The sequence below is a fragment of the Myxine glutinosa genome, chromosome 6, assembly GCF_964187855.1.
Source record: "Myxine glutinosa chromosome 6, kmMyxGlut1.1, whole genome shotgun sequence".
Lineage (NCBI taxonomy): Eukaryota > Metazoa > Chordata > Myxini > Myxiniformes > Myxinidae > Myxine > Myxine glutinosa.
In genome coordinates, this window is record NC_136266.1 from 189106270 (window position 1) to 189238788 (window position 132519).

General features: G+C 42.8%; 1 protein-coding gene across 1 annotated transcript; it reads left to right on the top strand.

Annotated features, from left to right (window-relative positions):
* The first annotated feature begins 29495 nt into the window (after positions 1-29495).
* Positions 29496-113709, top strand: GCSH (glycine cleavage system protein H). Its single transcript, XM_068119073.2, has 5 exons — positions 29496-29694; positions 55309-55388; positions 71671-71734; positions 75070-75201; positions 111897-113709. The coding sequence occupies exons 1-5, from the start codon at positions 29553-29555 to the stop codon at positions 111992-111994; spliced, it is 516 nt and encodes a 171-aa protein (XP_067975174.1). The 5' UTR covers positions 29496-29552; the 3' UTR covers positions 111995-113709.
* Positions 113710-132519: the final 18810 nt, after the last annotated feature.

Sequence of the window (132519 nt, forward strand, 5' to 3'; positions counted from 1 at the left end):
ACCCGGAAGGGCCCGTCGTACGGCGGCCGGAGTGGCACCCGATGTGCGTCGTGACGCACAAAAACATACTCCGCTGTGCGAAGTGCTGGGGGGACGTAGGACTGGGGGTCACCGTGGTGGGATGTTGGCACGGGGGCAAACCGTCGGGCGGCCTCCTGGAGGTCCGAGCGCCGGTGAGCTGCGGACCAGGGACTGGTAGCGTCGGGCACGAATTCGCCCGGGACGCGTAGCGCCTGGCCATAGACCAGCTCGGCGGTGGATGCCTGGAGGTCCTCCTTGGGGGCCGTGCGGAGGCCCAAAAGGACCCACGGCAGCCGGTCGGCCCAACCGCCGTCTTGAAGGCCGGCCATGAGCGCGGCCTTCATGGAGCGGTGGAATCGCTCCCACAACCCGTTTGCTTGGGGGTGGTAGGCCGTAGTACGGTGGAGCTTGACCCCCAGGTTGCGGGCGACCGCGCCCCACAGCTCGGAGGTGAACTGTGGTCCGCGGTCTGACGAGATGTCCGCCGGTGCGCCGAAGCGGGCGACCCAGGTGGCGATTAAAGCCTGCGCCACGTCGGCGGTGGTGGTGGAGACGAGGGGAACGGCCTCCGGCCACCTGGTGGTCCTGTCCACCATGGTGAGCAGGTGTGTGAACCCCTGTGACAGGGGGAGGGGGCCCACCAGATCCACGTTGACGTGGTCGAAACGTCGTTCGGGCACGGTGAAAGGTGCCAGCGGGGCCTGGGTGTGTCGGTGGACCTTGGCCCATTGGCAGGCCGTGCAGGTGCTGGTCCAATCGCGGACGTCCCGACGAAGGCCGTGCCAGACGAATCGCGCCGACACCAGCTTCTGGGAAGCTTTCCGGCCCGGGTGGGAAAGGCCGTGGAGGGAGGCGAAGATGCGGCGTTGCCAGGTGACGGGCACGATGGGGCGAGGCTGGCCTTGGGAGACGTCGCAGAGCAGGACAGTGTCCGCGAAGGGGATGTCGGCCAGGCGGAGCCCCGTGTCCGCCGCCCGGAGGGCTTGCACCGTGGTGTCGGTGGTTTGGTCCGCCGCCATAAGCGCAAAGTCCACACCCAGGTGGACCGCGTTCGCGCTGGCCCGGGAAAGACAGTCGGCCACGGCGTTGTTTTTGCCGGCGACGTGCCGGATGTCTGTGGTAAACTCCGACACGGCGGAGAGGTGGCGCTGTTGGTGGGCCGACCACGGCTCCGTGACCTTGGCCATGGCGTAAACCAACGGCTTGTGGTCGACGAACGCCATGAAAGGTCGGCCCTCCAGGAGGTGGCGGAAATGGCGGACGGCCAGGTGTAGACCGAGGAGCTCCCGGTCAAACGTGCTGTATTTGAGCTCGTTCGGCCGGAGCTGCCGGCTGAAAAAAGCGAGTGGCTGCCAAACCCCGTTCACCCATTGCTCATGTACGGCGCCCACCGCGTAGTCGGAGGCATCCGTGGTGAGGGCGATGGGAGCGTTGAGCACCGGGTGAGCGAGCAGTGTTGCGTCGGCGAGGGCCCGCTTTGAGCTTTGGAAGGCCGCATCCATTGCTGCGGACCAGGTGATGTCGTGCTTGGCCGGCTTGCCCCGGAGGGCTTCGTAGAGGGGCGCATGAGTTGAGCAGCGCGGGGCACGAAGCGGTGATAAAAATTCACCATTCCCAGGAATTCCTGCAGGGCCTTTATGGTGCGGGGACGCGGGAACGTGGTGATGGCCTCGACCTTGGTTGGCAGCGGCACGGCCCCGTTCTTGGTGATGTGGTGGCCCAAAAAATCAACGGCCGTCGTGCCGAAGTGGCATTTGGCCGGGTTGACGATGAGGCCGTGTTCGCTGAGGCGCCCGAACAGTGTTCGGAGGTGGAGGAGGTGCTCGGCCCGGGACGTGCTGGCGACGAGGATGTCGTCCAGGTAAACGAAAAGGAACGGCAGGTCACGCAGCACGCCGTCCATCAAGCACTGGAACGCCTGAGCCGCGTTCTTGAGACCAAACGGCATCCGCAAGAATTCGAATAAGCCGAACGGCGTGATGACTGCCATTTTAGGGACGTCGGCCGCCCTGACAGGTACCTGGTGATATCCCCGTATGAGATCAATTTTCGAAAAAATGACCCGTCCCGCCAGACGGGCGGAGAAGTCTTGGATATGCGGGATCGGGTACCTGTCGGGGGTGGTAGCGTCATTGAGACGGCGGTAGTCGCCACACGGGCGCCATCCACCCCCCGGCTTTGGCACGATGTGCAGTGGCGAGGCCCACGCGCTATCGGAGCGCCGCACGATGCCGAGGTGCTCCAACGCGTCGAATTCGGCCTTCGCCACGGCGAGCTTGGCTGGGTCGAGGCGGCGGGCCCTGGCGTAGACCGGCGGGCCCGTGGTTGGTATGTGGTGCTCGATCCCATGCCGTACTGCGACGGCCGAAAACGTCGGCCGCGTGAGGGCCGGGAACTCCGTGAGCAGGCGAGCAAACTCGTTCGCCGCCGGGACGGCGCATGCCAGCTCGGTCGGCGCGGAGCTGCTCAATGTGCATACTAGGGAGTTGAAGGTTTCGGCATTGATTAAACGACGCCGTTGGACGTCCACCAGCAGTCCGTGTGCGCAGAGGAAGTCGGCGCCTAGCAGAGCCATGGGCACGTTTGCGGTTACAAACGTCCAAGCAAAGCGTTGGCCGCCGAAGCAGAGGGTGACGTTGCACGGGCCGAAGGTGCGGATGGTCGATCTGTTGGTCGTAACCAAGGAGGGTCCGCAAACCGCGGACTGCCTGTCTTGGTCAGAGGCGGGTATGACGCTCAGTTGGGCGCCGGTGTCGCACAGGAAGCGCCGTCCGGACGCTTTATCCGTGATGAACAGTAAGTTGCCCGTGTGGCCGGCGCTCATGGCTGGTAATGAACGCCGGCCCGGCCGTTTCCCGGCCTGCCGAAGGTGCACGGGGGTCGGCATGTCCGGGCTTTCTGTCCGAACCTGGCATGATAGTAACACCATGCTTGGTCAGGTGGAGGCCCCGGTCGTCATGCTGGAGGTGGTCGGCTCGGTGTAGCGGCCGCCAATTGCGTCGGCAGTTCGGTCGTCGACTGTGCCGGGTGCTCGGGCGCCATGGGTATTGCGTCGGACAGCGGTGGGTCCCATGTCGCCGCTGCGATACGCTGACCTGCGGCGGAGATCTTGTCGGCTTCTCTGGCAAGGGCCCGGGGATCTGTGATCGTCGTGCTTGCCAGGGCGAGGCGTACCGGGTTAGGCAGCTGACGGAGGAACAGCTCCCGGAACAGGAATGCCGGAGAGTGCTCGCCGAGCAGTGAAAGCATGTAGTCCATTCGCTCGGAAGGGCGCGTGTCGCCGAGCTCGGGCAGGTCGAGCAGGCACCGTGCGCGTTCCGCCGATGGGAGGGCGAAAGCGTCGAGGAGAAGCTTCTTAATCGCGCCGTATTTGTCAGCGGCTGGCGGGCTCTCGAGGAGGCTCAGGGCGCGGGCCGCGGTGGCCGAACTGAGCACTGCTACCACATGATGGAAGCGGGTGTCATCGGCCGTGATGCCTCGCAGGGCGAACAGGGAATCTGCCTGTGCGAACCAAACCGCCGCGTGAGCCTCCCAGAAGGTAGGCAGTTTAAGGGCGACTGCCGTGTCCATGTCGGTAGGTCACCAATGAAGGAGCTGGGGCTCCCACGTCGATCGGAAGAATGGACGCGACAAAAAGCTGGAATTCATCCGAGTTGCTTTAATCAAACCAAACACTCAGGCACTCTGAAAAGCCCGTTTATCGGGCAGCAATATATATACATATTATCCCGGAGCGTTTGCCCAGGAAAGGCGAGAGGGGGCATGCCCGGGCGTCCCGACCGAGGCCTGGCAAGTTGAGCGCGGGCCTGCCCGGGCGTCCTGGACGAGCCCGGCATGGTGATCGCTCCGCGTCCTTGATAGGTGCAAGGCGATTGTGAAAACCCAGCGGTAACCGCTACACGCCTTTGATCTAGTGGCAGCCGAGGCAAAATATCACCGTAATTGTGCCTCGGCATTCCTCGGAGATAAACATGAAAAATCCGTTCGCAGGCCAAAAGATAAAGTAAAGGATGAAGCTTTCAAGCAGCTTTGTGAATTTCTCAATGAGAATGACGAATGTCAGTATTCTGTAGCAGACCTTTTAGAATACATGGACCCTTTCTTATATGGTCAAGAAGGATATTCAATGAAGTGTCTCAAGATAAAGCTGCAGGAACATTATGGTGATGATATCACAATAACAAGCATCGTTAGTGTTCGTGACTCCGCACACAAGATTCTCCATGAAAAGTGGATTACTGATAAGGTAATCGATGCGGCTACTGAATCCGAACGGATCATTGATATGGCTGCCTCAATCATACCTAACGATATCCGTTTGAGAGTATATGACTGTGATGAATACTGTACCATGGAGGAAACTGATAATGGAGCTGCCTTGATACCAAATTCTCTCAAGCGATTCATGCACAATTTGGTGGAACGGAAGGGTAAAAGTCCCATGGTTACCAATAGAAGATGTACTGCCATCGCACATTCCATAATTTCAGCATGCAGACCAAGGTCCTTCATTTCACCACTGTTGCTTGCAATAGCTGTGTATATACACCGCAAGTATGCTTCGCGTGAACTGATAGATATCCTGAGCAGCATGAGCTTTGCTGATGACTATAAAGAGGTACAGCGGTTTTAACATGCCCTGACATCAGGTGGTGAACCATCTTATAACCTAGATGGTTTGACACAATTTGTTTACGACAATGCTGATTTCAATGTAGCTACAGTCACTGGTCACAACACTTTCCATAGCATGGGTGGCATAGCTTGTGTGACTCCACCTGGGATTGTGGATACCTCACCCATAAAACGCACAGTGAAACTACCATCTGCTGAAACAGTTGGAGCCTTTGGACACATTCCTATAAAGACATATAGCAAACCTGCTGTTCCCAGTCTGCAGTCTGTTGTAATAGATCCCCTCAAGATTCCTGACCAGGAGCTCCAGCCTCTCCGCTCAGCAGCTGCACGAGACTCCCTCTGGGTTGTTAGCTATGTTCTGGAACTAGCCCCTTGTCCTTCATGGAGTGGCTTTGCCACCAACAGATTAGGGATGGAGGTAACAGGATAATACCCTCGCACCAGTGGAAACTGACCTCCCTGTTGCCCCTGACACTTTGCTCAACATGGTTTCATGTGGGTGCAAAGTTGATGGATGTGGTGGTATGTCATGTGGATGCAAGAAACAGGGATTGTTTTGCACTTCAATGTGCAGCAAATGTACCGGCCAATCATGCAAGAATACGACACCAACATTGTTCGATATGGATGATGAAGATACAGCACCAATACCATTGGATAACGAGACTGAAGATGACAATGAGGATCATCCATGAAGCAACATGGTAATAAATGACTTCATGCTCAATTCATAAACTCTGAAAAGAACTAAGCTTAGAGGGTATTGAGGCTTCCCTAATTTACTTTTATATTATACATAATTTATATGTGCCTACTCATAAAAGTAAGGTTTGATTTGGCTTGGATTTGTCAGCCACACTGACGTTCATACTGGCCGCCATCTTGCTTTTTACATTTTGGGCTTTTTAATCATGTGATTAATGATTTCATTGGATTGCTTGTGTCTTCAAACCGATATTTAGACAATTTGTTTGCATTTCTATCATATGTGGTTGCTAAGAAATTGTTGCGGAACTCAGCGCCGGCCTTTTCCCCTTACCAAGGGGGGGTTAGTCCCCTTGTCTTTGACTGACCGACGGGACCCGGAGCCTATGAGGTCCTTCCCGGACAGCGCGAAATAGGGTTTTAGGACTAAGAATTAGCTATTACCTAATTACTCGCGCTGCCCAGAAATGAGGAAATAAGCCCCGCCCGAATCACGGGTGTTGGTGGATACACCGAGCGGTAGCGGACCCGTGACCCGAGCCGTTATCAATTGCTAGACCCCGATCCAAGCGGTTCGTAATCGTGCCACGCTTACCCAATGATGGAAATCACGGAAACGGTCGAATTTGGAAGAAAAGGAATAACAAGATTTATTTACACTTTGTACAATGATCAGCAGAAGAAGACACAGTGCAGTCCTTAAACAGTCTTATACTTATTCCCTGGACAAAAGGGCCCGTTCACACTCAGACACACTCACACGGGGTTTGCAGATGAAAATCAGCACGTCCAGGGATGGCGTCCAGGCAGCTCGCTCTCCGGTCCCCAACCCGCACCGCGAAGAAGATGAATACAGCGGCCAGGAGCTCTCCGCGTGTCGTTGGCGCGCACGGGATAACACGGGGCGAACGGTAGGGCTGGGCTTTGGCGGTTAATCACTCGCGTGGCTGCGTATGTAATAGTTCGATATGCGCTCACAGTACGCTCTGCAATTCCCCAAGTCCTCGTGCAAATCCTCTTGCATAAGTTCCTTTCCAACGAATCCTCCGGTAGCAAGTCCTCTTTACAAAGCGCAATTCTTTCACCCAACGAGTCCTGTTCAAGGGTTTTATGCAAAGGCTTATATAGCCCTGCCCAGCGAACCTTCCAGCACTTGCTAGACGTGGCCTTACCACGCCCTATAACGCCATGCCCTCAAAGCCCTGGTTGGCTGGTGGCCTTACTGTCATCGCCTTCTGACGTGCTCCTTGACTCCGCCACACCCCAACCCCACGCTCCTCCCTCTTTTCAGGCCTACCTCGTGTCACTTGGCTAGTTTTGAGCTAACAAAGGGCAGCGAACGCTGCTGGCAGCCAAAGCGTAACAAATTGCGGGTAGCCAAAGCATAACAAACTTGAGGGATGCCAAATGGGGCGCGGGATCGATCATGCCCATGATGGAATTGGGGGGTGGCACAGTATGAAAGGGACCTAAGCTCATTTCTTTACACAATGCAGATATTACTAGGGAAATGGCCTACTCTTACACATACTATGACATAACTAATACTCTAAGTGGGCCTTCGTGTTGCTTGTGGACTAACTATGGCGGGCAAACCTTTAACCTTTAATGATGTCAAAAACAATCTCAAAACCGTATCACTGCCCCCCTCCTTCGCCAGGCTCGTCCCCGAGCCGAACCCACACAAGTGAGAACGACCGGGTTTGAGCAAGGTTCAGGACTACTTTTTAAATTACGTGTGACACTTAGATGTGGTTCCCCTCTACATTTAATCTAACACCCTGTATGTGACAGTTTTACGACACTAGATATGTCCCACCTACTGCGTTGTGTACTAACTAACAGATTCACACCCACAGCTAACCGAATTGCGGAAAGAATTCTCATACTACACATAAAGCCGGTGGGGAGCATGTTATTTACAAGACTAAGCTAATTATTTACAGTTCTACAACCCAGGACCTGTTCTTTTGTGGGAAAGAAATTGGAGGAGAGAAACACAATCATGCACTGCACCAATACACCATAATACAAGAATGCACAAAAATGCACCATCATTCACAATCATCACATGTTAATAATAAATGGCACATTTGCTGCTTGGCTGCTGCTGGGCTGCTGCTTCTTGCGTCTTCCTGCTTCGTCTTCGGTGTGCCATAATAAAACTTGAGATCTTCTTTCCTGACACACCGGAATAAAAAATGCACAAACCGTGTCCGTTTTTTATTGCAGGGCCAATCTTAGATGGTCCGTCTGCGTGACATTGACGCCACTTAGAATCAGTGGTCCGCAGGGCAAGATAAGGTTTGCAGCAATTGTCTGCTCCAGCAAAGGTGCCAGGCCACAGAACGTGTGGTCCATTGGGTGTACTGGTGCAGCAAGAGGTAGCAGAGTGCAGCTGCACAGGTGTAGCCAAGTGCAGCCGCACAGCTCAGGGTTCCTGCACACTCCCCTCAACAAAAAAATGGGTCCATGGGTGGGGAGGAGAGACAAAGCAGAGTTAGGCAAGGAAAGGGCGCAAAGGTACACACAAACACAAGGCAATGCAACATGAGGGGCGCGGGCGAGCGAGCAGAGAAAGCTCGTCCCGAACCGTTCGTCACCCCCCCCCCCCCCTCCCCCATGTCAGCCTACACTACCCTTGCCCTTCCCTGTATTTACAATTTACAAATTCGTCGCTACGTTTTGTCTCCTCTATCCCCCCTCCATGCCAAATTCGTCATCCAATCCCTCCCAAGAAGGAAGAGATGGAATAAACACAATGTCAAACTCACGTCATGATGCGTCTTTACCATCCAAACATTTGTAAAATCTGGTGTGGAGTTCTGTCACCCTTGGTGAGTGGATGTGGATGGTGCGAAGAGATTTCCTCATCCTAACTATACTCTAATAACATTAACTCTTAAACTACCCGGGGTCTTGCCCTGCCAATCGGCATCTTTAAACTATGTGGTTCTAAAAACCAATTCCCATTGACCCACCCTGTGATGCCAGCCAAATTTGGGGTCTCACTCCCCCAATTTTTCACTACTGTGCCTTCGCACAATTTCGGGGCTGGGTCATGTGACTCCACTAGCAGGTCCAACTACCTGCGCACCTCCGCCACTGAAGTTGCCACCCGAGCTTGCCTAGCTCCTTGCGACTACCCTAACTCAGGGAAGGCCCCTCCTGGCTCTCTCACCCCTCTGATGCCCTCTCTGGCATTGGGCTACCTGGTTCCTCTCCTAGGATCCTCGGGCCCCACTGAACACTACTCTGACTCTAACTGGCTCCCAGAGCCTACCTGCGACCTCTCCTGGTCGACAAACTACCAGTGGCAGAGTGCCCCAATAACCATACTCACCAACAGGCCCACACGCCCAGCCATTTCCACAGACTCATGCACCAATCAGAGCAATACCTTGCTACTACCTGCACCACAGGTGTCAATATCCAATAATTTACCTAAACCCTCTACCTTACTTTAAACTACCCTCCCCGGGTATTCGTGAAGGGGTCCATCTTCCCCCATCCACTCCTTCGCACCATGCACTCCACACCACTCATTCCACACCACTTACTCCCACCATTTACTCCACACACCTGTTCTCCACTTGCACAGCATGCAAGCCCATTCACTCAATAAAAACTGGATTTACCCTCAATACACCACTTATACACTTCTACACACACACACACAGCATCATCTAGCTAACTACTTCCCTCTAATACTCGTGCTTTCCCGTCTTCCCTTACACTAAGCACTTCCCTCGTCATTATCATCCTTCTAATCTCTCTACGTCCCCTCTACCTGTACAATAGTCACAACTTAAATCTTGTGTCTCCTATTGTCATTTCTATAAATCACGAACAATATCCTAGCCCGCCCTCGGCTTGTTTTCACTGCCATCCCCATAATCTAAAGCTCATGTGCCCCAAGATGTGAGGAATGGTAAAACGACCATCCCTCCACACCGGGCACCATTCCCCAACACTATCACCCCCCCAGTCCTCTCGCACTATGAGTCCCCGTCGTTGGAGGTACTGGGTCCTGCCTCGGCCTCTAAAGCTGAGGCGATCCATGAGGGCGCCTGCTCGCCGGTGTAGGGTCTTACGTGGACGATCCGAGGGAGGGCTCGTGGCCACATTTTGATCTGAATGACCACGTCACAAATTTGTGCCAGGACGACCCCCGGGCCCTGCCAGGGTGAGGTGAGTTTGGGACACCTACCCTTCCGCCTCCGGGGATTGAAGAACCAAATCTTCATCCCCGGAGCGAACTGACTCTCCTGGCTCCGGTGGTCGTACCTGCGCTTCATCCTGGCACCCGCCAGCTGAAGCTGGTGGCGTGCGAAGGCATGGACCCTCTCCATGCCTTCCTCCAGGTGACGTGCATAGCCCTCCCCCGGCGGCTTATCAGTGGTCTCTGGCACGGGACCGCATAGCATGTCGGCGGGAGCCCGCAACTCCCGCCCATACATCAGCAACGCTGGGCTGCATGCGGTGGCCCCGTGCTGGCTAGTTCGGTAGGCAATTAAAAAATACGGGAGATGTTCGTCCCAGTCGTCCTGACGGTTGGTGGTAAACAATGCCAATTGTTGAACCAGGGTTCGGTTAAATCTTTCCACCATCCCGTCAGAATGAGGTCTCAAGGGCGTTGTCCTTGTTTTCCTAATTGACAGGAGTCTGCACACATCTTTTAATAATTGGCTTTCTAAATTTCGACCCTGGTCTGTGTGCAGCTCCTCCGGAATCCCATGCCTACATACAAATCCTTCCATGAAGGCCTGTGCCACCACCCCGGCTTCTTGGTTGGGGAGGGCATAGGCCTCCAGCCACTTGGTGAAATAGTCCATTACAACGAGGATGTACCTGTTACCTTGGCGGGTGCGGGGTAGTGGTCCTAGAATATCCATAGCCACCCGCTCAAGGGGGGCCCCACCTGGTGTAATTGAAGGGGGGCCCTCATCCTCTGTGCTGGTCCCTTTTTAGCAGTATAGGCGTCGCCTCTCCGACACCAGTCCTGTATATCGCGCCCCATATTTACCCAATAAAACCTCCGGCGGACCCGAGATGTTGTCTTTGTCCTGCCCAAATGGCCGACGGAGCGGGTACCATGCACCTGTTGCAATATGGTGTTCTTAAATTTGGCTGGGACTATCACCAGCCAGGAAGTTCTCTCAGAGGGAATCTCTACCCATTTGCGATACAAGATGTTATCTTTCAATTCCAGGGTTTGCCACTGAGCCCAATATGCCTTTGTTGGCACCCCGAGGGGGGTGACCTCTTCCCCATTAGATCTTCTCCCTAATCGAACCCATTCGTACACCGGTCCCAGTACGGGATCCTCCCGCTGGGCCGTGCTCCAAGCCAAAGTTCCAAATTCTTCATCCGCGGTTAGTGGCAAAATTTTCCTCTCACCCGGGTTGCACGGACTACGAGGGTAGGGGTGGAGTCTGCCAATTGCTCCCTCTCCTCGTGTCTCGCACAAAATTTACAGTTTTCCCCCAAACAAGGACGTCGAGAGAGTGCATCGGCATTCCCATGGGCCTTTCCGGCCCTATGGGTCACACTAAAATCGTACTGCTGCAACTTTTCCAACCACCTTGCAATTTGGCACTCAGGTTCCTTGAACCAGAGGAGCCATTGCAGGGAGGAATGGTCAGTTCGAACCAGAAATTTCCGCCCGTACAAGTACGGGTGGAAATGGCTCATGGCAGCCAGCATAGCCAATAACTCTTTACGAGTGACGCAATAATTTCTCTCGGGCCTACTCATGGCCCGACTATAATACGCGATCACTCTCTCCACGCCCCCCTGTGTCTGGGACAAAACCGCGCCCAATCCTTCCTGGCTTGCATCCGTGTCCAGGGTAAATGTCCCGTCACTAGTGGGGTAGGCTAGAATGGGTGCGGATGTCAAACACCCCTTCAATGCTAGGAAGGCCTCTTGGCACTCCCTTGTCCAATTAAATCTCGTCCCCTTCTCTGTAAGCCGGTGAAGGGGCCGGGCCAACTCTGCAAATTTTGCCACAAAGCGCCGGTAGTAGGAGCAGAGTCCCAAAAATCCCCGCACCTCCTTCATGGTACGTGGTGCGGGCCACTCCTCTACTTCTGTAATTTTGCCTGGGTCTGTTTTTACCCCCTCGCAACCAATGACGTGACCTAGATAGGCCACCTCTCTAGCAAACAAAGTGCACTTACTCGGGCTCAGCTTCAACCCTGCCTGTCTGAGGCACCCAAACACCTGGTCCAAATTAGCTATGGCTTGGGGAAATGTTTTAGCATGCACCAGGACGTCATCCAGGTACACCAGGCATGACTGCCATGGCATGCCGCCCAGTACATGCTCCATCAATCGTTCAAAGGTGGCGGGGGCGTTACACAAACCAAACGGCATCACAGTGAACTGATACAGCCCCTTACCTGTGGAAAATGCCGTTTTCTCCTTCCCTGCCCTATCCATCTCCACCTTCCAATACCCACTCTTGAGGTCCAAGGTTGAGAACCAATTTGAGCCCGCAACGGCATCGAGGGTATCATCAATTCTTGGCAGGGGATATGAGTCTTTGAGTGTCACATTGTTTAGTTGGCGATAGTCCATGCAGAAACGCGTGGTCCAATCTTTCTTTTTGACCAACACAACAGGTGACATCCAAGGACTTCCCGAGGGCTCGATGATACCTGCATCGAACATCTTTTCTACCTGCTCATCAGCCTCCTCCATCATGCTCCAAGGGAGCCATCGGGCACGCTGACGAATAGGCCGGGCCTCACCGGTGTGAATCTGATGTTTCACCAGGCCCGTACGTCCAATATCCTCGGAGGACAAGGAGAAGATGTCCAAATGGGTCTCAATTAATTTGTGTGAGGCCTCCCTCTGGGTTTCCTCCAACTCTACGCTACTTCGATTTACCATCTCACAAATGGGATTGGGCCAATTCCTACTATTTCCTAGGGGCTCCCTCTGGGGCCGGTTCGGCTGGATGTTCTCGCCCCTCACTGCCGCGACTTCATTAACTGGGGTGCAGCTGGCTATCTTCGTGCCCCGTCCTGTAGTGCGTGGTTCTGTACTAACATTAATTACCCAGACGGCCACCACCGGCCCGTCTGTTTTTACGAGGGTGCGGCCCACGACTAAACCCGGGATGGACTGTGCTGCCACCGGTTCGACTAGGCCGCAGGACTCCTGCCATGTTGGGCGAGCTAGCCATCGGGCCGGCACTATTGCCTCGGCCCTTGGGGGAATGGTCACGGCCTCAGAAGCCTCCAGCTCCATCCTCTCGGCCGTGCTCACCCCTCCCAATGGCAGCTCATCTATTCCCATTTGCAGGGTCCCCCGGCACAAATCAATTTTACAACAGCTGGCAGTCAACAAATCCAACCCGATTAGGCATGGGTCGCACACCTCCGCCACCCAAACTTCTATCTCCCTCTTTACCGACCCCAACTTGAGGGTTACAAAACCACGCCCGATGATGGGGGCCGTTACCCCGGTAGCCAGCTGCAAACTATGATTTTCCAGATGCTGGATTTTATCCCAGCCGTCTGCACTCGAATTAAGGATCACAGGGCTGATGATCGTGGCGCAAGCTCCTGTGTCCACTACGGTGTCTACCCCCACGCCGGCAATTTTGAATCGAATTGTCAAGCTACCTGTACCAATTTGGCCACAATAGATGACCTGTCGCGTCAATGAGGGCTCTTCACCATCCCCTACTGCCAAATACAGCCCTGCATGCTCGGCACATATTAGTTTCCCGGGCCCTGGCGGGGGGGTGTCTGGGGTCGGCTAGTCCGACCCGTACGAGGTGGAGTTGATGGTCCTGGCTGCCGGGGTCCATCCCGGCGCAGGGCTCGACACTCCCACGCACGGTGACCCAGCCGGCTACAATTAAAGCACCTCACCTGGTAAGGTGCTTGCCTCCGGAATTCCAAATTCCCCCCCCCCCCCTGAAGGTCCTAATTGGGGCATTTGTCCGTGGCCTATCGTGTGCCACCTCCGGAGCCACCTGCCATGGTCCAGATCCCGCCAGGCGCTGGTCCACCAGCCTTTGGCCCATGCTTTCCAGGTCAGGGCCCCTTTTGGGGGCGGACCCCTCAGGGGGCCGCCACCAGCCACGGGCCCTACCTGTCGCATCGCCACTGCGTGGTGCTCGCTTCCCCAGGCCAGGGGCCTCGCTGCTTCCCAACGGGTCACAGCGTCGGCCGCCTGGCTCAAAGTCTGTGGGCAGCACGTGGCGAGCTGTTGCCGAAGCTCGGGGTCCGGGAAGGCCTGGATGAAATGGTCCAGCGCCAGGCTTTCCTGGGAGGTCGCAGCCATGTCTGCGTGTGCGATTCCCACTGCACGGCGAATGTTGTACACGAGCTCCCCGATGGTCTCCTGGGGCTTCCGTTTTCGCACCGCGAGCTGAGCTTTAACAAGCTCACTCTGCTGTTCTACGCCAAATCGATTAATTAGGGCCGCACAGAGGTCTGGCAGGGTGATAGCACCCGGTGGTAAAGCCGTCAGAACCTCCGCCGCTGTGCCATGCAGTGCCCCCCACAAGGTGTACCCCGCCTTCGTCCGGATTCCAACCGTTCCCTCTACACACATGATGAAATTGCGCCAGGTACGCCCTCAAATCACTCTTGCCGTCATACGGCGCGAGTGGAACCTAATGGCTGCCCGAAGGCCGGACCCCGTGCGTCGCTCCCTGCGGAATTAACGCGGGGCCGAACCATTCGGGCCCCCACAGTACACTACTCCCCGGGGGCTCGCGTGTGTCCCCCGTCCCTCTAAAGACTACCCCTGTCGGTGTCGATGCTTGGGTCGCCTCGTCGCAACCCGCTACCCATTCCATACTCGCACACCCCGACTCACCAACACCTCTCACACTCCCCATGGTCGGGCATCCCTGCGCACACTCTCTCCCCACGCACTCCGGACCAGTCGCACACCTTACTATCGGCCTCTCACAAACGCCTGGGTCTATGCCAACTCCCAAGCTCGTCGAACCTCCCCTCACACCATATACATTTCCGACATTATCGCCACTCACCTTGGCGCTTCTCCCTCTTCGCTTCTCCTCCGCCACCTGCAAACTCTTTATTTGGTTAGCGAGCACGTCATCACGATGTGAACACAGACCTTGTACAAATTCCATCACCTCCTCCTTTATTTCATTTTTAGTCTCCCTCAGTCTCTTTTTAATTTCACTCACCCCTTCTTCTACCTCCTCCAACTTTTGTTTCACCTCCTCTATTTCCCGGTGCGCCCCCACAATTTCTTCTTCTAAGGCCACCTTGGTCGTCTCTATATGAGTCCTGACTTCTCGTTCCCTTGCCCCCAACGTCTCTACCACGTCATCCAACCTCTTTGTCAGCCCCTCATGTACCATTTGACACTCTTTCTTCGTCGCTATCAGTTCTTTTTTTATTTCTTTTTGTGCTGATTTCAGTCCCCCGATCACATCCGTGTTCTTACCCACTTGCTCCCTTAACTCTTTCTGTCCCACCGTCAGCTTTTCTACATCCCGCGTCAACTCCTCAATGCCCCCATGTAACCTAGCCGTACTCTTCCTCAACTCCTTGTCCACGCACTCCTCGCACCGCTATACCTCGTCGCCTACCGCCGCGACCTCTTCGCTCAACCGTGCCTTATGTCCTCCCTCATTTCTTCTATTTCCCTCTTAGATGCCACCCTCATTTGTTCCAATTCGTTCTTTTGGGCATCCATTTTGCTTTCCAGCCCGTTTTTTACCTCTTCTAATTGATCCCCCATCTTGTTTTTCAACCCTGTTATTTCCCGGGTAGATTTGTCCCCCATTTCCTTCAATTGGCCCCCCATTTTGTTTTCCAAATTATTTAACCCGTCTTTCATTTCTTTCATTTGGCCACCCATTTTGTTCCCCAATTCATTTTTCGCCTTCTCCAATTCCCGGGTGGATTTGTCACTTTGGGTATCCATCTTAACGTTCATTTTATTTATGTCATCATTTAGTCCCCGAATTTCCCATCTTGTTTTGTCCCCTTCCTTCTTTATGGATGCCATGAATTGAGTTCGGAGTACGTGCAGGACCGAACCCCCTGGCGCAGCGGGCTTGGCCCTCGCCGCCATGTGCGAGGCGCCACCATTTTCTACCCCTGCAACCTCTGCCATCGCACCCTCATCAATTGCATCCTCCATTTCTCCCAATTCTTCCCGGGGGTCCTGGGTTATTACTTCCTCTCCATCTACCTCATCATTTACCCCCACCGGCATCCGACCGTCTTGGCTATCCATGGCACGAATTTAATTTGGTTGTTAACTAAATTTCGGCCGCTCGTAATTTTGAGTGCGTCAAGTGCACTTCGGGTCCAAATCCAAACTCCTGACACCAATTGTTGCGGATCTCAGCGCCGGCCTTTTCCCCTTACCAAGGGGGGATTAGTCCCCTTGTCTTTGACTGACCGACAGGACCCGGAGCCTATGACGTCCTTCCCGGACAGTGCGAAATAGGGTTTTAGGACAATGAATTAGCTATTACCTAATTACTCGCGCTGCCCAGAAACGAGGAAATAAGCCCCGCCCGAATCACGGGTGTTGGTGGATACGCCGAGCGGTAGCGGACCCGTGACCCGAGCTGTTATCAATTGCTAGACCCCGATCCATGCGGTTCGTAATCGTGCCACGCTTACCCAATGATGGAAATCACGGAAACGGTCGAATTTGGAAGAAAAGGAATAACAAGATTTATTTACACTTTGTACAATTATCAGCAGAAGAAGACACAGTGCAGTCCTTAAACAGTCTTATACTAAGTCCCTGGACAAACGGGCCCGTTCACACTCAGACACACTCACACGGGGTTTGCAGATGAAAATCAGGACGTCCAGGGATGGCGTCCAGACAGCTCGCTCTCCGGTCCCCAACTCGCACCGCGAAGAAGATGAATACAGCGGCCAGGAGCTCTCCGCGTGTCGTTGGCACGCACAGGATAACACGGCGCGAACGGTAGGGCTGGGCTTTGGCCGTTAATCACTCGCGTGGCTGCGTATGTAATAGTTTGATATGCGCTCTCAGTGCGCTCTTCAATTCCCCAAGTCCTCGTGCAAATCCTCTTGCATAGGTTCCTTTCCAATGAATCCTCCGGTAGCAAGTCCTCTTTACAAAGCGCAAATCTTTCACACAACGACTCATTTTCAAGGGCTTTGTGCAAAGGCTTATATAGCCCTGCCCAGCGAACCTTCCAGCATTTGCTAGACGCGCCCTTACAATGCCCTATCACGCCATGCCCTCAAAGCCCTGGTTGGCTGGTGGCCTTACCGTCATCGCCTTCTGACGTGCTTCCCGACTCCGCCACACCCCGACCCCACGCTCCTCCCTCTTTTCAGGCCTACCTCATGTCACTTGGCTAGTTTCGAGCCAACAAAGGGCAGCGAATGCTGCTGGCAGCCAAAGCGTAACAAATTGCGGGTAGCCAAAGCGTAACAAACTTGAGGGATGCCAAATGGGGCGCGGGATCGATCATGCCCATGATGGAATTGGGGGGTGGCGTAGTATGAAAGGGACCTAAGCTCATTTCTTTACACAACGCAGATATTACTAGGGAAATGGCCTACTCTTACACATAATATGACATAACTAATACTCTAAGTAGGCCTCCGTGTTGCTTGTGGGCTAACTATGGGGGGCAAACCTTGAACCTTTAATGATGTCATATATACAATCTCAAAACCGTATCAATATTGTTGCGGTTTTGAGTTTGTAAAGTGAGTCTAATAAAGGTTAAAATTTGCCCCCCATAGTTAGTCACACAAGCAACATGTAGCCTCGCGATAGTATAGTTATGTCTTAGTATTTGTGAGCTTAGTTCCTTTCCATTGTTAGTCTGCGTTGAGTAAGAGCCAGGAGAAAATAGGCCCTACTGCCACCGATCATCCTACGTCCGTAGCCTCAATCTCTTTTGCGCTAACGTTGGTTCATTTTGGGCGAGTTAACACGAGGCAGGCAGAGGAGGACCGGGGCGGAGTCGAGGGCGGAGCGGCGGAAGCGCTGATGGTAAGCACGAGCTGCCAATCAGAGCTCAGAGGTGGTGACGGCGGCGTTGCGTCAGAGGGCGTGGTGAGAAGGATCGAGAGTGTTCCAGAAGGTTCGGGGGGCATAGCTATAAGACCCGTGCGCAAAGCCCTCGACAGGACTTGCTGCGATGAAACATGACTCGCGTTGCACAAGGGTTGGTGAGTGGACTTGCATCGGAGGACTTGCTGTGATGAAAGAGGACTCGCATTGCACAAGGGTTGGTGAGAGGACTTGAAGCAGAGAATTTGCACGAGAACGCGCGTGCACAAACCAGCTCGGAGGATCGAGAAAGAGGAGTTGGCCGCGTGTGAGAACTGTACATATACGCAGGCACAGCCAGACGCGCTTAAACCGAGATACAGTGCATTTTGAGACGCGCAAGTGAGAACGGCTGAGTAACCGCCAGCCGCGCTAAAGTCCACCCTTTGCCGTTCCGCCCCATCATCTGCCTTGTTCGAGAGACGCGATACGAGTCCCTGCCTTTGCCTGGCACCATCGTCGCGGGACGTGCCGGGGCCGTGGAGAGCCGGACGGGGACCATCTCTGGATGACCACGTCGATGCGTTGGGGAGCATCTACCCATCTGCAATTCCCTGTGTGAGTGTGAGACAGGCCCATTGTCTGGGCTTAAGTTAAGACTGCTTCAGGCTACTCTGTGTCTCTGCGTCCCTGAACATTGTATATACGTGTGGGAAATAATTAAACCCTTTGTTCTTCCTTTCTTCCTGATTTGATCGTTCCTGTGGTTTCCTCATTTGACTAAGTGTGGCACGAGCACAACCGCTCTAATCGGGTACCAACCTCTAGGTAACTGCGCGGACCACGTGTACGCAATCCGCTCGGTGTACTCAAACCACACGTGGTTCGTGCGAGGCTTGTTTCCTCGCTCCCAGGGCAGCGCGGGGAATTAGGTACAAGCGAGAAGTGGTCCCGAGACCCTACTCCACGTTTGTCCGGAAGGGACGTTGCAAGCCTCGGTTCCGCCAAGCCCAGCAAAGACAAGAGGATTAATCCCCCCTTGGTAAGGGGAAGAAGGGCGGCGTAGAGAACCATAACAATATGATAAAATAGAGAACGGTGGCCATATTTGGCACCATACTGGCCGCCATCTTGGTTTTGGATATTTTGAGTGTTTTAGTCATGTAATTAATGACTTTATAGGATTGCTTGTGTTTGAAAACCTCCGTTTCGACACTTTGGTTGCATTTCTACCATGTCTACTTGTTAAGATATGATAAAAAACAAAATGGCGGCCATTTTGGCGGCCATATTGAAAAGCACAAGGAGGATTTTCGGGAACTTTTGGTATGTTTTTAAACTCATTTTTCTGGACCTTTCCTGAAATTTGCAGCTTGTTATAAATTTTTTCCAGGCTTAACTTATAATTCTTGGCCTATTGGGAAATGAAAGCAAAGTGCAGTCACGTGTTAATTAATACGATAAGAGAGCAAAGTAACACAGCAACCACCACAACAACAGCACTATTTTTATCCTTAGACTACGGTACCGGTACATCACGAGTTACTTCTACCACTGTCACTCCCATTATACTTGTTATATCCCTTCCGCCTTCCACCTAAAACAGTTTTAAAAGTTAAAACAACAGGAAGGGATCGGAGAAAACACCCCCCAGCCTTTGTGAGACTGGACCAAACATGCTCCTCCCCATCGATTAGAGTACTGTATGGGTGTGGCCCAGGCTCATCCCCATCAATTAGAGTACTGTACTGTATGGGAGTGTCCCAGGCTCATCCCCATCAATTAGAGTACTGTATGGGAGTGGCCCAGGCTCATCCCCATCGATTAGAGTACTGTATGGGAGTGGCCCAGGCTCATCCCCATCAATTAGAGTACTGTATGGGAGTGGCCCATGCTCATCCCCATCGATTAGAGTACTGTATGGGAGTGGCCCAGGCTCATCCCCATCAATTAGAGTACTGTACTGTATGGGAGTGGCCCAGGCTCATCCCCATCAATTAGAGTACTGTATGGGAGTGGCCCAGGCTCATCCCCATCGATTAGAGTACTGTATGGGAGTGGCCCAGGCTCATCCCCATCAATTAGAGTACTGTACTGTATGGGAGTGGCCCAGGCTCATCCCCATCAATTAGAGTACTGTATGGGAGTGGCCCAGGCTCATCCCCATCGATTAGAGTACTGTATGGGAGTGGCCCAGGCTCATCCCCATCAATTAGAGTACTGTACTGTATGGGAGTGGCCCAGGCTCATCCGCATCAATTAGAGTACTGTATGGGAGTGGCCCAGGCTCATCCCCATCAATTAGAGTACTGTATGGGAGTGGCCCAGGCTCATCCCCATCAATTAGAGTACTGTACTGTATGGGAGTGGCCCAGGCTCATCCCCATCAATTAGAGTACTGTATGGGAGTGGCCCAGGCTCATCCCCATCAATTAGAGTACTGTACTGTATGGGAGTGGCCCAGGCTCATCCCCATCAATTAGAGTACTGTATGGGAGTGGCCCAGGCTCATCCCCATCAATTAGAGTACTGTATGGGAGTGGCCCAGGCTCATCCCCATCGATTAGTGTACTGTATGGGAGTGGCCCAGGCTCATCCCCATCAATTAGAGTACTGTACTGTATGGGAGTGTCCCAGGCTCATCCCCATCAATTAGAGTACTGTATGGGAGTGGCCCAGGCTCATCCCCATCAATTAGAGTACTGTATGGGAGTGGCCCAGGCTCATCCCAATCGATTAGAGTACTGTATGGGAGTGGCCCAGGCTCCTCCCCATTGATTAGAGTACTGTGCTGTATGGGAGGAGGCCAGGCTCCTCCCCATCGATTAGAGTACTGTACTGTATGGAGTGTCCCAGGCTCATCCCCATCAATTAGAGTACTGTATGGGAGTCCCCCAGGCTCCTCCCCATCGATTAGAGTACTGTACTGTATGGGAGTGGCCCAGGCTCATCCCCATCAATTAGAGTAATGTATGGGAGTGGCCCAGGCTCATCCCCATCAATTAGAGTACTGTATGGGAGTGGCCCAGGCTCATCCCCATCGATTAGAGTACCGTAAAAATGGGGGTGAATAGGGACAAAAACTGAAAAAAAGTTCAGAAACTTTTTTCGCTGAAAATTGATAACCATACTGATTTGTTGATATTTGGGTTGAAAGTGTTCTCTTGTTTTTTTAAAAAGTAACTTATAGTCCCTATCAACCCCATATATGGGTTAAATAGGAATAAATAGGATTTTCATGGCTGTCGCCATTCACCCCGTTTTACGGGTGAATAGGCACAGTCACTAATACAAAAAAATAATAATCAAGAAACAATCCTGAGTTTCCAACTTATTGCTGAATTGATAGCTCAGATGGATGCACATAATATACACCTGAAGGAGCTGCGCTCCAACGCGAGTCGAAAGAATTGACGCGACCAAAGACGGAATTCGTCCGAGTTGCTTTAATGAAACAAAACAGCTCAGGTATTCTGACAAGCCCGTTTATCGGGCAGCAATATATATACACATTTATGCCGGGGCGTTTGCCCGGGAAAACCGAGACCGGGCATGCCCGGGTGTCAAGGGCGAGTCCTGGAAAGGCGAGTCTGGACATGCCCGGGCGTCCTGGACGCGGCCTGGCAAGTCGAGGCTGGGCATGCCCGAGCGCTCTGGGCGAGCCCTGGAAAGGCGAGAGCGGGCATGCCCGGACGCTCTGGGCGAGCCCTGGAAAGGCGAGTCTGGACATGCCCGGGCGTCCTGGACGTGGCCTGGCAAGTCGAGGCTGGGCGTGCCCGGGCGCTCTGGGCGAGCCCTGGAAAGGCGAGAGCGGGCATGCCCGGGAAAGACGAGACCGGGCGTGCCCGGGAGGTTCGGGCGTGCCCGGGAACAGCGAGTCCGGGCATGCCCAGGAGAGGCGCGTCTGGGCCCGTCCGGACGAGCCCGGCATGGCGATCGCGCCCTGGCCGTGTCCTGGCAGGTGCAAGGTGATTGTGTACATTCAGCGGGAACCGCTACACACGCCCCTCCAGAATCGACCTGCACCGGCAGGGTCAATTAAATGGGGGTCCGGATGACCCGGCCGAAGCGACCCCTGGAGGGTCGTGGGGGGGGGGGGGGGGGCAACCGTGGTGGTCGGTCGACGTCCACGTGCGCCGGTTTGAGGCGGTCCACAGAGATCCGGTCCGACCGGCCGCCGACGTCGACGACGAAGGACTTGTCGCCCCGTCGCAGGACCCGGAAGGGCCCGTTGTACGGCGGCCGGAGTGGCCCCCGGTGCGCGTCATGATGCACAAAGACGTACTCCGCTGTGCGAAGCGCCGGGGGGACGTAGGACTGGGGGCCACCGTGGCGGGACATTGGCACGGGGGCAAATCGCCGGGCGGCCTCCTGGAGGTCCGAGCGCTGGTGTGCGGCGGACCAGGGACTGGTAGCGTCGGTCACGAACTCGCCCGGGACGCGGGGCGGCTGGCCGTAGACGAGCTCGGCGGCGGACGCCCGGAGGTCCTCCTTGGGGGCCGTGCGGAGGCCCAAAGGACCCACGGCAGCCGGTCGGTCCAACCGTCGTCCTGAAGGCCGGCCATGAGTGCGGCCTTCATGGAGCGGTGAAACCGCTCGCACAACCCGTTGGCTTAGGGGTGGTAGGCCGTGGTGCAGTGCAGCGTGACCCCCAACGAGCGGGCGACCGCGCCACAAAGTTCGGACGTGAACTGTGGGCCGCGGTCGGACGAGATGTCCACCGGTGCGCCGAAGCGCGCGACCCAGGTGGCGATGAACGCCTGCGCCACGTCGGCGGTGGTGGTGGAGGTGAGGGGCATGGCCTCCGGCCACCTGGTGGTCCTGTCCACCATGGTGAGCAGGTGGGTGAACCCCCGCCATGGGGGCAGGGGACCCACCAGGTCCACGTGGACGTGGTCGAAACGCCGTGCAGGCACGGTGAAAGGTGCAAGCGGGGCCTGGGTGTGGCGGTGGACCTTGGCCTGCTGGCAGGCCGTGCAGGCGTTGGCCCAGTTGCGGACGTTCCGTCGAAGGCCGTGCCAGACGAAACATGCCGACAGCAGCTTCTGAGAAGCTTTCCGGCCCGGGTGAGAAAGGCCGTGGATGGAGGCGAAGATGCGGCGCTGCCAGGAAACGGGCACGATGGGGCGAGGCTGGCCCTGGGAGATGTCGCAGAGCAGGACGGTGCCCGCGAAGGGGATGTCGGCCAGGCGGAGGCCCGTGTCCGCCGCCCGGAGGGCCTGCACCGAGGTGTCGGTGGTTTGGTCGGCCGCCATGAGCGCGAAGTCCACGCCGAGGTGGACCGCGTTCGCGCTGGCCCGAGAAAGACAGTCGGCCACGGCGTTGTCTTTGCCGGCGACGTGCCGGATGTCCGTGGTGAATTCCGACACGGCGGAGAGGTGGCGCTGCTGGTGAGCCGACAACGGCTCCATGACTTTGGCCATTGCGTAGACCAATGGCTTGTGGTCGACGAAAGCCGTGAACGGGCGGCCCTCCAGGAGGTGTCGGAAATGGCGAACGGCAAGGGAATAGACCGAGCAGCTCGCGGTCGAACGTGCTGTATTTTAACTCGTTCGGCCGGAGTTGCCGGCTGAAAAAAGTGAGTGGCTGCCAAACCCCGTCCACCCATTGTTCATGGACGGCGCCCACCACGTAGTTGGAGGCGTCCATAGTGAGGGCGATGGGCGCGTTGAGCACCGGGTGAGCCAGCAGCGTTGCGTCGGCGAGGGCCCGTTTTGCGCTCGCGAAGGCCGCGTCCATGGCCGTGGACCAAACGATGTCATGCTTGGCCTGGTGGTATCCCCGTATCAGGTCAATTTTGGAAAATATGACCCGTCCCGCCAAACGGGCGGAAAAGTCCTGGATGTGCGGGATCGGGTACCTGTCGGGGGTGGTAGCGTCGTTGAGACGGCGGTAGTCGCCACACGGGCGCCATCCGCCCCCCGGCTTTGGCACGATGTGCAGTGGTGAGGCCCACGCGCTATTGGAGCGCCGCACGATGCCGAGGTGCTCCAACGCGTCGAACTCGGCCTTTGCCACGGCAAGCTTGACTGGGTCGAGGCGGCGGGCCCTGGCGTAGACCGGCGGGCCCGTAGTGGGTATGTGGTGCTCGATCCCATGCCGCACTGCGACGGCCGAAAACGTCGGCCGCGTGAGGGCCGGGAATTCTGCGAGCAGGCGAGCGAACTCGTTCGCCGTCAGGAGGGTGCACGCCAGTTCGGTCGGCGCGGAGCTGCTCATCGTGCACGCCAGGGTGCTGAAGGTCTAGGCGTGGACAAGGCGACGTCGTTTGACGTCGACCAGCAGCCCGTGCGCGCAGAGGAAGTCTGCGAGGTCCACTGGAAGCGCTGGCTGCCGAAGCAGAGGGTGACGTCGCGCGGGCCGAAAGTGCGTATGGCCGAGCCATTAGCAGCGACCAAAGAGGGGCCGCAAACGGCGTCCCACCTGTCCTGCTCGGAGGCGGGTATGACGCTCAGTTGTGCGCCGGTGTCACAAAGGAAACGCCGCCCGGACGCTTTGTCCCGAATAAAAAGCAAGTTGCCCGAGTGGCCGGCGCTCATGGCTGGGACTGAACGCCGGCCCGGCCGTTTCCCGACTTGCCGAAAGTGCACGGGGGTTGGCACGTCCGAGCCTTGTGTCCGAACCTGGCATGGTAATAACACCACGCCTGGTCAGGTGGAGGCCCCGGCCGTCGTGTCGGAAGCGGTCGGCGCGGCGCGGCGGCCGCCAGTTGCTCCGGCAGTTCGGCCTCCAACCGCGCAGGGCGCTCGGGCGTCGTGGGCGTCGCCTCGGACGGCGGCAGGCTCCAGGTAGCCGCGCCGATGTGTTGGCCCGCCGAGGAGATCTTATCGGCTTCCCTGGCGAGGGCGCGGGGATCGGTGATCAACGTGCCAGCCAGGGCGAGGCGTACCGGGTGAGGCAGCTGGCGAAGGAACAGCTCGCGGAACAGAAAATCCGGAGAGTGCTCACCGAGCAACGAGAGCATATAGTCCATGCGCTCGGACGGGCACGTGTCGCCGAGCTCGGGCAGGTCGAGCAGGCGCCGTGCGCGTGCCGCCGGTGAGAGGGCGAAAGTGTCGAGGAGGAGCGTCTTCAGCGCGTCATACTTGTCAGCAGCCGGCGGGTGCTCGAGGAGGCTCAGGGCGCGGGCCGCGGTGGCAGAACCGAGCGCTGCCACGACGTGGTGGAAGCGGGTGTCGTCCGCGGTGATGCCTCGCAGGGCGAACTGGGAGTCTGCCTGGGCGAACCAAACAGCCGCGTGAGCCTCCCAGAAGGTAGGCAGTTTAAGAGTCACTGCCGTGTCCATGTCGGCAGGTCACCAGGGAAGGAGCTGCGCTCCAACGCGAGTCGAAAGAATTGACGCGACCAAAGACGGAATTCGTCCGAGTTGCTTTTATGAAACAAAACAGCTCAGGTATTCTGACAAGCCCGTTTATCGGGCAGCAATATATATACACATTTATGCCGGGGCGTTTGCCCGGGAAAACCGAGACCGGGCATGCCCGGGTGTCAAGGGCGAGTCCTGGAAAGGCGAGTCTGGACATGCCCGGGCGTCCTGGACGCGGCCTGGCAAGTCGAGGCTGGGCGTGCCTGAGCGCTCTGGGCGAGCCCTGGAAAGGCGAGAGCGGGCATGCCCGGACGCTCTGGGCGAGTCCTGGAAAGGCGAGTCTGGAAATGCCCGGGCGTCCTGGACGCGGCCTGGCAAGTCGAGGCTGTGCGTGCCCGGGCGCTCTGGGCGAGCCCTGGAAAGGCGAGAGCGGGCATGCCCGGGAAAGACGAGACCGGGCGTGCCCGGGAGGTTCGGGCGTGCCCGGGAACAGCGAGTCCGGGCATGCCCAGGAGAGGCGCGTCTGGGCCCGTCCGGACGAGCCCGGCATGGCGATCGCGCCCTGGCCGCGTCCTGGCAGGTGCAAGGCGATTGTGTACATTCAGCGGGAACCGCGACACACCCATAATATAAACCACGGTGGCAATGAAAAAAAATAATGGGATAAAAAGTTTCTCCAAACTGTCCCTATTTCTTGATTATTATTATTTTGTATTAGTGACTGTCCCTATTCACCCGTAAAACGGGGTGAATAGGGACAGCCATAAAAATCCTATTTATTCCTATTTAACCCATATATGGGGTTAATAGGGGACTATAAGTTGCTTTTAAAAAAAACAAGAGAACACTTTCAACCCAAATATGAACAAATGAGTAGGGTTATCAATTTTCAGCGAAAAAGGTTTCCGAACTTTTTTCAAGTTTTTTCCCTATTCATCCCATTTCACGGTACTGTATGGGAGGGGGCCAGTTCCTCCCCATAGATTAGAGTACTGTACTGTATGGGAGTGGCCCTTGTTCCTCCCAATCGATTAGAGTACTGTAGGCCCACTGTATGGGGGTGGCCCAGGCTCCTCCCCATTGATTAGAGTACTGTACTGTATTTGAGAAAGGCACGCTCCTCTCCATCAATATGAGTACTGTACTGTATTTGAGAAAGGCAGGCTCCTCCTCATCGATTGGAGGACTGCACTGAATTGGAGGGGCCCAGGCTCCTCCCCATCGATTAGAGCACTGCACTGTATTGGAGGGACCCAGGCTCCTCCCCATCGATTAGAGTACTGTACTTTATGGGAGTGGCCCAGACTCATCCCCATCGATTCGAGTACTGTATGGGAGGGAGGCAGGCTCCTCCCCATCGATTGGAGTACTGTACTGTATGGGTGGTAGGTAGGCTCCTCCCCATCGATTAGAGTTCTGTACTGTATGGGAGGGGGCCCAAGCTCCTCCCCATCGATTAGAGTACTGTACTGTATGGGCGGGGCACAAGCTCCTCCCCATCGATTAGAGTACTGCATGGGAGGGAGCCAGGCACCTCCCCATCGAGGAGAGTACTGTACTGTATGGGAGGAGGCCAGGCTCCTCCCCATTGATTAGAGTACTGTACTGTGTTTGAGAAAGGCACGCTCCTCTACATCAATATGAGTACTGTACTGTATTTGAGAAAGGCAGGCTCCTCCTCATCGATTGGAGGACTGCACTGAATTGGAGGGGGCCCAAGCTCCTCCCCATCGATTAGGGTACTGTACTGTATTTGAGGAAGGCAGGCTCCCCCCCCCCATCGATTAGAGTACTGTACTGTATAGTGTATGGGAGAGCGGCCCAGGCTCCTCCCCATCGATTACAGTACTGTACTGTATGGGAGGGGAATAGGCTCCTCCCCATCGATAAGAGTGCTGTATGGGAGGGGGCCCAGGCTCATCCCCATCTATTACAGTACTGTACTGTATGGGAGGAGGCCCAGGCTCCTCTGCATCGATTAGTGTACTGTACTGTATGGGGAAGGGCCCAGGCACCTCCCCATCGAGGAGAGTACTGTACTGTATGGGCGGAGGCCAGGCTCCTCCCCATCGATTAGAGTACTGTACTGTATGGGAGTGGCCCAGGTTCATCCCCATCGATTAGAGTACTGTACTGTATGGGAGGGAGCCAGGCTCCTCCCCATCGATTAGAGAACTGTACTGTATGGGCGGAAGGTAGGCTCCTCCCCATCGAATAGAGTACTGTACTATATGAGAGGGGAATAGGCTCCTCTCCATCGATAAGAGTACTGTATGGGCGGGGGCCCAGGCTCATCCCAACTATTACAGTACTGTATGGGAGGAGGCCCAGGCGCCTCCCCATCGATTAGAGAACTGTACTGTATGGGTGGTAAGTAGGCTCCTCCCCATCGATTAGAGTACTGTACTGTATGGGAGGAGTGGGCCCAGGCTCCTCCCCATCGATTATAGTACTGTACTGTTTGGGAGGGGATCCAGGCTTCTCCCCATGGATTACAGTACTATACTGTATGGGAGGGGGCCCAAGCTCCTCCCCATCAATTAGGGTACTGTACTGTATGGGAGGGGGCCAGGCTCCTCCCCATAGATTAGAGTACTGTACTATATGGGAGCGGCCCAGGCTCCTCACCATTGATTAGAGTACTGTACTGTATTTGAGAAAGGCAGGGCTCCTCTCCATCAATATGAGTACTGTACTGTGTTTGAGAAAGGCAGGCTCCTCCCCATCGATTAGAGTACTGCACTGTATGGGAGTGAGGTAGGCGCCTCCTCATCGATTAGAGTACTGTATTGGAGGGAGGCAGGCTCCTCCCCATCGATTAGAGTACCGGTACTGTACTGAATGGGAGGGTGAACAGGGACCTCCCCATCGATTAGAGTACTGTACTGTATGGGAGGCGGCCCAGGCTCCTCCCCATCGACTAAAGTATGACACTGTATGGGAGGGGCCCCGGCTCCCCTCCATCGATTCGAGTACTGTATGGGTGGGTGTCCAGGCTCCTCCCCATCGATTGGAGTAATGTACTGTATTTGAGGGAGGCAGGCTCCTCCCCATCGATTCGAGTACTATACTGTATGGGAGGGGCCAGGCTCCTCCCCATCGATTAGAGCACTATACTGTATGGGAGGAGGCCCAGGCTCCTCCCCATCGATTACAGTACTATACTATATGGGAGGAGGCCCAGGATCCTCCCCATGGATTACAGTACTATACTATATGGGAGGAGGCCCAGGCTCCTCTCCATGGATTAGAGAACTGCACTGTATTGGAGGAGGCAGTCTCCTCCCCATCGATTAGAGTACTGTACTGTATTGGAGGAGGCAGTCTCCTCCCCATGGATTCGAGAACCACACTGTATTGGAGGAGGCAGAGTCCTCCCCATCGATTAGAGTACTGTACTGTATTTGAGGAAGACAGGCTCCTCCCCATCGATTAGAGTACTGTACTGTATGGGAGGAGGCCCAGGCTGCTCTGCATCGATTAGTGTACTGTACTGTACTGTATTGGGAAGGGTCCAGGCATCTCCCCATTGAGGAGAGCACTGTACTGTATGGGCGGGGATCCAGGCTCCTCCCCATAGATAAGTACTGTACTGTATGGGTGGTAGGTAGGCTCCTCCCCATCGATTGGAGTACTGTTCTGTATGGGGGTAGGCCCAGGCACCGCCCCATCGATTAGAGTACTGTACTGTATGGGAGGAGGCCCAGGCTCCTCCGCATCGATTTGAGTACTGTCTTGTATGGGAGTAGGCCCAGGCTCCTCCCCATCGATTAGAGTACTGTACTGTATGGGAGGGGATCCAGGCTCCTCCCCATCGATTAGAGTACTGTACTGTATGGGAGGGGCGAAGGCTCCTCCCCATCGATTAGAGTACTGTACTGTATGGGAGGGGATCCAGACTCCTCCCCATCGATTAGAGTACTGTACTGTATGGGAGGGGCGAAGGCTCCTCCACATCGATTAGAGTACTATACTGTATGGGAGGAGATCCAGACTCCTCCCCATCGATTAGAGTACTGTACTGTATGGGAGGGGCCAAGGCTCCTCCTCATCGATTAGAGTACTGTACTGTATGGGAGGGGCCAAGGCTCCTCCCCATCGATTAGAGTACTGTACTGTATGGGAGGGGAGCCAGGCTCCTCCTCATCGATGAGAGTACTGTACTGTATGGGAGGGGGCCCAGGCTCCCCCCCATAGATTAGAGTCTTGCACTGTATGGGAGGGGCCCAGACTCCTCCCCATCAATTAGAGTACTGTACTGTATGGGAGGGGAGCCAGGGTCCTCCCCATCAATTAGAGTACTGTACTGTATGGGAGGGGAGCCAGGGTCCTCCCCATCAATTAGAGTACTGTATGGGAGGGGAGCCAGGGTCCTCCCCATCAATTAGAGTACTGTACTGTATGGGAGGGGAGCCAGGGTCCTCCCCATCAATTAGAGTACTGTACTGTATGGGAGGGGAGCCAGGGTCCTCCCCATCAATTGGAGTACTGTACTGTATGGGTGGAGGCCCACTGCCCAGGGTCCTCCCCATCAATTGGAGTACTGTACTGTATGGGTGGATCCCAGGCCCCTCCCCATCGATTTGAGTACTGTACTGTATGGGAGGAGGCCCAGGGTTCCTCCCCATCAATTGGAGTACTGTACTGTATGGGAGGGGATCCAGGCTCCTCCCCATCGATTTGAGTACTGTACCGTATGGGAGGAGGCCCAGGGTTCCTCCCCATCAATTGGAGTACTGTACTGTATGGGAGGTTCCCAGGCCCCTCCCCATCGATTTGAGTACTGTACTGTATGGGCGGGGATCCAGGCTCCTCCCCATCGATTGGAATCCCAAGAGTGAGGAGGACGCCAAACAGGCCCCTCCCATATACATCCCGGAAGATGGCTTCCTGTCGCGTTCTCCGTCCCTTGGTTGCCGCAGCTCTCTTTCGAGTCGCCGGTCAATCGAGGCCTTCATCGAATACGATCTCTCCCTTCCGAAGCCTTTGTCGCGGTTTCTCCTCTAACAAACTGACTGCTGCTGGTACGGTGGGAATTTGAAAGGTGCTGGTATGACAGGGGGTTGGGAAGGTGGAGGGCAAAGGTGAACACAGGAGAAACGATACCTTACGGGGGAAAGAGAAGGTCGAACATGAATATGATGAGAATTAAATATTTAAATGCAAAGGTAGATGAATCCCAGAAAGACAAGATGATTATGAATGTGGTAAAAAGAAGTCGGGAAGGGGTTATCAATCATGGAACCGACGAGGTGTTCCTCATGTCGAACAAAGTTTCATTTTTGTTTCGTGTTTGGGTGAAGTTACCGCTATCGTTCATTTAGGTTATCATTTTAATTTGTTGTTTAAATCTCCTTTATCATCGGTTGGGGTTATCATTTTATATTGTTTGAAGTCTCCTCCATCGCACGTTTGGGTTATCATTTCAAATTGTTGTTTAAAGTCTCCTCTGTCACACGTTTGGGTTATCATTTTAAATTGTTGTTTGAAGTCTCCTCCACTGCACGTTTGGGTTATCATTTTAAATTGTTGTCTGAAGTCTCCTCCACTGCACGTTTGAGTTATCATTTTATATTGTTTGAAGTCTCCTCCACTGCACGTTTGGGTTATCATTTTAAATTGTTGTTTGAAGTCTCCTCCACTGCACGTTTGGGTTATCATTTTAAATTGTTGTTTAAAGTCTCCTCTGTCACACGTTTGAGTTATCATTTTATATTGTTTGAAGTCTCCTCCACTGCACGTTTGGGTTATCATTTTAAATTGTTGTTTCAAGTCTCCTCCACTGCACGTTTGGGTTATCATTTTAAATTGTTGTTTCAAGTCTCCTCCACTGCACGTTTGGGTTATCATTTTAAATTGTTGTCTGAAGTCTCCTCCACTGCACGTTTGGGTTATCATTTTAAATTGTTGTTTGAAGTCTCCACTGCACGTTTGGGTTATCATTTTAAATTGTTGTTTAAAGTCTCCTCTATCGCACGTTTGGGTTATCATTTTAAATTGTTGTTTGAAGTCTCCTCCACTGCACGTTTGGGTTATCATTTTAAATTGTTGTTTAAAGTCTCCTCCATCGCACGTTTGGGTTATCATTTTAAATTGTTGTTTGAAGTCTCCTCCACTGCACGTTTGGGTTATCATTTTAAATTGTTGTTTCAAGTCTCCTCCACTGCACGTTTGGGTTATCATTTTAAATTGTTGTCTGAAGTCTCCTCCACTGCACGTTTGGGTTATCATTTTAAATTGTTGTCTGAAGTCTCCTCCACTGCACGTTTGGGTTATCATTTTAAATTGTTGTCTGAAGTCTCCTCCACTGCACGTTTGGGTTATCATTTTAAATTGTTGTCTGAAGTCTCCTCCACTGCACGTTTGGATTATCATTTTAAATTGTTGTTTGAAGTCGTCTCCACTGCACGTTTGGGTTATCATTTTAAATTGTTGTCTGAAGTCTCCTCCACTGCACGTTTGGGTTATCATTTTAAATTGTTGTTTAAAGTCTCCTCTGTCGCACGTTTGGGTTATCATTTTAAATTGTTGTTTGAAGTCTCCTCCACTGCACGTTTGGGTTATCATTTTAAATTGTTGTTTAAAGTCTCCTCTGTCGCACGTTTGGGTTATCATTTTAAATTGTTGTCTGAAGTCTCCTCCACTGCACGTTTGGGTTATCATTTTAAATTGTTGTTTCAAGTCTCCTCCACTGCACGTTTGGGTTATCATTTTAAATTGTTGTCTGAAGTCTCCTCCACTGCACGTTTGGGTTATCATTTTAAATTGTTGTCTGAAGTCTCCTCCACTGCACGTTTGGGTTATCATTTTAAATTGTTGTCTGAAGTCTCCTCCACTGCACGTTTGGGTTATCATTTTAAATTGTTGTCTGAAGTCTCCTCCACTGCACGTTTGGGTTATCATTTTAAATTGTTGTCTGAAGTCTCCTCCACTGCACGTTTGGATTATCATTTTAAATTGTTGTTTGAAGTCTCCTCCACTGCACGTTTGGGTTATCATTTTAAATTGTTGTCTGAAGTCTCCTCCACTGCACGTTTGGGTTATCATTTTAAATTGTTGTTTAAAGTCTCCTCTATCGCACGTTTGAGTTATCATTTTAAATTGTTGTTTCAAGTCTCCTCCATCGCACGTTTGGGTTGTCATTTTAAATTGTTGTCTGAAGTCTCCTCCACTGCACGTTTGGGTTATCATTTTAAATTGTTGTTTAAAGTCTCCTCTATCGCACGTTTGAGTTATCATTTTAAATTGTTGTTTCAAGTCTCCTCCATCGCACGTTTGGGTTATCATTTTAAATTGTTGTCTGAAGTCTCCTCCACTGCACGTTTGGGTTATCATTTTAAATTGTTGTTTAAAGTCTCCTCTATCGCACGTTTGGGTTATCATTTTAAATTGTTGTTTCAAGTCTCCTCCATCGCACGTTTGGGTTATCATTTTAAATTGTTGTCTGAAGTCTCCTCCACTGCACGTTTGGGTTATCATTTTAAATTGTTGTCTGAAGTCTCCTCCACTGCACGTTTGGGTTATCATTTTAAATTGTTGTTTCAAGTCTCCTCCATCGCACGTTTGGGTTATCATTTTAAATTGTTGTCTGAAGTCTCCTCCACTGCACGTTTGGGTTATCATTTTAAATTGTTGTTTAAAGTCTCCTCTATCGCACGTTTGAGTTATCATTTTAAATTGTTGTTTCAAGTCTCCTCCATCGCACGTTTGGGTTATCATTTTAAATTGTTGTCTGAAGTCTCCTCCACTGCACGTTTGGGTTATCATTTTAAATTGTTGTTTCAAGTCTCCTCCATCGCACGTTTGGGTTATCATTTTAAATTGTTGTTTCAAGTCTCCTCTATCGCACGTTTGAGTTATCATTTTAAATTGTTGTTTCAAGTCTCCTCCATCGCACGTTTGGGTTATCATTTTAAATTGTTGTCTGAAGTCTCCTCCACTGCACGTTTGGGTTATCATTTTAAATTGTTGTTTGAAGTCTCCTCCACTGCACGTTTGGGTTATCATTTTAAATTGTTGTTTGAAGTCTCCTCCACTGCACGTTTGGGTTATCATTTTAAATTGTTGTCTGAAGTCTCCTCCATCGCACGTTTGGGTTATCATTTTAAATTGTTGTTTGAAGTCTCCTCCACTGCACGTTTGGGTTATCATTTTAAATTGTTGTCTGAAGTCTCCTCCACTGCATGTTTGGGTTATCATTTTAAATTGTTGTCTGAAGTCTCCTCCACTGCACGTTTGGGTTATCATTTTAAATTGTTGTCTGAAGTCTCCTCCACTGCATGTTTGGGTTATCATTTTAAATTGTTGTCTGAAGTCTCCTCCACTGCACGTTTGGGTTATCATTTTAAATTGTTGTCTGAAGTCTCCTCCACTGCACGTTTGGGTTATCATTTTAAATTGTTGTCTGAAGTCTCCTCCACTGCACGTTTGGATTATCATTTTAAATTGTTGTTTGAAGTCTCCTCCACTGCACGTTTGGGTTATCATTTTAAATTGTTGTCTGAAGTCTCCTCCACTGCACGTTTGGGTTATCATTTTAAATTGTTGTTTAAAGTCTCCTCTGTCGCACGTTTGGGTTATCATTTTAAATTGTTGTTTGAAGTCTCCTCCACTGCACGTTTGGGTTATCATTTTAAATTGTTGTTTAAAGTCTCCTCTGTCGCACGTTTGGGTTATCATTTTAAATTGTTGTCTGAAGTCTCCTCCACTGCACGTTTGGGTTATCATTTTAAATTGTTGTTTCAAGTCTCCTCCACTGCACGTTTGGGTTATCATTTAAAATTGTTGTCTGAAGTCTCCTCCACTGCACGTTTGGGTTATCATTTTAAATTGTTGTCTGAAGTCTCCTCCACTGCACGTTTGGGTTATCATTTTAAATTGTTGTCTGAAGTCTCCTCCACTGCACGTTTGGGTTATCATTTTAAATTGTTGTCTGAAGTCTCCTCCACTGCACGTTTGGGTTATCATTTTAAATTGTTGTCTGAAGTCTCCTCCACTGCACGTTTGGATTATCATTTTAAATTGTTGTTTGAAGTCTCCTCCACTGCACGTTTGGGTTATCATTTTAAATTGTTGTCTGAAGTCTCCTCCACTGCACGTTTGGGTTATCATTTTAAATTGTTGTTTAAAGTCTCCTCTATCGCACGTTTGAGTTATCATTTTAAATTGTTGTTTCAAGTCTCCTCCATCGCACGTTTGGGTTATCATTTTAAATTGTTGTCTGAAGTCTCCTCCACTGCACGTTTGGGTTATCATTTTAAATTGTTGTTTAAAGTCTCCTCTATCGCACGTTTGAGTTATCATTTTAAATTGTTGTTTCAAGTCTCCTCCATCGCACGTTTGGGTTATCATTTTAAATTGTTGTCTGAAGTCTCCTCCACTGCACGTTTGGGTTATCATTTTAAATTGTTGTTTAAAGTCTCCTCTATCGCACGTTTGAGTTATCATTTTAAATTGTTGTTTCAAGTCTCCTCCATCGCACGTTTGGGTTATCATTTTAAATTGTTGTCTGAAGTCTCCTCCACTGCACGTTTGGGTTATCATTTTAAATTGTTGTTTGAAGTCTCCTCCACTGCACGTTTGGGTTATCATTTTAAATTGTTGTTTGAAGTCTCCTCCACTGCACGTTTGGGTTATCATTTTAAATTGTTGTCTGAAGTCTCCTCCATCGCACGTTTGGGTTATCATTTTAAATTGTTGTTTGAAGTCTCCTCCACTGCACGTTTGGGTTATCATTTTAAATTGTTGTCTGAAGTCTCCTCCACTGCATGTTTGGGTTATCATTTTAAATTGTTGTCTGAAGTCTCCTCCACTGCACGTTTGGGTTATCATTTTAAATTGTTGTTTGAAGTCTCCTCCACTGCACGTTTGGGTTATCATTTTAAATTGTTGTCTGAAGTCTCCTCCACTGCACGTTTGGGTTATCATTTTAAATTGTTGTTTAAAGTCTCCTCTATCGCACGTTTATCATTTTAAATTGTTGTTTCAAGTCTCCTCCATCGCACGTTTGGGTTATCATTTTAAATTGTTGTCTGAAGTCTCCTCCACTGCACGTTTGGGTTATCATTTTAAATTGTTGTTTAAAGTCTCCTCTATCGCACGTTTGAGTTATCATTTTAAATTGTTGTTTCAAGTCTCCTCCATCGCACGTTTGGGTTATCATTTTAAATTGTTGTCTGAAGTCTCCTCCACTGCACGTTTGGGTTATCATTTTAAATTGTTGTTTGAAGTCTCCTCCACTGCACGTTTGGGTTATCATTTTAAATTGTTGTTTGAAGTCTCCTCCACTGCACGTTTGGGTTATCATTTTAAATTGTTGTCTGAAGTCTCCTCCATCGCACGTTTGGGTTATCATTTTAAATTGTTGTTTGAAGTCTCCTCCACTGCACGTTTGGGTTATCATTTTAAATTGTTGTCTGAAGTCTCCTCCACTGCATGTTTGGGTTATCATTTTAAATTGTTGTCTGAAGTCTCCTCCACTGCACGTTTGGGTTATCATTTTAAATTGTTGTTTGAAGTCTCCTCCACTGCACGTTTGGGTTATCATTTTAAATTGTTGTCTGAAGTCTCCTCCACTGCACGTTTGGGTTATCATTTTAAATTGTTGTTTAAAGTCTCCTCTATCGCACGTTTGAGTTATCATTTTAAATTGTTGTTTCAAGTCTCCTCCATCGCACGTTTGGGTTGTCATTTTAAATTGTTGTTTCAAGTCTCCTCTGTCGCACGTTTGGGTTATCATTTTAAATTGTTGTTTGAAGTCTCCTCCACTGCACGTTTGGGTTATCATTTTAAATTGTTGTCTGAAGTCTCCTCCACTGCACGTTTGGGTTATCATTTTAAATTGTTGTTTAAAGTCTCCTCTATCGCACGTTTGAGTTATTTTAAATTGTTGTTTCAAGTCTCCTCCATCGCACGTTTGGGTTATCATTTTAAATTGTTGTTTCAAGTCTCCTCTGTCGCACGTTTGGGTTATCATTTTAAATTGTTGTTTGAAGTCTCCTCCACTGCACGTTTGGGTTATCATTTTAAATTGTTGTTTGAAGTCTCCTCCACTGCACGTTTGAGTTATCATTTTATATTGTTTGAAGTCTCCTCCACTGCACGTTTGGGTTATCATTTTAAATTGTTGTTTGAAGTCTCCTCTGTCACACGTTTGGGTTATCATTTTAAATTGTTGTTTAAAGTCTCCTCTATCGCACGTTTGAGTTATCATTTTAAATTGTTGTTTCAAGTCTCCTCCATCGCACGTTTGGGTTGTCATTTTAAATTGTTGTTTCAAGTCTCCTCTGTCGCACGTTTGGGTTATCATTTTAAATTGTTGTTTGAAGTCTCCTCCACTGCACGTTTGGGTTATCATTTTAAATTGTTGTCTGAAGTCTCCTCCACTGCACGTTTGGGTTATCATTTTAAATTGTTGTTTAAAGTCTCCTCTATCGCACGTTTGAGTTATTTTAAATTGTTGTTTCAAGTCTCCTCCATCGCACGTTTGGGTTATCATTTTAAATTGTTGTTTCAAGTCTCCTCTGTCGCACGTTTGGGTTATCATTTTAAATTGTTGTTTGAAGTCTCCTCCACTGCACGTTTGGGTTATCATTTTAAATTGTTGTTTGAAGTCTCCTCCACTGCACGTTTGAGTTATCATTTTATATTGTTTGAAGTCTCCTCCACTGCACGTTTGGGTTATCATTTTAAATTGTTGTTTGATGTCTCCTCCACTGCACGTTTGGGTTATCATTTTAAATTGTTGTTTGAAGTCTCCTCCACTGCACGTTTGAGTTATCATTTTATATTGTTTGAAGTCTCCTCCACTGCACGTTTGGGTTATCATTTTAAATTGTTGTTTGAAGTCTCCTCCACTGCACGTTTGGGTTATCATTTTAAATTGTTGTTTAAAGTCTCCTCCACTGCACGTTTGGGTTATCATTTTAAATTGTTGTTTGAAGTCTCCTCCACTGCACGTTTGGGTTATCATTTTAAATTGTTGTTTGAAGTCTCCTCCACTGCACGTTTGGGTTATCATTTTAAATTGTTGTTTGAAGTCTCCTCCACTGCACGTTTGAGTTATCATTTTATATTGTTTGAAGTCTCCTCCACTGCACGTTTGGGTTATCATTTTAAATTGTTGTCTGAAGTCTCCTCCACTGCACGTTTGGGTTATCATTTTAAATTGTTGTTTAAAGTCTCCTCTATCGCACGTTTGAGTTATCATTTTAAATTGTTGTTTCAAGTCTCCTCCATCGCACGTTTGGGTTATCATTTTAAATTGTTGTCTGAAGTCTCCTCCACTGCACGTTTGGGTTATCATTTTAAATTGTTGTTTAAAGTCTCCTCTATCGCACGTTTGAGTTATCATTTTAAATTGTTGTTTCAAGTCTCCTCCATCGCACGTTTGGGTTATCATTTTAAATTGTTGTCTGAAGTCTCCTCCACTGCACGTTTGGGTTATCATTTTAAATTGTTGTTTGAAGTCTCCTCCACTGCACGTTTGGGTTATCATTTTAAATTGTTGTTTGAAGTCTCCTCCACTGCACGTTTGGGTTATCATTTTAAATTGTTGTCTGAAGTCTCCTCCATCGCACGTTTGGGTTATCATTTTAAATTGTTGTTTGAAGTCTCCTCCACTGCACGTTTGGGTTATCATTTTAAATTGTTGTTTGAAGTCTCCTCCACTGCACGTTTGAGTTATCATTTTATATTGTTTGAAGTCTCCTCCACTGCACGTTTGGGTTATCATTTTAAATTGTTGTTTGAAGTCTCCTCCACTGCACGTTTGGGTTATCATTTTAAATTGTTGTCTGAAGTCTCCTCCACTGCACGTTTGGGTTATCATTTTAAATTGTTGTTTAAAGTCTCCTCTATCGCACGTTTGAGTTATCATTTTAAATTGTTGTTTCAAGTCTCCTCCATCGCACGTTTGGGTTGTCATTTTAAATTGTTGTTTCAAGTCTCCTCTGTCGCACGTTTGGGTTATCATTTTAAATTGTTGTTTGAAGTCTCCTCCACTGCACGTTTGGGTTATCATTTTAAATTGTTGTCTGAAGTCTCCTCCACTGCACGTTTGGGTTATCATTTTAAATTGTTGTTTAAAGTCTCCTCTATCGCACGTTTGAGTTATTTTAAATTGTTGTTTCAAGTCTCCTCCATCGCACGTTTGGGTTATCATTTTAAATTGTTGTTTCAAGTCTCCTCTGTCGCACGTTTGGGTTATCATTTTAAATTGTTGTTTGAAGTCTCCTCCACTGCACGTTTGGGTTATCATTTTAAATTGTTGTTTGAAGTCTCCTCCACTGCACGTTTGAGTTATCATTTTATATTGTTTGAAGTCTCCTCCACTGCACGTTTGGGTTATCATTTTAAATTGTTGTTTGAAGTCTCCTCCACTGCACGTTTGGGTTATCATTTTAAATTGTTGTTTGAAGTCTCCTCCACTGCACGTTTGGGTTATCATTTTAAATTGTTGTTTAAAGTCTCCTCTGTCACACGTTTGGGTTATCATTTTAAATTGTTGTTTGAAGTCTCCTCCACTGCACGTTTGGGTTATCATTTTAAATTGTTGTCTGAAGTCTCCTCCACTGCACGTTTGGGTTATCATTTTAAATTGTTGTTTAAAGTCTCCTCTATCGCACGTTTGAGTTATTTTAAATTGTTGTTTCAAGTCTCCTCCATCGCACGTTTGGGTTATCATTTTAAATTGTTGTTTCAAGTCTCCTCTGTCGCACGTTTGGGTTATCATTTTAAATTGTTGTTTGAAGTCTCCTCCACTGCACGTTTGGGTTATCATTTTAAATTGTTGTTTCAAGTCTCCTCTATCGCACGTTTGGGTTATCATTTTAAATTGTTGTTTCAAGTCTCCTCCATCGCACGTTTGGGTTATCATTTTAAATTGTTGTTTCAAGTCTCCTCTGTCGCACGTTTGGGTTATCATTTTAAATTGTTGTTTGAAGTCTCCTCCACTGCACGTTTGGGTTATCATTTTAAATTGTTGTTTCAAGTCTCCTCCACTGCACGTTTGGGTTATCATTTTAAATTGTTGTTTAAATTCTCCTCCATCGTTCATTTAGGTTATCATTTTAAATTGTTGTTTCAAGTCTCCTCTGTCGCACGTTTGGGTTATCATTTTAAATTGTTGTTTAAAGTCTCCTCTATCGCACGTTTCAGTTATCATTTTAAATTGTTGTTTAAATTCTCCTCCATCGTTAATTTAGGTTCTCATTTTAAATTGTTTTTTAAGTCTCTTCTGTCGCACGTTTGGGTTATCATTTTAAATTGTTTTTTTAAGTCTCCTCTGTTGCACATTTGGGTTATCATTTTCAATTGTTGTTTCAAGTCTCCTCCATCGCACGTTTGGGTTATCATTTTAAATTGTTGTTTAAAGTCTCCTCCACTGCACGTTTGGGTTATCATTTTAAATTGTTGTTTAAAGTCTCCTCTATCGCACGTTTGAGTTATCATTTTAAATTGTTGTTTAAATTCTCCTCCATCGTTCATTTAGGTTATCATTTTAAATTGTTTTTAAGTGTCCTCTGTTGCACATTTGGGTTATCATTTTAAATTGTTGTTTAAATGCTCCTCCATCGTTAATTTAGGTTATCATTTTAAATTGTTTTTTAAGTCTCTTCTGTCGCACGTTTGGGTTATCATTTTAAATTGTTTTTTTAAGTCTCCTCTGTTGCACATTTGGGTTATCATTTTAAATTGTTGTTTAAATGCTCCTCCATCGTTAATTTAGGTTATCATTTTAAATTGTTTTTTAAGTCTCCTCTGTTGCACATTTGGTTTATCATTTTAAATTGTTGTTTAAATTCTCCTCCACCGTTAATTTAGGTTATCATTTTAAATTGTTTTTTAAGTCTCCTCTGCTGCACATTTGGGTTATCATTTTCAATTGTTGTTTAAAGTCTCCTCCATCGCACGTTTGGGTTATCATTTTAAATTGTTCTTTAAAGTCTCCTCCACTGCACGTTTGGGTTATCATTTTAAATTGTTGTTTAAAGTCTCCTCTATCGCACGTTTGAGTTATCATTTTAAATTGTTGTTTAAATTCTCCTCCATCGTTCATTTAGGTTATCATTTTAAATTGTTTTTTAAGTCTCCTCTATTGCACGTTTGGGTTATCATTTTAAATTGTTCTTTAAAGTCTCCTCCACTGCACGTTTGGGTTATCATTTTAAATTGTTGTTTAAAGTCTCCTCCACTGCACGTTTGGGTTATCATTTTAAATTGTTGTTTAAATTCTCCTGCATCATTCATTTAGGTTATCATTTTCAATTGTTTTTTAAGTCTCCTCTATCGCACGTTTGGGTTATCATTTTAAATTGTTGTTTAAAGTCCTCAAACAACCCCTCACTGTGCCTCATCCCTTCACCATCAAACCTTTCATCCTCCTCATCCTTCCCTTTCTTGGAACTCTTCTGCAATCTCTGACACACTATCAACTGCTCTCCCTACCTCCCCCTCTCATCCTTCATCTTACCCTACTCCTCCCCTCCCCTGTCCTGTACCCGATGCTCCCCCTCTCTCCATTAACGGTATGGATCTCAAACATCCGGGGCCTTCGCTCAAATCTGACTGATATCTCCATACAGGTTGCTTCTGACAATCCAGACTTGATCTGCTTAACAGAGACTTTCCTCCTTCAAGATGTCTCTGATTCCTTAATATCTCTTCCTGGTTACTCCCTCCTCCGGTATGATAGACCTGAGCCTCGTCCTGGTGGTGGGGTGGCTATCTTTATCAAAAACTCTCTTCCTCACTCTCCTTGCACTGCCCTCTCTCCTCCTCACCCCCAGGAGTATCTCTGGCTACGGCTTCCTCTCCGCTCCCACCTTTTGTTCATATGTGTTCTGTACCGTCCCCCAAACAGTGATGACTCCATCTACATTTCACTGTCTGACAACATGGACCAACTTCTATCCACTCATTCCAACTCTCTCTTCCTCATATGTGGTGACTTCAACTGTCATCATGCCACCTGGTTGGGTGTGGGTTCCTCTCTCACCAGTCATGGCACCTCAGCAAAGGACTTCTGTGACTCACTGGGATTGACACAATCTGTCAATTTCCCGACCCGGATCTCAGCCAATGGAGTATCTTCTCTTCTAGACTTGGTTATGACAAACTTCCCTGCTAATGTCTGCTGCTCTTCTTCTGCTCCAATCGGTTCTTCTGATCATGTGCTTGTCAAAGTGGACATCTCTCTGGCCATTCTCAGAGAGCCTCCTCAGCATCGACGAGTCTGGCATTTCACTCAGGCCGACTGGGACGGTCTTCAAGCAGCCATCAATCGTCTGGATTGGTCTCCCATCTCCACTGCCTCTGACATCAATTCTTCCTGGGAATTCTTCCAAAGCAAACTGATCTCTCTCATGCACAGATTTATCCCATCTCGCCTTCAGTTGTCTTACCCTTCCTCCCGTCCATGGTACACTGAATCTTGTGGTGAGGCAGTTGCCCTGAAACAACTTGCCTTTGCCTCTTGGAAGGTTAATCCAACTGAAGGCAATCTCAGTTCCTTCCACCAAGCTCGGATCAAGTGTGTGTCTACCGTCAGGAGTGCCAGGAAGCACTATCTCTCCTCACTCAAGAATGAACTCTCAAAGCTGTCTCCTTACTCCAAATCCTGGTGGCGTCTGGTCAAATCCGTTTCTGGTGTTTATTCCCCCTCCATCCCCTCCCTTACCTCAAATGGCCACACAGTTGACATCGCACGTGACAAAGCCGAATGCCTCAACTCTGTGTTTGCCTCAAAATCCTTAGTCCTAAACCCATCCCTCTCTCTGTTCCCACCTTTCCCAGTCGAACCCAACTGCTCCTGGTCTCTGTGTCCTTCTCTCCTGACAAGGTGGAGGAGTTTTTGTCAAACCTCGACTCTGATTCTGCAACTGGACCAGACGGCATCAGCCCACGGGTCCTTAAATCCCGCTCTGCTGCTCTATCTCACCCTCTCTCTGTTCTTTTCACCCTATCTTTTGCTCAAGTCTCCTCTATCGTACGTTGGGGTTATCATTTTAAATTGTTGTTTAAAATCTCCTTTATCGTACGTTTGGGTTATCATTTGAAATTGTTGTTTAAAGTCTCCTCTATCGTACGTTTGGGTTATCATTTGAAATTGTTGTTTAAAGTCTCCTTTATCGTACGTTTGGGTCCTCATTTGAAATTGTTGTTTAAAATCTCCTCTATCGTACGTTGGGGTTATCATTTTAAATTGTTGTTTGAAATCTCCTTTATCGTACTGTTACGGACCGCGGATAAGATGTTGTTTGGCCGAGCGGATGGCACTGCGGCCCTAACAGTTACCCCGACTAACCCGCTTCCTGAACGTTGGCCGAATCGCGCCACAGATATTCAATGGGGAAAAGACTAAAGCGAAGGATGTGAAGAAGAGGAAAGACAAAGGGTAAGGAATACAAATATAATTTATTACTATGCACAGGATTGAAAGAAACCCAGGAAGAAGATAAGATAAGAAAATAATTTACAGAAGAACTCAGAGACACAGTGCAAATATTAACTTATACAAGCTTACTTATACCCAGGGACAAGACAAAAGACAGACTACGAACACACTTACATGGGGGATGATGATAGGAATGGCAGGAGGTGGATGGCTGGAGGGGGGAGGAAGGGTCAGGTCCCTGCAAACGGCAGGGCTGGAGGTGACAGCTCCGACTCCTCGCGTTCTTGGCGGGAAAACCTCGGTGGCGTCGACGCAACTCTTGGTGTCCCTTTTTGTGCTCCTCCTCAACTCAACCCTCACAAGGCTTGCTGTCTTTCTTGGCTTCACTCTGCTTCACTCCGCCTCACTTCTCTTTACTTCTCCCACTATCTTTTGTAACCAACTCTCTTTCCGCCACCAACCACCAACCAACGTTCTGACGCGCCTCTCTGAACCTCTCTCTTTCTTGACTTTCTTTCTTCGCACGTCTCTCGGTCCAACCAACTCTCTCGGCTCTTGCGCGCGCGCTTTTATAGCGCCTCAGGCGATCAAGCCGCCGGCCTTCAGGACACGCCCCTCGGTGAGCTCGCTTCGGCCCTGATTGGTGGGCACAGGCCCTCTGACTCCACCCTTGATGACGATGGGCGGGCACGCCCTTCTTCCCCGAGCTGAGCATGCCGTAATGGCTAATGGTGGTTTTGGGGTGAAACCAACAACCCACAGCTGTAGCAAACCTGACAAACTGCCCAGTGCAGTTGGTAATTGAGGCTTGGAGGGGATGTAGTTGGCAATTGAGGCTTGGCAATGACGCAGTTGGAAATGGAAGTTTTGGGAATAGGAATGAAAGGAGATCTATCTTATTTCACTTGGTGCAATGGAGTATCATCTTAATGGAAGACAAGGCCTTACCCTAATACACATAATAAGGAAATAAACTACTGAACAGGGATATTATGGTGTCCTTCATGTATGCTTTATGGAACTAACTACGGGAACGCCCTTTGATCTTTATACAACACTGGAGCAAGGAGGGCAATACTTTACAACAATTTACACTACAACAAAAAAAAAAAACCATTCTCATATCCACAACACTGCACCCTCCTCCTCTTAGGCACGTCCCGGGCCTCTTACCTTAACTTTTAGTGTGGCACGTAGGTGTAGTTCCCTCTACTTTTAACCTGACCCTGAGTGCGTCAGTTTTAAAACATAAATAAATATGTCCCGCTGCTCCATTGCACCCTGCCTAACAGATTCACGCCCACAGCTAACCGAATTGCGGAATGGTCTTCAAACTATACATTGACGGTGGGGAGCATTATTTACAATTGCCGCTACTTTTATTTACAATAAAAGGGGGGGGGGGGGGAGACAGTCTGCTCTGCATCGACGCACCATGAAAGCACCCAAAACGCACCAATCGGTGCACAGTCACCATTGTTCATCAATAAAAATAAACCAACAACCCCTAACCCTGCTGGTGGTCTCTTGCTCTTCGGCTCCCTCTGCTGGCTAATGCTCTCTTCCTGTTGTTGTCATCTTCTTTGCTGGCGGCCTATTTGTATTAAAATAAAATGCACCCAACGTGTCCATTTCTTTTATTTATGCCCCACAGGGGGGCCGACTATGTATGGTTCACCTGTGGGGCATCAGTGCCCTGTGGCCAAGGTCTGCCAGCAATATCTCGGGCCCTCATGGCCGGTTCCAGCAGAGGGGCCATGCCCCAACCCATGGGGTCCATAAGTGGTGCTCAGCCACAGACATGTGGTCCATAAGGTGGTGCATCGATGCAGACAGCTGGTTCTGGGAGTTCCGGGCGCACAATGACGGACTCCCGCATGCTCCCCTCGGCGCCCAGTGGCGCACAGTCCTCATGTGGGAGACAAGGGGGGAAAAGACAGATGAGCGAGGGGTAAGGTCACAAGGGTACACATCAATAAGGCAATGCAAGGCGAAGTGCGTACGGAGAGCGAAGTGAGAAAACTCGTCCCTACTGTACGTCACCCCCCCCTGTCACCTACTCTACCCTTGCCCTTACCCCATATTTACAAAATCGACACCTTTACAAATTCATCGCTAATGTCACGTCTTCCCCATATTTCCCCTATACCAAATTCGTCTCCACAATCCCTCTATCCAAAATTTGCCATCACCCAATTCATCATCAATCCTCATAAGGAGGAAGAGATGGAACATCAAGCACAATGTCACACCCACGTCATGATGCGTCTCACAATCCAAACATTTGCATCAAAATAATAAAAACATGGCATGGTGCGGAGTTACGTCACCCCAGGTGAGTGGATGTAGATGGTGCGAGGAGACTTCAATCCTAACTATCCTCTAAATGACTTTAACACACTTTACACTACCCGGGGTCTTTCCCTGCCAATCCATTGGCCAACTTGCACTATGGGTTCTAAAAACCAATTCCCATTGACCAAACTGTGGTGCTTCATCAATTTGGGGTCTCACTCCCCCGATTCATCTCCCGGTGGCCTTGCACAATTTCCGGGCTGGGTCGTGCAGCTCTCCCAGCAGGTCTACCCACCTGCACACCTCCACCACTGTAGTTGCCACCCGAGCTTACCTCGCTGCACACCCTAACCTATCTAACTGGGGAAGGCCCCTCCTGGCTCTGTCACCCCTCGGTGCCCTCTGGCACTGGGCTACCCGGGTCCGTCCTCCGGATCCTCGGGCCCCATCCACAACAACTCTACCGGCTCCCAGAGCCCACCTGCGGCCTCACCTGGCCGACATCCTCACAGTGGTGGAGTGCCCAACCAACTACACACACACTAACAGGCTACACGCCCAGCCATTTCCACGTCACTAATGCACCCATCCAAATACCATTCTTCCAGCACGCACCACAGATGCCAATATCCAACCACAATTTACCTGTACCCTCTACCTAACACTTACACTACCCTCCCCGGGTATTCGTGATGGGGGTCCATTCTTCCCCCATTCACACCTTCGCACCATCCACTCCACTCCACAGTTTCTCCCATACTCACTCCACGACCATCCATTCCCATACTCCATGTATTCCACACTCAATGTATTTCACACAACCATTCTCCATACACCTGTTGTTGCACACCTGTGCAATCACTCCTGGTGCTTTCTGCACCCTCCTTCCTTCCTGGACCAATTGGTCAACTCAGCACCCATCACCATTACTCACTCAACCACTGCTCCATACACCTGTCCAGTTGCACACCTGTGCAATCACACCTTTTAACCATACATACGGCATCATCTAATCTACCTGTTGCCCTGTTAACTTAGTGCTCCCCGTCTCCCCTTTAAACTAAGCACATACCACGTCATTATCATCCACACTAATCTACCTGCGTCCCCACTACAGGTATCATTGTCACTACCTAATCTTAACGTTACGTAAGGTCATCTCTAGGTCCCTACACATTATATCCTAACCCTCCCGGGCTAGTTTTCACTGCCATAAACCCCATAAGACTAGTGCTCCTTTGCCCCCGTTGTGAGAGATGGCAGAGTTGCCATCCCACCACATCGGGCATCTTCCACTACCAATTTTGCACACTAAATTCCAGCTAATTAAAAATTTGCCAATCACTACCCATCATTTGCCAATCCTTTGCCAATCATCAAATTTTGCTTTTTCTACTTTCGGGGCCAAAACACTATCCTCATCATCACAGTATACTCACTAGTGCCTCTCGGTGCGCCAATTCACTTCTACAGCCCGGCTTCGCACGGCCGAGCAATGAATGCGGGTTGCTTGGTGCCGGCGGCTGGATGCGTCCGGCATTCGGTGCAAGGACGGGGGCTTACCCGGGCCGAGATCCCACGCACCATCTCGGCACGGTGCCGTCCAGTGGCCCGATCTCGACCTGCCGGAACGCCTCAACAAAAAGGGGTCGCCATGACAACCCTTCCTATTGGGCTGCCCGCTCTGCCTAGTGGAGCACGGACGCGGCCGTTCAGAGCGAGGCCCAGCGTGGATCGCGTACGGCGGTTCTTTCGAAACCGCCGTGGTTCGGATCCCCGCTGGTTCTCGCGGCACGCGAAGCCCGGCACGCACCGAGGGCCCGATTCGGCTAAACGTCGTTCTAACCGCTAACCCGGTTAGCGTCGATGCTCCATTCGCATGCTTACACCCCGCAGCCCGTTCCTTGCTCACACATCCAGCTGTCTCCATGCTATTTGTCATTGCACCTTCTCTTACACACCAAGGTACACTCATTCCGCTCACAGACTTGGTCACACACCTGACCACCGCACACCTTTGCACACACTGGTCATTCGCACACCTCACCAACACACCTCTTCGCGCCCCCTCCTCGGTCACCTCCTCTGTGACAACCACAGGTGTGCTCTCACTTGCACACCCAACCACGTGCCTCACTACCAACTCCAGCGTGCATTCCCATATGCGTTCTATCATTCCAGGTGTGCTTCCTTCCATTCCAGGTGTACATCCTCTCTCACCTGCCACAACCAACTCACGCTCCGTGTCACTCTTGCTACTTTCACCTCCACTCTCGGTCACGCATTCACCCTTACTCTTGCCAGCGCACTCTTTCCTCATGCACCCGTCCGTTACACACTTTTCTCACGCACACTCTCCCGTTACACTCACTACAGGTGTGCATTCTCCCTTACTCTTGACAGCGCACTCTTTCCCCATGCACCCGTCCGTTACACACCTTTCTCGTGCATCCTCTTGCGCACACTCTCCCGTTACTTCCTCCGTAACACTCACCACAGGTGTACACTCTCTCGTTACATCCTCTGTAACACTCACCACTACGCGCTTCCATGTGCTCCCTCGCACACGCGCTACGACCAACTCACTCTCGACAGCACACTCACTCCTCGGCGCGCACTTTTTCCTCACACACCCCAGAGTCGGACATTCTCGCACACCTCCTCTTTCACACTCCGTACCTGTCATGCACCTCACCATTGGTCCCTCACGAACACCCGGGTCTACACCACCCCCCAAGCCAACTAAATCTCCCCTCACACCATATACATTTCCGCGTATATCGTCACTCACCTCGGTACCTCGTCGTCGCACCTCCTCTGCCACCTGCAAACTCTTTATTTGGTTAGTGAGCACATAATCATGATTTGAGCACCGACCTTGCACATATTCCATCACCTCCTCCTGTATTTCTCTCTTAGTTTCCGTCCGTCTCTTCTTAATTTCACTCACCCCCTCTTTCACCTCCTCTAATCTTTGCTTCACCTCTTTTATTTCCCGGTGCGTCTCCTCAATTTCGTCCTCAAAGGCTACTTTGACCATTTCTATGTGCGTCCTCACATCCCGGTCCTTCGTCTCCATTACTTCTGTCACCTCGTCCAACCTCGTTGTCAGTCAGTCCCTCACGTACCATCTGACATTGCCTCTTCGTCGCTATCAAGTCATTTTTTATGTCGTTTTGTGTCGCCTTTAACCCTCCTAGTACCGCAGTATTCTTTTGTACCTGCTCCGCTAACTCCGTCTGTGCCACCGTCAGCTGTTCCACCTCCTGCGTCAGGTCCTCTATGCCCCCTTGTAACTTTGCCGTTCCATTTCTCACCTCTTTCTCCATACGCTTCTCACCTCGCTTTACCTCCTCGCGTACCCCCGAGACCTCCTCGCTTACACCTCGTCGTATCTCCTCCTTCATCTCCTCCATCTCCTCCATCTCCTCCATCTCTTTTGTAGATGCCACCCTCATCTGTCCCAATTCATCCCTCTTAGCATCCAATTTACCTTCTAACCCGATTTTCACCTCCTCTATCTGGTTCCCCATCCGTTTGATTTCTCGGGCGGATTGCTCCCCTACTTCCCGCAATTTGCCTTCCATCCTATCTTCTAGCCCCCTTAACCCATTTTCACCCCCTCTTTCTGATTCTCCTGGGCAGCCATTCTATTTTCCACCCCTGTTAACCCATTCTTCACCTCTTTTATCCCGTTGTCTAACGCTTCAAATTTATTGTCTAACCGTTCAAATTTACTGTCTAATCGTTCAAATTTACTGTCTAATCGTTCACCGGTACCCCTTGCTTCGTCCCTCATTGCCCCCATCATTCTGTTTTCCATTTTTTCACTATCAGCCCTCACTTCGTCCCTTATTCGCTCACTATCAGCTCTCGCTTCGTCCCTTATTCGCTCACCCATTTTGTCCATAAGGGCCCCCATTTGTAGCAAAAAAAGGTTCGAATCCACCGGTGCTGCTACGGTCACGGGCGCCGCTAAATTTGGTGCCGCTACACCCACGTGCGCGAGGATGCCATTTTGCGCGCCTGACACCTCCTCAACCACCTCCTCATTGCTCTCCTCCGTTTCCTCCCTGTGGTCCTGGATTACCCCTAACCCCTCTTCTAGTTCCCCCACCGGCATCCGATCGCCTTGACTAGCCATGGCGCGATTTCAAAATTCAGGTTTTTTTTTAAAAACAAATTTCAGCAGCTGGTAATTTTGAGCGCGTTAAGCGCGCTTCGGGTCCGATCCCGCTCCCGACACCAATTGTTACGGACCGCGGATAAGATGTTTGGCCGATCGGATGGCACCGCGGCCCTAACAGTTACCCCGACTAACCCGATTCCTGAACGTTGGCTGAATCGCGCCACAGATATTCAATGGGGAAAAGACTAAAGCGAAGGATGTGAAGAAGAAGAAAGACAAAGGGTAAGGAATACAAATATAATTTATTACTATGTACAGGATTGAAAGAAACCAAGGAAGAAGGAAAGATAAGAAAATAATTTACAGAAGAACTCAGAGACACAGTGCAAATATTAACTTATACAAGCTTACTTATACCCAGGGACAAGACAAAAGACAGACTACGAACACACTTACATGGGGGATGATGATAGGAATGGCAGGAGGTGGATGGCTGGAGGTGGATGGCTGGAGGTGGGAGGAAGGGTCAGGTCCCTGCAAACGGCAGGGCTGGAGGTGACAGCTCCGACTCCTCGCGTTCTTGGCGGGAAAACCTCGGTGGCGTCGACGCAACTCTTGGTGTCCCTTTTTGTGCTCCTCCTCAACTCAACCCTCACAAGGCTTGCTGTCTTTCTTGGCTTCACTCTGCCTCACTCCGCCTCACTTCTCTTTACTTCTCCCAATCTCTTTTGTAACCAACTCTCTTTCCGCCACCAACCACCAACCAACGTTCTGACGCGCCTCTCTGAACCTCTCTCTTTCTTGACTTTCTTTCTTCGCACGTCTCTCGGTCCAACCAACTCTCTCCGCTCTTGCGCGCACGCTTTTATAGCGCCTCAGGCGATCAAGCCGCCGGCCTTCAGGACACGCCCCTCGGTGAGCTCGCTTCGGCCCTGATTGGTGGGCACAGGCCCTCTGACTCCACCCTTGATGACGATGGGCGGGCACGCCCTTCTTCCCCGAGCTGAGCACGCCGTAATGGCTAATGGTGGTTTTGGGGTGAAACCAACAACCCACAGCTGTAGCAAACCTGACAAACTGCCCAGTGCAGTTGGTAATTGAGGCTTGGAGGGGATGTAGTTGGCAATTGAGGCTTGGCAATGACGCAGTTGGAAATGGAGGTTTTGGGAATAGGAATGAAAGGGTTTTTTTTTTTTTTTTTTGTATACTGAATTGAGGCTCGTGAAAGAGCTAACATTTATTTCACAAACAAATCAACCAGACAAACAAAATATACAAAAAGAGGGAGCGGAAGACAAGATGGGGAGAAGGGGAAGCACACAACCACAACATTTGAGAGCAGGGAGAAGTGTGGGAGGGAGAGGGCTTGGGGGCAGGAGGTGTGGGAAGGGGGGGGGGGGGCGTGGGTGGGAGAAGTATAAAACACAAGGGGACCGAAATTAGCGGGGGTAGAAAAGATCAAGGTTTTGGATGGGGGAGGATAAGAGATGGTGGTGAACATTTGTTTTAAAGACCTGGAGGGTGGAGTGGGATTGAAGAGAGTGAGGGAGTTTGTTCCAGAGGCGGGAGAAAAGAGGAATGAAGGTGTGAAGGTGAGTATAAAGTCTTGATTTTGGCAGTTTAACCATAAGAGGGTTGCAGGCAGATCTTGTGCGACCTGTAGGAATATTTGGGGGACAGAGCCCAGAGAGAGCTGGAGGAGCAAGGCCAGAGAGGAGTCGGTAGAAGACGGAAAGACCACCAACCTGCCTGCGGTGAGTGAGTGAAAGGCCCTTGGAGTTAGCTTCATCGCGGGAGATTCCAATGATTCTGAACGCTTTGGTTTCAACAGCGTGAAGACGGGCTAGGTGTGAGGCAGGAGCACCAGACCAGAGGGGAGAGCAGTATTCCATAGAGCTGCGGATGAAAGCCTTGTATGTGGTGAGGAGCTCAGGTGTGCCAAGGAAGGACTTCGTACGACGGAGGATGCCCAGTCGGCGACTGGCTTTGGAGGCCAGATTTGAAATGTGGTTTTCCCAGGAAAGATCATGGCAAATAGTGAGACCCAAAAGCTTGAGTGACAGAACTTCTTGGAGAGGATTATTCAGAAAGTGGATGGGAGGGTTTTCCAGTCGGTCTTTTCGGAGAGACATCGTAAGCGTGTGAGATTTATCAGGATTGAAAGACATGTTCCATTTGTTTGCCCAGTCTGTGATTTTGTCCAGGTCTGCAGAGAGTGAGGAGGCTGCAGACTGCCGATCTGAGGGATGAGGAATGGAGCGACAGAGAGTAGAGTCGTCAGCAAAGAGATAGAGAGGATTTTCAAGAGAGTCAGAGAGATCATTGATGAAGACCAGAAAAAGCACAGGGCCCAGAACACTACCTTGGGGAACTCCAGCCTGAACAGGAAGAGGAGACGAGAGAAACCCATTCAGGGCCACACGTTGACTACGACCAGAGAGGAAGTCCGCCAGCCATGCGTGGAGATTTCCATGGATACCAAAGGAGGAGAGTTTGGTGAGCAGAGCAGGGTGCCAGATCGTATCGAAGGCACGTGAAATGTCAAGGGAGACGGCTGTAATTTCCTGTTTGGCGTTGAGGACCTCCATCCATTGTTGAGAAAGCAGAAGCAGCATGTCCAGAGTAGAGTGACCAGGTCTGAAACCAAATTGATGATCAGAGATCAAGCCATTGGAGAAGAGGAAAGATTTCATATCTGAAGCAATGATGGATTCCATGACTTTGCTGATAATTGGGAGAAGGCTGATTGGTCTGTAGTTGCTGGGATCTGTTTTTGCACCTTTTTTGTGCAAAGCGGTGATGTTAGCTGATTTCCAAGCAGATGGCAGATGACCTTGAGCAAAAGAGAGGGTGAAGAGAACAGAAAGAGGGAGTGAAAGAGCGGAAGCACATGATTTTAGGACCCGTGGGCTGATGCCGTCAGGACCAGTTGCAGAATCAGAGTCGAGGGTTGACAGAAACTTTTCCACCTTGTAAGGAGGAAAGGACACAGAGTCCAGGAGCAGCTGGGTACGACTGGGTATGGTGGGTACAGAGAGGGATGGGTTTGGGACACAAGATTTAGAGGCAAACACAGAGTTGAGGCATTCAGCTTTTTCACGTGCGGAGTCAGCCGTTAATCCGTTTGAGGTGAGGGAGGGGATGGAGGGGGAACAAACACCAGAAACAGATTTGACCAGACTCCACCAGGATTTGGAAGAGGGAGACAGATAAGAGAGTTCGGTCTTGAGAACGGTGAGATATTGTTTCCTGGCTCTCCTGAGGGTGGACACACACTTGTTTCGGGCTTTGTGAAAGGAAATGAGATTTCCTTCCGTTGGATTTGCTTTCCAGGAGACGAAAGCAAGTTGTTTCAGGGCAACAGCCTCACCACAAGATTCCGTGTACCATGGACGGGAGGAAGGGTATGACAACTGAAGACGAGATGGGATAAATCTGTGCATGAGAGAGAGCAATTTACTTTGAAAGAATTCCCAGGATGAGTTGATGTCAGAGGCGGTAGAGATGAGAGACCAGTCCAGATGATTGAAGGCTGCTTGAAGACCGTGCCAGTTGGCCTGAGTGAAATGCCAGACTCGTCGACGAGGAGGCTCTCTGAGAATGGTCAGAGAGATGTCCACTTTGACAAGCACATGATCAGATGAGCCGATTGGAGCAGAAGAAGAGCAGCAGACATTTTCAGGGAAGTTTGTCATAACCAAATCCAGAAGAGAAGATGCTCCGTTGACTGAGATCCGGGTCGGGAAATTGACAGATTGTGTCAGTCCCAGTGAGTCGCAGAAGTCCTTTGCTGAAGAGCCATGGCTGGTGAGAGAGGTACCCACACCCAGCCAACTGGCATGGTGACAATTGAAATCACCACATATGAGGAAGAGAGAGTTGGGATGGGTAGATAGAAGTTGGTCCATATTATCAGACAGCGAGATGTAGATGGAGTCATCGCTGTTTGGTGGACGGTAGGATCTATCTTATTTCACTTGGTGCAATGGAGTATCATCTTAATGGAAGACAAGGCCTTACCCTAATACACATAATAAGGAAATAAACTACTGAACAGGGATATTATGGTGTCCTTCATGTATGCTTTATGGAACTAACTACGGGAACGCCCTTTGATCTTTATACAACACTGGAGCAAGGAGGGCGATACTTTACAACAATTTACACTACAACAAAAAAAACAAAACCATTCTCATATCCACAACAGTACGTTTGGGTTATCATTTGAAATTGTTGTTTAAAATCTCCTCTATCGTACGTTTGGGTTATCATTTGAAATTGTTGTTTAAAGTCTCCTCTATCGTGCGTTTGGGTTATCATTTGAAATTGTTGTTTAAAATCTTTATCGTACGTTTGGGTTATCATTTGAAATTGTTGTTTAAAATCTCCTCTATCGTACGTTTGGGTTGTCATTTGAAATTGTTGTTTAAAATCTCCTCTATCGTACGTTTGGGTTATCATTTGAAATTGTTGTTTAAAATCTCCTTTATCGTACGTTTGGGTTATCATTTGAAATTGTTGTTTAAAATCTCCTCTATCGTACGTTTGGGTTATCATTTGAAATTGTTGTTTAAAATCTCCTCTATCGTACGTTGGGGTTATCATTTTCAATTGTTGTTTAAAATCTCCTTTATCGTACGTTTGGGTTATCATTTGAAATTGTTTAAAATCTCCTCTGTTGTACATTGGGGTTATCATTTGAAATTGTTGTTTAAAATCTCCTCTATCATACGTTGGGGTTATCATTTGAAATTGTTGTTTAAAATCTCCTCTATCGTACATTGGGGTTATCATTTTAAATTGTTGTTTGAAGTCTCCTCTATCGTACATTGGGGTTATCATTTTAAATTGTTGTTTCAAGTCTCCTCTATCGTACATTGGGGTTATCATTTTAAATTGTTTAAAGTCTCCTCTATCGTACATTGGGGTTATCATTTTAAATTGTTGTTTCAAGTCTCCTCTATCGTACATTGGGGTTATCATTTTAAATTGTTGTTTAAAGTCTCCTCTATCGTACATTGGGGTTATCATTTTAAATTGTTGTTTAAAGTCTCCTCTATCGTACATTGGGGCTATCATTTTAAAATGTTGTTTAAAGTCTCCTCTATCGTACATTGGGGTTATCATTTTAAATTGTTGTTGAAAGTCTCCTCTATCGCACGTTTGAGTTATCATTTTAAATAGTTGTTTAAAGTCTCCTCTATCGCACGTTTGAGTTATCATTTTAAATTGTTGTTTAAAGTCTCCTCTATTGTACGTTTGGAGAGGGAGAGGTCGAGGTGGCGCGGAGAGGGAGAGGGAGAGGTCGAGGAGGCACGGAGAGGAGGAGGGAGAGGTCGAGTTGGTGCAGAGAGGTGGAGGGAGAAGTCGAGTTGGTGCGGAGAGGGGGAGGGAGAGGTCGAGGTGGCGTGGAGAGGGAGAGGTCGAGGTGGCGCGGAGAGGGGGAGGGAGAGGTCAAGGTGGTGCGGAGGCGCGGAGAGGGGAGGGGAAGGGAGAGGTTGAGGTGGCGCGGAGAGGGGGATAGAGAGGTCGAGTTGGTGTGGAGAGAGGTCAAGGTTTGGGGTTGGAGCGGAAATTTAGGTGACCATGGGGGGGGAGGAAGGCTGACGGAGGGGAGGTCGAGGTTGGTCATGGTATAGAAGGAAGGGATGTCGAGCCGTCGAGGTCGGTCGTGGGGCTTGTTCCGTGGTGTCGAGGTGGGTGGGGGAGGGGAGGTTTCGGCTTGCAAAACGGCTAGGTTACTGGCGCCTGACTGGAGGGTCATTTTGCCAAATATTGTATACATTTATTTGGTGCGACACCACAATGCCATTCTTTGGAAGTATATGGAAGATTGCATGGGGTCCCTTGGAAAGCTGTTACGGCCACACCTTTTGTGTGCTACTCCAAAGTCATTGGAGCACTGTGTGATCTTGACAGATCATAATTTTGAAGTGGAGAACACTGGATTGCTTTACCTCAACAAAGGCAGCACTCATCCAACACATGAAGAGGGACACATACAAGGCTGGCCACTGCTGGGCCCAAATGATGACTGCTATGCCCACGCTTCCACCTCCAAGTGAGTGGGGTGGAAGAAGAAATTGGACATGTGCTGGGCTCCTCCTTTAGAAGCTACGAAGTCTCGTAGGAGAGAGAACTCGTGCGATGCAGATGCAAGAAGGCCTGCATCGTACAGTGCAAATGCTTCAAGACAGCTCTCCAGTGCACTGCCCTTTTTAGTTGTGGAGAATGTGCTACAACTTGTTGGATGACATCTTTTATGGGAAATGTGTATGGGGAACACGCAGTTTTGTTTCACTTTTGATTACCTTGCCCATATACGTGATCTTCCAGTGAAAAAGGCCATTGTTGGCTGAAAAACAAATCAAACAGAGCTTTAGCATTATCTTATATTACCTCTGTTGAGCCGAATGAGTGTTAATAAAGTGGAAAATGCAACCACATAAAGTTTTGATCCCTCAACTCTTTGTAATCCACTAAGTTATGGTAAAAAAAAGAATGGAATTGTCGCCATTTTGAAAAATGGTTCCATTTCCCTCGCAACAAAGATCTGCGATGGCTCTATATCTGAATCTTCCTTTGCACATGCCCGAGCTGTGTCAAATTTGATGCTTGTAACACCAAAGTCACAATGCTTTCACATATCCGCCGCGGCCTATATCAACTTCAATGGTGTTTACGCAATTGTAAAATGGTGTGATTGAAAATAAAAGGAACCACATGTGTTGATGTGTCCATGTTTACGGCAGCACAAAATTGGAATGTTTATACTGTATTTCATAACTGACAGATGTGTTATTTTGTGTTGTCTTACAGCGCGGAAGTTTACAGACAAACATGAATGGGTTTTAGTGGAAGAAGGAATTGGCACAGTGGGAATCAGTCATTTTGCACAGGTACCCTCTTTTTGTAATTCACCATGTATTTTGGTTATGCATACAGGTCACACAGGAGCTTAAACTAAAACAAAAAGGAAGTATGATTTTGTGAGTGGAATGGTCTGAGTAGTGGGAGACCTATAAGTTGAGATATTGAAACTAAAACAACAACCCAATGATCAAACTGTTAAGAATGTGAAACAATATGGCTTCAAGAACACTCATTCAAACTGCGTGCTAATTCCAATTAAATAGGATATTGATAGTAGGATGACTTGATAACTAAAAGAAAACACATCGATTACAAAATAAACAGTAGAGCGCATACTTCCGCCAGGCTGAACATTTAATGTTTTGTATCCCACTGATAGGCCGGATCTGGATTCGTACCTGAACAAAAATCTAATCGGCCTGTTCTTGTCCCCTAACCAACTCGTCCACCAAGTTTTGCCATAATCCATCCACAACTTTTTGAAATATCGTGCTTTATATAGTTTTTAGCCCCATCTCTCAATGATGAAGAATCACCTATAAATAAACAGATGTTTGGTATTGCAGAACTTTAATACACAAGAAGCAAACACGACATAACAACAATAACACCGAAGCTTTCCGTGCTGTACTCAAGGCGATTCACAGCAAAAGACCAGAAGAGGTGAGAGATATTGCATTTATACCATGTCGATGTAACAGCGACACCGATTGGTTCATCAGTCATGACGTCATTGGTATTCTGAATGCCCATTGGTTGACTCAGTCACCACTATCCCTGGCTCCGATTGGCTGGAGCGCAGGTGTCAGCGACGACGCACCATTTGCATCATTACCTTGGAGGGAGGGGGAATGGGGTTCCCTCAAAGCCGGGGACTCGACATTTGCAGATATGCCATGTAGTCCATGGGCCAGGATCCCAAATTTCCAGTATCGGTACCACCCGGGGTGACTAATTCTCTTTGGTGTTTTTAACTTGCTATATGTCTCTAGTTTGCATTTTGATATGATAGCCCTTGCAGACTCACAGCTTTTAGAGTTTATCACTTCTTGTAATGGACATGCCCCATGGATGAAAGGCGCGAACACACACTTTACCACTATCCTTTATTCTCACACCACAATCGTTCTGTTAAGAATCAGTTCAGTCACAGACAAGCATAAAATACCACATAGGGATCCTTTCTTACCAGTATCACGAATGTAGGCAGTCATTCTTGTACATAAAGGCAGATTTTGTAGATGAAGTGGGTTGTTTTCAAAAAAATTCGAACTTAACTTAACAAAATATTTATGCAAGTTGAACAAAATATTTATGCAAGTTGAACAAAATATTTATGTTTTTGTCAAGTCACACCCTGTGACAAATCAGACTCTAGGTTTCCTGTTTTAAGCAAGGTCTTTGATTCAGTAGAATCAACATGCATCCATGACACTTTTTCTTTGGCTCTTAGCATTATTAAATGAAGTACAGTTTCACGTTTCTGTTTGTGCATAATTATGCCACCAAGTTATTCATCATCACCGTCATCCATATCAGAGTCAGTTAATCCACTTCTGGCTCTTCTTCACTGGCTTGGTTGCTGCACGTTTGTAGTTTGCACATGTCTGTGCACTTCAGGCCATTGCTGAGGCAGTTACATGCTGGTAGTTTGCATGACCGCACACGTTTGCAGGAGAGCAGCTGCAGCACAGCATCTGGTGCAGGCGAGCCATGCATCCACTCAACAGCCAGCTTCCCATCCTCATCAGTTGTCCAACCACAGTCCTTTGGGCTTGGAACATAGGGTGGCTTTGTCTTGCCACGGGTGACAGCAAAGACCAAATCACTGCCAAAAGAAGTGGCAAGACGTTGGACTCTCTTGGAGAGATTTGCACAGTCACACTCTCCAGTCAGCAGGGTATACAGGAATTCCTTGACCAATTCGGGAATGACACTCTGCTCTGTATTGGGTGGCCATGCTTGACTGACGTCTTGCTTCTTGATCTGGTTCCTCAGCTGCATTGCTGCTTTGGTTAAGACATCTCCAGAGCTGGCAGTCCTTGCTTCTTGCAGATCCTTCTTCATGTTGTGGGCTTGTTTGGCAAGATCATCCATGGAAAGGCTGTCTGGATAGAGGAGAATCTTTCCTTTCTCATCAGAGACAAAGTAGAGTGATCCTCCCAGCTCACTTTCCAGCTTACGACGAACATGTTTCTTCGTTGAGGGTTTCATTTGGGTGATGCCGTGTGCGTTCATGGATCTCTCTAGCCTACCTGTGAGGTCTGTCATAGGCAGTATTTCAGGATTGGGAAAGAATTCATTCCTGATATACAAGAAGAGTTCCTCGTAGGCTTGTCTCACTGCTTCCTCATACTCTGCATCCTCTCTTTGTTCATTCTCCTCACCTGCACCAGAGCTGGCAGAAGACTCGTCTTTTGTGTACAGTTTGTAGCATGACTTGTGGTAATGTCCCTCTGCAGCAACAAGGTCTCTGCTCAGTAAGGCAAGGATTCTTGGATCCAGTTTTTTGGTTGCTGCGTTGCGAACCCTGGCATCTGCACGTAACTCAACACACTGGATGAGGGGTTCCCTTGTATTGTGTCCTTTTAGGTATCTGCTCGACTTGTTGCAGAAAATGCAGATTTTATCATACACTCTTGATGTACCTGGCGCATCCCTAGCTGATCTTCTTGAACTGACCTCTCCAGGTTCATCTTTGGGGTCTTTGGAAAGGAGAGAGTCAAGAGACGTCTTCATGTTGAAAATGCTACGGCATTTGCGATGATACTGCAATTGTGGTATTTGTCCTTCTTCAATGCCTTTGGCTATATCCAGAAGTGGAGCATGCTGTCTAATCTCTGCAGCCCTGAGCAAAGTGTTCCATGAGTCCAGATCTTGTGGTGACACCAGGGAGTCGGAGTCTTCATTAGAGCAATGAATGATACAGTCAGTGCGTGCTCGCTTCCTTGGCAGGGTGGCACCTTCATCTCTACTTGGTGGATCCATCATGTACACCTCAGGACGTCAGCACACTACAGTAGACACCTGCAATGTACAAGCAGAAATCCGTGTTCCAGCAATCCAATGCATTCTTTGTTCTGACAGTACCATTGAAAGCAAAACAAAATCTTATCTAAGATCTGCCACATCTTGACCTCACTGGTAAGTTAATCCTAGAAAAGGAAAGGATATTACCATAGTTAACTGATCTTAACTAATCAAACTTAATTAACCTTAATTAGAACTGCAAAAGATAACTTACATAGCCAGATATCTCACCAGTTCCATCAAAGGAGCTGAAAAAAAAGCTTACATCTATCCGCAATTAACTCTTCCTAGAAAAAAAGCTGAACGTGAGTACACAATTATCCAATAAGAAAGTACAGACAAATAGGAAATGCATTTATTTTGCTCTGATGTTTAATAATTACAATATAGTAGCATTTCTCACATGGTTTTAGTTCTGTATTGACTGAAATTAGATGTGATCTTTGCATACCGCAAGATTTAAATGAATTACGCAATGCCGCTATTGGGTGAATTTGAAGTTTTTACAAAAAACTGACAAAGCTGCCAGTGTGGAAAGGCTATCACATCTTAATGTACTTATATTGACCCAATAAACATTTTAGTACCACTTAGGTTTGGTCACCCCAGGTGGTACCGATATCTGGCCTGGCCCATGGACTAATGGACAGCGGTCGGAGAAACACCTTTTGATCTTTCCATGTTGAAAGAGAATGTACAAATTCCTTTTGATGACACAAAGTGGGGTCCGTGAAATGGATGAAGGTTGCTTCTAACATACGTAGTACTCTGACCTCGGCTCAATATCTTGAACATATCTGCATTGTACTGGTCTGCACAACTGGGGTTGGCTGCGAAGTGCCGTGCAATGTGGGGGGGACAAAGCATGGGGAAGGCAGAGGATGCAAGAGCAGAAATGAGGCAGAAGAAGACATAGACCAGCGATGGCGAAGTAATAGGCCTATTGATAGGAGTTCAGGTGTGCCAAGTGTTACGGACTCGGCCTTAATGATTGTTGTTATGAGTATTGTTGCTGGTTCGAAGTATTCTAGATATTATGCTTATTGTGACTTAAGGGAAAGGGTTGTTGTGAGTAAAAGATTTAAAAGCGCTCCTGGTAAAATGTGGCCGGAAATCCGGATCGAGACCGGAAGAGGTGGAGCGAGGAAAAGGAGGTGGGAGGAGATCGGAAAGGGAGGTTGTGGTGGAGGCTCCGGGCCGAGCGTTCTACATAGAGTGCAAGGGAACCTTGCGTCCTTGAAAGGAAGTTCGGTCGATAAGAAATATCGCTGGAGTGCGGGGAGCCTGTGTCGCCGGGTATTCTCAGTGGGGTTCCGGAGGATCCAGACCTTGAGAACCCGGGTTGGAGCGAAAGCCGTCCGCCATTTTGGCCACGCGAGCACCCTGCAGGGAACAGGCTTTCGTCGTGTCGGCTGGGCATTATTCCCAGGTGGATTGCCGGGAACGGCCATGCCAGAAAGGGGCACGTGCGAATTCTACGGAGGCTCGTGGGTTGAATCGCAACGTGTACGTCGGAGCGCATCTTTGTGAGGTTCCTCGCCACCGCTGTGTTGCTGGGGGCTGAGCATGTGACCTCGGGGTCGTCTCGCTCGTCGACGCCTCAATTGACCATCGGGCCTTGACTCACCGATCGCGGGAGCGCACAGACATTGGGACTTCGCCTTGGAGGGAAGCAGAGACATTGGGGGAGATGCCGTGAGTGTGGGGTTAAGGGGCTTAACAAGGATTTTATCGTAAGATTTGAAAGTAGGGGTGATTGCCCCCATTGCTGTATGGCTCTTTGTGTGGGATTTATAATATATTATGGTTTGTTTATAACCGGGTGTGGTTGCATCATTTGATTCGACTGTTTCATTTGCTGGATCCAGTGAGGGATAAAAACATCTTTCTGCCGGGGACCCTCTCGGGGTTCGGAGGTCCACCGAGACCAGGGGTAAGGGGGGGAGGGGGGGGGTAGTAAGGAAGGTTGCATAGTTACCCCGTAACACAAGGAAGGACTTTGCACGATGGAGGATGCCCAGTAAGCATCTGGCCAACTTTTTGGAGGCCAACTTTGAAATATGGCTTGCCCAAGAGATGTCATGGCTGAGAGTGAGACCCAAAAGTTTGAGTGACTGCACCTCTTCAAAAGGGTAGATGGGAAGATTTGTGGTATGATCCTAAGAGACAGAGACAGAGAAATAGACAGCAACAGCGACAGACAGACAGAGAGACAGATTTCGCAGGATTGAAAGACATTTTTCAAGTGTTTGGCCAGTTGGTGATTTTGTCAAGGTCTGAAGAGAGGGAAGGGGCTGCTGCCTGTCTGTCAAAAGGATGAGGTGTAAAAGTTTTTATTAATTTTTTTATTTAAAAAAAATGTTTTAAAGCAACTGTGTCACCACAGGATTCAGAGTACCGACTACCGAGAGCCGGAGGATGGATAAAGTGACTGAAGACGAGATGGGATGAATCTGTGCGCAAGAGAGAGCAGGTTTCTGTGGAAGAAATCCCAGGCTGAGTTGATATCAGGGACTTTATACCACGAGAGGCGTAAAGCTCCCCTCCCTTTATATGGGATAGTTTATCTGTACGTAATTTTAAGAGAGAGCAGGTTTCTGTGGAAGAAATCCCAGGCTGAGTTGATATCAGGGACTTTATACCACGAGAGGCGTAAAGCTCCCCTCCCTTTATATGGGATAGTTTATCTGTACGTAATTTTAACATGCGGACTAAAAATTCGTTTCTCAGCTTCTACTGGACGAAATCAGCTGAAAATTTAAGAAGTAAATGCTTTGTACATCGAGGTAATATGTTCCAAATTTGAGCAACGTCCGTTTCCGCATTATTGAGTTTTATTAAGAAAACCCTCAAATTCACGTTTGTGTCTGTCTGTCCGTCCGTCTGCCCAAAATGTGTTGGCGCTCATATCTCAAAGGTTATACATCGAAACTAGCTGAAACTTAGAATATACATCTGCCAATGCGTCTAATTAATGGCTTTCAAAACAAATTCCACCGAAGTGCTATAGTTTTTGCTTTAAAATTAAATATATATATTTTTTTCTCAAGAATTTTCCCCTGGCATTTTTCCCCAAGAATACCTATTTTGGGTTGAGTCAATCCCCCCACAGAACATTTGACTTTGATTTTTTTTTTTAATGCTGTGAACAAACATTGGTATGGAGGTTGTGTGCAATTTTCCTCAAAATCGTATGTGTAGTTTCGGAGAAGAGGGCAAATACTTATTTTTTGGGGGGTGGGGGGTGGGGGGGAGGGGTCAAACCATTCCTCCCCCGTAACACCCTTTTAATGAACGCAGATTTTTATGCGGTCAATACACCTTTGTTAGGCATCAGATATGCAGCTAGTGGCCAAGTTTCATCAATTTCATGTGTGTAGTTTCGGAGGAGAGAGCAAATACCTATTTTGGGGGGGGGGGGGGGGGTCAAACCCCCCTCCATCCCCTCCCCCCGTAGTCTCCCTTATTGAGCACAGATGTTGATGCTGTAAATAAACCTTTGTTAGGCATCAGACATGAAGCTTGTCACCAAGTTTCATCAAAATCATGTGTGTAGTTTCAGAGAAGAGAGTAAATACCTATTTTTTTTGGGGGGGGGGGGGGGGGTTAATCCACCCCTCTCCCCTGTCCCCCCGAAGATCCCGTTGTTGAGTGCAGCTTTTGATGCAGTCAATACACATTCGTGAGGCATCGGATATGAAGCTTGTGGCAAAGTCTCATCGAAATAATGTGTTTGGTTCAAGGAAAATAACTGAAGTGTTTATGGACTCAATCACACTCACCCAGGGTAGGAGTGATGCCCATGCATAATGTTTTCATGATAATTGTGATGCCATAGGTCACATGGTTTGGCAGCCATATTAGATTTAATCTAAAACCTTTAAAAAAAATCTTCTCCCAAACCACCAAATCGATTGACTCGAAACTTTACGTGTCATTGACTAGGCATGGCGATTTAAAGATGACCACGAAAACGTCATTGGTCACATGGTTTGGCAGCCATCTTGTATAGAAAAATGAACATTATCCGATCAACACGAAACTTCACAAACGTGATCCCCTACCAATACATATAGTGGGGCAGCTTAGCCCAAATATTCAAAAGAATTGTGCATTTTGTGAAACAAGCACCAAATTTGGCACAAATGTACATTAATATGTTGCGAACATTTTCAGATATTGGGCCACTTGAAATTCCGTAATTTTTTTTTTCAAATTTTTTCAAATTTCGTAATTTCAAATTTTTCGGGTGACACCGTCACAATTTCGGTCTTCGAGGCCGGCCGATAGGCAAAGTGTGACCGGAAGGGACGAGGTTCTCCTGACCACGTGGCCCTCGATCTGGGAAGCGAGAGGCGTTCCATTAGTGGACGCGCCCCTCACGCCCGACTTTTGGGCGGCCCCGGCAGGCCGTTTGTTTTGACGTTCCGTGACAGGCCCCGCACCCCCACCTCCGGGCCGACCGGAAGCTTGTGCTGAGTACATCATACCTGAACAACTCAGTGAGGCAGAACACAGCAGTGCACACCAGGGTGACCCCTTCAGTGCATAAACCAATTAACCTGTCCACTGCAGGGCATATAGAAATGAAGTTATTTTCTGCATATAATAATAATATAAGTTCAGTTCTATATAACAATTTCTGTTATCACCACTACCACTACAACTACCACTACTACAAGCTTTGTCTGGAATTTTGTGGACTAACAGACAAACAGACATACAGACAAGCTGGGATCAAAACATTACCTCCTTCCACCATTGAGTGTAGAGGTAAACATCATGGAAATTATATCATGCCCTAGATTTAATTCATGCTTACCCGTGTATTTGCTTCACTGGTTCACAAGGTCTTTTGCATACATGTAATTCAGACTCTCGTCTTCATTGCTGACCACACAATGTTCGCAACATATTAATGTACATTTGTGCCAAATTTGGTGCTTGTATCACAAAATGCACAATTCTTTTGAATATATGGGCTAAGCCGCCCCACTATATCGGCCGGCCTCGAAGACCGAAATTGTGACGGCGTCACCCGAAAAATTTGAAATTACGAAATTTGAAAAAATTTGAAAAAAAAAATTACGGAATTTCAAGTGGCCCAATATCTGAAAATGTTCGCAACATATTAATGTACATTTGTGCCAAATTTGGTGCTTGTATCACAAAATGCACAACAGGTTTGCTATGCTGCTACACTAATATGCAGAGTGTACATTTCCTAAGGTCATATGTCATGTGGTATGGCAGCCATGTTAGCTGGAAAGCCGATGTTAAAAAAAAATCCCTTCTCTGAAACGGCCTCACTGATCGATGTGAAACCTGTCATTTTTGGTGAAAATGTGATACTTGAAAACAGCTGAAGGGATTTAAATCAAACTTATTGATTGAAATCCTCGTTAGGGAGGGGCAGGGCTTATTGAAACTTATTGAGAGCATCTACTCGTTGTTGAACTATGCGGAGGCATATTGGCTACACAGTCGCATTTCTCGAGTTTATTTTTATGATTGCTTAACGATATACTATTTAAATTACATCTTGGAGAATATATATTTTATATTGTATCACCGGCTTTGTTTTATAGAGCTGCATTTAATATGGCTGTATCTTTTGAGAGAAATTAAACATGCTAAACGTTAAACTCAGCCAATACAACCGTTAATATCCAGGTTAAAAGTGCGATTTACCGACTGTGCTTGTGCAGCAGTTATAGCGATAGTTAATTTCCATTATCATCATTGCGATAGCAAACCTAAAGCACGATTATTGTCCCACCGCGATTATCGCCCAGCGCTTATATATATATATATATATATATATATATATATATATATATATATATATATATATATATATATATATATATATATATATATATATATATATATATATATATACACAAAGAATTAAGTTAAGCACCCCTACACAAAGAATTAAGTTAAGCACCCCCTAATAGATATTCTTTGTGTATATGTATACATGGCATATATTCTAAGGGATGAATTGGAACGTGCATTACATCGGGAATGGAACAACCTGCCACAGCAACGCATACGACGGCTTACAGGGTCTATGAGACGTAGGTTGAGTCAGTGATCCGATCACGTGGGTCCTACACACGTTATTGACGCAAAGATCGCTAGAGGTCTTCTCAGAACAATGACTGTACGTTAGAAAACATAAACGTCATCCACACTGTCCATGATGGACCTATAGCTCCATACTTAAATTGAGGTGAAAATATGCCTAAAATCCCCAAAAATTTCACCTTAAATTATTCAGAATAAAATATTGAAAACGGCATGATTGTTATGTTTTTATGTGACCATAATATCACTTCTCCAGAAAATATAGCAATATCATGGGTATATTGCACTGTTTTGACGACAACAAACTTGTAATGTGCGAGGTTGTAAAAAAACGGGGGGGTGCTGAACTTAATTCTTTGTGTATATATAAGGCTGAACTTGGGAACGACTAAGAAGAAGACCTTTGTTGGTCGAAAGCTTGTCGAGAATTAAAGATCGACCGTCCTGAAGCGACGTCTGCGTCTTATTTAATCTCCCGATTATTTATTTAATACAAATGAGACGCCCTGCTCGTACTTTAATTTCTACTATTTCTCACAGTTATATATACTAGGGCATGCCCGTACTATATATATATCTAAAATTATATCCCCCCCCTCTATTTACATGAAATGGTTTGGTCCAAAGCGAACGGCTTGCGAGTACGGTGACAATCCCCCCCCTCTATTTACATGAAATGGTTTGGTCCAAAGCGAACGGCTTGCGAGTACGGTGTTTTTTATCGGACCCGTGGAATTATAGATAGTAGTTTTAATTAGTTTTAAAACATAGTTTAACGGCAACATAGTTTTCCAACGTGAAATAAATGAATACGCTCTCAAATGTGCCGTCCGAGGCAGAGTCTGTTCGCCACGTTCGGCACACGTGATAGCTCGCTGCTCTCTGATTGGTTGAATCGTTTTTTGGACATAGCTCGGTAACTACTTGTCCGATTAATATGAAACCTTGAAAAGGCACATCCTCGGGTCCCAGCAATATACCTGGCAAGTTTAAAGTATATCGGACCCGTGGTTGTCGAGAAACAGCGGTCACAGACATACAAACATACAAACATACAAACATACAAACATACACACAGAGATTACTGGAATTATAGATAGATATATATATATATATATATATATATATATATATATATAGTCATGTGAAAAAGTAAGTACACCCCATGTAAAGTTTTGACTTTTTCCTCAACATATTTCAACATACAACTATTTGATCTTCATTTCAACAATATTGATAGATAAAGGTGATATAATACAACAAATATCATGAAACGTTTACATTTTGTAGTCCATTGTATAATTCAAATAAACATAATTGCAAATTTCGCATGTGGAAAAAGTAAGTACACCCCTACATTTATCACTACTTCAAATACCTAAAATTAGAATCAGGTGCACCAGCTCAGGTGAAAATGATCAGAACATCATCAGAGAGGATCTTGGAGGAACCTGTCTTATTTAAACCTCAGACATTTAGTTTGGTTTGCCCTTTGTTGTCCCCCGTCGCACCGCGGAGCGAAAGGGGGACTATGGTTTTCCCATGCGTGCGGGCGTGCGTGCGTACGTGCATGCATGCATAAGCGAAGGACCGCATTCGAATTTGGTGTGTGGGTGTAACCCACGTCAAAATCCAAGATGGCCGCCGCCATGTATGTCTGATGCCATGTATGTCTGAACCATGTGAGCGGAATATCCTGAAAAATAAGCGAAGTACCAACTTCTAATCTGGTGTGTGGGTGTATCTAGGCATAAGGAAGAACGCTATTGAAAATTGGGTCGCCACGTCAAAATCCAAGATGGCCGCCACCATATATATGTCTGAACCTTGTGAGCGAAATATCTTGAAAAATAAGCGAAGTACCAACTTTTAATTAGGTGTGTGGGTGTATCTAGGCATAAGGAAGAACTCTAATGAAAATTGGGTCGCCATGTCAAAATCCAAGATGGCCGACCATATATATGTCTGAACCTTGTGAGCGAAATATCATATCATAGGATGTTTTCTGCGGTCTTCCACTTTGTCAACTCACATCACTTCCCGACGGGGGACCGAGGCGTAACGCTTGTTGTTGAGGTGTGCGGCGTCACCATGCCTAGGTCAAAGGAGCTCTCTGAGGCCTTCAGAAAGAAGGTTATAGATGCCTACGAGTCTCGGGAAGGGATTTAAAAAGATCTCCAAACAATTTGAAATCAATCATTCGACTGTCCGGAAGATCATCTACAATTGGAGAAGATTCAAACAACTGCCAACTTGTTCAGGCCAGGCCACCCCAGCAAGTTCAGCCCGAGAGCAGACCGCAAGATGCTGAAAGAAGTCTCTAAGAACCCCCAGAATATCATCATGGCACCTACAGGTAGCTCTTGCCACTGTTGATGTCAAAGTGCACGAGTCTACCATTAGAAAGAGGCTGCAAAAATTTGATCTACATGGGAGGTGTGCCAGGGGGAAACCTTTGCTGTCCAGAAAGAACATCAGGGCAAGACTAAAGTTTGCCAATGAACACCTCGGCAAAGACCAGCACTTCTGGAACAATGTGCTCTGGACAGATGAGTCAAAGACAGCATTTGACCACAAGAACCTGATACCAACTGTAAAGCATGGTGGTGGAAATATTATGGTTTGGGGCAGCTTTGCTGCATCAGGGCCTGGGCAGCTCACCATCATAGAATCCACTATGAATTCTTCATTGTACCAGAGGGTGCCTGAGGATAATGTGGAGGTCATCTGTCGGAAAGTTGAGCTCAACCGAAGGTGGATCTTGCAACATGACAATGACCCTAAACATACCAGTAAATCCACCAACGAATGGCTGAAAAGAAAGAAATGGAGGGTTCTGGAATGGCCAAGTCAAAGCCTGGATCTAAATACCATCGAGATGTTGTGGGTGGGGATTTGAAACGAGCTGTGCATGCAAGAAACCCCTCAAACATCGCACAGGTGAAAGAATTCTGCATGGAGGAGTGGGCAAAAATTTCTCCCAGTCGATGTCAGAGACTGGTAGGCAGTTATAAGAAACGCCTACTTGAGGTTGTTTCTGCCAAAGGGGGCAATACCACCTATTAGAGCCAAGGGTGTACTTACTTTTTCCACATGGCGAAATTTGCATTTATGTTTATTTAAATTATACAATGGACTACAAATTGTAAATGTTTCATGATATTTGTTATATTATATCACCGTTATCTATCAATATTGTTGAAATGAAGATCAAATAGCTGTATGTTGAAATATGTTGAAAAAGTCAAAACTTTACATGGGGTGTACTTACTTTTTCACATGACTGTATATATATTCTTCAGGGAGGGGCAGGGCTAAGGCTGCGAGGGGAATGATGAGCAAGCAGTGGGAAGGCCTTGAGGGGGAATGGGAATAACTAGTGGGGGAGCAGATTGGGGGTTGGGGGGTGGGAAGGGTGGTATTGACATGAAGGGGTGTGACAATTAATGGACGGGTTGGGGAAATTATTGTCGTGTGCACAACGACTTTGCCGCCGAATTGACGTCTAAGGATTTCCCACACTGGATGACCTGCAACATACTTCCTGGGTGTGTTGGTGGTGAGAATGTTTTGGTTGAAGGCATGGAGGGAAATTCGGCCATGAGAGGAGGCTGGATGAACTAATCGTTTTTGAGAGAGGTGGTTTTGGGAAATAAGTCTTGTAATTACTGTACGATAATAATTAGACAAAGCAATTCAGTGACAAATTGAATTTTTCTTCTGTCGTTTTCTTCTTTTTCTTCTTGTTCCATATTTCTGTCGTAATCGAAGCAATCCCTGTGTGCCGTAAGAGGCGACTCAAAGGGTTGGCGTCAGGAAGGGCATCCGGCCATAAAACATTACCTCAAAAAGGGAACCATGACAATTACAATTGCATATGGGCAGGGTACAGCCCGAAGTACCCGATGGGGGACCTCACCCCCTCTCGTCAAAAATCAGGGGGGGGGGGGGGGGAACCCGATCGAAGCAAGGGTGGAAATCTCTCCATTTATGACGACGAAACGTCTGATGCCCCACATGCAGATCTGTTTCTGAGGTTTGGGACATGGAATGTAGGGACAATGACAGGGAGATCAGGAGAAGTGGTGGAAGTATTGGTCAGAATCAGAGTGGACATATGTTGTGTGCAGGAGACGAGGTGGAAGGGAAGTGGTGTGAGAATGGTGAAGGGTAGGCACTGACAGAAATACAAGTTTGTGTGGCAAGGGTGACCGGAAGGCGTGCATGGTGTTGGTGTCCTGTTTTCTGAGGAGTTTGTAGACAGTGTGGTGAGTGTGACTAGAGTGAGTGAAAGGTTGATGACGGTGAAAATGATGATTGGAAAGCTCTTGGTGAACGTCATCTCGGGATATGCTCCCCAGGTCGGTCGGAGCTATGAAGAGAAGGACAAGTTCTGGTGTGCAATAGAGAAGCTGATGGAAAATGTGAGAGATGAGGAAATTGTTGTGGTCGGAGGAGACCTAAATGGACATGTGGGAAGGAGTATGGACGGTTTTGAGGGAGTTCATGGGGGTTACGGATATGGTGTGAGGAATGGAGAAGGTGAAAGGATTTTGGAATTTGCTGATGGAGCTAGTTTGTTGATTTGTAATACTCAGTTCCAGAAAGAGGATAATAAGCTTGTCACATACACGTCAGGTGGGTCGACGACGACCGTTGACTACCTGATGGTGCGTAGTTGAGATAGGGGGAACCTCCAGGACACAAAGGTGATCCCGGAGAGCAGGCTGTTTCACAGCATCACTTGGTTGTCTGCGACATAAGGGTGAAAGGTGCGAGGAGAGCTCGGCGGGTGAAGTACCAACCGAGAATGAAGGTGTGGAGGTTGAAAGAGGTGACAGTGAGGGAGGCATTAAAAGAGAGGCTGAGTATGGTGGAGGATGATGTGATTGAGCTTGAAAGTGGTTGGATGTCAATGAAAGATAGTCTGTTGGGAGCCGTTGGTGAGGTATGTGGATGGACAAAAGGACCACCGAGGAACTCGGAAACATGGTGGTGGGATGATGAAGTTGGAAAGAGGATTGACGAGAAGAGGAAGAAGTTCAAGGAGTGGCAGAAGGCAAAGGGTACGGGGGCAGAAAAGGCAGAGCATGAAAGTTATAAGGCAGCCAAGAAGGCTGCAAAGAAAGAGGTAGCAAAGGTGCAGGAGGCAAGTAGGAAAATGTTCGGAGAACGCTTGGATTCGGAAGAGGGTCAGAGAGTGGTATTCAGGATTGCAAAGCAGATAGCGAAAGAGACGTGTGATGTGATGGGGGTGAGTTGCTTGAAGGATGAAGTGGGACAAATCGTTTTGGATCCAGATGGAATTAAAGGAAGATGGAAGAGATTTATGGAAATGCTGTTTAATGCAGAGAATGAATGGGACGGCAACATCGAGAGTAACCCAGTTTTACGACCGGCAGAGAAGATAACTGAGAAGGAAGTTGAGGAGCGATAAAAGTAATGAAGAGTCGAAAAGCGGCAGGGCTGACTGGTTGTCGTGGGAGATATGTTGAAGGTAGCGGAAAATTGGGGTGTGAAGAGAATGACAGAGATCTGTAATCTTGTGGTGAAAGAAGGCCGCATTCCAGTGGATTGGGAACTGAGTACCCTCGTCCCTCTATACAAGGGGAAAGGTGACCCTCTGGACTGTGGCTCGTATCGAGCGATAAAGTTATTGGAGCATGGAATGAAGGTATTGGAAAGGGTGTTGGAGAGGAGGATAAGGAAGAAGGTGAAGATTGACAAAATGCAGTTTGGATTTATGCCAGGAAGAGGAACGACAGACGTGCTTTTTATTGTAAGGCATTTGCAGGAGAAGTACATGGAGAAGAGGAAGAAGTTGTTTCTTGGGTTTGTTGATCTGGAGAAAACATTGATAGGGTTCCACGTGAAGTAGTGACATAGGCATTGAGAAAGTTAGGAGTGGAGGAATGGCTGATCAGAGTAGTGATGTCAATGTACGAGAGAGCACGCACAGCTGTAAGGACGAAGGACGAGAACAGTGGTGAGTTTGAGGTGAAGGTGGGGGTGCATCAGGGGTCGGTACGAAGTCCACTACTATTTGTAGCTGTGAAGGAGGTGCTGGCTCGGAATGTAAAGGAGGGTTTACCGTGAGAGTTGTTGTATGCAGATGATCTGGTGTTGATTGCGGAAAGTATGGATGGACTGAAGGAGAAGATGAACAAGTGGAAGGAATGTATGGAGGCAAAAGGTCTGAAGGTGAATATCGGAAAGATGAAGGTGATGGCAAGTGGTACAGCATGTGGTGAGGTGGAAAGAACTGGGGAGTGGTCATGTGCTGTGTGCAGGAAGGGTGTCGGAGCGAACTCCATTCAATGTACAATGTGCGCTGAGTGGGTTCATCACAAATGTAGTGGTCTGAGAGGGTCATTTACCAGTGTGGCAGCTACATTCAAATGTAAGGTGTGCACAGAGGGAGCTGCAGATGGAGGAAATGTTGAGTTGGATCTTGGAGACTGCGTGAAGCTGGAAGGTGTGAAAACATTTTGCTGTCTCAGAGACATACTGAATGGAGAAGGTGGATCAGACTCGGCAACGGTTGCTCGATTGAGATGTGCATGGAAGACGTTTCGGGAACTGAGTGGCATGCTGATGAGGAGGGGGGTGTCATTGAAGCTGAAGGGAAAGGTGTATGCTGCATGTGTGAGACGTGTTATGATGTATGGGATCGAGACATGGGTAATGAACGAAGAGCAGCAACGAAGGCTGGAAAGGATGGAAATGCGAATGGTTCAGTGGATGTGCAGAGTATCGTTGAGAGAGAGAGGAAGACAAATGATGAATTGCGAAAGATGATGGGAATAGAGCCTGTGATGGATGCTGTGAAGAGAAACAGGTTGAGATGGTTTGGTCATGTTTTGAGGAAGGATGAAAGTGATTGGTTGAGAAGAGTGATGGAAATGAATGTAGAAGGAAGTGGAGGACGGGGAAGACCGAGAAAGACTTGGCTAAAGGTGGTGGAAGAAGAAATGTGGGCAAGGAGGTGAACAGGGGGAGATGCAGAAAATAGGGCAAAATGGAGAAGATTGTCCTGGGGCCCGCAAGGCTCTAGCAGGGAAAATTGCCTTAAAATGCCTGTTTTTTGTTGTTGTTGTTGCTTTTTCTTCTGCAATTGATCTATATTTATGTTCTGCATTATGTACTGCATAATGTCACTGATGCACCTGCTCTGGTTTTGTCCAGGAATCACTGGGGGATGTGGTTTTCTGTGGACTACCAGAGGTCGGTGACAAGCTCCATTTTGATGGTAAGGATGGCCCACAGGTATGTTGCATGCTCAAGTGGTAACGGTCGTTTTTATAGAGCATTCGTTATCATCATACTATCATATATATAATTTGGTGTGTGCGCTTTTATGTTTGACTTGTATGCATTTCTGAACCGCTGCACGGAATGATTTGAAATTTGGTGGTTGAACTTGGGTTGTGCCCAGTAAGGTTTTGCACATTAAAAAAATAATCGTAGTGGTGGTTCTAGGGGTTGGCACGCAAATTGTCCGTGCAAATTGATATCGTGTGATGCCGCTCCCGGTGGGAGAATTGTTTGAATTGTGATGGTTTAAAGTATTATACTAATATTGAATACGTTGTGCAATATAAAACTACTTGGCCAATTTACATACGTGCTCTTTTATTTTATGGACTCCTAAACCGCTGGATAAAATACGTTGAAAAGTGTTCGATGTACTTTCGGTGTGAATGGAAACATTATACTCAATCAGGATGGCCACCTCCAACTTGTTCTTTCTTTCATGTGAAAGTGGAGAATTATTATCATAAGTGGGTGAATTTAATTATATATCATGCGTGCTTCTGCACTCTTGCACTGCTGGACCGAATAACTTGAAAACTGGATGTTATCGCTGAAAGATTTATTAACCTCCCAGAAGTTGTACAAATCATTCTAAAATGCTGATTCTGTGTTATAGTGCAATGAAAACTATAGTAGTTATCATAGATGTGGTGGAGGGTTGGGGGGGGGGGGTAGTGGGGGGTCCGTTGAAACCTGGTGGATATACTTGGAGTGTGCATGGGAATATTGCACGAAGTTTGGATAGCCACCCCAACTTGTGTTGTGTGAAAATGGGGGATTTTTTAATGATAATTTGACACCTGTTTATTTGTTTTGTTTGGCTTCAGTGTACTCCTGCACTGTTGGTCAGAATGTTTTGAAAAGTTGAGCCTGTCCGGTATAACAAAAAATAAAGTTTCCCCCCCTTGCTGCTGTGCAGAGAATAGGTGCTTCTGGTACAGGTAGTACCCGGCTTCCGAACACCTGGCTTCTGAACTTCTGTTCGTACGAACATTAAACTTTATAACCATGTTTCGGTATTTCAATCGTTCGATCCATGAGTACGAACATGGCTTTTCTGAATATATATCGGGTAGTACACTAAACTAAACCTCTAAACACGAAATTGGACGCTCGATAGTTTAGTACCCGTTAACACACCTCATTCATACGGGCTTCGCCCCAACACTCTTCCTCTATTCCTTGCTGGCATGAGACAGCAATGCTCACTCACCTTGCTACAGCATAAACCCTCGAACTAGCTCATTATCCTTCTTCGTCCCTTATACCATTCTGCACAAGTTCCAGTTACTCTCATTTATTCTTCTTTTTTTAAAAAGTACATTTAATAACGTTTTTACATAAGAAATGACGTTTAATTTGTGTTCTGAACCAATTAATCACTTATTACATGTAAAGTAAAGTCTATATGTAAAATAAAATCACGTATATAAAGTGGATATATTGTTCCAGTTTACAAACACGTTTTTAAGAACACATTATATTCGGAAACAGGTGACTGCCTGCACCAGTAATATAAGGAACACACACACACACTACATGACCAAAAGTATGCGGACACCCCTTCTAATTGGTGTATTCAGCTGTTTCAGCCACACCCATTGCTGACAGGTATATATAATTAATCAAGCACACAGCCATGCAATCTCCATAGACAAACATTGGCAGTAGAATGGGCCGTACTGAAGAGCTCAGTGACTTTCAACGTGGCACCGTCCGAGGATGCCACCTTTCCAACAAGTCTGTTCACCAAATTTCAGCCCTGCTAGAGCTTCCCCGGTCAACTGCAAGTGCTGTTATTGTGAACTGGAAATGTCTCGGAGCAACAACAGCTCAGCTGCGAAGTGGTAGGCCACACAAGCTCACAGAATGGGACCGCCGAGTGCTGAAGCACGTAGCGCGTAAAAATTGTCTGTCTTCGGTTGCAACGCTCGCTACCGAGTTCCAAACTGCCTCTGGAAGCAACGTCAGCACAACAACTGTTCGTCGGGAACTTCATGAAATGGGTTTCCATGGCCGAGCAGCCGCACACAAGCCTAAGATCAAAATGCGCAATGCCAAGCATTGGCTGGAGTGGTGTAAAGCCTGTATTTGAGACCATCTTGTAAACCATCTTGTAAAAATGAACTGATCATATTTTGGGTTCAAGAGGTCAAAGGTTAAAGTCTGTAATAGGTATATAACTTGAGAATGGCTAAAGTGATCCAATTCAAACTTGGTACAGGTATGTATAATGATGTAAAGGTTAACTGATTAGATTTTGGGGGCAAAGGTCAAAGGTCAAAGTCTGTAATGTGTCTATAACTTTAGAATGGCTGAAGTGATATAATTCAAACTTGGTGCAGGTTTGTATAATGATGTAAAGATCAACTGATTATTATTTGGGGTCAAGAGTACAAAGGTCAAAGGTCAAAGTCTGTTGTAGGTCTATAACTTGATAACGGCTGAATTGATCTAATTCAAATTTGGTACAGGTATTGTAATGATGTAAAGATCAACTGATTATTATTTGGGGTCAGAGTACAAAGGTCAAAGGTCAAAGTCTGTTGTGGGTCTATAATTTGATAACAGCTGAATTGATCTAATTCAAACTTGGTACAGGTATTGTAATGATGTAAAGATTAACTGATTTGATTTTGGGGTCAAGCAGTCAAAGGTCAGAGGTCATGTCAGTTAAAAAATGTGATAACTTGAGAACAGCTGAATGGATTTAAAGCAAACTTGGTACAGGTATTATAATGATGTAATAATGTGGGCGGAGGCATATCGGTCGACGTTGTGACGTCGGTGTCGTTCTAGTTTTCGTTTTATCTTCTATGTTTTGCCATAAGCATGCTTTCTTTTGGGATTTAAAAAACCATTCCAGAAATTGTATTGTTTATTGAAAAATTTTAAAAGTATTTTTAGTAATTGTATCAACCAATTTTTTTTTTCTTTTCTTTTTCATTTCAAACTCTTAAAGTATTTTCATCTTGATATATAATGCATGTTTTAGACATGGGAATGGTTTTTTTGTGTTGTTTTAATTAAGAAAGCTTTTCAACATGTACTTCTTTCTCATCGTCATCATTTTACGTCTATTCCCATTCCTCCATGTGTAAGATCTCTTCTAGTTTGTCATTATCTGATGGCCAGCTTTACTGACATTGAACAAAAAACATAATTCTGTGGATGATTCGACATCGTTTCACGTTTTACTTTTGAGGGATTGAATGACGACAGCCATGAATTAGGACTGCAAAAAACTTACCTTTCTTGATGCATTTCCAGGTGAGTTTGGTGCACTGGAGAGTGTTAAGGCAGCTAGTGAATTGTACGCGCCAATCTCAGGAACTGTGCAGGAGGTGAATGCAGCACTCGCCGAGAACCCAGCATTGGTCAACCACTCCTGCTATGATGAAGGTAGTTTCTACCAGTTAGGTTATTGATAACTTCTTTTTTTTTTTTTTGCTTTGGGTCAAAGAGGAGTATTCCGTTTATTTATTTGGTTATAGTCATACTAAAATACACAATTTGCTGTCTCTGTGGTGTCACGTGGGGGTGCCAATCATGCAAGCTGCTGATCAAATAGTGCTTGACTTGACAGATCCAGGGAACTTCTTAAGCAGTTTCAAGCAAGCCCAGACAAGTTAAAGAGCAGAATTACGACTCGGCAGTTATGGGTTTACCACTTTGATCCTGAGACCAAACCAAAGAGCTTGTACTGGAGGTAAACTCATTCTCCACCTCCATTGAAGTTCAAGAAGAAGCATCAGCAGGAAACGTCCTTGCCAATGCTTTCTTGGACTGTGAAGGGTTGAGATGTGACTCAGTACCTCCTAAAAGGTGAAACCATCAACGAGGAGTATAGCTGATGAATGCTATGATTGCAAAAACCATCAATAACTCGAATGACACTCGGGAAAGCGCATACGCTGCCTTCAGAAAGTATTCACACCCCTTGACTTATTCACATTTTGTTGTGTTACAGCCTGAATTTTAAATGGATTACATTGAGTTTTTTTTGTCACCAATCTACATGTATTACCCTGCCCGTGACGCCAGTGTGGAAATTTGTTTTTAGAAATTTCTACAAAATACTTAAAAATGAAAAGCTTAAATGGCTCGAGTCAATAAGTATTTATCCCGACACTCCACAATGAGCTCAGGTGCATCCAATTTCTTCTGATCATCCTTCAGATGTTTCTACCACTTGATTGGAGTCCATCTGTGGCCAATTCAATTGATTGGACATGGTTTAGAAAGGCACACACCTTTCTATATAACGTCCCACAGTTGACAGTGCATGTCAGAGCAGAAATTCTACCACAAACTCCAAGGTACTGTCCGTAGAACTCCGAGATGGAATTGTTAGGAGGCAAAGATCCGGGGAAAAGCATAAACAATTTCTAGAGTGTTGAAAGTTCTGAAGAGCACAGTGAGCTCCATCATTAGGAAATGGAAAGAATATGGAACTACGCAGAGTCTTCCTAGAGCTGGCCGTCCGACCAAACTGAGCACCCGGGCAAGAACGACCTTGGTCAGGGAGGTGACCAAGAACCCAATGACCACTTTGACAGAACTACAGAGTTCCTTGGCTGAGATGGGAGAACCTGCCGGAAGGACAACAGCCTCTGCACACTTCACAAATCGAGGCTTTTTAGGAGATTGGTCAGACGGAAGCCACTCCTGAGAAAAAGGCACATGCCAGCAAGACTGGAGTTTGCAAAAAGGTACGTCAAAAACTGAGAGCATGAGGCAAAATATTCTGTCGTCTAATAAGACGAAAATTGAACTCTTTGGCCTGAATGCAAAACGCGACGTCTGGCGGAAACTGACCGCAGCTCATCACCCATCTAACACCATCCCTGCCGTGAAGCATGGTGGTGGCAGCATCATGCTTTTGGTATGCTTATCAGTGGCTGGGGCTGGGAGATTTGTAAGGATATAGGGAACAATGAATGAAGCCAAATACAAGCAAATCCTTGAGGAGAACCTGCTACTGAGTGCAAAACACCTTCGACTGTGGCGAAGATTTACGTTGCAACAGAACAATGACCCCGATCATACAGCCAAAGCAACACTGGAATGGCTTCAGAAAAATAATGTGAAAGCTAAATTTTAAGTGTCATAGCAAAGGGTATGAATACTTATTTTAATGTGATATTTTAGTTTTTTCTTTTTAATAAATTTGCAAAACTTTCTAAAATCCTGTTTTCTCTTTGTCATTATGGGGTATTGAGTGTAGATTGATGAGGGAAAAATGAATTTAAACTATTTCAGCATAAGGCTGCAACATAACAATGTGAAAAAAGTGAAGGGGTCTGAATACTTTCTGAATGCACTGTACCTCCTGGTACATATTGATATCATACATTCCACTGTTCCAGGCATAGCGGAGTGCATCAAAGCTTTTAAAATCGTGTATTTAAGCAATGTAAGCACCTTTCTTCGATTTGATGGTGACATGATTATATTTTGTGGATATACCGTTTTGTTTTGTTTTTGATACCAATTTCTTTTTTTCGGTTATACCGGTATATTCTAATTTTCAATACCGGTATATCGATATGAAAACTTGTACCGATGTAAATGGTATATCGATTTATCCCGCCGGACTCTGCTGAATAGCTAACGTTTGTAGCTCACTGATAGGTGAAAATAACAAACTGATAAGCTTTTAGTTAAAGTACAAATGCATATCCAACCGGTGTTCTGTGAAGGAGGTCAATAAAAAATCTTGCATCCGGATCCTGATCTTGATCAAAATCGAATCAATTCATCTTTGTCACACACCCAACCTGCCCACCACATTTCATCCAAATCCGTCCATATTTTTGAGATATCCTGCTCAAACAAACAAATATGGGTGAAAACATAACCTCCATTTACCTTCGTTGGTGGAGGTAACAAGCACCATGTGAAGTTGTTGTGAGATACAGCTTCTTCAGAACATGAATACCCTATTGTCTCGGTCGCACGCCTTTGTACAACTTCCAAATCCAAGCACTCATTGGATTTCACTCACTCAGAATTCAATCTTTATCTCATATTGATGAAAGAGCTTTGTGTGAAGATTTTCATCAATGATGGTGACAATGAGAAGACAGTGATCAAGTAGTTTCTGGACAAGGATTTCCACAAGATAGGTATAGCCAATCTGCAGTAGTATTTGGCCAAGTGTTCTTCTTTCATATGCACGCAGCACGAGTCTGGGAAGGGATTTAAAAAGATCTCCAAACAATTTGAAATCAATCATTCGACTGTCCGGAAGATCATCTACAAGTGGAGAAGATTCCAAACAACTGCCAACTTGTTCAGGCCAGGCCGCCCCAGCAAGTTCAGCCCGAGAGCAGACCGCAAGATGCTGAAAGGTCTCCAAGAACCCCAGAATGTCATCACGGGACCTACAGGTAGCTCTTGCAACTGTTGATGTCAAAGTGCACGAGTCTACCATTAGAAAGAGGCTGCACAAATTTGATCTACATGGGAGGTGTGCCAGGAGGAAACCTTTGCTGTCGAGAAAGAACATCAGGGCAAGACTAAAGTTTGCCAATGAACACTGAGGCAAAGACCAGCACTTCTGGAACAATGTGGTCTGGACAGATAAGTCAATGGTCGAGCTATTTGGCCACAGTACCAGAAGACATGTTTGGCGAAAACCAAAGACAGCATTTGACCACAAGAACCTGATACCAACTGTAAAGCATGGTGGTGGAAATATTATGGTTTGGGGCAGCTTTGCTGCATCAGGGCCTGGGCAGCTCACCATCATAGAATCCACTATGAATTCCTCATTGTACCAGAGGGTGCTTGAGGATAATGTGAGGCCATCTGTCGGAAAGTTGAAGCTCAACCGAAGGTGGACCTTGCAACATGACAATGATCCTAAACATGCCAGTAAATCCACCAAGGAATGGCTGAAAAGAAAGAAATGGAGGGTTCTGGAATGGCCAAGTCAAAGCCCGGATCTAAATCCCATCGAGATGTTGTGGGTGGATTTGAAACGAGCTGTGCATGCAAGAAACCCCTCAAACATCGCACAGCTGAAAGAATTCTGCATGGAGGAGTGGGAAAAAAATTCTCCCAGTCGATATCAGAGACTGGTAGACAGTTATAAGAAACGCCTACTTGAGATTGTTTCTGCCAAAGGGGGCAATACCACCTATTAGAGCCAATGGTGTACTTACTTTTTCCACATGCGAAATTTGCATTTATGTTTATTTGAATTATACAATGGACTACAAAATGTAAATGTTTCATGATATTTGTTATATTATATCACCTTTATCTCTCAATATTGTTGAAATGAAGATCAAATAGCTGTATGTTGAAATATGTTGAAAAAGTCAAAACTTTACATGGGGTGTACTTACTTTTTCACGTGACTGTAGCTTATCATTTCCTCATCTAGTTGATTATTATTTGTTCGCATAGGTTATCATTTCCTCATCTAGTTGATTATTATTTGTTCCCATAGGTTATCATTTCCTCATCGAGTTGATTATTATTTGTTCCTATAGGTCATCATTTCCTCATCTCGTTTATTATTTGTTCCTAGAGCTTAGCATTTCCTCATCTAGTTGATTATTATTTGTTCCTAGAGCTTAGCATTTCCTCATCTAGTTGATTATTATTTGTTCCTATAGGTCATCATTTCCTCATCTAGTTTATTATTTATTCCTATAGCTTATCATTTCCTCATCTAGTTGATTATTATTTGTTCCTATAGCTTATCATTTCCTCATGTACTTGATTATTATTTGTTCCTGTAGCTTATCATTTCCTCATGTAGTTGATTATCATTTGTTCCTATATGTGATCATTTCCTCATCTAGTTGATTATTATTTGTTCCTATAGCTTATCATTTCCTCATGTAGATTATCATTTGTTCCTATAGCTTATCATTTCGTCATGTAGTTGATTATCATTTGTTCACCTATAGCTTATCATTTCCTCATCTAGTTGATTATTATTTGTTCCTATCGGTTATAATTTTTTTTTTTTTTTTTTGAATACAGAATCGAGACTCGTGAAAGAGATAACATTTATTTCACAAACAAATCAATCTGACAAACAAAATATATAAAAAGAGGGAGCGGAAGACAATATGGGGAGAGAAGGGGAAGCACACAAACACAACATTTGAGAGCAGGGAGAAGTGTGGGAGGGAGAGGGCTTGGGGGGAGGAGGCTTGGGAAGGGGGGGGGGGGGGGGGAGAGGTATAAAACACAAGGACACCAAGGACTTCCAAGACAGAAGTTGGTATTTCAAAAAAGTGGATTTGGGGTGAAATTAGCGGGGGTAGAAAAGATCAAGGATTTGGATGGGGGAAGATAAGAGATGGTGGTGAACAGCTGTTTTAAAGACCTGGAGGGTGGAGTGGGATTGAAGTGAGTGAGGGAGTTTGTTCCAGAGGCGGGAGAAAAGAGGAATGAAGGAGTGAAGGTGAGCAGAGAGTCTTGATTTTGTTAGTTTAACCATAAGAGGGTTGCAGGCAGATGTTGTGCGACCTGTAGGAATATTTGGGGGACAGACACCAGAGAGAGCTGGGGGGGGGGGGGGGGCAAGGCCAGAGAGGAGTCGGTAGAAGACGGAAAGACCACCAACCTGCCTGCGGTGAGTGAGTGAAAGGCCCTTGGAGTTAGCTTCATCGCGGTAGATTCCAATGATTCTGAACGCTTTGGTTTCAACAGCGTGAAGATGAGCTACGTGTGAGGCAGGAGCACCAGCCCAGAGGGGAGAGCAGTATTCCATTGAGCTGCGGAGGTAAGCCTTGTATGTGGTGAGGAGCTCAGGTGTGCCAAGGAAGGACTTCGCACGACGGAGGATGCCCAGTCGGCGACTGGCTTTGGAGGCCAGATTTGAAATGTGGTTTTCCCAGGAAAGATCATGGCAGATAGTGAGACCCAAAAGCTTGAGTGACAGAACTTCTTGGAGAGGATTATTTAGAAAGTGGATGGGAGGGTTGTCCAGTCGGTCTTTTCGGAGAGACATTGTAAGAGTGTGAGATTTGTCAGGATTGAAAGACATGTTCCACTTGTTTGCCCAGTCTGTGATTTTGTCCAGGTCTGCAGAGAGTGAGGACGCTGCAGACTGCCGATCTGAGGGATGAGGAATGGAGAGACAGAGAGTAGATTCATCAGCAAAGAGATAGAGAGGATTTTCAAGAGTGTCAGAGAGATCATTGATGAAGACCAGAAAAAGCACAGGGCCCAGAACACTGCCTTGGGGAATTCCAGCCTGAACAGGAAGAGGAGATGAGAGAACCCCATTCAGGGCCACACGTTGACTACGACAAGAGAGGAAGTCCGCCAGCCATGCGTGGAGATTTCCATGGATACCAAAGGAGGAGAGTTTGGTGAGCAGAGCGGGGTGCCAGACCATATCGAAGGCACGTGATATGTCGAGGGAGACAGCTCTGATTTCCTGTTTGCATTGAGGACCTCCATCCATTGCTGAGAAAGCAGAAGCAGCATGTCCAGAGTAGAGTGACCAGGTCTGAAACCAAATTGATGATCAGAGATCAAGCCATTGGAGAAGAGGAATGATTTCATATCTGAAGCAATGATGGATTCCATGACTTTGCTGATAATTGGGAGAAGGCTGATTGGTCTGTAGTTGCTAGGATCTGTTTTTGCACCTTTTTTGTGCAAAGCGGTGTTGTTGGCTGATTTCCAAGCAGATGGCAGATGACCTTGAGCAAAAGAGAGGGTGAAGAGAACAGAGAGAGGGAGTGAAAGAGCGGAAGAACAGGATTTTAGGACCCGTAGGCTGATGCCGTCAGGTCCAGTTGCAGAATCAGAGTCGAGAGTTGACATTTCCTCATCAAGTTGATTATCATTTGTTCACCTCTAGCTTATCATTTCCTCATCTAGTTGATTATCATTTGTTCACCTATAGCTTATCATTTCCTCATCAAGTTGATTATCATTTGTTCACCCATAGCTTATCATTTCCTCATCGAGTTGATTATCATTTGTTCACCTATAGCTTATCATTTCCTCATCTAGTTGTCCCCCGTCGCACCGCGGAGCGAAAGGGGGACTCTGGTTTTCCACTCCGTCCGTGTGTCCGTGCGGGCGTGCGTGCGAGCATGCGTGCATGCATGCGTGCGAGCGTGCGTAAGCGAAGGACCGCATTCGAATTTGATGTGTTGGTGCAACCAACGTCAAAATCCAAGATGTCCACCGCCATGTATGTCTGACGCCATGTATGTCTGAACCTTGTGAGCGGAATATCTTGAAAAATAAGCGAAGTACCAACTTCTAATCTGGTGTGTGGGTGTATCTAGGCATAAGGAAGAACGCTATTGAAAATTGGGTCGCCACGTCAAAATCCAAGATGGCCACCACCATAAATATGTCTGAATCTTGTGAGCAAAATATCTTGAAAAATAAATGAACTACTAACGTCCAATCTGGTGTGTGGGTGTTTCTACGCATAAGGAAAAACGCTATTGAAAATTGGGTCGCCACGTCAAAATCCAAGATGGCCACCACCATGTATGTCTGAACCTTGTGAGCAGAATATCTTGAAAAATAAGCGAAGTACCAACTTCTAATCTGGTGTGTGGGTGTATCTCGGCATTAGGAAGAACGCTATTGATAATTGGGTCGCCACGTCAAAATCCAAGATGGCCGCCTTGCGTCTTCCACTTTGTCAACTCACATCACCAACGACGGGGGACCTAGGCGTAATAGTTCCTTGGGCTGAGTAGGGTTTACATGCAACTCCTCCCCCCCCCCCCCCCCCCACAACTTATCTTCCCGGGTATGTCCATGTACCCCCCACCCTATGGGTTAGGAAAAACCATGTTAACAGAAAAAAAACTCATTCCCTCATAGTTTGACCTTTGGTGACCTCATTAGTGACCTCATTTGCATATAACACATATCAATGAAAAGAGTGTCCCAGGACAAACATTTTGAGGGGTCATATGCAACCATAGGATGACTAGGTAAAAAGTTATGGCCATTTGAATTTCGCCTACCCCTAATTTTCGGAAATCACTGACACAGGGGGGGTAACATCAAAATATGCATGGGAGGTACCTTGGGAATGAGTTTTTTTTCTGTTAACATGGTTTTTCCTCACCCCTATGGTGGGGGGTACATGGACATACCCGGGAAGTTAAGTTGTGGGGGGGGGGGGGGGGGGGCATGTAAACCCTACTCAGCCCACGGACTATAACGCTTCTTCCTATAGGTTGTCATTTCCTCATGTCATTGATTATTATTTGTTCCTATAGCTTATCATTTCCTCATCTAGTTGATTATCATTTGTTCACCTTTAGCTTATCATTTCCTCATCTAGTTGATTATTATTTATTCCTATAGCTTATCATTTCCTCATGTAGTTGATTATTATTTATTCCTATAGCTTATCATTTCCTCATGTAGTTTATTATTATTTATTCCTACAGCTTATCATTTCCTCATCTAGTTGATTATTATTTATTCCTATAGCTTATCATTTCCTCATCTAGTTGATTATTATTTATTCCTATAGCTTATCATTTCCTCATCTAGTTGATTATTATTTATTCCTATAGCTTATCATTTCCTCATCTAGTTGATTATTATTTATTCCTATAGCTTATCATTTCCTCATGTAGTTGATTATTATTTATTCCTATAGCTTATCATTTCCTCATGTAGTTGATTATTATTTATTCCTATAGCTTATCATTTCCTCATGTAGTTTATTATTATTTATTCCTACAGCTTATCATTTCCTCATCTAGTTGATTATTATTTATTCCTATAGCTTATCATTTCCTCATCTAGTTGATTATTATTTATTCCTATAGCTTATCATTTCCTCATCTAGTTGATTATTATTTATTCCTATAGCTTATCATTTCCTCATCTCATTGATTATTATTTATTCCTATAGCTTATCATTTCCTCATCTAGTTGATTATTATTTATTCCTATAGCTTATCATTTCCTCATGTAGTTGATTATTATTTATTCCTATAGCTTATCATTTCCTCATCTCGTTGATTATTATTTATTCCTATAGCTTATCATTTCCTCATCTAGTTGATTATTATTTATTCCTATAGCTTATCATTTCCTCATCTAGTTGATTATTATTTATTCATGTAGCTTATCATTTCCTCATCTAGTTGATTATTATTTATTCCTATAGCTTATCATTTCCTCATCTAGTTGATTATTATTTATTCCTATAGCTTATCATTTCCTCATCTAGTTGATTATTATTTGTTCCTATAGCTTATCATTTCCTCATCTAGTTGATTATTATTTGTTCCTGTAGCTTATCATTTCCTCATCTAGTTGATTATTATTTATTCCTATAGCTTATCATTTCCTCATCTAGTTGATTATTATTTGTTCCTGTAGCTTATCATTTCCTCATCTAGTTGATTATTATTTATTCCTATAGCTTATCATTTCCTCATCTAGTTGATTATTATTTATTCCTATAGCTTATCATTTCCTCATCTAGTTTATTATTATTTATTCCTATAGCTTATCATTTCCTCATCTAGTTGATTATTATTTATTCCTATAGCTTATCATTTCCTCATCTAGTTGATTATTATTTGTTCCTGTAGCTTATCATTTCCTCATCTAGTTGATTATTATTTATTCCTATAGCTTATCATTTCCTCATCTCGTTGATTATTATTTATTCCTATAGCTTATCATTTCCTCATCTAGTTGATTATTATTTATTCCTATAGCTTATCATTTCCTCATCTCGTTGATTATTATTTATTCCTATAGCTTATCATTTCCTCATCTAGTTGATTATTATTTATTCATGTAGCTTATCATTTCCTCATCTAGTTGATTATTATTTATTCCTATAGCTTATCATTTCCTCATCTAGTTGATTATTATTTGTTCCTGTAGCTTATCATTTCCTCATCTACTTGATTATTATTTATTCCTATAGCTTATCATTTCCTCATCTAGTTGATTATTATTTGTTCCTATAGCTTATCATTTCCTCATCTAGTTGATTATTATTTGTTCCTATAGCTTATCATTTCCTCATCTAGTTGATTATTATTTGTTCCTATAGCTTATCATTTCCTCATCTAGTTGATTATTATTTGTTCCTATAGCTTATCATTTCCTCATCTAGTTGATTATTATTTGTTCCTGTAGCTTATCATTTCCTCATCTAGTTGATTATTATTTGTTCCTATAGCTTATCATTTCCTCATCTAGTTGATTATTATTTATTCCTGTAGCTTATCATTTCCTCATCTAGTTGATTATTATTTATTCCTATAGCTTATCATTTCCTCATCTAGTTGATTATTATTTGTTCCTGTAGCTTATCATTTCCTCATCTAGTTGATTATTATTTGTTCCTATAGCTTATCATTTCCTCATCTAGTTGATTATTATTTGTTCCTGTAGCTTATCATTTCCTCATCTAGTTGATTATTATTTGTTCCTATAGCTTATCATTTCCTCATCTAGTTGATTATTATTTATTCCTATAGCTTATCATTTCCTCATCTAGTTGATTATTATTTATTCCTATAGCTTATCATTTCCTCATCTAGTTGATTATTATTTATTCCTACAGCTTATCATTTCCTCATCTAGTTGATTATTATTTGTTCCTATAGCTTATCATTTCCTCATCTAGTTGATTATTATTTATTCCTATAGCTTATCATTTCCTCATCTAGTTGATTATTATTTGTTCCTGTAGCTTATCATTTCCTCATCTAGTTGATTATTATTTATTCCTATAGCTTATCATTTCCTCATCTAGTTGATTATTATTTATTCCTATAGCTTATCATTTCCTCATCTAGTTGATTATTATTTATTCCTATAGCTTATCATTTCCTCATCTAGTTGATTATTATTTGTTCCTATAGCTTATCATTTCCTCATCTAGTTGATTATTATTTATTCCTATAGCTTATCATTTCCTCATCTAGTTGATTATTATTTGTTCCTATAGCTTATCATTTCCTCATCTAGTTGATTATTATTTATTCCTATAGCTTATCATTTCCTCATCTAGTTGATTATTATTTATTCCTATAGCTTATCATTTCCTCATCTAGTTGATTATTATTTGTTCCTATAGCTTATCATTTCCTCATCTAGTTGATTATTATTTATTCCTATAGCTTATCATTTCCTCATCTAGTTGATTATTATTTATTCCTATAGCTTATCATTTCCTCATCTAGTTGATTATTATTTATTCCTATAGCTTATCATTTCCTCATGTAGTTGATTATTATTTATTCCTATAGCTTATCATTTCCTCATCTAGTTGATTATTATTTGTTCCTGTAGCTTATCATTTCCTCATCTAGTTGATTATTATTTATTCCTGTAGCTTATCATTTCCTCATCTAGTTGATTATTATTTGTTCCTGTAGCTTATCATTTCCTCATCTAGTTGATTATTATTTGTTCCTGTAGCTTATCATTTCCTCATCTAGTTGATTATTATTTGTTCCTATAGCTTATCATTTCCTCATCTAGTTTATTATTATTTATTCCTATAGCTTATCATTTCCTCATCTAGTTGATTATTATTTATTCCTATAGCTTATCATTTCCTCATCTAGTTGATTATTATTTGTTCCTGTAGCTTATCATTTCCTCATCTAGTTGATTATTATTTATTCCTGTAGCTTATCATTTCCTCATCTAGTTGATTATTATTTGTTCCTGTAGCTTATCATTTCCTCATCTAGTTGATTATTATTTGTTCCTGTAGCTTATCATTTCCTCATCTAGTTGATTATTATTTGTTCCTATAGCTTATCATTTCCTCATCTAGTTTATTATTATTTATTCCTATAGCTTATCATTTCCTCATCTAGTTGATTATTATTTATTCCTATAGCTTATCATTTCCTCATCCAGTTGATTATTATTTATTCCTATAGCTTATCATTTCCTCATCTAGTTGATTATTATTTATTCCTATAGCTTATCATTTCCTCATCTAGTTGATTATTATTTATTCCTATAGCTTATCATTTCCTCATCTAGTTTATTATTATTTGTTCCTATAGCTTATCATTTCCTCATCTAGTTGATTATTATTTATTCCTACAGCTTATCATTTCCTCATCTAGTTGATTATTATTTGTTCCTGTAGCTTATCATTTCCTCATCTAGTTGATTATTATTTGTTCCTATAGCTTATCATTTCCTCATCTAGTTGATTATTATTTATTCCTATAGCTTATCATTTCCTCATCTAGTTGATTATTATTTATTCCTATAGCTTATCATTTCCTCATCTAGTTTATTATTATTTGTTCCTATAGCTTATCATTTCCTCATCTAGTTGATTATTATTTATTCCTACAGCTTATCATTTCCTCATCTAGTTGATTATTATTTGTTCCTGTAGCTTATCATTTCCTCATCTAGTTGATTATTATTTGTTCCTATAGCTTATCATTTCCTCATCTAGTTGATTATTATTTATTCCTACAGCTTATCATTTCCTCATCTAGTTGATTATTATTTGTTCCTGTAGCTTATCATTTCCTCATCTAGTTGATTATTATTTGTTCCTATAGCTTATCATTTCCTCATCTAGTTGATTATTATTTATTCCTATAGCTTATCATTTCCTCATCTAGTTGATTATTATTTATTCCTATAGCTTATCATTTCCTCATCTAGTTTATTATTATTTGTTCCTATAGCTTATCATTTCCTCATCTAGTTGATTATTATTTATTCCTACAGCTTATCATTTCCTCATCTAGTTGATTATTATTTGTTCCTGTAGCTTATCATTTCCTCATCTAGTTGATTATTATTTGTTCCTGTAGCTTATCATTTCCTCATCTAGTTGATTATTATTTGTTCCTATAGCTTATCATTTCCTCATCTAGTTGATTATTATTTGTTCCTGTAGCTTATCATTTCCTCATCTAGTTGATTATTATTTGTTCCTGTAGCTTATCATTTCCTCATCTAGTTGATTATTATTTGTTCCTATAGCTTATCATTTCCTCATCTAGTTGATTATTATTTATTCCTATAGCTTATCATTTCCTCATCTAGTTGATTATCATTTATTCCTGTAGCTTATCATTTCCTCATCTAGTTGATTATCATTTATTCCTGTAGCTTATCATTTCCTCATCTAGTTGATTATTATTTGTTCCTATAGCTTATCATTTCCTCATCTAGTTGATTATTATTTATTCCTATAGCTTATCATTTCCTCATCTAGTTGATTATCATTTATTCCTGTAGCTTATCATTTCCTCATCTAGTTGATTATTATTTGTTCCTATAGCTTATCATTTCCTCATCTAGTTTATTATTATTTATTCCTATAGCTTATCATTTCCTCATCTAGTTGATTATTATTTATTCCTATAGCTTATCATTTCCTCATCTAGTTGATTATTATTTATTCCTATAGCTTATCATTTCCTCATCTAGTTTATTATTATTTGTTGCTGTAGCTTATCATTTCCTCATCTAGTTGATTATTATTTGTTCCTATAGCTTATCATTTCCTCATCTAGTTGATTATTATTTATTCCTATAGCTTATCATTTCCTCATCTAGTTGATTATTATTTGTTCCTGTAGCTTATCATTTCCTCATCTAGTTGATTATTATTTGTTCCTGTAGCTTATCATTTCCTCATCTAGTTGATTATTATTTGTTCCTATAGCTTATCATTTCCTCATCTAGTTGATTATTATTTATTCCTATAGCTTATCATTTCCTCATCTAGTTGATTATTATTTATTCCTATAGCTTATCATTTCCTCATCTAGTTGATTATCATTTATTCCTGTAGCTTATCATTTCCTCATCTAGTTGATTATTATTTGTTCCTATAGCTTATCATTTCCTCATCTAGTTGATTATTATTTATTCCTATAGCTTATCATTTCCTCATCTAGTTGATTATTATTTGTTCCTATAGCTTATCATTTCCTCATCTAGTTGATTATTATTTGTTCCTGTAGCTTATCATTTCCTCATCTAGTTGATTATTATTTATTCCTGTAGCTTATCATTTCCTCATCTAGTTGATTATTATTTATTCCTATAGCTTATCATTTCCTCATCTAGTTGATTATTATTTGTTCCTGTAGCTTATCATTTCCTCATCTAGTTGATTATTATTTGTTCCTATAGCTTATCATTTCCTCATCTAGTTGATTATTATTTGTTCCTGTAGCTTATCATTTCCTCATCTAGTTGATTATTATTTGTTCCTATAGCTTATCATTTCCTCATCTAGTTGATTATTATTTATTCCTATAGCTTATCATTTCCTCATCTAGTTGATTATTATTTGTTCCTGTAGCTTATCATTTCCTCATCTAGTTGATTATTATTTGTTCCTATAGCTTATCATTTCCTCATCTAGTTGATTATCATTTATTCCTGTAGCTTATCATTTCCTCATCTAGTTGATTATTATTTATTCCTATAGCTTATCATTTCCTCATCTAGTTGATTATTATTTATTCCTATAGCTTATCATTTCCTCATCTAGTTGATTATTATTTGTTCCTATAGCTTATCATTTCCTCATCTAGTTGATTATTATTTGTTCCTGTAGCTTATCATTTCCTCATCTAGTTGATTATTATTTGTTCCTATAGCTTATCATTTCCTCATCTAGTTGATTATTATTTATTCCTATAGCTTATCATTTCCTCATCTAGTTGATTATTATTTGTTCCTATAGCTTATCATTTCCTCATCTAGTTTATTATTATTTATTCCTATAGCTTATCATTTCCTCATCTAGTTGATTATTATTTGTTCCTGTAGCTTATCATTTCCTCATCTAGTTGATTATTATTTGTTCCTATAGCTTATCATTTCCTCATCTAGTTGATTATTATTTGTTCCTATAGCTTATCATTTCCTCATCTAGTTGATTATTATTTATTCCTATAGCTTATCATTTCCTCATCTAGTTTATTATTATTTATTCCTATAGCTTATCATTTCCTCATCTAGTTGATTATTATTTATTCCTATAGCTTATCATTTCCTCATCTAGTTTATTATTATTTGTTCCTGTAGCTTATCATTTCCTCATCTAGTTGATTATTATTTGTTCCTATAGCTTATCATTTCCTCATCTAGTTGATTATTATTTATTCCTATAGCTTATCATTTCCTCATCTAGTTTATTATTATTTGTTCCTGTAGCTTATCATTTCCTCATCTAGTTGATTATTATTTATTCCTATAGCTTATCATTTCCTCATCTAGTTTATTATTATTTGTTCCTGTAGCTTATCATTTCCTCATCTAGTTGATTATTATTTGTTCCTATAGCTTATCATTTCCTCATCTAGTTGATTATTATTTATTCCTATAGCTTATCATTTCCTCATCTAGTTTATTATTATTTGTTCCTATAGCTTATCATTTCCTCATCTAGTTGATTATTATTTATTCCTATAGCTTATCATTTCCTCATCTAGTTTATTATTATTTGTTCCTGTAGCTTATCATTTCCTCAACTAGTTGATTATTATTTATTCCTATAGCTTATCATTTCCTCATCTAGTTGATTATTATTTGTTCCTGTAGCTTATCATTTCCTCATCTAGTTGATTATTATTTGTTCCTATAGCTTATCATTTCCTCATCTAGTTGATTATTATTTATTCCTATAGCTTATCATTTCCTCATCTAGTTTATTATTATTTGTTCCTGTAGCTTATCATTTCCTCATCTAGTTGATTATTATTTATTCCTATAGCTTATCATTTCCTCATCTAGTTGATTATTATTTATTCCTGTAGCTTATCATTTCCTCATCTAGTTTATTATTATTTGTTCCTGTAGCTTATCATTTCCTCATCTAGTTGATTATTATTTGTTCCTATAGCTTATCATTTCCTCATCTAGTTGATTATTATTTATTCCTATAGCTTATCATTTCCTCATCTAGTTTATTATTATTTGTTCCTGTAGCTTATCATTTCCTCATCTAGTTTATTATTATTTATTCCTATAGCTTATCATTTCCTCATCCAGTTGATTATTATTTATTCCTATAGCTTATCATTTCCTCATCTAGTTGATTATTATTTATTCCTATAGCTTATCATTTCCTCATCTAGTTGATTATTATTTGTTCCTGTAGCTTATCATTTCCTCATCTAGTTGATTATTATTTATTCCTATAGCTTATCATTTCCTCATCTAGTTGATTATTATTTATTCCTGTAGCTTATCATTTCCTCATCTAGTTGATTATTATTTATTCCTATAGCTTATCATTTCCTCATCTAGTTGATTATTATTTATTCCTGTAGCTTATCATTTCCTCATCTAGTTGATTATTATTTATTCCTATAGCTTATCATTTCCTCATCTAGTTGATTATTATTTATTCCTATAGCTTATCATTTCCTCATCTAGTTTATTATTATTTGTTCCTGTAGCTTATCATTTCCTCATCTAGTTGATTATTATTTGTTCCTATAGCTTATCATTTCCTCATCTAGTTGATTATTATTTGTTCCTGTAGCTTATCATTTCCTCATCTAGTTGATTATTATTTATTCCTATAGCTTATCATTTCCTCATCTAGTTGATTATTATTTGTTCCTGTAGCTTATCATTTCCTCATCTAGTTGATTATTATTTGTTCCTATAGCTTATCATTTCCTCATCTAGTTGATTATTATTTGTTCCTGTAGCTTATCATTTCCTCATCTAGTTGATTATTATTTATTCCTATAGCTTATCATTTCCTCATCTAGTTGATTATTATTTGTTCCTATAGCTTATCATTTCCTCATGTAGTTGATTATTATTTATTCCTATAGCTTATCATTTCCTCATCTAGTTGATTATTATTTATTCCTATAGCTTATCATTTCCTCATCTAGTTGATTATTATTTGTTCCTGTAGCTTATCATTTCCTCATCTAGTTGATTATTATTTATTCCTATAGCTTATCATTTCCTCATCTAGTTGATTATTATTTGTTCCTGTAGCTTATCATTTCCTCATCTAGTTGATTATTATTTATTCCTATAGCTTATCATTTCCTCATCTAGTTGATTATTATTTGTTCCTGTAGCTTATCATTTCCTCATCTCGTTTATTATTATTTATTCCTATAGCTTATCATTTCCTCATCCAGTTGATTATTATTTATTCCTATAGCTTATCATTTCCTCATCTAGTTGATTATTATTTATTCCTATAGCTTATCATTTCCTCATCTCGTTTATTATTATTTGTTCCTGTAGCTTATCATTTCCTCATCTAGTTGATTATTATTTATTCCTATAGCTTATCATTTCCTCATCCAGTTGATTATTATTTATTCCTATAGCTTATCATTTCCTCATCCAGTTGATTATTATTTGTTCCTGTAGCTTATCATTTCCTCATCTAGTTGATTATTATTTGTTCCTGTAGCTTATCATTTCCTCATCTAGTTGATTATTATTTATTCCTATAGCTTATCATTTCCTCATCTCGTTTATTATTATTTATTCCTATAGCTTATCATTTCCTCATCTCGTTTATTATTATTTGTTCCTATAGCTTATCATTTCCTCATCCAGTTGATTATTATTTGTTCCTGTAGCTTATCATTTCCTCATCCAGTTGATTATTATTTGTTCCTGTAGCTTATCATTTCCTCATCTAGTTGATTATTATTTGTTCCTGTAGCTTATCATTTCCTCATCTCGTTTATTATTATTTATTCCTATAGCTTATCATTTCCTCATCTAGTTGATTATTATTTATTCCTATAGCTTATCATTTCCTCATCTAGTTGATTATTATTTGTTCCTGTAGCTTATCATTTCCTCATCTCGTTTATTATTATTTATTCCTATAGCTTATCATTTCCTCATCTAGTTGATTATTATTTATTCCTATAGCTTATCATTTCCTCATCTAGTTGATTATTATTTATTCCTATAGCTTATCATTTCCTCATCCAGTTGATTATTATTTGTTCCTGTAGCTTATCATTTCCTCATCTAGTTGATTATTATTTGTTCCTGTAGCTTATCATTTCCTCATCTCGTTTATTATTATTTATTCCTATAGCTTATCATTTCCTCATCTAGTTGATTATTATTTATTCCTATAGCTTATCATTTCCTCATCTAGTTGATTATTATTTATTCCTATAGCTTATCATTTCCTCATCTCGTTTATTATTATTTGTTCCTATAGCTTATCATTTCCTCATCTAGTTGATTATTATTTGTTCCTATAGCTTATCATTTCCTCATCTAGTTGATTATTATTTGTTCCTATAGCTTATCATTTCCTCATCTAGTTGATTATTATTTGTTCCTATAGCTTATCATTTCCTCATCTAGTTGATTATTATTTGTTCCTATAGCTTATCATTTCCTCATCTAGTTGATTATTATTTATTCCTATAGCTTATCATTTCCTCATCTAGTTGATTATTATTTATTCCTGTAGCTTATCATTTCCTCATGTAGTTGATTATTATTTATTCCTGTAGCTTATCATTTCCTCATCTAGTTGATTATTATTTATTCCTATAGCTTATCATTTCCTCATGTAGTTGATTATTATTTATTCCTATAGCTTATCATTTCCTCATCTAGTTGATTATTATTTATTCCTATAGCTTATCATTTCCTCATGTAGTTGATTATTATTTATTCCTGTAGCTTATCATTTCCTCATCTAGTTGATTATTATTTATTCCTATAGCTTATCATTTCCTCATGTAGTTGATTATTATTTATTCCTGTAGCTTATCATTTCCTCATCTAGTTGATTATTATTTATTCCTATAGCTTATCATTTCCTCATGTAGTTGATTATTATTTATTCCTATAGCTTATCATTTCCTCATCTAGTTGATTATTATTTATTCCTATAGCTTATCATTTCCTCATCTAGTTGATTATTATTTATTCCTATAGCTTATCATTTCCTCATCTAGTTGATTATTATTTATTCCTGTAGCTTATCATTTCCTCATCTAGTTGATTATTATTTATTCCTATAGCTTATCATTTCCTCATCTAGTTGATTATTATTTATTCCTATAGCTTATCATTTCCTCATCTAGTTGATTATTATTTATTCCTATAGCTTATCATTTCCTCATGTAGTTGATTATTATTTATTCCTATAGCTTATCATTTCCTCATCTAGTTGATTATTATTTATTCCTATAGCTTATCATTTCCTCATCTAGTTGATTATTATTTATTCCTACAGCTTATCATTTCCTCATGTAGTTGATTATTATTTATTCCTATAGCTTATCATTTCCTCATCTAGTTGATTATTATTTATTCCTATAGCTTATCATTTCCTCATGTAGTTGATTATTATTTATTCCTACAGCTTATCATTTCCTCATGTAGTTGATTATTATTTATTCCTATAGCTTATCATTTCCTCATCTAGTTGATTATTATTTGTTCCTATAGCTTATCATTTCCTCATCTAGTTGATTATTATTTATTCCTACAGCTTATCATTTCCTCATGTAGTTGATTATTATTTATTCCTATAGCTTATCATTTCCTCATCTAGTTGATTATTATTTGTTCCTATAGCTTATCATTTCCTCATCTAGTTGATTATTATTTGTTCCTATAGCTTATCATTTCCTCATCTACTTGATTATTATTTGTTCCTATAGCTTATCATTTCCTCATCTAGTTGATTATTATTTGTTCCTATAGCTTATCATTTCCTCATCTAGTTTATTATTTATTCCTATAGCTTATCATTTCCTCATCTAGTTGATTATTATTTATTCCTATAGCTTATCATTTCCTCATGTAGTTGATTATTATTTATTCCTATAGCTTATCATTTCCTCATCTAGTTGATTATTATTTGTTCCTATAGCTTATCATTTCCTCATCTAGTTTATTATTTATTCCTATAGCTTATCATTTCCTCATCTAGTTTATTATTTATTCCTATAGCTTATCATTTCCTCATGTAGTTGATTATTATTTATTCCTACAGCTTATCATTTCCTCATCTAGTTGATTATTATTTATTCCTGTAGCTTATCATTTCCTCATGTAGTTGATTATTATTTATTCCTATAGCTTATCATTTCCTCATCTAGTTGATTATTATTTATTCCTATAGCTTATCATTTCCTCATCTAGTTGATTATTATTTATTCCTATAGCTTATCATTTCCTCATCTAGTTGATTATTATTTATTCCTATAGCTTATCATTTCCTCATCTAGTTGATTATTATTTATTCCTATAGCTTATCATTTCCTCATCTAGTTGATTATTATTTATTCCTATAGCTTATCATTTCCTCATCTAGTTGATTATTATTTATTCCTATAGCTTATCATTTCCTCATCTAGTTGATTATTATTTATTCCTATAGCTTATCATTTCCTCATCTAGTTGATTATTATTTATTCCTATAGCTTATCATTTCCTCATCTAGTTGATTATTATTTATTCCTACAGCTTATCATTTCCTCATCTAGTTGATTATTATTTATTCCTATAGCTTATCATTTCCTCATCTAGTTGATTATTATTTATTCCTACAGCTTATCATTTCCTCATCTAGTTGATTATTATTTATTCCTATAGCTTATCATTTCCTCATCTAGTTGATTATTATTTATTCCTATAGCTTATCATTTCCTCATCTAGTTGATTATTATTTATTCCTACAGCTTATCATTTCCTCATCTAGTTGATTATTATTTATTCCTATAGCTTATCATTTCCTCATCTAGTTGATTATTATTTATTCCTATAGCTTATCATTTCCTCATCTAGTTGATTATTATTTATTCCTATAGCTTATCATTTCCTCATCTAGTTGATTATTATTTGTTCCTATAGCTTATCATTTCCTCATCTAGTTGATTATTATTTGTTCCTATAGCTTATCATTTCCTCATCTAGTTGATTATTATTTATTCCTATAGCTTATCATTTCCTCATCTAGTTGATTATTATTTATTCCTACAGCTTATCATTTCCTCATCTAGTTGATTATTATTTATTCCTATAGCTTATCATTTCCTCATCTAGTTGATTATTATTTGTTCCTATAGCTTATCATTTCCTCATCTAGTTGATTATTATTTATTCCTATAGCTTATCATTTCCTCATCTAGTTGATTATTATTTATTCCTATAGCTTATCATTTCCTCATCTAGTTGATTATTATTTATTCCTATAGCTTATCATTTCCTCATCTAGTTGATTATTATTTATTCCTATAGCTTATCATTTCCTCATCTAGTTGATTATTATTTATTCCTATAGCTTATCATTTCCTCATCTAGTTGATTATTATTTATTCCTACAGCTTATCATTTCCTCATCTAGTTGATTATTATTTATTCCTATAGCTTATCATTTCCTCATCTAGTTGATTATTATTTATTCCTATAGCTTATCATTTCCTCATCTAGTTGATTATTATTTATTCCTGTAGCTTATCATTTCCTCATCTAGTTGATTATTATTTATTCCTATAGCTTATCATTTCCTCATCTAGTTGATTATTATTTATTCCTATAGCTTATCATTTCCTCATCTAGTTGATTATGATTTATTCCTGTAGCTTATCATTTCCTCATCTAGTTGATTATTATTTATTCCTGTAGCTTATCATTTCCTCATCTCGTTTATTATTATTTATTCCTATAGCTTATCATTTCCTCATCTAGTTGATTATTATTTATTCCTGTAGCTTATCATTTCCTCATCTCGTTTATTATTATTTATTCCTGTAGCTTATCATTTCCTCATCTAGTTGATTATTATTTATTCCTGTAGCTTATCATTTCCTCATCTAGTTGATTATTATTTATTCCTATAGCTTATCATTTCCTCATCTAGTTGATTATTATTTATTCCTGTAGCTTATCATTTCCTCATCTCGTTTATTATTATTTATTCCTGTAGCTTATCATTTCCTCATCTAGTTGATTATTATTTATTCCTGTAGCTTATCATTTCCTCATCTAGTTGATTATTATTTATTCCTGTAGCTTATCATTTCCTCATCTAGTTGATTATGATTTATTCCTGTAGCTTATCATTTCCTCATCTAGTTGATTATTATTTATTCCTGTAGCTTATCATTTCCTCATCTCGTTTATTATTATTTATTCCTATAGCTTATCATTTCCTCATCTAGTTGATTATTATTTATTCCTACAGCTTATCATTTCCTCATCTAGTTGATTATGATTTATTCCTGTAGCTTATCATTTCCTCATCTAGTTGATTATTATTTATTCCTGTAGCTTATCATTTCCTCATCTAGTTGATTATTATTTATTCCTATAGCTTATCATTTCCTCATCTAGTTGATTATTATTTATTCCTGTAGCTTATCATTTCCTCATCTAGTTGATTATTATTTATTCCTATAGCTTATCATTTCCTCATCTAGTTGATTATTATTTATTCCTATAGCTTATCATTTCCTCATCTAGTTGATTATTATTTATTCCTGTAGCTTATCATTTCCTCATCTAGTTGATTATTATTTATTCCTATAGCTTATCATTTCCTCATCTAGTTGATTATTATTTATTCCTGTAGCTTATCATTTCCTCATCTAGTTGATTATTATTTATTCCTATAGCTTATCATTTCCTCATCTAGTTGATTATTATTTATTCCTGTAGCTTATCATTTCCTCATCTAGTTGATTATTATTTATTCCTATAGCTTATCATTTCCTCATCTAGTTGATTATTATTTATTCCTGTAGCTTATCATTTCCTCATCTAGTTGATTATTATTTGTTCCTGTAGCTTATCATTTCCTCATGTAGTTGATTATTATTTATTCCTGTAGCTTATCATTTCCTCATCTAGTTGATTATTATTTATTCCTACAGCTTATCATTTCCTCATGTAGTTGATTATTATTTATTCCTATAGCTTATCATTTCCTCATCTAGTTGATTATTATTTATTCCTATAGCTTATCATTTCCTCATCTAGTTGATTATTATTTATTCCTACAGCTTATCATTTCCTCATCTAGTTGATTATTATTTGTTCCTGTAGCTTATCATTTCCTCATGTAGTTGATTATTATTTGTTCCTGTAGCTTATCATTTCCTCATCTAGTTGATTATTATTTATTCCTGTAGCTTATCATTTCCTCATCTAGTTGATTATTATTTATTCCTATAGCTTATCATTTCCTCATCTAGTTGATTATTATTTATTCCTGTAGCTTATCATTTCCTCATCTAGTTGATTATTATTTATTCCTACAGCTTATCATTTCCTCATCTAGTTGATTATTATTTATTCCTGTAGCTTATCATTTCCTCATCTAGTTGATTATTATTTATTCCTATAGCTTATCATTTCCTCATCTAGTTGATTATTATTTATTCCTATAGCTTATCATTTCCTCATCTAGTTGATTATTATTTATTCCTACAGCTTATCATTTCCTCATCTAGTTGATTATTATTTATTCCTACAGCTTATCATTTCCTCATCTAGTTGATTATTATTTATTCCTACAGCTTATCATTTCCTCATCTAGTTGATTATTATTTATTCCTATAGCTTATCATTTCCTCATCTAGTTGATTATTATTTATTCCTACAGCTTATCATTTCCTCATCTAGTTGATTATTATTTATTCCTATAGCTTATCATTTCCTCATCTCGTTGATTATTATTTATTCCTACAGCTTATCATTTCCTCATCTAGTTGATTATTATTTATTCCTACAGCTTATCATTTCCTCATCTAGTTGATTATTATTTATTCCTGTAGCTTATCATTTCCTCATCCAGTTGATTATTATTTATTCCTATAGCTTATCATTTCCTCATCTAGTTGATTATTATTTATTCCTATAGCTTATCATTTCCTCATCTAGTTGATTATTATTTATTCCTATAGCTTATCATTTCCTCATGTAGTTTATTATTATTTATTCCTGTAGCTTATCATTTCCTCATCCAGTTGATTATTATTTATTCCTATAGCTTATCATTTCCTCATCTAGTTGATTATTATTTATTCCTATAGCTTATCATTTCCTCATCTAGTTGATTATTATTTATTCCTATAGCTTATCATTTCCTCATCTAGTTGATTATTATTTATTCCTATAGCTTATCATTTCCTCATCTAGTTGATTATTATTTATTCCTGTAGCTTATCATTTCCTCATCTAGTTGATTATTATTTATTCCTATAGCTTATCATTTCCTCATCTAGTTGATTATTATTTATTCCTATAGCTTATCATTTCCTCATCTAGTTGATTATTATTTATTCCTGTAGCTTATCATTTCCTCATCTAGTTGATTATTATTTATTCCTATAGCTTATCATTTCCTCATCTAGTTGATTATTATTTATTCCTATAGCTTATCATTTCCTCATCTAGTTGATTATTATTTATTCCTATAGCTTATCATTTCCTCATCTAGTTGATTATTATTTATTCCTATAGCTTATCATTTCCTCATCTAGTTGATTATTATTTATTCCTGTAGCTTATCATTTCCTCATCCAGTTGATTATTATTTATTCCTGTAGCTTATCATTTCCTCATCTAGTTGATTATTATTTATTCCTGTAGCTTATCATTTCCTCATCCAGTTGATTATTATTTATTCCTGTAGCTTATCATTTCCTCATCTAGTTGATTATTATTTATTCCTGTAGCTTATCATTTCCTCATCCAGTTGATTATTATTTATTCCTGTAGCTTATCATTTCCTCATCTAGTTGATTATTATTTATTCCTGTAGCTTATCATTTCCTCATCCAGTTGATTATTATTTATTCCTGTAGCTTATCATTTCCTCATCCAGTTGATTATTATTTATTCCTATAGCTTATCATTTCCTCATCTAGTTGATTATTATTTATTCCTATAGCTTATCATTTCCTCATCTAGTTGATTATTATTTATTCCTGTAGCTTATCATTTCCTCATCTAGTTGATTATTATTTATTCCTATAGCTTATCATTTCCTCATCCAGTTGATTATTATTTATTCCTGTAGCTTATCATTTCCTCATCTAGTTGATTATTATTTATTCCTGTAGCTTATCATTTCCTCATCTAGTTGATTATTATTTATTCCTATAGCTTATCATTTCCTCATCCAGTTGATTATTATTTATTCCTGTAGCTTATCATTTCCTCATCTAGTTGATTATTATTTATTCCTGTAGCTTATCATTTCCTCATCTAGTTGATTATTATTTATTCCTGTAGCTTATCATTTCCTCATCTAGTTGATTATTATTTATTCCTATAGCTTATCATTTCCTCATCCAGTTGATTATTATTTATTCCTATAGCTTATCATTTCCTCATCTAGTTGATTATTATTTATTCCTGTAGCTTATCATTTCCTCATCTAGTTGATTATTATTTATTCCTATAGCTTATCATTTCCTCATCCAGTTGATTATTATTTATTCCTGTAGCTTATCATTTCCTCATCTAGTTGATTATTATTTATTCCTATAGCTTATCATTTCCTCATCTAGTTGATTATTATTTATTCCTATAGCTTATCATTTCCTCATCCAGTTGATTATTATTTATTCCTATAGCTTATCATTTCCTCATCTAGTTGATTATTATTTATTCCTATAGCTTATCATTTCCTCATCTAGTTGATTATTATTTATTCCTATAGCTTATCATTTCCTCATCTAGTTGATTATTATTTATTCCTATAGCTTATCATTTCCTCATCTAGTTGATTATTATTTATTCCTATAGCTTATCATTTCCTCATCCAGTTGATTATTATTTATTCCTATAGCTTATCATTTCCTCATCCAGTTGATTATTATTTATTCCTGTAGCTTATCATTTCCTCATCTAGTTGATTATTATTTATTCCTATAGCTTATCATTTCCTCATCTAGTTGATTATTATTTATTCCTATAGCTTATCATTTCCTCATCTAGTTGATTATTATTTATTCCTATAGCTTATCATTTCCTCATCTAGTTGATTATTATTTATTCCTATAGCTTATCATTTCCTCATCTAGTTGATTATTATTTATTCCTATAGCTTATCATTTCCTCATCTAGTTGATTATTATTTATTCCTGTAGCTTATCATTTCCTCATCTAGTTGATTATTATTTATTCCTATAGCTTATCATTTCCTCATCTAGTTGATTATTATTTATTCCTATAGCTTATCATTTCCTCATCTAGTTGATTATTATTTATTCCTATAGCTTATCATTTCCTTATCTAGTTGATTATTATTTATTCCTGTAGCTTATCATTTCCTCATCTAGTTGATTATTATTTATTCCTATAGCTTATCATTTCCTCATCTAGTTGATTATTATTTATTCCTATAGCTTATCATTTCCTCATCTAGTTGATTATTATTTATTCCTATAGCTTATCATTTCCTCATCTAGTTGATTATTATTTATTCCTGTAGCTTATCATTTCCTCATCTAGTTGATTATTATTTGTTCCTGTAGCTTATCATTTCCTCATCTAGTTGATTATTATTTATTCCTATAGCTTATCATTTCCTCATCCAGTTGATTATTATTTATTCCTATAGCTTATCATTTCCTCATCTAGTTGATTATTATTTGTTCCTGTAGCTTATCATTTCCTCATCTAGTTGATTATTATTTATTCCTATAGCTTATCATTTCCTCATCTAGTTGATTATTATTTATTCCTATAGCTTATCATTTCCTCATCTAGTTGATTATTATTTATTCCTGTAGCTTATCATTTCCTCATCTAGTTGATTATTATTTGTTCCTGTAGCTTATCATTTCCTCATCTAGTTGATTATTATTTATTCCTATAGCTTATCATTTCCTCATCTAGTTGATTATTATTTATTCCTATAGCTTATCATTTCCTCATCTAGTTGATTATCATTTATTCCTGTAGCTTATCATTTCCTCATCTAGTTGATTATTATTTATTCCTGTAGCTTATCATTTCCTCATCTAGTTGATTATTATTTATTCCTGTAGCTTATCATTTCCTCATCTAGTTGATTATCATTTATTCCTGTAGCTTATCATTTCCTCATCTAGTTGATTATTATTTATTCCTATAGCTTATCATTTCCTCATCTAGTTGATTATTATTTATTCCTATAGCTTATCATTTCCTCATCTAGTTGATTATCATTTATTCCTGTAGCTTATCATTTCCTCATCTAGTTGATTATTATTTATTCCTACAGCTTATCATTTCCTCATCTAGTTGATTATTATTTATTCCTATAGCTTATCATTTCCTCATCTAGTTGATTATTATTTATTCCTATAGCTTATCATTTCCTCATCTAGTTGATTATTATTTATTCCTATAGCTTATCATTTCCTCATCTAGTTGATTATTATTTATTCCTATAGCTTATCATTTCCTCATCTAGTTGATTATTATTTATTCCTGTAGCTTATCATTTCCTCATCTAGTTGATTATTATTTGTTCCTGTAGCTTATCATTTCCTCATCTAGTTGATTATTATTTATTCCTATAGCTTATCATTTCCTCATCTAGTTGATTATTATTTATTCCTGTAGCTTATCATTTCCTCATCTAGTTGATTATTATTTATTCCTGTAGCTTATCATTTCCTCATCTAGTTGATTATCATTTATTCCTGTAGCTTATCATTTCCTCATCTAGTTGATTATTATTTATTCCTGTAGCTTATCATTTCCTCATCTAGTTGATTATCATTTATTCCTGTAGCTTATCATTTCCTCATCTAGTTGATTATTATTTATTCCTATAGCTTATCATTTCCTCATCTAGTTGATTATTATTTATTCCTGTAGCTTATCATTTCCTCATCTAGTTGATTATTATTTATTCCTATAGCTTATCATTTCCTCATCTAGTTGATTATTATTTATTCCTATAGCTTATCATTTCCTCATCTAGTTGATTATTATTTATTCCTATAGCTTATCATTTCCTCATCTAGTTGATTATTATTTATTCCTGTAGCTTATCATTTCCTCATCTAGTTGATTATTATTTATTCCTGTAGCTTATCATTTCCTCATCTAGTTGATTATTATTTGTTCCTGTAGCTTATCATTTCCTCATCTAGTTGATTATTATTTATTCCTATAGCTTATCATTTCCTCATCCAGTTGATTATTATTTATTCCTATAGCTTATCATTTCCTCATCTAGTTGATTATTATTTGTTCCTGTAGCTTATCATTTCCTCATCTAGTTGATTATTATTTATTCCTATAGCTTATCATTTCCTCATCTAGTTGATTATTATTTATTCCTATAGCTTATCATTTCCTCATCTAGTTGATTATTATTTATTCCTGTAGCTTATCATTTCCTCATCTAGTTGATTATTATTTGTTCCTGTAGCTTATCATTTCCTCATCTAGTTGATTATTATTTATTCCTATAGCTTATCATTTCCTCATCTAGTTGATTATTATTTATTCCTATAGCTTATCATTTCCTCATCTAGTTGATTATCATTTATTCCTGTAGCTTATCATTTCCTCATCTAGTTGATTATTATTTATTCCTGTAGCTTATCATTTCCTCATCTAGTTGATTATTATTTATTCCTGTAGCTTATCATTTCCTCATCTAGTTGATTATCATTTATTCCTGTAGCTTATCATTTCCTCATCTAGTTGATTATTATTTATTCCTATAGCTTATCATTTCCTCATCTAGTTGATTATTATTTATTCCTATAGCTTATCATTTCCTCATCTAGTTGATTATCATTTATTCCTGTAGCTTATCATTTCCTCATCTAGTTGATTATTATTTATTCCTACAGCTTATCATTTCCTCATCTAGTTGATTATTATTTATTCCTATAGCTTATCATTTCCTCATCTAGTTGATTATTATTTATTCCTATAGCTTATCATTTCCTCATCTAGTTGATTATTATTTATTCCTATAGCTTATCATTTCCTCATCTAGTTGATTATTATTTATTCCTATAGCTTATCATTTCCTCATCTAGTTGATTATTATTTATTCCTGTAGCTTATCATTTCCTCATCTAGTTGATTATTATTTGTTCCTGTAGCTTATCATTTCCTCATCTAGTTGATTATTATTTATTCCTATAGCTTATCATTTCCTCATCTAGTTGATTATTATTTATTCCTGTAGCTTATCATTTCCTCATCTAGTTGATTATTATTTATTCCTGTAGCTTATCATTTCCTCATCTAGTTGATTATCATTTATTCCTGTAGCTTATCATTTCCTCATCTAGTTGATTATTATTTATTCCTGTAGCTTATCATTTCCTCATCTAGTTGATTATCATTTATTCCTGTAGCTTATCATTTCCTCATCTAGTTGATTATTATTTATTCCTATAGCTTATCATTTCCTCATCTAGTTGATTATTATTTATTCCTGTAGCTTATCATTTCCTCATCTAGTTGATTATTATTTATTCCTATAGCTTATCATTTCCTCATCTAGTTGATTATTATTTATTCCTATAGCTTATCATTTCCTCATCTAGTTGATTATTATTTATTCCTATAGCTTATCATTTCCTCATCTAGTTGATTATTATTTATTCCTGTAGCTTATCATTTCCTCATCTAGTTGATTATTATTTATTCCTGTAGCTTATCATTTCCTCATCTAGTTGATTATTATTTATTCCTATAGCTTATCATTTCCTCATCTAGTTGATTATTATTTATTCCTATAGCTTATCATTTCCTCATCTAGTTGATTATTATTTATTCCTGTAGCTTATCATTTCCTCATCTAGTTGATTATTATTTATTCCTATAGCTTATCATTTCCTCATCTAGTTGATTATTATTTATTCCTATAGCTTATCATTTCCTCATCTAGTTGATTATTATTTATTCCTATAGCTTATCATTTCCTCATCTAGTTGATTATTATTTATTCCTATAGCTTATCATTTCCTCATCTAGTTGATTATTATTTATTCCTGTAGCTTATCATTTCCTCATCTAGTTGATTATTATTTATTCCTGTAGCTTATCATTTCCTCATCTAGTTGATTATTATTTATTCCTATAGCTTATCATTTCCTCATCTAGTTGATTATTATTTATTCCTATAGCTTATCATTTCCTCATCTAGTTGATTATTATTTATTCCTGTAGCTTATCATTTCCTCATCTAGTTGATTATTATTTATTCCTATAGCTTATCATTTCCTCATCTAGTTGATTATTATTTATTCCTGTAGCTTATCATTTCCTCATCTAGTTGATTATTATTTATTCCTATAGCTTATCATTTCCTCATCTAGTTGATTATTATTTATTCCTATAGCTTATCATTTCCTCATCTAGTTGATTATTATTTATTCCTATAGCTTATCATTTCCTCATCTAGTTGATTATTATTTATTCCTATAGCTTATCATTTCCTCATCTAGTTGATTATTATTTATTCCTGTAGCTTATCATTTCCTCATCTAGTTGATTATTATTTATTCCTATAGCTTATCATTTCCTCATCTAGTTGATTATTATTTATTCCTGTAGCTTATCATTTCCTCATCTAGTTGATTATTATTTATTCCTATAGCTTATCATTTCCTCATCTAGTTGATTATTATTTATTCCTATAGCTTATCATTTCCTCATCTAGTTGATTATTATTTATTCCTATAGCTTATCATTTCCTCATCTAGTTGATTATTATTTATTCCTATAGCTTATCATTTCCTCATCTAGTTGATTATTATTTATTCCTATAGCTTATCATTTCCTCATCTAGTTGATTATTATTTATTCCTGTAGCTTATCATTTCCTCATCTAGTTGATTATTATTTATTCCTATAGCTTATCATTTCCTCATCTAGTTGATTATTATTTATTCCTATAGCTTATCATTTCCTCATCTAGTTGATTATTATTTATTCCTGTAGCTTATCATTTCCTCATCTAGTTGATTATTATTTATTCCTGTAGCTTATCATTTTCTCATCTCGTTTATTATTATTTGTTCCTATAGCTTATCATTTCCTCATCTAGTTGATTATTATTTATTCCTGTAGCTTATCATTTCCTCATCTAGTTGATTATTATTTATTCCTATAGCTTATCATTTCCTCATCTCGTTGATTATTATTTATTCCTATAGCTTATCATTTCCTCATCTAGTTGATTATTATTTGTTCCTATAGCTTATCATTTCCTCATCTCGTTGATTATTATTTGTTCCTATAGCTTATCATTTCCTCATCTAGTTGATTATTATTTGTTCCTATAGCTTATCATTTCCTCATCTAGTTGATTATTATTTATTCCTACAGCTTATCATTTCCTCATCTCGTTGATTATTATTTGTTCCAATAGCTTATTATTTCCTCATCTAGTTGATTATTATTTATTCCTACAGCTTATCATTTCCTCATCTAGTTGATTATTATTTGTTCCAATAGCTTATCATTTCCTCATCTAGTTGATTATTATTTGTTCCTATAGCTTATCATTTCCTCATCTAGTTGATTATTATTTGTTCCTGTAGCTTATCATTTCCTCATCCAGTTGATTATTATTTGTTCCTGTAGCTTATCATTTCCTCATCTAGTTGATTATTATTTATTCCTATAGCTTATCATTTCCTCATCTAGTTGATTATTATTTATTCCTGTAGCTTATCATTTCCTCATCTAGTTGATTATTATTTGTTCCTATAGCTTATCATTTCCTCATCTAGTTGATTATTATTTATTCCTACAGCTTATCATTTCCTCATCTAGTTGATTATTATTTGTTCCAATAGCTTATCATTTCCTCATCTAGTTGATTATTATTTGTTCCTATAGCTTATCATTTCCTCATCTAGTTGATTATTATTTATTCCTACAGCTTATCATTTCCTCATCTAGTTGATTATTATTTGTTCCAATAGCTTATCATTTCCTCATCTAGTTGATTATTATTTGTTCCTATAGCTTATCATTTCCTCATCTAGTTGATTATTATTTATTCCTATAGCTTATCATTTCCTCATCTAGTTGATTATCATTTATTCCTGTAGCTTATCATTTCCTCATCTAGTTGATTATTATTTATTCCTGTAGCTTATCATTTCCTCATCTAGTTGATTATCATTTATTCCTGTAGCTTATCATTTCCTCATCTAGTTGATTATTATTTATTCCTATAGCTTATCATTTCCTCATCTAGTTGATTATTATTTATTCCTGTAGCTTATCATTTCCTCATCTAGTTGATTATCATTTATTCCTGTAGCTTATCATTTCCTCATCTAGTTGATTATTATTTATTCCTATAGCTTATCATTTCCTCATCTAGTTGATTATTATTTATTCCTATAGCTTATCATTTCCTCATCTAGTTGATTATTATTTATTCCTGTAGCTTATCATTTCCTCATCTAGTTGATTATTATTTATTCCTGTAGCTTATCATTTCCTCATCTAGTTGATTATTATTTATTCCTATAGCTTATCATTTCCTCATCTAGTTGATTATTATTTATTCCTATAGCTTATCATTTCCTCATCTAGTTGATTATTATTTATTCCTATAGCTTATCATTTCCTCATCTAGTTGATTATTATTTGTTCCTGTAGCTTATCATTTCCTCATCTAGTTGATTATTATTTATTCCTGTAGCTTATCATTTCCTCATCTAGTTGATTATTATTTGTTCCTATAGCTTATCATTTCCTCATCTAGTTGATTATTATTTATTCCTATAGCTTATCATTTCCTCATCTAGTTGATTATTATTTATTCCTGTAGCTTATCATTTCCTCATCTAGTTGATTATTATTTATTCCTATAGCTTATCATTTCCTCATCTAGTTGATTATTATTTATTCCTATAGCTTATCATTTCCTCATCTAGTTGATTATTATTTATTCCTATAGCTTATCATTTCCTCATCTAGTTGATTATTATTTATTCCTGTAGCTTATCATTTCCTCATCTAGTTGATTATTATTTATTCCTATAGCTTATCATTTCCTCATCTAGTTGATTATTATTTATTCCTGTAGCTTATCATTTCCTCATCTAGTTGATTATTATTTGTTCCTATAGCTTATCATTTCCTCATCTAGTTGATTATTATTTATTCCTATAGCTTATCATTTCCTCATCTAGTTGATTATTATTTATTCCTATAGCTTATCATTTCCTCATCTAGTTGATTATTATTTATTCCTGTAGCTTATCATTTCCTCATCTAGTTGATTATTATTTATTCCTATAGCTTATCATTTCCTCATCTAGTTGATTATTATTTATTCCTATAGCTTATCATTTCCTCATCTAGTTGATTATTATTTATTCCTATAGCTTATCATTTCCTCATCTAGTTGATTATTATTTATTCCTATAGCTTATCATTTCCTCATCTAGTTGATTATTATTTATTCCTATAGCTTATCATTTCCTCATCTAGTTGATTATTATTTATTCCTATAGCTTATCATTTCCTCATCTAGTTGATTATTATTTATTCCTATAGCTTATCATTTCCTCATCTAGTTGATTATTATTTATTCCTATAGCTTATCATTTCCTCATCTAGTTGATTATTATTTGTTCCTGTAGCTTATCATTTCCTCATCTAGTTGATTATTATTTATTCCTATAGCTTATCATTTCCTCATCTAGTTGATTATTATTTATTCCTGTAGCTTATCATTTCCTCATCTAGTTGATTATTATTTATTCCTATAGCTTATCATTTCCTCATCTAGTTGATTATTATTTATTCCTATAGCTTATCATTTCCTCATCTAGTTGATTATTATTTATTCCTGTAGCTTATCATTTCCTCATCTAGTTGATTATTATTTATTCCTGTAGCTTATCATTTCCTCATCTAGTTGATTATTATTTATTCCTGTAGCTTATCATTTCCTCATCTAGTTGATTATTATTTATTCCTGTAGCTTATCATTTCCTCATCTAGTTGATTATTATTTATTCCTGTAGCTTATCATTTCCTCATCTAGTTGATTATTATTTATTCCTGTAGCTTATCATTTCCTCATCTAGTTGATTATTATTTATTCCTGTAGCTTATCATTTCCTCATCTAGTTGATTATTATTTATTCCTGTAGCTTATCATTTCCTCATCTAGTTGATTATTATTTATTCCTGTAGCTTATCATTTTCTCATCTCGTTTATTATTATTTGTTCCTATAGCTTATCATTTCCTCATCTAGTTGATTATTATTTATTCCTGTAGCTTATCATTTCCTCATCTAGTTGATTATTATTTATTCCTATAGCTTATCATTTCCTCATCTAGTTGATTATTATTTGTTCCTATAGCTTATCATTTCCTCATCTCGTTTATTATTATTTGTTCCTATAGCTTATCATTTCCTCATCTCGTTGATTATTATTTATTCCTATAGCTTATCATTTCCTCATCTAGTTGATTATTATTTGTTCCTATAGCTTATCATTTCCTCATCTCGTTGATTATTATTTGTTCCTATAGCTTATCATTTCCTCATCTAGTTGATTATTATTTGTTCCTATAGCTTATCATTTCCTCATCTAGTTGATTATTATTTATTCCTACAGCTTATCATTTCCTCATCTCGTTGATTATTATTTGTTCCAATAGCTTATTATTTCCTCATCTAGTTGATTATTATTTATTCCTACAGCTTATCATTTCCTCATCTAGTTGATTATTATTTGTTCCAATAGCTTATCATTTCCTCATCTAGTTGATTATTATTTGTTCCTATAGCTTATCATTTCCTCATCTAGTTGATTATTATTTATTCCTACAGCTTATCATTTCCTCATCTAGTTGATTATTATTTGTTCCAATAGCTTATCATTTCCTCATCTAGTTGATTATTATTTGTTCCTATAGCTTATCATTTCCTCATCTAGTTGATTATTATTTGTTCCTATAGCTTATCATTTCCTCATCTAGTTGATTATTATTTGTTCCTATAGCTTATCATTTCCTCATCTAGTTGATTATTATTTATTCCTACAGCTTATCATTTCCTCATCTAGTTGATTATTATTTGTTCCAATAGCTTATCATTTCCTCATCTAGTTGATTATTATTTATTCCTACAGCTTATCATTTCCTCATCTAGTTGATTATTATTTGTTCCTATAGCTTATCATTTCCTCATCTAGTTGATTATTATTTGTTCCTATAGCTTATCATTTCCTCATCTAGTTGATTATTATTTGTTCCTATAGTTTTATGACATGAGTGGAGAATAACTTTTCACGTAACTCGAGCAACATTTTTTTTTTTTTTTTTTTTTTTTTTTGTATACAAGATCGAGGCTCGTGAAAGAGCGAACATTAATCACACAGAAAGACAAACAGACACACAAAACAAATATCATCGGGAGCGGTAGACAAGATGGGGAGAGAGGGGGAAGGACACAAACACAACATTTGAGAGCAGGGACCGAGAGACATGGAGACATCGAGAGAACTGTGGGAGGGAGAGGGCTTTGGGGGGGGAGGCATGGGAAGGGGAGGGGGGGTGTGGGAGAGGTATAAAACATATGGACACTGCCAAGACTTCCAGGAAAGAAGTTGGAATTTCAAACAAGGTGGATCTGGGGTGAATTAGTGGGGGTAGAAAAGATCAAGGTTTTGGATGGGGGAAGATAAGAGTTGGTGGTGAACAGCTGTTTTGAAGACCTGGAGGGAGGAGTGTGATTGAAGTGAGTGTGGGAGTTTGTTCCAGAGGCGGGAGAAAAGAGGAATGAAAGAGTGAAGGTGAGCAGAGAGCCGAGATTTCGGCAGTTTAACCATCAGAGGGTGGCTGGCAGATCTTGTGCGACCTGTCGGAATATTTGGGGGACAGAGCACAGAGAGAGCTGGGGGAGCAAGGCCGGAGAGGAGTCGTAGAAGACAGAAAGACCACCTACCTGCCTGCGGTGAGTGAGTGAAAGGCCCTCAGAGATAGCTTCATCGCGGGAGATTCCAATGATTCTGAAAGCTTTGGATTCAACAGCGTGAAGCCAAGCCAGGTGTGAGGCAGGAGCACCAGCCCATAGGGGAGAACAGTATTCCATTGAGCTGCGGATGAAAGCCTTGTATGTGGTGAGGAGCTCAGGTGTGCCTAGGAAGGACTTCGCACGACGGAGGATGCCCAGTCGGCGACTGGCTTTGGAGGCCAGCTTGGAAATGTGGTTTTCCCAAGAAAGATCATGGCAGATGGTGAGACCCAAAAGCTTGAGCGACAGAACTTCTTGGAGAGGATTGTTGAGAAAGTAGATGGGAGGGTTGTCCAGTCGATCTTTTCGGAGAGACATAGTAAGAGTGTGAGATTTGTCAGGATTGAAAGACATGTTCCACTTGATTGACCAGTCTGTGATTTTGTCCAGGTCTGCAGAGAGTGAGGAGGCTGCACACTGCCGATCTGAGGGATGAGGAATGGAGTGGCAGAGAGTGGAGTCATCAGCAAAGAGATAGAGAGGATTTTCCAGAGAGTCGGAGAGACCATTGATGAAGATCAGAAAAAGCACAGGGCCCAGAACACTGCCTTGGGGAACTCCAGCCTGAACAGGAAGAGGAGATGAGAGAAACCCATTCAGGGCCACACGTTGACTACGACCAGAGAGGAAGTCCGCAAGCCATGCATGGAGATTTCCATGGATACCATAGGAGGAGAGTTTGGTGAGCAGAGCTGGGTGCCAGACCGTATCGAAGGCACGTGATATGTCAAGGGAGACAGCTCTGATTTCCTGTTTGGCATTGAGGACCTCCATCCATTGTTGAGACAGCAGAAGCAGCATGTCCAGAGTAGAGTGACCTGGTCTGAAACCAAATTGATGATCAGAGATCAAGCCATTGGAGAAGAGGAAGGATTTGATATACGAAGCAATGATGGATTCCATGACTTTGCTGATAATTGGGAGCAGGCTGATTGGTCTGTAGTTGCTAGGATCTGTTTTTGCACCTTTTTTGTGTAAAGCGGTAACATGAATGTTAAGAATCGTATTTCAATTTTGATATGAACTTTGCACAATTACATCTTGTCTTGTTAAACTGAAGCTCTCTTCGCTCTTCGCTCCGCAGTGCCATTGCCAAGTGTTTTCAACTTCTGTGATGATGATTATAATTATTAATTTGTTTATTTATTTATTTACAGGCTGGCTTATTCGTATGACTGTGGATAATCTTTCAGAGCTGGACTCTCTTATGGACGAGCAAGCGTATGAAAACTTCGTCAAATCCATTGAAGAATGATTTGTTCTTTGAACATCCCCACGTCCCTCTCCCCACCTCCGTCCGACCACCTCCCTTTCCCACCTCCCTCCCCCTACCTCCCTCTGACCACCTCCCTCTCCCCACCTCCCTCTCCCCACCTCCCTCTCCCCACCTCCCTCTCCCCACCTCCCTCCGACCACCTCCCTTTCCCCACCTCCCTCTGCCCACCTCACTCTCCCCACCTCCATCTCCCCACCTCCCTCTGCCCACCTCCCTCTCCCCACCTTCCTCTGACCACCTCCCTCCGACCACCTCCCTCCCCCCACCTCCCTCTGCCCACCTCTCTCTGCCCACCTCTCTCTGCCCACCTCTCTCTGCCCACCTCCCTCTGCCCACCTCCCTCTCCCCACCTCCCTCTGCCCACCTCCCTCTCCCCACCTCCCTCTGCCCACCTCTCTACCCACCTCCCTCACCCCACCTCCACCCTCCCTCCTCCATTTTCTGAGCTCTTGTGCTCCTGAGGTTGTTTTTTTTTTTAGTTCTACAATAGAATGCAAAAATACATAAATACTTTTGTCCATTTATCAAAGGATGTTTATGAATCGGCTTGAAAGTTCTTGTTGATCTCGGTGTTGATTCTTGTTGAAACTCGAGAAATTATTGTGCCTTTTCCGATTGGTTAATGCCACTGATTTAAATTATTCATGCCGAAGTTTGATTCATTGAACCTTTGAAGGGCTTTGTACATCTTTATACATGCAAAAGAGGATGGAGGGATATAGAATAAAAGAAAAGGATGGCAAGGGGAAGGAATGTGAGAGAGAGAGAGAGAGAGAGAAACAGGGATGGGGAAGTGTTTGTTCATACTTGCTATATCGATGGATCCGAACGTCCAAAACTGCAACAAAATATTTATTTGAAAATGCAATTGTATATTTCGGTTTCATTACGAATGTTTTTGTTCACCCATCGGGAACAAACGACAACAACAAAAACAACCTTTGCCCTCTGTATTCACGTCGCTCCAAACTCGTCCTTTTCACGATATTTTGATGCTTCACCGCAAATGTTTCCGATGAACTTTGGTCGCAATGATTTTCCCCCCAACGTGAATTTCCACCATATAAATATGAAAACCCTTTTCCCCGCAACGTGACGCCACGACGAGACGTATTTGTAAACACTAAAAAGGCACAAACCCGCACGAGGACAGACGAGGTTGTCGGTTCGAGTAGTTGTGTTTACTGAGCCACTTAAGGTAAAGTTTCCCGGGTTTGTTTTCCATCTTTGCTTTGTATCATCTCATAAAAAAGTTTTCTTTAATTTGTGCTTCCGCACGACTTCAATCTGAAAACCGGATCGTTTGCTGCTTTACAAGATGTATCGACGCTGAACTACCAGAAATGCAAGCATCGGTTTGTGGAAGCTGTTCCTCCTTTTTCCCTTCTTCTTCTTGCCTACCGCTCGCACAACGATCAACGATCTGCATCAAACAAGTTGCCAACAAAATGGTATTCGCATGAAACTTCTTGTTTTTCCTCTGGTGGTAAAGCAAACCGTTATTGATGCCTTGATGTGCTGATTTGCACAGTTGATGTTCCCAGGATGATCTTCAACAAATTACGCAAAGTGCATTTTAACCAAAATGCATTTCATATAAAATGTTCATAAATACGGAATCGTTGAGATGTGACGGCCATGATTCCTGTTGAAACAATCTTATTGCCTTTGTAATAAAGAGTGCAATGCATGAACATGTGTTCATGGAATCATGATTATTGTGCTGCAATAGCCGATGTATGTATGGAGCCGACAAGGGTTTGCATTGAGTTGCTCAAAACTGATAAATTCATTGTCCGTGATGGCAGCTGCAGCCAGAACTCAGGTGTTAAATGTTAAGTCTGCAATTGTTGACCACAGATTAAGAGTTTTGGGTCAGGTGAGGTTGATAGGGGTTTGAAGAGCGTGCAGATATGAGTAGGGGATGGAAGTAGAAGCAGGAGGAGGTGATTGGAAGAATGCCTGCATCCTGGGGAGGGTCAGAGGTCTCCGAGCACTGAGCAGAGCAGCTGGTGAAGATGGAGAGATGACTGACCTGTCTGTTCTGAGAGCACCAGCACCAGCACCACACCAGCACCAGCATTTGTGCTTCTGCCTCATCATGGAAAACCAGTAATGTTGCAGCTTTAGATTACAAAGAATGCACGAAAGACAGACATGATGCCAGGGTATCAGCTCGTCGGGGAGAGCACTACTATTTTGAGCAATAGACGATTACCTTTTTTTTCCTCCTTTTTTTCTTCTTTTTTTGTATACAGAATCAAGGCTCGTGAAAGAGCGAACATGCATCACACAAACAAATCAAACAGACAAACAAAGTATATAAAAAGGGGAGCGGTAGACAAGATGAGGGGAGAAGGGGAAGCACATAAACACAACATTTGAGAACAGGGACCGAGAGACATGGAGACATCGAGAGAACTGTGGGAGGGAGAGGGCTTTGCGGGGGAGGCATGGGAAGGGTAGGGGTGGGAAAGGTATAAAACATATGCACACTGCCAGGACTTCCAGGAAAGAAGTTGGAATTTCAAAAAAGTGTATCTGGGGTGAATTAGCGGGGGTAGAAAAGATCAAGGTTTTGGATGGGGGAAGATAAGAGATGGTGGTGAACAGCTGTTTTAAAGACCTGGAGGGAGGAATGGGATTGAAGGGAGTGAGGGAGTTTGTTCCAGAGGCGGGAGAAAGGGGGAATGAAAGACTGAAGGTGAACAGAGAGTCTTGATTTTGGCAGTTTAATCATGAGGGTTGCAGGCAGATCTTGTGCGACTTGTAGGAATATTTGGGGGGCAGAGCCCAGAGAGAGCTGGGGGAGCAAGGCCAGAGAGAATGTCGGTAAAAGACAGAAAGACCACCAACCTGCCTGCGGTTAGTAAGTGAAAGGCCCTCGGAGGTAGCTTCAACGTGGGAAATTCCAATGATTCTGAACGCTTTGGTTTCAATAGCGTGAAGACGACCTAGGTGTGAGGCAGGAGCACCAGCCCAGAGGGGGGAACAGTATTCCATTGAGCTGCGGATGAAAGCCATATATGTGGTGAGGAGCTCAGGTGTGCCAAGGAAGGACGGAGGATGCCCAGTCGGCGACTGGCTTTGGAGGCCAGATTTGAAATGTGGTTTTCCCAGGAAAGATCATGGCAGATAGTGAGACCCAAAAGCTTGAGTGACAGAACTTCTTGGAGAGGGTTATTCAGAAAGTGGATGGGAGGGTTGTCCAGTCGGTCTTTTCGGAGAGACATCGTAAGAGTGTGAGATTTGTCAGGATTGAAAGACATGTTCCACTTGTTTGCCCAGTCTGTGATTTTGTCCAGATCTGCAGAGAGTGAGGAGGCTGCAGACTGCCAATCTAAGGGATGAGGAATGGAGCGGCAGAGAGTGGAGTCATCAGCAAAGAGATTGAGAGGATTTTCAAGAGAGTCAGAGAGATCATTGATGAAGACCAGAAAAAGCACAGGGCCCAGAACACTGCCTTGGGGAACTCCAGCCTGAACAGGACGAGGACATGAGAGAAACACATTCAGGGCCACACGTTGACTGCGACTAGAGAGGACGTCCGCCAGCCATGCGTGGAGATTTCCATGGATACCAAAGGAGGAGAGTTTGGTGAGCAGAGCGGGGTGCCAGACCGTATCGAAGGCTTGTGATATGTCAAGGGAGACAGCTCCAACTTCCTCTTTGGCATTGAGGACCTCCATCCATTGTTGAGACAGCAGAAGCAGCATGTCCAGAGTAGAGTGACCTGGTCTGAAACCAAATTGATGATCAGAGATCAAGCCATTGGAAAAGAGGAAAGGTTTCATATCCGAAGCAATGATGGATTCCATGACTTTGCTGATAATTGGGAGAAGGCTGATTGGTCTGTCGTTGCTAGGATCTGTTTTTGCACATTTTTTGTGTAAAGCGGTGATATTGGCTGATTTCCAAGCAGATGGCAGATTATCTTGAGCAAAAGAGAGGGTGAAGAGAACAGAGAGAGGGAATTAAAGAGTGGAAGAACAGGATTTTAGGACCCGTGGGCTGATACCGTCAGGTCCAGTTGCAGAATCAGAGTCGAGGGTTGACAGAAACTTTTCCACCTTGTCAGGAGGAAAGGACACAGAGTCCAGGAGCAGTTGGGTGTGACGGTACGGTGGCTACAGAGAGGGATGGGTTTGTGACACAAGATTTAGAGGCAAACACAGAGTTGCGGAATTCAGATTTTTCACGTGCGGAGTCAGCTTTGTAGCCGTTTGAGGTAAAGGAGGGGGTGGAGGGGGAACAAACACCAGAAAGAAACAGATTTGACCAGACGCCACCAGGATTTGGAAGAGGGGGACAGATAAGAGAGTTCGGGCTTGAGAACAGAGAGATATTGTTTCCTGGCTTTCCTGAGGGTGGAGACACACTTGTTTCGGGCTTTGTGAAAGGAAATGAGATTTCCTTCCGTAGGATTTGCTTTCCAGGAGACGAAGGCAAGTTGTTTCTGGGCAACAGCCTCACCACAAGATTCCGTGTACCATGGACGGGAAGAAGGATATGACAACTGAAGACGAGATGGGATAAATCTGTGCATTAGAGAGAGCAATTTACTTTGGAAGAATTCTCAGGATGAGTTGATGTCAGAGGCGGTAGAGATGGGAGACCAGTCCAGATGATTGATGGCTGCTTGAAGACCGTACCAGTTGGCCTGAGTGAAATGCCAGACTCGTCGATGCTGAGGTGGCTCACTGAGAATGGTCAGAGAGATGTCCACTTTAACAAGCACATGATCAGATGAGCTGATTGGAGCAGAAGAGCAGCAGACATTTTCAGGGAAGTTAGTTATAACCAAGTCCAGAAGAGAACATGCTCCGTTGACTGAGATCCGGGTCGGGAAATTGACAGATTGTGTCAGTCCCAGTGAGTCGCAGAAGTCCTTTGCTGAGGAGCCATGGCTGGTGAGAGAGGTACCCACACCCAGCCAACTGGCATGGTGACAATTGAAATCACCACATATGAGGAAGAGAGAGTTTGGATGAGTAGATAGAAGTTGGTCCATATTATCAGACAGCGAGATGTAGATGGGGTCATCACTGTTTGGTGGACGGTACAACACACATATGATCAAGAGGTGGGAGCGAAGGGGAAGCCGTAGCCAGAGGTATTCCTGGGGGTAAGGTGGAGAGAGGGCAGTGCAGGGCGAGTGAGAAAGAGAGTTTTTGATAAAGATGGCAACCCCACCTCCAGTACGAGGCCCAGGTCTATCATACCGGAGGAGGGAGTAACCCGGGAGAGATACTAAGGAATTAGAGACATCATGGAGGAAAGTTTCTGTTTAGCAGATCACGTCTAGTTTGTCAGAAGCAACCTGTATGGAGAGATCAGTTAAGTTTGAACGAAGGCCCCGGAGGTTTGAGGTCCATACCGTTAATGAAGAGGTAGGGGGAGCATCGGATACAGAACAGGGGGGGGGGGGGGGGAGGGGTATGGTAAGATGTGGAAGAGGAGGAGGTAGGGAGAGCTGTTGAAGGTGTGTCAGAGATTTCAGAATAGCTTGGAGAAAGGGAAGGATGGGGCGGACAAAAGGTTTGATGGTGATTGGGTGAGGCACAGTGAGGTGTTATTTGAGGAGGGGGAAGAGCGAGGCAGAAGGTTGGGGGAGATGGAGGTGAGAGTTAGAAGGGGGAAGAAGCGGGGAGGATGCTTTGAGGAGGAGAGGTTAGAGGGGGGAAATGGAGAAGAAATGAGGATGGGGAGATTTGAAGGGGAGGGGCGAGGGGGGAGTTTTTGAGGGGAGGGGTTAGGGGGGAGTTTAGGAGGGAAGGGACAAGGGGAGGGATTTGAAAGGGATGGGGGAGATTTGGTGGGGAGGGGGGAGTCTAGGAGGGGAGGGGCGAAGGGGAGTCTAGGAGGGGAAGCGTGTGGGGGGAGTTTAGGAGGGAAGGGGAAAGGGGGGAGATTTGAAAGGGATGAGTGATGGGGAGGATTTGGAGGGGAGGGGCAAGGGGGAAGATTTGAAAGGGATGGGTGATGGGGAAGATTTGGAGGGTTGGTTTGATGGGGAAGATTTGGAGGGGAGGGGTGATGGGGAAGATTTGGAGGGGAGGGGTGAAATTGGATTTTGGAAAGTGTACGATTAATGGGAAACGAACATTTATTGCAAAATGAGGTTCTTGTGACCTTCGAGTTAAAAATACGTTTAAGGACGCTGGAGGGGGGGGAGCGGGGGGGGGTGGAGTGCAGGTGAGTTTAGGGAATGTATGAAAGAGGCACTGTAAGAGATGGGATTTTTTTTTTTTTTGGAATGAATAGATTTGGTGAGTAAGTCGAAAGCAACATTTTAAAGAAGAAGAAAAAAAAGGTGTTGTAATACACGACAGAATGCAGTACTTCAGGGGAAAGTTTAAACATTTTAAAGTTTAACATTGAAAACTATCTGGGTAAATGGGGGTGAAACACGTGGTCAAAGAACGAACGAACGAATAAGAACAACGAATAAACAAATAAGTACAACGAATAAGAACAGAGAAGGAAATGTTTTTTTGTTTTTTTTGTTGAGATTTTAAACAAGGAAGTATGGGGTGAAAAGACTGGGAAAAATAGAGAACGAAAGTAGTTGGAGCACAATCGACGGACCACTGAGAGAAAAACAAGGCCTCAAAATACGTGGCACGAATTAACCGACGATATTTTATACAGTTATGAAAGATTAACACCGAGAATCTTCCAAGGGACACACTTTAGGTACACACACCATAAAATAAATACAGTTTTGACGAAAATACAAATGGGAACAATTACTTAACTTCGATAGCGTGGACAGCTTCGAAAAAACGTAACCTCGCCGGCAAGACCGGAAGCGGAAGTCCTCAGCCTGCAAGCCTTACAGCCTGCAAGCTGCAACTAAAACTAGCAAGTTGTTCAGAAGATGATGACCTAATAACTCGTACAGAAGAGGGTGACCGTTTCAAGAGGATGACGGTGCAAGCTGTAACTAATAACGGTCAGAATTTCCAGAGAATGACCATGCAAGCTGTAACTAATAACGTCCAGAATTTCAAAAGAATGACCATGCGAGCTGTAACTAATAACTAGTCCAGAATTTCAAGAGAATGACCAATACCATGCAAGCTGTAACTAATAACTAGTCCAGAATTTCAAGAGAATGAACGTGCAAGCTGTAACTAATAACTAGTCCAGAATTCTCAAGAGAATGACCATGCAAGCTGTAACTATTTAGCTAGTTCAGAATTTCAAGATAATGAGTGTGCAAGCTGTAACTAACAACTCGTTCAGAATTTCAAGAGAATGAGCATGCAAGCTGTAACTAATAACTAGTCCAGAATTTCAAGAGAATGAGCATGCAAGCTGTAACTAATAACTAGTTCAGAATTTCAAGAGAATGACCATGCAAGCTGTAACTAACAACTCGTTCAGAATTTCAAGAGAATGACCATGCAAGCTGCAACTAATAACTAGTCCAGAATTTCAAGAGAATGAGCATGCAAGCTGTAACTAATATCTTGTTCAGAATTTCAAGAGAATGCACGTGCAAGCTGTAACTAATATCTTGTTCAGAATTTCAAGAGAATGACCATGCAAGCTGTAACTAATAACTAGTCCAGAATTTCAAGAGAATGACCATGCAAGCTGTAACTAACAACTCGTTCAGAATTTCGAGAGAATGAACGTGCAAGCTGTAACTAATATCTTGTTCAGAATTTCAAGAGAATGCACGTGCAAGCTGTAACTAATATCTTGTTCAGAATTTCAAGAGAATGACCATGCAAGCTGTAACTAATAACTAGTCCAGAATTTCAAGAGAATGACCATGCAAGCTGTAACTAACAACTCGTTCAGAATTTCGAGAGAATGAACGTGCAAGCTGTAACTAATATCTTGTTCAGAATTTCAAGATAATGAGTGTGCAAGCTGTAACTAACAACTCGTTCAGAATTTCAAGAGAATGAGCATGCAAGCTGTAACTAATAACTAGTCCAGAATTTCAAGAGAATGAGCATGCAAGCTGTAACTAATAACTAGTTCAGAATTTCAAGAGAATGACCATGCAAGCTGTAACTAACAACTCGTTCAGAATTTCAAGAGAATGACCATGCAAGCTGCAACTAATAACTAGTCCAGAATTTCAAGAGAATGAACATGCAAGCTGTAACTAATATCTTGTTCAGAATTTCAAGAGAATGCACGTGCAAGCTGTAACTAATATCTTGTTCAGAATTTCAAGAGAATGACCATGCAAGCTGTAACTAATAACTAGTCCAGAATTTCAAGAGAATGACCATGCAAGCTGTAACTAACAACTCGTTCAGAATTTCGAGAGAATGAACGTGCAAGCTGTAACTAATAACTAGTCCAGAATTTCAAGAGAATGACCATGCAAGCTGTAACTAACAACTCGTTCAGAATTTCGAGAGAATGAACGTGCAAGCTGTTACTAATAACTAGTCCAGAATTTCAAGAGAAAGACCATGCAAGCTGTAACTAATAACTAGTTCAGAATTTCAAGAGAATGACCGTACAAGCATTAACTAATAACTAGTTCTGAATTTCAAGAGGATGACCGTGCAAGCGATAACTAACAACTCGTTCAGAATTTCAAGCGAATGAATGTGCAAGCTGGAACTAATAACTAGGTCAGAATTTCAAGAGAATGACCTCCGTGCTTGTTCCTTGGTTGATCTGTGCTGCTTGCTTGATGTTGAGCATTTAAAAGAGAAGTGCACTGACAAACAACCAGAGGTTGGCAATATTAGCGCAGGCTTTGATAGGCCTAATGGCGTCCTCCTGCGTCCAAATTCCTCTTAAGGAAACTCGTATTACATTATCTCTTCTCTCTTCCCTTCTCTCTATATTATAAAAGAAAGTTTTTGTTTGTTTGTGTGCGCAAGCTAATCTCCTGAACGGTGAAAGATAGGAGGAAACCTCTAATACAAAAAATGTCGGGACGGGCCCCGGGAAGGTTATAGACTAGATGGCGAGGCCAGTCGAGGCCGCTTCGGCCGGGCTGGGCCCATTTCACAATTTAAAGCTGAGCTGAATTATAGTCGTCATTCTTCTACGGCCGCAAGTAAAAGCTGAATTATAGTAGTAAATTCATTCAATACGATACTGAATTCATTCATTCAATACACACACGATCGAATACATTACTCCCTGGCGGGAGTAATGAGCCGTCCAAACCAGTGCTTTGAGCCTTTGATTATATATCTATATATTTTTTGATATGAAACCATTTTGTTTCGTCATGTAAGACGTTTATCATTCAGATATTAGACAGGTAATACAAGATTCAGGTGACTGGTTCCATATGTACTGTATACCTAGCTCGGCTTACTTAGGACACGTGACCCGTCTCTCACCCCAGGTATTAAATTTGAGGCAATTCCCGGTTTAATCTACAAATCCTACAGCTCAGCACGGAATCGGTTTAGGATTCCGTGTCAAGGACATGTGCAGCTGTTCTCATGACAACTCCTACATAGGTTTCTCAATCACTAAGGGTACCTGTTGACATTTGCTCGTCATTAAATTGAATTTTCCTTCGTGTTCGGCATTGTTATTCGACTGCTGTAATCTACAACCACCTGGAGTATCAATCAGCAAGGTGAGTTTTGGGGACAGGTCATCATGACGTGCCTTGCAGTGAGTTTGTGACGAAATCTCAATCACATAGGACAGGTATGCCTGCATAGGACAGGTAAATTCTGAACTTGGTGTCCCTCACAGGCGATGAGAGACCACCGGAGATGAACCCCGAGCGGAGCTGTTTCGCACACAACTTCGCAAGATTCCTGAAAATACAGGTGAAACTTCTTATAAACACCAATGGGAAGGACACATATCCGGGGCTTGTAAATGCACAGGTAAGTTTAAAATCAACTTCTACAATGATGATATCTATCTATAGTCTGTATTATAGCCAGGTGTTCACTCAATGGTTAAGGTGGCTCGAATGAGATTTAGGGTCCTGAGTTCAGCACCTGTTATCATTAAATGAACACGAGGTTGGTTGACTCAGCCTGTCATCCTTCCGAAGTCAGCAAAATGAGTACCAACGGGTTGGTATTAGAGGGCATTGCATCAGCAGTACAGCCACACCCCCAGAAAGATGATGCAACCAGCAGCCATAGGAAGCACAAAACCACAACCATCTATATTTTAACTAGAACAACACTCTTTGACGTCACGACGTCGACTGATTTGCCTCCGCCCACATTATTACATCATTATAATACTTAATAATTAATAATAATAATTCATTTATTTTGTATAGCGCTTTTCAAGTAGCCCAAAGGCGCTTTGACAGAGTGGAAAACATAATGCATAACAATACATGAAAACAACAATTGCAAAAAGACAAGAATCAATAGGGAAATATTTAAAGCAAAAGGAGGGAGAAGGAGAAGAGATAGTCAGGGGTTAAATGCTGTGGGTTGAATGTTGAATGCAGCGTTGAACAGGTGGGTCTTGAGTGATGTTTTGAATGTGGTGAGTGAGGAGGAGTCTCTGATGGTGTGAGGTAGTGAGTTCCAGAGGGTGGGAGCAGCGATGGAGAAGGCCCTGTCCCCCCAGGATCTGAATTTGGTCCGGATGGAGGGGGTCAGGAGGTTGGTACCAGCAGAGCGGAGGTTGCGGGTGGGAGTGTGTCTGGAGAGGAGGTCAGCCAGGTAGGATGGGGCCAGGTTATGGAGGGCTTTGTATGTCAGGAGGAGGATTTTGTACTGGATTCTCTGGGGGATGGGGAGCCAGTGAAGCTTGTAAAGGACGGGGGTGATGTGGTCACGGGTCCGGGAATGAGTGAGTAGACGGGCAGCGGAGTTCTGAATGTATTGGAGTTTATTGGTGATTTTTGAGGGTGAACCATAGAGTCCAGATTTACTTGTACTAAGTTTGATTTAAATCCATTCAGCTGTTCTCAAATTATCACATTTTTAACTGGCATGACCTCTGACCTTTGATCGCTTGAACACCAAAATCGAATCAGTTAAACTTCAGGGTCTTCTGGGTCATCTCGGTATTAAAGGTCTTTTGGGTCTTCGGGGGCTATTGGGTCTTTTGGGTTTTCGGGGTCTTTGGGGTATTTGGGGTCTTTTGGGTCTTCAAGGTATTTTTGGTCTTCATTGTCTTTTGCGTCGTTGGGGGTATTTGGGGTCTTTGGGTGATTTGGGGTCTTCAAGGTCTTTTTGGTCTTCATTGTCTTTTGGGTTGTTGGAGTATTTTGGGTATTTGGGGTCTTTTGGGTCTTTGGGTGATTTGGGGTCTTCAAGGTCTTTTTGGTCTTCATTGTCTTTTGGGTTGTTGGAGTATTTTGGGTATTTGGGGTCTTTTGGGTCTTCAAGGTCTTTTTGGTCTTCATTGTCTTTTGGGTCGTTGGGGTATTTTGGGTATGTGGGGGCTTTTCGGTATTTGGGTAATTTTGAGTCTTCAGGGTCTTTTGGGTGTTGGGGTCTTCTGTGACTTTTGGGTATTTTGGGTCTTCGTGGTCTTTAAGGGTCTTTTACATATTTTGGGTCTTTTAGAGCATTGGTGGTCTTTAGAGTCTTGGGGGACTTAAAAAGTCTTCAACGGTCTCAGGGGTCTAAGTAGTCTAAAGGGTCGAAATGTATATTCCAACGGTACATGAATAATAGACAGGAGGCAACCGAAGTTCAAACAGTACGTAATTAATAGATATATAATCACACGGCTTCACTTCCTCACCTCTTCACGGCTTCACGGACCGTGTTTTTTGGTTTTATATATTGTATTTTGGGGTTTTTTTGGATCAGAAATTTTAAGAACTTGCATATTGGTTCACTGGACATATTGTTCTTATTCATATTATATTATCTTTATTATTATTATCTTATTCATATTCATATCTTATTCATATTGCATATTGTTCTTTGCTGATGACTCCACTCTCTGTCGCTCCATATCTCATCCCTCAGATCGGCAGTCTGCAGCCTCCTCACTCTCTGCAGACTTGGACAAAATCACAGACTGGGCAAACAAGTGGAACATGTCTTTCAATCCTGACAAATCTCACACTCTTACGACGTCTCTCCGAAAAGACCGACTGGAAAACCCTCCCATCCACTTTCTCAATAATCCTCTCCGAGAAGTTCTGTCGCTCCATATCTCATCCCTCAGATCGGCAGTCTGCAGCCTCCTCACTCTCTGCAGACCTGGACAAAATCACAGACTGGGCAAACAAGTGGAACATGTCTTTCAATCCTGACAAATCTCACACTCTTACGACGTCTCTCCGAAAAGACCGACTGGAAAACCCTCCCATCCACTTTCTCAATAATCCTCTCCGAGAAGTTCTGTCGCTCAAGATTTTGGGTCTCACGATCTGCCATGATCTTTCCTGGGAAAACCACATTTCCAATCTGGCCTCCAAAGCCAGTCGCCGACTGGGCATCCTCCGTCGTGCGAAGTCCTTCCTTGGCACACCTGAGCTCCTCACCACATACAAGGCTTTCATCCGCAGCTCTATGGAATACTGCTCTCCCCTCTGGTCTGGTGCTCCTGCCTCACACCTAGCTCGGCTTCACGCTGTTGAAACCAAAGCATTCAAAATCATTGGAATCTCCTGCGATGAAGTCAACTCCAAGGGCCTTTCACTCACTCACCGCAGGCAGGTAGGTGGTCTTTCCGTCTTCTACCGACTCCTCTCTGGCCTTGTTCCCCCAGCTCTCTCTGGGCTCTGTCCCCCAAATATTCCTGCAGGTCGCACAAGATCTGCCTGCAACCCTCTTATGGTTAAACTAACAAAATCAAGACTTTCTGCTCACCTTCACTCCTTCATTCCTCTTTTCTCCCGCCTCTGGAACAAACTCCCTCACTCTCTTCAATCCCACTCCTCCCTCCAGGTCTTTAAAACAGCTGTTCACCACCATCTCTTCTTCCCCCATCCAAAACCTTGATCTTTTCTACCCCCGCTAATTTCACCCCAAATCCACTTTTCACCCCTCAGCCCAAATTGGGCTAAGGGGTATTGTCGTCACGGACGTCGTCCGGGCGTCCGGGCGTCCGTCAACTTTTGGTTTCCGTCAATTTCAAGGAGAACAGCTTGTCCGATTAAATCCATTTTTGCAGTGTGTGTTGGGGTTGAGTAGAGGAAGGTTCCTTTCGAAATGGGCCTGCTGCGATTTTCAATATGGCCGCCACGTTGTTTGCTTTTACACGAGCCTCGATCTTGTATACAAAAAAACAAACAAAAAAACTGCGATACTTTTCATACGATTGACTTGAACGTTGAGCAGGGTTTACATTTTGGGTAACTCAAGCATATTTTGGTTTTGAGGTGAAAAGTTCAAGGTCACCAAAAATCGTCAACTTTTTGTATTTTCACCTTTGCCACCGAAGGTGGGAGGAGGTTATGTTTTCACCCCTGTCTGTCTGTTTATTACTTGGTAAAAGAGAATTTCAAACCGGAGTGATCAAGTATATTGATCACTCCGGTTTGTGTGTTTGTTTGTGTGTGTTTCTGTGTTTGTTTGTGTGTGTGTGTGTGTGTGTATGTATGTGTGTGTGTGTTTGTTTGTTTGTGTGTTTCTGTGTTTGTTTGTGTGTTTGTGTGTGTGTGTTTGCGTGTTTGTGTGTGTGTTTGTTTGTGTGTGTTTGTTTGTTTGTTTGTTTGTGTGTGTGTGTGTGTGTTAGTGTGTGTGTGTGTGTGTTTATGGGCGTTTGTGTGTGAGTGTGTGTTTGTGTGTATGTGTGTTTGTGTTTGTGTGTGTGTGTTTATGTGTGTCTGTTTTTGTGTTTGTTTGTGTGTGTGTGTTTGTTTGTGTGTCTGTTTTTGTGTTTGTTTGTGTGTGTGTGTGTGTGTAGTGTGTGTGTGTTTGTTTGTGTGTGTGTGTGTGTGTGTGTTTATGGGCGTTTGTGTGTGAGTGTGTGTTTGTGTGTATGTGTGTTTGTGTTTGTGTTTGTGTGTGTCTGTTTTTGTGTTTGTTTGTGTGTTTGTGTGTGTGTTTGTTTGTGTGTCTGTTTTTGTGTTTGTTTGTGTGTGTGTGTGTGTGTAGTGTGTGTGTGTTTGTGTGTGTGCTTGTGTGTGTGTGTTTGTGTGTGTGTGTGTGTGTGTGTTTGTGTGGTTGTTTGTGTGTGTGTTTTTGTGTGTGTATTTGTGTGTGTGTGTTTATGTGTGTGTATTTGTGTGTGTGTGTGTGTTTATGTGTGTGTGTGTGTTTGTGTGTGTGTGTTTGTTTGTGTGTTTGTCTGTCCACTCACTTATACTTACCTACAGGTCACAATTTTAAACCGATCTTCACGAAACTTCACCAAATGATAGAGTTTGTGGTCAGACAGAATCGTATTTATTTTTGAGGGCAAAAGGTCAACCGCCTTTTATTAATTCCTAAAATCCTCAATTTTCATCCGATTGACTTGAAATTTTAAAAGGATTTTGAAATCAACAAACTTAATTCAAAGACCTACTATTTTGAGGTCAACATAGGTCACAAGCTCAACATAGGCCAGAGGTCAACCACTTTTTTTCGAATTTCTAAAATCCCCAATTTTCACCCAACTGTCTTGAAATTTGTGTAACATTTTCATTTGTTTGATTGTTTGTTTGTGAACAGTACATCTCAAAACGTTGTTTACTGATTGGGACAAAATTTGTTGGAGAGGTTGAGTGTATGACAAGGACTAAATGATTAGATTTTGATGCAGATCCGGATCTGGATCTGATCATTTTTAAGTGGTTCTTCACCATTGAGTTAGGGGAAAAAACAATATATGGCAAGATATCTCAAAAAGTTGTGGACGGATTCAGACGAAACGTGGTGGACAGGTTGGGTATGTAACAGGGAACAAGCGATTTGATTTTGGTTAAGGTTCGGATCGAGTTCCGGCCTATCAGTGGATATACTGTTCAGTCTGGTGGAGATACCGTTCTAGTTCTCTCTGTGTTGTTCTTGGTTGTTTTGTGGTCCTCCATCCAGTCCTTCAAAAGGGCTGTCCATCATCACCTCATGCTTTCTCCCATACCCACCACTGCTCATTTATCATGTCGTTGAACCCTCTCCTCCTGCCGATAGCTACGTGTTCCACTTTGATCCTCTGTCAGTCTGTGTACCTGCTACCCTCTGGTGTTTAGCTCCTCCAAGACCAGTTTTGGGGGTAAATAAAATACAACTAGTAATGTTAGGCGTCCATACCATCCATGGCCATTTTGTTGAAGTCGGCCGAGGCCCTCACTTGTTTTTCTTCTGGCTTCACTTTTTCTTGGCTTGGTCCCTCATGGTTTTGTCACATCTGATTTTAGATACAGTCACACAATTTAAATAATTATGAAGGTAAATCGATCTAAAAATGTTTAAAATCCCAGCTGTTACACTTACGTTACAGAGATGCCGATATCATCAATGATGTGTAACATTATCAGTGACATTTCATTGTAACTGCGGATAGTGCGGATAGTGCGGATGGTGCAGATGATGTGGATGATGCGGATGGTGCGGTTGGTGCAGATGGTGCGGATGGTGCGGATGGTGCGGATGGCGTGGATGGCGCGGATGGCGTGGATGGCGTGGATGGCGTGGATGGCACAGATGGCGCGGATAGTGCGGATAGTGCGGATGGTGTGGATGGTGTGGATGGCGCGGATGGCGCTGATAGAGCGGATGGTGCGGATGGCACGGATGGCGCGGATGGCGCGGATGGCGCGGATGGCATGGATGGCGTGGATGGCGCGGATGGTGCGGATAGTGCGGATAGTGCGGATAGCACTTGGATCACAAAGTGTGCATGCTGGCTACCTGTACACATTCATGACCTGATCATGCTCGCCCATGCACACCCTTCCATTGCAGAAGCATTCCTGAAAGGACAGTTTGTGGTGGACAAGATGGTGTGACCATTTTCAGGTGTCGCTATTGACCAGGCACATGAGCAAAATAATGCTCTCATCATGGGTGATGGAGTCGGTGTTGGCATCACTGAAAACCCATGGGTACTGCATTAGTGGATGGTAGGTGGACCCAAGACAGCAAGAGCTATACAATAATTTGGAAGTGCCATGGACAAAAAAAATCAACATCCTTAAGCTGATCAAGTACCTTAAGCAACAAAAATTCCAAACAACGCACAGGAATCCTCAAGGTTAATTCAATCTGGATAAACCTCCTGCTGGAGATATTTCATCTTAACAGGGTTCATCCGGTAGGGGTGTTGTTTCACGGGAGTGGCCTCCGCCACATCAATATCATGACATACCAGATCGGTACGACCAGGTACATCTGTGAACAAATGTGCAAACTCAGGAATGAGGTTGGATAATTGTCCTTGTTGTTCCCTCGTCAAATGTCCTAATTTCTGGTCTAGGTTCCTAAACACTTCAGTGTTCGTCAATCTGGGGCAAGCCTGGTCATCAATGCTATCGAACTTCACACTGGCCTCAAACTCTGGATTCTCTTGCACACTGACTACAGATATGACAGGTGAGACAGGAGCCATTTTTTCCACAGGCTTCCTCTCATAATGTTTCTTAAGTCGGTTAATGTGACACAGCTGCTGCTTTTTCCATCGGTCGGGAGTTGTCACATACTCTAACACAGTTGACTGCGACTCCTCCTGTAGCCACTGATCATTCACCAGTTTCTAAACGTCCTCAAACCGTGTGTCCAAACACGAGTTCAAAAGGACTGAATCCCAATGACTCCTGAACAGATTCCCTCATAGCAAACATCAATACGGGTTTTCCCTCGTCCCAATCCTTGTCATATTTAAAGCAGTAAGTTCTAATCATATTCTTTAATGTCTGTTGAAACCTTTCCAAGGCCCCTTGGCTCTCGGGATAGTAAGTACTTGACTTCACTTGCTCCACTCCCAACAGGTGTACCACTTGCTGAAAAAGCTTTCACATGAAGTTGGAATCCTGATCAGACTGGATGACCTTAGGTAGGCCAACCAGGGTGAAAATTTTAATCAAGGCCTTTGCAATAACTGCCACAGTAATTTTCCTAAGAGGCACCGCTTCTGGGAACCTAGTGGAAGCGCACATGATGGTCAGCAGATACTGATGTCCAGCCTTAGTTTTAGTTGAAGGACCTAAGTAGGTGATAAATGTTGCTTCTGGGACACCTCCGTTTAACATGGGAAATCCCTATCTAATGTCATTTACCCCCCTGTTTTAAAAAAAATCATAAACACCTCTATTTCTCCCTCTATGAACCTATAATCCTTCTCGCCTTATGAACCTATAATCCTTCTCGCCTTATGAACCTATAATCCTTCTCACCTTATGAACCTATAATCCTTCTCACCTTATGAACCTATGATTTTCTTCCTTTATGAACCTATAATCCTTCTAGCCTTATGAACCTATGATCATTCTCACTTCCATGTAAATTTTACCCTATTCCCCCCACTACCCCCTTAATGTAGTTCCTTAGACCACTCTGCTAATGAGCCTATAAATATATTATCTCTTTCTAACTTTTTTAAGAGTTCCATTCTCCTATAGAACTCATCCCCATCAAGTATATTTATAAAGTATACAGGTTCCTTAACCTTTTGTTGTGAAAGTATAAAGTGGTATGTTTCACGGAGGGTTCTTGTTTGACCTCCTCCTCTCCCACATACCATTTTAAAATTATAATATTTATTATCCGATTTATAACCATTAAAGTTCTCACTCCACTCTAATATATTTTTCTTCCCACCCTCCATTACCCCACTTAACAAATGAATACGTTTATCCGTCTTGAGAACCTTCTGACCAGTGATTCTCTCAACCTCTTGAATCTGATATTTTTCACATTCGTTATGTTTTCCATTTATATACCAAGGTTGATTACACCTCCACTCTTTAGTCTGGTTGATACTTGGTTCTATCATTTATATAATAGTAAAAAAGGTGGCGGTAGCCCGTTAAAATCCCTAACCCCCCTTTTTAACTTATCACTTATATATATATATATCTTATATACTTATATAACCATAAGGGAGACGATCAATTCCATTTTCTAAAATAAACCTCTTATCATCAAAAGCCCCCAATGCTTTCTTATTCACCTCTTCTGAATATAATTGATGTTTATAACTTCTTATTCCATTAATCTTTCTAAACTCTTCTTTCTTTGTTGTTAAACAGTTATAATAATCCTTAAAGTTTATTGTTTCTTTAATGACATTTTTCTTTATACCTTTTAACTTCTTATCAGTCTTTTCAACGTTATTCACAATGTATTTATAAGCATAAGCCTTCGACCTCAATCCCACAAATTCACTCATAACATTTCCTCCCAATTCATCCTTGAACTTTCCAATCACCTTTTTATTTTTAGAAGAGAACAACTCACTCTCTGGACTGTAATTACTTGTATCATAGATATTAATGTCCTTTTTCATATCTGAATAAACATCATCAGTATTAATTTTCAAAATAAAACTATCAGTATCCATATACAACAATGACACATTATCCTTATACTTTGATTTTAGATTAATATAAAAGTAATCATACATTAATGACTTTGACAAGTCAAGAATTGATGTTCCAATGTAAATAGGTTTGTCCATTTCAATACTCTCTTTAACCAAATGGATCGCACAAAAGTTCTCAGTAAAGACCTCAGCTCTAGTAAAACTCGGTCTATTAATTAATTTTGATGCTTGTTCCCAAGATGTTGCTAGTCTGATATTTTGTCTTTTCCTCACATTCTCCATGGTCTTACCAAAGACCGCATTATTCATCAATTTATAAAAGTCTTTCTCAAAATCTGTTTTTGACTCTGTTCTTCTTTGTGTATTAAAATCAATGTACCCCTTTAACCAATGACTTTGATTGAACTTTAGAACCCTGTGGATCTTCTCTACTCTTAGACCTTTTGATAAATATTGTCGCAAATTTCTTTGGTGTAGTACATAATTTTTCTTGTTATATAATGTAGTAAGTAATTTTTCTGTTGATTCACCTATATCAAACGATCGTTGATAATCACTCAACCATTCTTTCTTTGGACTTTCTTTCTCACAAGCAAATGGAAGATCTTTATGTTTGATATGAAGTTCTTCAGGATATTTTAAATCGACCTCAAAATAATAACCAACCTTTGAATCATCCAATTGTTTTTGTGTAGAGATACATACATCTTGTAAAACCTTTGTGTAGTCTTTTTCCTTTACCCATCTTAGTTTCCCATAAGGAAGAGCTTGAGACATTGCCCAGCCATACAAGTTGTTTGCGTCATAGTACATCAAGTAAGAACTCTCTTTCGTTGAATCATAATTTGGAAGATATTTGTTATTTGCTTTTGCGTAGCTGCTCGAGCATACTTGTGAAATTCCACCTCTTTTTGCCTTTTCAATCATCAAAAGCATATCAACATCGGTTATCAAATCCAAAGCTTGTTTTGTCATTTTCAACATCGCACTCCAGGCCAATCCAGGTGCTGTGTAGTAGTGAGCAGGATCCAATCCATATCCAGTGCGACAAACAGATCTAAAGGCTTCAAATACATCGGCCAATAAAAGCACATCAGTTTTGAGATACAAATCGTGATACTCGCCAAGATTCTTGATGTTATATTTTTCCCAAACATTTTGTGCGTGTACATAATCTTTATCAGATATATGACTGTTGTTTAATTTGTTATCGAAATTTTCTTTTAAAGGAAGTTGTGTTTCATTGAATCTCTCAAATGAGTCCATATAGTCATAGAGGTAAATTCCCTTTTGTGTTAGAAAATCTTTATCTGAAAAATACTCTGAAAGACATGGAAACTCTTTTAGATTTTGAACCAAGTTAGCCAATGGACTTGCCATGAATTTAAATGTATCAAGAAATCTGATATGAGTAATAGGAGATGTGTGAATTGTTTTTGTGAATGAAATGTATTTCTGATCTGTGTTAGGAATTGCTGAAATGTGTCCAGATGTCTTTGAAAGTTCATTAATAAATAGATGCGTATCATAATGAGCATTGTTATGAAGAAAGACAGGAATGAAAGAGGGGAGTTGATAATTAATATTACAACTTTGATGAGCTGGACCTCTATATTTACCAGTGAGATGACAATGATCTCTAACCTTTAGACCTTCACCAATTTTTTCCTCACAAATATGACAAACATTGTTTTTTCTAAATTCCCTTTTCTGTTCACTCGTCAAAGACATTGGTTTATTAGTTTCTCTCATTATCTTGGTTAATCGGACACAGTCTTTTTCTAGTCGTTTCACAAACTCCTCTGAGGTATTTGAGCCTCTATACTCCTCTAACTTGTTATATTTATCACCAACGGATGATTTGATATAATAACAAAAACCGCAAGGAGTATGTTTTTGATATTTATTTGTGTATGAATCTTTTGGATCTGGAGAAGCAGTATCTATTTTTTCTAGAATACTTTCAAAATCAGCATATATAACAAATGGATGTTTGATCTTTTTCTTTTCATCTTTGAATGTGATATTTGAGCCTTCTTTAGGCATATTGATTACCGTTGATTTATGTTCACCACAATAATTTGAATGTTTATCTAATCTTTCTTGTGTATGGAAGAAGTTAAGACAACGCAAACAAATATATATTTTATTTGTTC

What these genes read in the sequence shown, in the direction of transcription:
- GCSH (XM_068119073.2), top strand. Translation starts at nt 29,553, where the DNA reads ATGGCTTCCTGTCGCGTTCTCCGTCCCTTGGTTGCCGCAGCTCTCTTT. An exon ending in TAACAAACTGACTGCTGCTG is followed by an intron (nt 29,695 to 55,308) that starts GTACGGTGGGAA and finishes GTTGTCTTACAG; the next exon opens with CGCGGAAGTTTACAGACAAA. An exon ending in GAATCAGTCATTTTGCACAG is followed by an intron (nt 55,389 to 71,670) that starts GTACCCTCTTTT and finishes GGTTTTGTCCAG; the next exon opens with GAATCACTGGGGGATGTGGT.